At 42.1% G+C, this 111,115-nt stretch overlaps 1 long non-coding RNA gene across 1 annotated transcript; it reads right to left on the reverse strand.

The window, feature by feature from the left end:
* Positions 1 to 35,100: 35,100 nt before the first annotated feature.
* LOC126938404 (uncharacterized) lies at positions 35,101 to 87,456 on the reverse strand. Its single transcript, XR_007720084.1, has 3 exons — positions 86,697 to 87,456; positions 57,015 to 57,131; positions 35,101 to 36,587 (listed from the first exon to the last, which is right to left on the reverse strand). It is a non-coding gene; the product is annotated as an uncharacterized LOC126938404 (long non-coding RNA).
* Between the last annotated feature and the right edge of the window lie 23,659 nt (positions 87,457 to 111,115).

Here is a 111,115-nt window from a genome sequence, read left to right on the forward strand (position 1 = left end):
TGCTATATGGGCTGGCAGTGGCCACACTGGTACTTGTCATCTTAATGTTTTTCCCTTCCCCGGGAGAGTGAGTGGTATAGTTTGAACATACGTCTTCACCAAATCTCATGTTGAATTGTAATCTCCAGTGTTGGAGGTGGGGCCTTGTGGGAGGTGTTTGGATCATGGGGGTGGATCCCTCATGAATGGGTTGGGCCATCCTTTTGGTGATGAGTGAGCTCTCGCTCAGTTCACAGGAGATCTGGTGGTTTAAAGGTGCGTAGTGCCTCCCCCACCTCTCTCTCTCTCTCTCTCTCTCTCTCTCTCTCTCTCTCTCTCTCTCCCTGCCCTCCTGCTTTTGGCATGTGAGGTGCCTGTTCCCCCTTCACCTTCTGCCAGGATTGTAAGCTTCCTGAGGTCCCCCTAGAAGCGGGAGCAGATGCCAGCACCATGCTTCCTATAAAGCCTATAGAACTGTGAGCAAATTAAACCTCTTTTCTTTGTAAATTACCCGGTCTCAGATATTTCTTTTTTCTTTTTCTTTCTTTTTTTTTTTTTGAGATGGAGTCTTGCTCTGTCACCAGGCTGGAGTGCAGTGGTGGCTCACTACAACCTCTGCCTCCCGGGTTCAAGCAATTCTCCTGCCTCAGCTTCCCAAATAGGTGGGACTACAGGCCCGCACCACTTTGCCCAGCTAATTTTTTGTATTTTAGTAGAGATGGGGTTTCACCATGTTGGTTGGGCTGGTCTCAAACTCTCAACCTTGGGTTATCTGCTGGCCTCGGACTCCCAAAGTGCTGAGATTACAGGTGTGAGCCACCACGCCTGGCCTCCAGTCTCAGATATTTCTTTATAGCAATGCATCTTTAATGACAATGAATGAATTGCACACCAGTACGTAGACAAAAATCCATACTATCTGTAGTAAAACACTTAAAGCAGTGGTCAGCCCTTCTTACAATCAAAACATGGAATGGTGAATGCCCTCATGGGAGCCTCTCTGCAACTCAGAAGCACATCTTACAAAGGTAGTACCCCTGACGAACATACAACAGGAAGGGATACAGACATCATTAGTTCTCACTCCTAGAGAAGGATGCAATGGAGACTTAGTAGATGTGAGTCCACTTGGGTAAGTTGGAGGCCATCAGATCCACCACGGAGAGTCCCCAGCTGGGATAAAGGTGGAAGGGCATCTCCCGTGAAAGCTGTTCTTTGTCAGGGAGACGCCACTCTCCATTGTCCTGAGGCACACATGGGCCACTGTTCATCCAGTGATCCCATAACGGATGTCGTCCTGCTTTAACAGCAACAAGACCTCTGGTCCTTGACCCACGCAAATCTCAATTAGCCAAAATTATTCAGCTGTGTCCAAGCTCTGTCTTCCTTCAAACACCTAATTGTGTGAAAGCCACATTCCTTTGAGCCAGAACTCCCACCTCCACGATCTGACCCTCCCATCCCCCAGCCTCTCCCCAAGGATATCTCAGTTTTGTTTCTTCTCTTAATGAACTGTGCCAATCATTAAGGAAATTCCGCTGAAATGTTATTTCTCTTGGCGATCCTTCACTCATTAGCCAGTGAGCCAAGCAAATGCCCCCATTTATAGCTGCTTCCAACTCCCAAGTCCAGCCAGGCACTTCAAGATCCCATCAGCCTTTCCAACCACCCTGCTGAGAAAACACAGCCAGGCAAATGCTTAAGAAACATAAAGAGATGTTAATATTGTACCAAATAACAGTGAGCAAACCTGTAAGCCAATCATTATACATCCGTTTCCTCACTCTGGGTCTCTTTTCCCTAACCTCTGTGGAATAAGTCATTAGAGAGAGCGCCACATAATCTAGAGATTCATTTGAATTCCTCAGTGGTGAACTCTTCAAAATATACACACACAGTTTTTGTTGATGCAATTAAATATCTTTTTCTAATTGTGTCTGAGTTTTGGCAGGAGGTTGGGCATGATATAAAACCAAAGTGGGATCTTATTGCTGCAATTCACTTGTCCTAATAAGATATCATCCTTGAAGTTGCATGCAGTGACCCCATGGATAACATCAAGGCAAAGATCCAGGATGTTACAGGCATCCCCCCACAGGAAGCAGAAGCTAGATACACCCCCACTGCTCCACCATCCAGAAATAATTTACTCTGAACTGATCCAGGCTAAATCATGTCCAAATTCTCACAATTCATCCCAGGTTTTTGAGGGGGGATAATTGCATTTAAAAATCCTAATAACCTTCACTATAAACAAATCAAACTATGTTACTAAGAACAAGCTAGTTTTTCCTTTTGTTCCTTACCCACTTCTCCTGCTTCTTATAAAACCACATCAGACAAATGAAATCCCCACTGAATAAGCAAAAGTGGAATTACATTAGGCAAATGAAAACAGCCAATGCTAATTCTGAAAATTCACATTAGGTCACTTTGGCTTCATGTGCTGTCCCTTTATGTAAAGCAAACAGACTCCTTCTTTTGTTTTCTTTATTCTCTGATTCAATGCTGCTAGTTTACTGTGTTCAAAGAAACCAAGAGGTAATCCACCTAAGTTTTGAATGTTAGGATTTAAACTACTGTAACAAAGAGAGTCAACCGGTTCCTTCTATCCATTTATCCAGTTGATTCCCTACTGGGAATGGTCTAGAGCAAGACCAACAGGAAAAGCAGGAAGCAACGTGGCAGATGAGACAGGTGCTATGGATGCTGCAGACTGTTCTACAAATGGTGCCTGGTCCTAAGGTGCCCAGGGTGTAGGGAACAGCCCATCGTTCATTCCCAGGGCAACATGTTACTGTGGTAGGTCCTTAGGGAGCCCCTCTCCTCTTAGACTAGCCCTTAGCAAGACGTATTTCAGGAAATGCTGCACCTCAGAGAAACCAACCTAAGTCAGCCAAAGCCTGCAGGAGAACAGAGGATGAGAAGAAAACAGGTACAAGGGTTAGGGCTGGGGCCGGGCCTGGTGGCTCACGCCTGTAATCCCAGCACTTTGGGAGGCCAAGGCGGTCAGATCACCTGAGGTCAGGAGTTCGAGATCAGCCTGGCCAACATGGTGAACCCCATCTCTACTAAAAATACAAAAATGAGCCAACCGTGGTGGCAGGCGCCTGTAGCCCCAGCTACTTGGGAGGCTGAGGCAGGAGAATCGCTAGAACTCGGGAGGCAGAGGTTGCCATGAGCCGAGATCGCGCCACTGCACTCCAGCCTGGGGCGACAGAGTGAGACTTCATCTAAAAAAAAAAAAAAAAAAAAAAAAAAAGGGTTAGGGCTGGAAGGTGCCTCTAAGTGAAATGCCTTTCCTGCTTTCCTGCTTTGGCTTTTCCAAGTATTCAAACCTCCTTCCAGAACCATGTGGGCCAGTAGCCTCTGCATCATTCAGGAGTTTGCTAGAAATGCAGAGTCTCAGGCCCTAACTCAGGCCTATAAATCTGAATGTGCATTTTTCTAATGTGATTCTTCTGCATCTTAAAGATTAAGAAACATTTGGTTAGAACATAGCTGAATAAAAACAAACACTTGCCCTGGGCCTGCAGGGAAATAAAACATACAGAAAGAAATGATGGACAAAATATGCCAGTATAGCGCATATTTTAAAAGACAGGGGAGAGAGAAGAGAGCCAGATCTACCCAGTGGGACATCGGTTGCCTTTTCAAATCTGATGCTTCCCTTTGTGTCCCAACTTGCAGATCCGGCATACACCCACCCAAATTCAAACACCTCTCACTTATCATCCCTCATCAGGATCTACGGAAACCTTCAGGCTGGCCCCCAGCCAATAGTCACTTCCCTCCCTAACGTCTCTAACAAGCCACCTGCAGATCAGTCTTCTCAACGCATTTCTGATTTTCATCACCTCACAGTTCTGTTCACAGGTCTACAGTGGCTGCCTGTTAAACATGGCAGATTGAACTCACATGTGTATCTACCCTCTCTCTGAAAATCTCATTTAATGGAAGGAAAGAAATTTTAAAAAGAAAAAAAGAAAGAAAGAAGAAGAAGAAGCATAAGCCTACAAGAACAAAATAAACAGGGAAGCACACTTCGGTGTAAAAAAAATGATCCTGTAAGTTTTGGAAGACAGAAAAGAAAGGGAGGGCAATTGACTTAACAGGTCAGTGGGAACTTCATTCCGTTGTCTTCAGAGGAGGATGCCAATTCAAAAAGGGCTGATTCAGCTCACGCCTGTAATCCCAGCACTTTGGGAGGCCAAGGCCAGAGGATCACAAGGTCAGGAGATCGAGACCATCCTGGCTAACACGGTAAAACCCTGTCTCTACTAAAAGCACAAAAAAATTAGCCAGGCATGGTGGCGGGAGCCTGTAGCCCCAGTTACTCAGGAGGCTGAGCCAGTAGAATGGCGTGAGCCTGGGAGGTGGAGCTTGCAGTGAGCTGAGATCGTGCCACTGAAAGAAAGAAAGAAAGAAAGAAAGAAAGAAAGAAAGAAAGAAAGAAAGAAAGAAAGAAAGAAAGAAAGAAAGAAAGAAAGAAAGAAAGAAAGAAAGAAAGAAGGGAGGGAGGGAGGGGGGAGGGAGGGAGCGGGAGGGAGGGAGGGAGCGGGAGGGAGGGAGGAAGGAAGAAAGGAAGGAAGGAAGGAGGGAGGGAGGGAGGAGAAGGAAGGAAGGAAGGAAGGAAGGAAGGAAGGAAGGAAGGAAGGAAGGAAGGAAGGAAGAAAGAAAGAAAGAAAAGAAAGAAAGAAAGAGAAAGAAAGAAAGAAAGAGAAAGAAAGAAAGAAAGAAAGAAAGGAAGGAAGGAGGGAGGGAGGGAGGAAGGGGGAGGGAAGGAAGGAAGAAAGGAAGGAAGAAAGGAAGGAAGGAAGGAAGGAAGGAAGGAAGGAAGGAAGGAAGGAAGGAAGGAAGGAAGGAAGGAAGGAAGGAACTAAGGCTGAGGAGGATTCAATGACTTGCTTAAGGTCCTACGGCCAGTAAAGAACAGCACAGAGACTAAAAACAAGAGGTCCGGGTGCAAATCCTGGCGCCCTTTTGTGCTCCCCTAAAGACAGATGAGTGTAGCCTGTATGCAGAGAACCATGAGGCAACAATGATGGGAAACTCAGCCCCAGGATTCTGTTCAGTTTTGCAATCAATTGAAAAAAAAAATGCTCCTTCCTGCTTGGCTGGGGCAGCTTCCTCTCATGACAAGGGATATTGGAGGGAACAACACTGTATAGAGGGCACCTGCGCAATTGTCTCTGGAGAACACTTAAAGGTCAAAAGACACCTGCCCAACTGGCATAGCACAAGTTCGAACTTCTCTAAAAATATCAGGCTGGACACAGTCACCCCATGCCATATGGAGCTCATTATCCTAGGAGCCTATACAAGTCGAATATTAATAGGTTAAAGAAGGCTTTGAATAATGATTTGGTCAATTGATCCAAATTGGATTATTAAGAAGGGAGCTGGGCTATTAGCGTTCCCCCTTGTGTTTGCGGAGAATGCTAAGACAGAGATGTATTCAGAGGGCTTGATATGAGCAGATCCAGAGCGGAGATTTTTGTGCTCTTGTGCGGACAATTTCTGTGGTTTTGATAAACTGTCCCCTAGAGAACTATTGAAAACTCCTTGGCATTGTGACAGGGCTAATGTCAATGACAGAATCCAAATCATAGGCTTTATTTTCTTCCACGTCTAATTTTGAGTCTTACAGACTTTGGAATTGATTCATTTCTGACTATCTAGTTAAAAAAAAAAAAAAAAACACGAAAATATCGGTTTAATATGTCATGTTTTCCAGTGAGCTGTGCTAACCCCTATAGTCTTATGGTCTGGATCCTATTTAAGGTCTTTTTCACCTTCAACAAGGACAGTTTTGGGGTTTTTGTGGGGGTTTTTTGATGATGATCTATTTATAAATTTCCCTGCACCAGGGAGACCCTTCCACATTGATTTTTTTGGGGGAGGAGGGGATCAAAGGACAATGAGGAAGAAAAAAGTGAAGAAAAGGCTTTATAAAGTTTATAGGAACCGAGCAAATAAAAAAGGTAAGAGAACATGTAAGACACAACGTGAGGTAAATAAAAATGGTGGAGGTTCCATGAAGAGCCTCACTCACCATGTACTACTTCAGCAAATAAATGGGAACAGAAGATTTAAAAATTCCAGATAAGAAGGAAGTGGAACAGGGAGCTAGAAGAACAGAATAAAGGAGGGAAAGAATAAGAACCTTGAAAAAGAAAAGGATGAACCTGAAGTTAAAGATGAATCATTCAAGGAAGCAACACTGAGACCTGAAAAACAAGACTCCAAATGTAACTGAAGAGGCTGTGAGAAGATTAAGGGAAGGCGAGCTGTAGAAGTGGCGATTTATCCAAGAGGTCCCCAGGAGCTCTTCCCCAGATAAGAAAGTACGCAGCAATGAAATCTGGGAATAACTCTACCCCCTCGCTCTCCATCACCCCCAGAACCATCTCACGCATTCTTATTCCTAAATTATCTTTCTATTAAGTATGTCTGACACACACCAAGCCGGCTGCCTGGATAGCCACAATCCTAAAATAAACAACGGTGAGGAAGGCGTCCGTGATAACGTAGGGTTCTAATCACCCATGCTCCTTATGGTCCCTGTTGCTATCAGCAGCCACTGAGCTGGGAGTCATGCCTCGTCCAGTTAATCCCTCCCATGACATGAGGATGGTTTCCCAAGGAAAAGCTGTAAATCTTTGTCATTCCTCCTCCAGACTTCCAGCTCATTAGAGCAGTTACAGACGCACTAAGCATGTAATAACAGATCATTAGACGCCTATCGGACAGCAGGATCCAGTTGCTATCTAACCACACCACTTGGGGAGTGGTGCTTCTGGGGATTCCAAGACCTAGAGACATTCAGTAGATGCTCAGGGTCACGTAGCTCTAACAAGATGAGGGATGGATGGAGCTCTGCTGATGCAGGGACCTTCTTGAGGGCTTGATAGTACAATCACGCTCCTTCCTGCTGGAGAGGGGCTGAGAACCAGACGTCTTTCCTCAACAAGCAAGAGGGAAGAGGTCCTGGAGACTGTTTCAAATCCCATAGCGAGAGAAGATGAAATCTCTTGTGATCTGTTGGTAGTTCTCTAGAGCTGCCTGTTTCACGCTATATTCCTAGTCATCCAATAATGGAAAGCTCAGAGTCCCGTCTTAATATCCTTGTGGCTCCCTCTCCTTTACCAATGCCTGTACACCAGGTTCCAAAGATGTATTAGAAAAGAAACAATCAAAATATCTCATTTATAATTTTTTCTATTGAGAACGTGCTGAACTGAGAAGTGCTCTACCATCTTGAAGATTTGGTGCAAAAAGTACGTGAAAATGCCTCATTAACAATTTTATATGGATTACACGTTGAAATGGTTGTATTTTGGATATGTTGGGCTAAGTAAAGCATATTCTTAATTTGATTTTGCCTGTTTCCTTTTTAATTGAGCTACCAGAAATTTAAAATTCTATATGTGGCTCTAATGTGTGGCTCACACTCTCTTTCTACTTCGCAGTACAGATCTACAATGACATCCTTTCTAGCTCCAAGTATCCAAGTCCTTCCTCTCCATTCTTCAAAGCCCAGATTGAAACTATTATCCATTAAGCTCTGCACCATCCACAGAAGCTAAACTGATCTTTCTGTCCTGTTAGATTTCATAAGACTTATCTTTTATCTTATAAATCTCTGCCCTGAAAATTACCATTATTTCTGTCTATTCTTCCCTGTAATACACCACAAGCCCTTCAAAGGCAAGAGCCATTTCTGATTCACGTTCCATTTTTAGAGTTGCATGATGATAAAAGCATATGCTTGTGCATTGGACAGACTCAGGCCGGAGCACAAAGTCCATGATTTGCCAGCTGTGTGATATTGGCTATGTTACTTAACCTCTCTGAAACTTGGTTTTCACATTATATAGTAAGGATAGAAACAATGCCTATTCATAAGGTTGTAGTAGTGATTGCATGAAATAATAAGTTAAAGCATTTAGCATATGCCTATAGGTGTGTATATGTAGTACATATTTATAGAGAGATTTTAAGGAATTGGCTCACAAAATATACACAGTTGTGGGGACTAGCAATTCTGAAATCCAAAGGGCAGGCCAACAGGCTGGAAATTCAGGTAGGAATTCTTACAGTCTTGAGTCTGAAATCTGCAGGACAGCAGGCTGGAAACTCAGGCAGGATTTTTATGCTGCCATCTTGAGGAGAATTCCTTCTTCAGGAAACCTCAATCTTTGCTCTAAAGGTAAATTGACTGCATGAGGCCCACCCACATTGTGAAGGGCTATCTACTTGACTCAAAGTCTGCTAATTCAAATGTTAATCACATGTAAATGATACCTTCACAGCAACAGTTAGACCGGTGTTAAACTAAACAACTGAGCACCACACCCTCACCAAGTTGACATATAATGTTAATCATCACACTCATAAAAGAATGTGCAATGCATTTTTTGAAGACATTAATGAAGGTTTGTTATTCTCGTATCTCACATCCTTAAATCAGAGAATTAAGTTGATTAACTGCTCTTTCTCAGAAAATCTATGCAATGGGTCAGTGGATCAGCAAATATTGCATTTACCAAGCACCTACGACACACTGCCAACTGTTTAATACGATGGAGACAAGGGGGGAATAAGGCAGATCCCTGGACCTCAGGGAGCTTACATTCTAGCATGGGGAAGTATAGAATATATAACAAGCAACTAAGATACTTTCAAGCACTGATAGCCACTGGAAGGGAGTTAGCGGGGTAGAGTTGGAGGATGATTCAAGAGGTGATCGCTTTACTTGTCCAGAGGCCTGACCAAGATAGGCCTCTCTGAAGAGGTCATCTGTGTTGAGGCCTACAATGTGCAAGTCAAGGAGGCAATGCGACATTGGAACTCAGAGCCTCCGCAAAGCACAGGGACGTGCTGGAGCACTTTGCTCCTGGAGAAGATGTGCCATGGCATCCCAGGAGACCAAGAGAGCTCAGGACACTCCCGCCAGCCTGAGATGCTTCCCAGTGCCCAATGCTGATGTCACAAAATGCTTCCAGAACTGCAGGCAAGCTCTGACTGAACCCCACCCCCCAGCACATAAATACATAATCTCCTCCTCTCTGCTTGTCCTCCCGTATTTACTTCTCAGTATAAACAATTCCTTCACAGAGAATGAGCCAAAAGTCAACACAGCAGATACTACCCCGGGGAGAGGCAGGCCGTCTTCTGGAGATGAAACCAAAGTTCTTGTGGCTCGTGTCTCTCCAGGCACTAAGCTCAGTCTTTCCACACAATGAGGGAGACTGCAGAAAAGACCTCGACAAACTGCCCACCCACCTCCCCACTCCCCACCCTGGATACTTTCCAGTGAGGCAGGAATTGCTGGTGGTGTCACTAGACTGTCTACGTATTTGAGTCTGGAACATGAAGGACACTGGTGCATGCATAAGCATGCATGGGTAAATATGCACAAATGGATGTGGATACATGAGCATGTGTGTGTGTGAATATGCATGAATGCATGTACATACATACGTGTGTGTGTGTGTGTGTGTGTACTTGTGTGTTGGGTTAGAGGAAGTGGTACCCAAAGGACACCCAGCCATTCTAGATCTACAGCTAAACTGCCCTAATCTGCGACCTAATCTAATTTTTCCTAACCTTTAATTCTCAACAAGAAACAAACAGGATGATACTTACTGATCCAGAGGGGAAACTGTTAACCAAGGCAAAGAAAAGCCAGCATCCATGACAGGTTGTCTGTCCAACCAGACTGTGCTTATACCCATGAAAGGCCTTTGACTTCCTTTACATGCCAAAGAGACCCAAAGAAATTCTGCTTAAAACCCGTGAGTGGCTGGGCACAGTGGCTCGTGCCTGTAATCCCAGCACTTTGGGAGGCCCAGGTGGGTGGATCACCTGAGGTCAGGAGTTCAAGGCCATCCTGGCCAGCATGGTGAAACCCTGTCTCTACTAAAAGTACAAAAATTAGCCAGGCGTGGTGGCATGCACCTGTAATCCCAGCTACTTGGGAGGCTGAGGCCGGAGAATTGCTTGAACCTGGAAAGAAGAGGTTGCAGTGAGCGCAGATTGCACCACTGCACTCCAGCCTGATTGACAGAGCGAGACTCTGTCTCAAAAAGAAAGAAAAGAAAAAAAAGAAAAGAAACCCAAAAAACCCATGGATTGAGTTGACCTGTAGGGGAAAAAGATGTGTGCGTTATGAGCAGATCAAGGCCAGACAAGCACAGATGTGTGGCCAACATGCACCACCAAATAACAGCCCACCATGCTCAGCTAGACGGTTTCTGCTGTTTTCTTCTGCAGGCAATAGCTCATAGAACTTGCCAGAGTCCATATAAGTTCCATTTTTCTCTGAAACAGTGTGTAGAATTGCTGTATGTGTGCTGTTTGGAGCTGGGCTTACCCACTCAACATCTTGACATGCACTGAGCCGCTTTTCCTCTCAACATCAAGTTACCGTCGCAATGTTTAATGTACAGAGCTCCTGGGAATACTTGGTATCCTGGATTTCTGACTTTTTGCTTTCTCCTTAGTTGGTCTCAGTAGGCCACCATGTTTTAGGACATTCTTTCCTGAAGTAAAAGGAGAAAAAAAGGGCCGGGCGTGGTGACTCACTCCTGTAATCCCAGCACTTTGGGAGGCTGAGGTGGGCGGATCCCCAGGTCAGGAGATCGAGACCATCCTGGCTAACACGGTGAAATCCCGTCTCTACTAAAAATACAAAAAATTAGCCGGGCATGGTGGTGGGCACCTGTAGTCCCAGCTACTCGGGAGGCTGAGGCAGAATGATGTAAACCCGGGAGGCGGAGCTTGCAGGGAGCCGAGATTGCACCACTGCACTGCAGCCTGGGCGACAGGGGGAGACTCCCGCCTCAAAAAAAAAAAAAAAGAAAAAAAACTGGTGTGGAAAAGGAAACTAACAACCAATGAGTTCTAACTATGCAAAAGGCATTTCCATTAGCATTCCCCTTTCCTCCCAGCGGTGTGTGAGACTGAGGGAGGCAGAGTAACTCTGCTAATGCAGTTTCTTAACTGAAAGTAATAGAAATTCAAGCTAGCTGAAACCTAAAAATGAATGTATGGCCTCAATAACTGAGAAGTCCAAATATGGAACTGACAGGTCGTGCAGGGCTGATGTGGGCTTTCAAAAGACGTCTCCAGGAACTTTTGAATTTCTTGCTCTTGACTCTGCTTCCCTCTGTGTTGGCTACATCTTCAGGCAGTGTCTCCAAAAAGAGGGGCACAAAAGGCCACTGGCAGTCCTACGCTTGCAGTGTCCAAACCACAGGCAGGCCAAACAAAAAATGAATGTCTCTCTTTTCAAATAGTTCTCACAAAATCCGCATAGCTGATTCTCATCAGCCCAGACCAGGTCACACAACCATTCTTGAGCCAGAGGATGAGGTCAGCCTCCTCAGGACCACATGGCCTGAGAATGAGAGAGAGTGTTTCCCCCAAAAAGATTTTAATAGATTTATTTTTTAAATGTGCCTATCGTCCTGAAGTCAAGGAGGCAGACAGACTGGGGAATAAGTAAGTCCCTTACCAGAAACTGCAAAAAGGCCAATATTTTAAGATATTTCACTATACACATTTTTTAACCTTAAATTCTTCCATTCTGGTCTCTATGTTGGACACATAGTCTATTGATTTGCTATTCCCCTCCTACCTGCACACATCTTCATTCTGAAAATTACCCATAGTAATCGAAGTATTTCAAGGGCTGGCTTCTTAGGAGTAGCTGGGAACAGGGCACTGGGGCGAGAAGAATTTACCTCTTCGTGGGACATAAACTAGGGCACCCAACTTCAAACTCCGTTTATACCATTTCTAAATATTTGTTCTGCAAAACTTTATTCCCTTTAGATGCAAGACGAAGGAAGTTTCCATGATCAAATAAGGCTTGAAGACATCACGCAGTACATTCTCCGTCTTGGGGAGTCACAATATGCATTGGCACATTAAAAGCTCCAAGAAGTTCTTAGTAGAGAAATTAGTTTCGCTCTTTTTGATGCAGTGTTTATCAAACTGCCCTATATTCAAAATGTGTTTTAGGGCTGACCCTATACTAATTTCCCCAGAAACTAGTAATACATGTTGTAAAGTGCTGGTCTGAAGATTTCCAAAAACTTTAGACTTCTCTCTTTCACAACTGGTAATCAAGTTTGAAGACAGAATAAAGCCCTTTCACAGACTCAAGGTCTCAAAAAATGTACTTCCCACAGACCCTTTCTCAGGAAGCTTTTGGCGAATATGCATCACTAAAATGAGGGGATAAACTTGAGAAAGAGGAAGACATGGCTACAGAAAGCAGACGATTAAAGTCAGAAAAGAGAAGGTAGAACCCTTCAGTATAATGGAGAACTCTTACAGATATGGACCTCAATGATGACAGCCACGTGTCAGTGTGAAAGGCAACCAGTCCAGACTGGAGCAGAACTGAAGCCTCCTGGAGAGATTTGTTCAGGAAGATGAAATTGCTAGAATTTTTGATGCAATGTCCAACATCTTAGAAGTAGAGTTGGAATATTTTAAAAGTCAGAAATTGAACTAAGTCATTTAAAAGTTTTAAAGAAATACTCCAGAAAAATAAAACAAAATGTAGAGAAAAAGAAAATACTGATTCAACCAAAACTAGGATACACGGTTCTCGTATATAGGTACAGAGAGGGAGAGCTGCAATGATGGTTCCAATTCTTCACCTCTTTCTTTACCCATGCCTTTTGCCCTGTAACTTCACAGTTGCCATGTAACCCCACCATGGGTAGGATGACATAACCTGCCTCTTGATCTTGGGATCAATCATGTCCCTTGCTTTGGCCAATGAGATGTTAGCGGAGGCTTCAAATAGACTTTCCTTCTTGTGCTTCTTTCATTTCCATGGGAACATATCATGGGTAACTTGGTATGAGATCAGTGATTGAAGAGATAGAACCAAATTGCCCCTGTTGCCAAGTCACACCAGCTGCATCTAGTCTAGAGTAGCCAATGCCGGTCAACTCCCAGATACATGAGAAAGCTTAGTCTAGGCCAGTAGAGCTGCTGGACATAAATCATCTAAACCCTGCAACTGAGAGAGAAATACACGATTTTTGTTTTATGCCACCGATGTTTTGTGGTTGGTTGTTATGTAGAATTTTGTGGCAATAGATAAATAATACAGGGGAGATGGGGCTGGAAAGGGTGTGAGAGTTGGTGGAGGTAAAAGGAAGACAGAGAGCTAAGAACCTCATCTTCTACAGTAAAAAGTCAACTGCCTAAAACTTTTTTAAAAAGGAGGACGTAGAGGAGAAGGAGGAGAAAGAGAGACAAAAATGAAGAGTAGAAAGAGAAGGAATGTAAGCAAACTGCTTAAAAACAGAAAACTGAAGTAATGGTCCTGGCAGAGAAGTAATAAGGGAAATGAGGAAGAAGATATGTCTAGATTTCTTAGTAAGCCATAACTCTTTCATTTATATGGATATATAATGTTATGGAAAATTTCCATAACCATAGATTTTAAAAATAAGAACCAAAGTTAAAACCCCTAAAGAAAATTTGCTAACAAAGTCAAATGAATTAAAAAAAGAAAGATTGAAAAACTAAGAATAAAAAATATTAGAGAAAAGATTAGACCTTAGGGAGCCATTCCTGAAGGCCAGTATCTGGTTAACTATATATATATATATATATATATATATATATATATTTTTTTTTTTTTTTTTTTTTTTTTTTTTCCGAGACAGTGTCTTGCTCTGTTGCCCAGGCTGGAGTGCAGTGGCGCAATCTTGGCTCACTGCAAGCTCCGCTTCCCAGGTTCACACCATTCTCCTGCCTCAGCCTCCTGACTAGCTGGGACTACAGGTGCCCGCCACAAAGCCCGGCTAATTTTTTTTGTATTTTTAGTAGAGACGAGGTTTCACTGTGTTAGCCAGGATGGTCTCGACCTCCTCACCTCGTGATCCGCCCACCTTGGCCTCCTAAAGTGCTGGGATTACAGGCGTGAGCCACCGCTCCCGGCCAATAAGGTTTTTTTTTTTAAGTTTTTTTTTAAAGAGCAGAGGAACTGAGGTTATCAAAGAAGTAATGTAAGTATGTTTCTCAGAGCTGAATGTCACAATAATCAAGGTTGGAAAGGGCCCTACATTTTTATCAAAACCACACTTCCCACTTCATTATTTTAAAAGACTACGGGTAAAAATTCAAAACCCTGAAAGGGAATAAAACACTTTCCCCACCAAGAATTAGCAACAAACTAAAATCAAACTGTTCATCAGTTTGATGAACACCAATAGAGGTCAGAAAATAATTATGAGATTACGTAATTAAGTTAGAAAACAATTAGGAGATGTCTTCAAGCTTTTTAAAGAAACATGATTTTCAACTAAGCCAAATCAGTGAGCAAATGTAAACAGTAAATGTAATCACGTTCCAACATAGACGACTCAGAAAGCTTATGTCCCACAAACCACGTCTTCAGGAATTTTACTTGAGGTTATTCTACAGGAAAAGGAGAGAAAATGCCAAGAAAGGGAGAATGAGATGTGGAAACCAGTGGAATCAATCCAAGAAAGCAGTGATAGGAAGTTCCAGAACACCTAGGAAACAAGCAGTTCAGATGATGAACAAGAACAGAGACCCCTGGAGAAAGATCTGAGGGGGAAAAAAATCCATGCGGTGTGTGATTGGGTGAAGAGGTCAGAGAAAGAGCTATAAGAAAGGCAAGTGGTACAAAGAAAAGTAAGATGCCATTTGAAACCCAGGAAAAACAAAAAGTAATACAAAAAGTAAGTGTTATTACAGTACCTGGTTTCAGAGTGAATAATGTTTACATAGTTACAATAATGTAAACACTGTTTTTCAACTTTCTTCTTTTTCTGTAGATAAAATACAAACAACTCAGTTGTGTTTCTAGAATAGAATGTAAGTGAAACAAGCTCTAATTGTGTAAAGCTTTTTTTTTTCTTCTTTTTTTTTTTTTTCTGAGATGGAGTCTCACTCTGTTGCCCAGGCTGGAGTACAGTAGCACTATCTTGGCTCACTGCAACCAACACCTTCCAGGTTCAAGCAATTCTCCTGCCTCAGCCTCCCAAGTAGCTGGGATTACAGGTGTGAGCCCCCATGCTTGACTAATTTTTGTTGTATTTTTAGTAGAGACGGGGTTTCACCATGTTGACCAGGCTGGTCTTGAACTCCTGACCTCGTGATCCTCCCACCTCAGCCTCCCAAAATGCTGGGATTATAGGTGTGAGCCACTGCACCTGGCAGTAAAGCTTTTAAATAAAGGTGACAGAAGCTGGGAGGCAAAGAGGGAAAGGAGAGTTGAGGGATACTGTCTATAACTGACGGAACAGTAAACAAATATGTAATATCGCATAAGTGTAAAGAATAGAGGCCAAAAAAGAGCTAATGTTGAAATTGAAGAAAAGAGGATACGAAGGTAAGAGTGGGAATGAAATTAAGAATGAGATAAATCCTCACCTATCATAGTACAAAGTCAAAATATAATGTCTACAACTGAAAAAAATCTATATATTGCAGCATAGGCATATTATTTACAGCTACCAGTAGAAATAGTTTACAGAGTTCAAAGTCATTGCCTCTGAGAAAAAGAATTAAGCAGTAGAAAAGATAAAACATAGTTTTTTTCATTTATAAACCCTTCAAACATTTTAATTTTTTAATCATGTGCATCTATGATTCCAATAAAGAAATTTATTTTAAATAAATTCCATTTAATTTAACAAATCATGACTGTCCTCCTCTCTGTTTCTACTACTTGTCTCTACAGTTCCGGAACTGGGGAGGGGGAATATCTTTAACCTAAGTCCCTGGCTGTCCCCACCCTTTAACCCCTGCTGAGGTCTAGCTAGGGCTGAGGTTACTAGAGGGAATCAGGAGAGAATTCTGCAGATAAAGTACTCATTTTACTAGTTTATGATAAGCCAAGTTGGTGTAAATGAAGAAAATCACCGACCGGGCACGGTGACTCACGTCTGTAATCCCAGCATTTTGGGAGGCTGAGACGGGCGGATCACGAGGTCAGAAGATCGAGACCATCCTGGCCAACATGGTGAAACCCCGTCTCTACTAAAAATACAAAAAATTAGCCAGGCGAGGTGGCGGGCACCTGTAGTCCCAGCTACTCGGGAGGCTGAGGCAGGAGAATGGTGTGAACCCGGGAGGCGGAGCTTGCAGTGAGCCGAGATCGCACCACTGCACTCCAGCCTGGGCGACAGGGCTAGACTCCGTCTCAAAAAAAAAAAAAAAAAAAAAAAGAAACCTCTTTTAGTCATCTCTTTTCTTCTTTCTTTCTTTCTTTTCTCCTTTTCTCCTTCTCTCTTTCTCTTTTCTTTCTTTCTCTTTTTCTCTTCTTTCTTTCTCTCTCTCTTCTTTCTTTCTCTCTCTCTTCTTTCTTTCTCTCTCTTGTTTCTTTTCTTCCTTCCTTTCTCCCTTCCTTCCTTCCTTCCTCTTTCTTTCTTTTCTTTCTTTCTTTCTTCTTTCTTTCTTTCTTTCTTTCTTTCTTTCTTTCTTTCTTTCTTTCTTTCTTTCTTTCTTTCTTTCTTTCTTTCTTTCTTTCTTTCTTTCCTCTCTCTCTCTTTCTCCCTCTATCTGTTTTTTGAGACAGGGTTTTTCTCTGTTGCCCAAGTTGGAGTGCAGTCATGTGAACCTGGGCTCCAGTGATCCTTGCACCTCAATGTCCCAAGTCACTGGGACTATAGGCCTGTGCCACCATGCAGCTAAATTTTGTAACTTTTATAGAGGTGAGGTCTCACTGTGTTGCCAAGGCTGGTCTCAAACTCCTGGGCTCCAATGATCGGCCCTCCTCAGCCTTCCAAAGTGCTGGAATTACAGACATGAGCCACCTGCCCTGCCTCTTTTCTTTTTCATGTTAAGAAAGGATATTCAATGTGAAGCAGTAAAAAAAGATAGGAGTTGGGGACACCCTCCAATTCTCCATCACCTGGACACTGCACACATATCAAATTCCAGGCCAAGGACTGCCTCATCATACAGCCTTGCCTCTGCCTATGTTTAACACTAATTTCTTTTCTCTCTAAAATAGACTCATCACATGATCCATGCCTCACTCACTTAGTTGTTTCGAGATCAAATGAGGAGCCTTGGCAAAGCAATTTATAAAGTTTAAAGCATCACACAACTAGAAGTTACATGTCTAACCTTCAAAGTTCAGCATGCCCATTAATTTTGTCTTCCTACCTCTTTGGCAAAAACCATATTTTTGGCTTCTTTTGTATTTCCCCCAAAGATTTTATTTAAATGCTGAGCACATAGTAGGAACTTAACATAATTGGTTGAACGGCTTAAAGGAAAAACGAAACTTCAGTATTTGCAGTGAAATCTGATTACTTTCTATTCTGCCAAGTTCCTATTGAAAGTAAACTGGCAAATGCCGGACTAGATCAAAGTCTTTTAAATTATTACAGTAAAAATCTGGCAAGGCTACCAGTTTCAGATGGCAAACGAAGTATGTATCTCTGCTTCTCATCTCTCTTAAAACCTAGTAGTAATGCAGTTGTTTCTTTTTGAGTCACAAGCACATAATGGAGAAGGAATCAGGATAAGGAACATCAGTAGGAGAAAGAGCTGAACCCATTTCTAAACAATGGAAAGTAAATGGAACCTGAAGTACATATGGCAAAAATGTTAACATGTGTTAAATCTGGGTGGTGGGCACCCGGGTGTCCTAATAATTTTTGTCTATTTAAATCATTTCATCATCATAAAAAATTAAAATTAGATTAAAAGCAGATGGAGGTGTATTGACAGATGAAACAGGGCAGATGATTCCACACCCACAATGCAAACAGAGGAGGCTACAGCTAAGAAGCTAGCCAGGGTGGGTGGTAGAATCAGAAGGCTCTGGAAGACGCAAAAGAGAGAAGAAGTGAGGAATGGGCCTGGATAAGCGTATTAATTAAAGGCCTATACACCACTTTATCCATGTCCTTGAAAAATAGCAAACACTCAAGCATTTTCTTCCAAGCTACAAATGTCAAGATTTTTCTCTAAAAATTAAGCTAGTCCCTGGGGAAGATAAGGACAGTTAAAGTAAATATTGGCCATCCAAAGTATAACTTTTTCTAACATCTGCAAAACCCCAGATTCTCACCCACTTATACTAAGTTGTAGCCTGATCATAGGGTAGGCTCATCATGCTCATAAAACTCTCAGGCAACCCTCTTAGTCCCCAGTTCTTATGTAGGATCCGACACAAAGATCTACCAAGCAATTGGGGAACACACAGTATGATAGCGAATAATAGACACAGCAACAGAAAACTGACTCAGAAGGAAATAAAGATAATTTTTTAAAATAGAAGAAAGCTTAAAAATGAAACAAAATCCTATAATGAATATACTTAGAGAAATTGAAGCCTGATTGCATTCTTCAAACAAAAATAGAATACTGTGCCGGGCGCACTGGCTCACGCCTGTAATCCCAGTACTTTGGGAGGCCAAGATGCGCAGATCACCTGAGGTCGGGAGTTCGAGACCAGCCTGACTAACATGGAGAAACCACGTCTGTACTAAAAATACAAAATTAGCCGAGCATGGTGGCACATGCCTGTAATCTCAGCTACTTGGGAGGCCGAGGCAGGAGAATCGCTTGAACCCGGGAGGCGGAGGTTGCAGTGAGCCGAAATCGTGCCATGGCATTCCAGCCTGAGCAACAAGAGTGAAACTCTGTCTCAAAAAAAAAAAAAAAAAAAAAAAAAAGAATACTATAAGAATGAAGGAATCAGAGAAAAAGAAAGAGCTTCTGCAAAGCACAAATATGAAAGTGAATGTTTTAAAACTTGATGGGGGTATTTGCACGTATTTGAGGAAGCCTCAAAATATATAGAGAAAAAGAGAAGAAAGCAAGAAAAGAAAGAGAAAAAAAGGAAAAGAGTCAAAGAAGATGAATTTAAGAGGTACAGCACCCAGAAGAAAGAGAACAGAAAACTGATATGAGGAAATTACCAAAGAATTATTATATGAAAACAAAATCCCACAAAGCTGAACGAGAAAACTGAGTCTTCAAACAGAAAAACGTTCACAGAAGTCTGGGCTGGGCCTGCTCTGGTTGAAATGCCCTGACCTCAGGGAGGTCATTCTGATATGAAGTTTGAATTACTGAGATTTTACCTGGTGAACGTGAAGCATTTCAGCACTTCTTTCCCATCTTCTGACCTGGGAGATTTTTCTGTCAGCAGAATAAATCAGAGGCCTAATTGGGCTCACACTAGCTTGCAGGGGGAAAGCAAGCCTGCTTATTTTCTTTCATGAATAAGGCAGCCTCATTAAAACATTTTTTTTTTTTTTTTTTTTTTTTGAGATGGAGTCTCACTCTGTCGCCCAGGCTGGAGTGAAGTGGCCGGATCTCAGCTCACTGCAAGCTCCGCCTCCCGGGTTTATGCCATTCTCCTGCCTCAGCCTCCTGAGTAGCTGGGACTACAGGTGCCCGCCACCTCGCCCGGCTGGTTTTTTGTATTTTTTAGTAGAGACGGGTTTCACCGTGTTAGCCAGGATGGTCTCGATCTTCTGACCTCGTGATCCGCCCGTCTCAGCCTCCCAAAGTGCTGGGATTACAGGCTTGAGCCACTGAGCCCGGCCAGTCTCATCAAAACTTAATGATGAGAGACCTTTTTCACATGAGCACCAAATCACCAAGCGAAGGCTGAAGCTCTGGAGGTGTGGAATTGTGTTGGAGGTGATGCTAGCAAAACGGAAGGAAGAAACCACAGAAAAGGCATTTCTGCTGACTGCTAAACAATCTCTTTCCTCTCAGTCTCCTGCTGAATTCCTGGGAGGCAGACCAAAGCCAAAAGACAGAAGGAAGTGGAACTCCATCTTCCTTTTTCTTCCCAAAAAAAAAGAAAATATAACCATAGATCAGCCTGAATATTCACCTCAAGAACCACTTCACCCGAATCTAGCATTTTCCCCCAAATTGCAAAGGCTTATAGTTTCACTCACGAAGTGTCACACTGATCTCCGTATCTATGGGGCCCATAATTAAAACCAGAACCCAAACTATGTTTAAGCTGTGATGAAAATACTTCCCACTATACAGGATTCTTGAAACTAATAATCTTTCCGGAAACCAAATATGTGCGTGAAGATGAATGTACTGTACAAGGATATCATTGCCTCATTACTTACAATGAAGAAAAACTGGAGGCATCCCAAGCGTTCAGCAATATGGAAATGGTTAAACAAATTATGGTATGTTTATACCATACATTATAGTCATTTAAAATTATTGATCCTGAGGAATGTTTCATGGCATGCAAAAATGTTCATAGGGTAATAATAAATGGAAAAAGCAGTATAAAAACGTACACAGCACCATTCCCATTTGGTAAGAAGCGCAATAAATGTATGCATGTGTGTAAGGGTGTCTGCCTATGTGTATATGCTTATAGATGACTATTAGAAAATGTTTTTTAAGGCCGGGCGCGGTGGCTCATGCCTGTAATCCCAGCACTTTGGGAGGCCGAGGCAGGTGGATCACGAGGTCAGGAGATCAAGACCATCCTGGCTAACACAGTGAAACCCAGTCTCTACTAAAAATACAAAAAATTAGCTGGGCGCAGTGGCGGGCGCCTGTAGTCCCAGCTACTCGGGAGGCTGAGGCAGGAGAATGGCGTGAACCCGAGAGGCGGAGCTTGCAGTGAGCCGAGATTGCGCCACTGCACTCTAGTCTGGGCGACAGAGTGAGACTCCGTCTCACCAAAAAAAAAAAAAAAAAGAAAATGTTTTTTAAATGTTAACCATTATTATGTCTTGGTCCTGGGATTGTAGTAGATACCTTTTATTTATTTATTTATCTATCTACATATTTCCTAATTTTCTGCCATGAATATGTATTATTAGATTTTTTTATTCTTTTTGTTTGAGACAGAGTTTTGCTTTTGTTGCCTAGGCTAGAGTGCAATGGCATGTTCTCGCTCACTACAACCTCCACCTCCCCAGGTTCAAGCGATTCTCCTGCCTCAGCCTCCTGAGTAGCTGGGATTATAGGCATGCACCACCACACATGGCTAATTTTGTATTTTTAGTAAAGACGGGGTTTCTCCATGTTGGTCAGGCTGGTCTCCAACTCCTGACCTTAGATGATCCGACTGCCTTAGCCTCCTGAAGCACTGGGATTACAGGCATGAGCCACTGAGCCCGGCCTGTATTATTGGATTTTTATGGTTAGAGAAAAAAACATGAAAGATATAAAAAGCTTGCCCTGTCAAGGATCAGACTTTTTTTCAACATCCAGCACTAAAAATAACAGGTCTCCATTTGAACGTCAAGTTCCTCTCAAATACTCCCCTCACGCTCCCTCTCTGCTCCTCACTGACGGGTAAACCTACATGAAGAATCTGCAGAAGGACCAACTAGGGCTCCCCCGCCAGGTGCTGATGGCTGTCACAATGGTGCCACAGCTATCTCTGCCTCAGCCACGGCTCATCTTGATGGCACAGAGAGCGAACGGGAGCTCTACACCAATTTCACTGGCATTGTAAGTTTCACACAATGGGCACCTGTCCACTCACTTACCTGGATGGTCAAGATGTCTTATTTATGTTCTCCTCCCGTGGAACCCACCTGGCGCAAACCACCGGGCTAGCATTACCTGAGTGTAACAAAGGATCCTGAGAGAAACGACAGTGCTGAAGAGGCTTGGCGGTGAGACAAATTTCACTCACATCCTTGGGAAGGAAGGAGCTTGCCCTGGACTCTCCAAGGCCCGTGATCCTCAGGAGTGCTGACTTAGATTCTGCTCACTGCAAAAGCTCTTTTGCAGCTCCCTATCTGCACCCCAGAATCACATGCCAAAGACTGACAAACACCCGTACCCGAGGAACGATCTACTGGCCACCCACATTAGCTTGACTTATCATTTTGATTGATTCCAACTGGCTACTTGGAAAGAAGGCAGGGGCTGTCCCATAGCTGAATTGTGCCTGCTGCCCACACCTCATTCATTTTAGTTGCCATGAAGGAGGATTTGATACTGGAGGCTGACAGCTGCCTTCATGGTAGCAGAGAATACAGATTCAAACGCCACTGGAACTGGTGCATTACCTGAGATGGACAAGTGGTTATCAATTGCATGACTGGAGCCAAGTCTCAGCACGCGCTGGATGTGAAAGGGCTGTTTCACTTCTCCATTGATGCACTTGTCTAATCCAGTAGTGAGGACGTGTTGGCTGCATCTGCCTAGGTCCAAGGTTAATGTGTTATGGCCCATACTTGCCTTTCCACCTACCACTTCCTTCACTCATGTGCTCATTTATTCATCAAGCATTCAAGGAGCACCACATTTGTGTCAAGTACATTTCACTTAGCCGTAGAGTTGCTACTTAAGCAACAAACCAAGATGTCACTGTCTTTCTGCTTATGCAATGCCCTTGCCTCAGAGGTTCTCTTCCTGTTTGCAAATCTAAGTCCTACCCTCCTTCAGGATGCATCTTCTACCTGCACCTCCTCCATCAAGCTTGCCTCCCCGCACAGCCTCGGCCTTCAGCTGGACCTCCTCCTTCTTGCCATTCCAATGACAGCAATACAGGGTCTGCCTCTTGAGATCTGCAGGCAGAAAGACCCAAATTTCAGCCCTGGAACCAATATTCATTAGCTATGGGGCACCAAGCAAGTTACCTAACTTTTCTAAACCTGAATTCCCTCATCTCTCAGGTAGGGATAGTAAGAGTACCAGTTTTGACAACATGGACGAACCTGGAGGACATGACGTTAAGTGAAATAAGCCAGACACAGAATGACAGATATGACATGATCGTGTCACTCACATGTGGAATCTAGAAGAGTCAAACTCATAGAAGCAAAGAGGTGTGGGAAAGGGGTTGGTCAAAGGGTACAAAGTCTCGGTTACGCAGGACGAATATGTTCTGTAGATCTAACAACAATATCGTATTATATAAATGAGATTTGTGAAAATAGTAGATCTTAAGTGTTCTCATCACAGTTAAAAAATGGTAATTGTGACGTGATGAACCTGTTAACTAGCTTGACTGTGGTAATCATTTCACAATGTATACATATATCAAAACATCGAGTTGTATACCTTACATATGTACAATTTCTATTTGTCAGCTATACCTCAATAAAGTTGATTTTTAAAAAAGTTCTTTTGGGGCCGGGCATGGTGGCTCACGCCTGTTATCCCAGCACTTAGGGAGACCGAGGCGGGCAGATCACGAGGTCAGGAGATCGAGACCATCCTGGCTAACGCGGTGAAACCCTGTCTCTACTAAAAATACAAAAAATTAGCCGGGTGTGGTGGCGGGCGCCTGTAGTCCCAGCTACTCGGGAGGCTGAGGCAGGAGAATGGCGTGAACCCAGGAGGCAGAGCTTGCAGTGAGCTGAGAACGTGCCACTGCACTCCAGCCGGGGCGACAGAGCAAGACTCCGTCTCAAAAAAAAAAAAAAAGTTCTTCATAGTGTTAACATTATCAAACAAATAATTCATTCAAAGCACCCAGCATGATTCCTGGCACATAATCAATAGTCAATAAGTGCTAGTTAATAATGACAACAGCTTAAACAGGAAAAAAATCTAGAAATCAATCTGTAAACTCATCCCTTAGCAGATAAGGTTAAGATCACCCTGTTATTTCCAGAGCCAGAGCTAAAACTCAAGTCTCCTGACACCCAGTTTAGGGTTCTAGGATTGTTTATAATACTTATCTGCTGCTTAGCATATATGGTATAATTTAGGTTTTTGTGTGTTTCCTGAAGCACAATATTCTCCAAATACATGGCTTTCAGTAGTGTATTAATAATAATAACCTATGAAGAAATGAGTTTATTTTCTAATACATATTTCCATAGCCGAGTTTACATAAATCTGTAAAGGAAGCAATTCTGGCTTCAGCACAAGGCAAAGAACACCTTTTCCCAAGCCTGACTACATGTTGTGCTGGGAAATTACTAAGGGCTGCGTTTGTTGGATCCTTCCTATACTTACTTCTTTTTTTTTTTTTTTGAGACAGTGTCTCTCTTTGTCACCCAGGCTGGAGTGCAATGGCGCGATCTCAGCTCACTGCAATCTCTGCCTCCTGGGTTCAAGCAATTCTGCTGCCTCAGCCTCCCAAGAAACTGGGTCTACAGGTGCGCCACCATGCCTGGCTAATTTTTTTTTTTTTTTTTTTTTTTTTTTTTTTTGAGACGGAGTCTCACGCTGTTGCCCAGGCTGGAGTGCAGTGGCGCGATCTCGACTCACTGCAAGCTCCGCCTCCCGGGTTCCCGCCATTCTCCTGCCTCAGCCTCCTGAGTAGCTGGGACTACAGGCGCCCGCCACCGCGCCCGGCTAATTTTTTGTATTTTTAGTAGAGACGGGGTTTCACTGTGGTCTCGATCTCCTGACCTTGTGATCCGCCCGCCTCGGCCTCCCAAAGTGCTGGGATTACAGGCTTGAGCCACCGCGCCCGGCCTAATTTTTTTGTATTTTTAATAGAGACACAGTCTCACTATGTTGGCTGGGTTGGTCTCGAACTCCTGACCTCGTGATCCTCCCATCTCAGCCTCCCAAAATGCTGGGATTACAGGCGTGAGCCACCACGCCTGGTCTACTTATTTTCTGCCTTAGGGCTATTCACCCAGCCCTCGCTACACCAGGATCAATATTACCATATCAGCGTTCCCTACCCACAGTCAACATCACTGGATTAAAAGAGTAAAGGACTTGTCCAAAGTCAAATGGCATCACCTTGCAGGGGACACTGAGTGGAACATCTTGCCAGAGACATCCAAAGAGCTTACCACAGCTGCCAAAGACTAAGAGTCGGGAAAATCATCTTAGTAACTTTAAAAATATAAAATAGATCATCAGACTACATTTATACTTGTGGATTTCTTTTTTAAATAATTTTTTATTTCTGTTCATCTGCAGAATGATATATGAAAAAGAAAATCCCACAGTTTAAAAAAGAACATCTTTTATATTTAGCATGTATATATATATACACACATAAATAATATATTACATATGTTATATGTGATACACATAATACTATACATGTATTCCTTCACTCATGTGCTCATTCATTCATCAGGCATTCAAAGAGCACCACGTTTGTGTCAAACACACTTCACTTACCACAGTTAGTGTTTAAACAACAAACTGAGATGTCACTCTCTTTCTGCTTATGCAATGCCCTTGCCTCAGAGGTTCTAGTGGATCTAATGTAGTTTTTCCAAATTCCTCTAGCAGAAGCCTGGGAAAGGCATGGTCCCAGCCTGCAGCAGAAACAGAAAGTACTATACTCTGTCCCTCTATGATCCAGTCTCTGATCCACGAGCTCTGGTTACATTTTTTTTTTTAGATACAGCTTCTCTCTTGGTCATCCAGGCTGGAGCGAAGTGGCACCATCAGAGTTCACTATAGCCTTCTTATAGGGAATCACAAAATATGTATAATATTAAACGTTATATAATGTTTCTAATATATGTTATATACTATTAATACATGTAATATGTGTAATATTATGTGTTATATGTTATATAATACAGGTAATATGTATATGATATAAATGTGTATAGTGTATATTATATAATATTATATGTAACATGTATATGATATAATATATTATGTTATTATATCTGTATATATGTGTGTTATATATGTAATATGTATATGTATATGTGTATATTATATAGTATATCATAACATATGTTATATGTAATATAAATGTATAAATATATACTATAAATCATAAATATATAATTATAATATATAATACATAATATAATATACAATAATATATAATATAACATATATATTATAGTTATGTATAATATGTATATATTATATAAAATATACTGTATACACTTACATATATACAGATTGCATATATTATATGACATATACACATATTCATATATAACATGTAAAACATATACCCCATATGTTATATATCATATAATACAGGTAATATGTATATGATATAAATGTGTATAGTGTATATTATATAATATTATATGTAACATGTATATGATATAATATATTATGTTATTATATCTGTATATATGTGTTATATATGTAATATGTATATGTATATGTGTATATTATATAGTATATCATAACATATGTTATATGTAATATAAATGTATAAATATATACTATAAATCATAAATATATAATATATAATATATAATACATAATATAATATACAATAATATATAACATATATATTATAGTTATGTATAATATGTATATATTATATAAAATATACTGTATACACTTACATATATACAGATTACATATATTATATGACATATACACATATTCATATATAACATGTAAAACATATACCCCATATGTTATATATCATATAATACACACCATATACATATACATATTACATGTGTTGTACATATAATATTGTAATATATGTATGATATATGCTAGATACACATAACATATAAATATATACATATGTTATATATGCTAAATATATGATATTTTATGTAACATATAATATATAGTGAGTATGTGATATAATATATACTAAAGATATTGCATATATTGTATCTCTTAGAAGTTCTAGAGAGTAAGAGAAAGGCCAGAAGATATTGTAATAATGAGATTTTTTTGACATCCAAGAGATTTCAAAATAACATGAGAAAAAGAACACAAAATTGTAGGAATGGTATAAACATTAAATATAAACAGGTAGAAAAAGACTGAAAGTGAAAAAATGTTTATCTGCTGTCTCCTGTGTTCACCACTACTATCTCCAGTGGTGGGATTATGGATGATTTTTATAATTACTAATCAAAACATTACTGACCAAATATAAGTGGAGCCTAAACTATTTAAAAGAAAGTGGCAAGGGGACTTCTATAATGCGGTAGGTGCAACTTGCAGCAAGTTAAAGACGGGAAGTTTGAAGGAAAAGACAGAATGTAATATAGTCAAGACAACAGTATACAGATCAGAACTCCTCTTGCCCTGCTCCCCCTACTAAGGTGGAAGGATGTTCACTTGTCGAAGCAACACAGGGAGAACAAATGAGAAACCTGATAGAAAGAGAAGATGAGCAGCCTGAGGTTGAAAATGGGTTTGTCCTAAGGGCCCAGATGGAAAGTCTGGGTTTAGAAAATGTGAGCAATTTCTGTGATCCCTGCAAAAAGAGAAGGCAGTTGTAAGAAATGGAGATTTACTGGGGTAAAGGTGGACATAAATGAAGGATATATGAAGTATATATGCTTTATATGAAGTAAAAAGCAAGGACTCTAAAGGTATGAGAAGAGTGACTTTTGAGAACTTGTCACTGGGCTTTCAAAAGGAGCCCAGGGGGCCAGGCGTGGTGGCGCACGCCTGTAATTCCAGTACCTTGGGAGGCCGAGGGGGTGGATCACGAGGTCAGGAGATCGAGACCATCCTGGCCAACACGGCGAAACCCCGTCTCTACTAAAAATACAAAAATTAACCAGGCATGGTGGTGCGCTCCTGTAGTCCCAGCTATTCAGGAGGCTAAGGCAGAAGAATCCCTTGAACCAGGGAGGCAGAGGCTACAGAGAGCTGAGATCGTGCCACTGCACTCCAGCCTGGCAACAGAGCGAGACTCTGTCTCAAAAAAACAAACAAAAAACAAAAATTAGAAAAACAAAAACGGAGCCAAGAAAAATGGACTTGGTCAAGTTGAAAGAGTTAAAGGATTAGTTTCATTCATGACCAGAACTCCCATATGGAGCTAGATCTAATGTAGTTCTTCAGAATTCCTCTAGCAGAAGGCTGTGGTATTATACTCTGTCCCTCTATGATCCAGTCTCTGATCCACAAGCTCTGGTTACTTTTTTTCTTTTTAAATGCAGAGTCTTTCTTGTCACCAAAACTAGTGTGCAGTGGCATGATTAGAGCTCACTGCAGCCTCAAACTCTTGGGCTCAAGCAATCCTCCCACCTCAGCCTCCCAAGTAGCTAGGACTACAAGCACACAGCACCATGCACAACTATTTTATTTTATTTTTTTGTAGAGATGTAGTCTTGCTGTGTTGTCCAGGCTGGTGCAAGCTCTGGTTTCTAAGCGGACTTTGAGGTCTTCTCTTAGGAGTCATATCTTCTCTGAACTTCCTCATTTTGGCCTATTCTTCATCCCTTCTATCTTGCTGTCCTATCCTTTATTCTGGAGTAATATAGGTGTGTGTGGCAGGAGGGGACACTCTGTCTCTCCCCACCTTCAGCCTTGGAAACTTCAGGAACAATGTTTCCAGAATAACAATGTACCTCCAATGACGCTATAAGAAGAGATCAATATCAGCAAGAGAAATTTATTTGCCTGTGGGTGCCACAGAGTAAATAACAGGGAATGTGGAATAAAATGGGGCGTCTCAAAACAGTCAAGGTTCAACAGCTTAGAAAAGAGAGACAACAGCAGAAAACCAAAAGAGGAAGTGAGGGGGAGTGAAAGGGCTCCACCAGGGCCCCTGGGGCCAGCCTGGGCATAGACTGAAAGGGCAGTGGGAAAGGTACAATAAAGAAATGTCAAACCACCATGACCCTGAGCATATTCACAGAAGTAAATATCACATTTTTTGGAAACTATAAAGCACCTTTCTTCTCATATCATTTCATATGCCAAACTTTTAAATTTTAACATAAATTCAATTGATGCTTGCAAATGACTGTGTACCTCCCAGCTTTTATCCGGAGGCAGTGGGCGTTGCTCTTGGGGGAGGGAAACATTGTAATGGCATGGTTGAATTCTGTCTGCAGTTCAACACAAGCATGGTTCAGTTCCTCCTGGGTGTTAGTCCCTGGGGATGTTCACGCCACTTCTTCTCTCCCTGCTCAGCTCCACACTTGTTTTGAAGTGTGCCTCAGCTGCCAACACCCTGCCCCCTAACAGAGCAAACTCAAAAACACTGGAAACATACAGGAACTAACACAGGAAACCAAGCTCAGAGCACACGTGGTACAGGAAGGTGTGGGATGCCTCGCTGCTTTCTGGAGCACAAAATCAAACCTCAGTGTCACTTAGCAAGAAAAGGCATGATGATGACAAAACACCATGGGCCCTCCGTGCATGTGCCACTTTCAAAGGGAAGCTTGGTCCAGAGACTATGGGTCTCAATATAGCCAACTAGGAACCTTAACACTTTGGTACAATGGACAATTTTTTTCTGCAGAGAACCGGAAACTGAGAAACTTAGGCTACCTTATGTGCCAGGAAGCCTCTCGCAGAACCAATGGAAACACTGAGTTTCAAGAAAGATCTGATTCAAGCCTAAACCCCTTGGTTAAAAATAGCCTAGAAACCCTGGCATAGTTAAAGCCATCTCACATTCTGACTCTCTGTGAAAGTCAAAACCTGCTCATTGGCAGGGAGGATATTTCACCAAGAAGCGGCCCCAGGGAGCAGAACCAAGACCTGGAAGCTGAAAAGATAAGAGAAGAAATTTTGGGAGAACCGTTTGATAATTAGAACTGGCCTAAAAGTGTGCTGTGTGAAGAGGATAAACTTTCTGCCCCAGCAGTGATGGAAGCAGAGGCTGGAGGTTTAGAGATGATTCTTCTGAGCAAGGTGTGGGTGGAGACAAAGAGGGTCTGGAATGATTTACAAGATCACCTCACTACAGTGCCCCCCATCCCTTTCATTTCCAATCCTAAATTTGGGGCAGTGGAGCATAGCGAAAGGAGATTTAGAGTCAGGTAAATCTGACTTTAAATCCCAATCCTGTTCTTGGCTGAGTGTGTAAACTTACGCGCTTCATCTCTTCTCCTCCAGATTTCCTTATCTGAACGGTGGGATAATCCCCCTACACTGCAGAGTGTCGTGATGAGTAGATAAACCTTGCATGAGTGAACACTCCGGAAATATAATCGTAACTATTGTAAGTAGGTAAACGAGGCCCACATATGAGGACTCAGGCTGGACAAGACCTTGGAAATGATCCAGTTGGTCGTCTTCACTTTACAGCTCAGGAACTAAAACCTAACGAATATACATCATCTTCCCCAAATCTGACAAAGTTAGTGGTGGAGTCAATATTATTAGCTAGTTCCATTTCTACCTCCAAAGACCATGTCTTCATTCTACCGTTCAGCTTAGTTTCTGCCAAGAAACTCTATTCCAACTAGACCACTTCTCAAGTTCTGGGTACGACTTTTATCGAGGGTCACTCTATATACAACTCAATGTGCCAGACACAAGGGAGACCGTGATGAAAAGTGAGAGTCATACCCAGGAGGAGCTCATGATCCATTTACCTGGGAGCCAAACATGGTCATTTCAGTCCCTAAAGATGGAGAAGTGGCATACGGGAAAGAGAGCCTGAACCCCACAATCTCCACAGAGATTACCGCAGAGGATGCCAAAGCGGGCAGGCATCTGGGACTTAGGTGGCGTTAACTTGAAGCCTGGACATTGCTTTTGCTTCTAGCTCAGGGTCTCATGAGAAATGCTTACAACACCGGCCACAGCCCTGGAACATCCCAGTTGACAGAATCCTCCTACATTCCAAGAGGTGCCCATAGGAGGACAGCATTCATTGTAAAATTGGACATGCAGGCATATGTACACCCGGTTTTGTTGCTTTTGCTTTTGTTGTTATTTTTTTAACCAACATTCTGCCCTGCCTGCTCTTTTTGGGCCCCAGCACAGGGTACCAAAGCTGTATTCCTTCATGTCATCCACTTGCATTATTTCCGAGATCCTTCCATGACCCTTTACATAATCTTCCAACAACTTCCTGTCCCCAAAAAGGAACTTGCTCCACCAACCCAATGTTAAGTAGGCATCATAATCCGAGCACTGGGAGCATGCACTTAGCCACTCATCCATGTCAAGGGGGTGTCATCATCCTTGGATCTGTTTTTATACGGGTGATGGCACTTAGCCAAGACATTTTTATTCAGTGTGCCTCCGTTTCCTCATTTGTAAGCAAGGAGAATAAGACTAAGTCAGAAGTTGTGAAAAAACGCACCAAAGAGCCCCAGCATTTCACACGGTGCTTCAGATACCTGCTCAGAGGCTGGAAGGTGCCAGAAATGGGGTTCTGTGTCCCCAGTTCTCCTGTCTCCACCTCATCAGTCTCACTTCTGCTCTCATCCTTTAAATATTGGTTTTCCATATAGGATTCTAACTGAAAAACGTGTTCCAGTACTTTAAAAAGTTTTAAAACCTCTAAACCCAGTGTTCCCTAAGGACTCTTCCAACCTGAAATCTCTGACTTTGATATTCCATGCTTCACAGAGGACATGAATTCATGCTGGTGGCCACCCTGATCTGAGCCAGCATAAGAAGGCCTTCTATTTGTGAAGTCAAAGTTAAAAGATTGGGGGGTGGTGTGTGTGTGTGAGAGAGAGAGACAAGAGTTGAAGTGAATCAAAGCCCTCACATGCTAGCATTCTTGTTACCAGATTGTAACGATTGCCGCCACTTTTTTTTGTTTTTTTTTTTTTTTTGAGACGGAGTCTCGCTCTGTTGCCCAGGCTGGAGTGCAGTGGCTCGATCTCCACTCACTGCAAGCTCCGCCTCCCGGGTTCACGCCATTCTCCTGCCTCAGCCTCCCGAGTAGCTGGGACTACAGGCACCCACCACCACGCCCGGCTAGTTTTTTGTATATTTTAAGTAGAGATGGGGTTTCACCGTGTTAGCCAGGATGGTCTTGATCTCCTGACCTTGTGATCCGCCCGTCTCGGCCTCCCAAAGTGCTGGGATCACAGGCTTGAGCAACCGCGCCCGGCCAGTTGCCGCCACTTTTTAAAGGAAAGAGTGGAAAGGGCTTTTCAAATAAAAACTTTTATTTACCCAACAGTAACAGTGCCACGTTTTATAGAGTTACCAGCAGAATACCTTATAGGAAATCCTTTTATCTGATTCTACCACCAGATAGCACCTTGTTTGATCTTTCCGAGTTCTCCCATTTTATTTTCCTTATCCATTTTTGGTCCTCATTTTCTTCAAGAGTATAAACTGGCAATGCTTCATTGTTTCCATTCAGAGAGACAGATTTCAAATGGAAAGTATTGCATCTGATTTCAGGTAGTGTGTGTGTTTTGCGGTTCTTTATGAAAAGAACTTAAGGCCGGGCACGGTGGCTCACACCTGGAATCTCAGCACTTCAGGAGGCTGAGGCGGGTGGATCATTTGAGGTCATGAGTTTTTGAGATCAACCTTGCCAACATAGTGAAACCCCATCTCTACTAAAATACAAAAATTAGCCAGGCATGGTGATGCATGCCTGTAGTCCCAGCTACTCAGGAGGCTGAGGCAGGAGAATCGCTTGAACTGGGGAGGCAGAGGTTGCCAGTGAGCTGAGATCATGCCATTGTACTCCAACCTGGGTGACAGAGCAAGACTCCATCTCAAGCAAATGACAAAAAAAAATAGAGCTTAAAATTCCTGTAAAACTCTTGTAAGTCATTCCTCCTCCTTATTTGCAATGTGATTTGAACAAGGTCTTATTGGATTTTTTGTTTCCCCTTAGCTTAGGGAAAATGACAATACAGTCATGTGCAAAATGTTAGTGGAAAAGGAAGAAATGATGGTGTTTTGGGAGGTGGAAAGCATTGGCAGAGGTAATGCAAATGATGAGACAGGAAATGCAAATGATGGGATAGGAAATGCTAATGATGAGACAGAAAATGCAAATGATGAGACAGGAAAATTCAAGTAGAGCCTTGAAAACAGGGAAAATGTCCTATTCATCTTTCTATTTGTGTCCCGTAAGATATTTAGAAAACAGTCTCAGTGCTAATGAACATCATACTTATACAGCAATGATTTGTTAAACTTTCTCCTGCATAACCTTCTACTTACCTACTTCATCCCTATAACAAAGAGGAGGTATAGACACCTCCCAAGGATGAAAAACCAGTACAAAATTTAACTGCATAAATTTGAAGGAAGCTCTTGATGTTTTGTAGGTGAGTGTGGTGTAAACACTTTCTATCACACCTATGATTCCCTCCCCTTTCTCTCCTGAAAACTCAATATTCTCTCTCATTTGGAATTGATTCTTACTCAAGTACTCAAAAACTGTCTCTTTACAGAGATAAATTGACCTGAGTTTGAATCTATCTATTTCTTAGCTTTTGAATATGAGTATATTGCAGGGATTATACCTACAAAGACATAAGTTGGCTAATTGGTTATTTAGATTATAAGTTGGTGGGGGTGAGGGGTTTGCAAGATTTATATTTTGAAAAGTACGCTAGCTATAGTGTGAACAAGTTGGAAGGAAGTCAAAGACGCAGGATGAAGTTAGAAATTTATTGCAGTGGTCCAGGTAAGAAATTATGATAGTTTGAATTAGCGAGGTGGCAGTGATGAAAGAAGAGGATGGATAGAATTGGGATGTATTTAGGAAGTGAAAAATAATGTGATTTGATGATGAATCACACGTGAAAAATGAAGAAGAAGGTGGTGTTAAGGCTGACTCTCTGATTTCAGTCTTGTGCAATTAACTGTATACATAATGTCGTTCTCTAAGATCTTTAGAGTGGACTGAGTTTAGAGGAAAGGGGAGAAGATAGAAGATCAGGAGTTTAGAAGAAAGAGAAGAAGGTCGGCGTTTTGCCATAGTTAGGGAGGGTCCTACTGACATCTAATGGGTAGAGGTCAGGGATGATGCTTAACACCCTACATTGCACAGGACAGCCCCTACAACAGAGAATTGTCAATAGTGCTGGTCGGGCATGGTGACTCATGCCTGCAATCCCAACACTTTGGGAGGCTGAGGCGGGCAGATCATGAGATCAGGGATTCGAGACCAGCCTGACCAACATGGTGAAACCCCATCTCTACTAAAAATACAAAAATTAGCCGGGTGTGGTGGCGCACGCCTGTAATCCCAGCTACTCAGGAGGCTGATGCAGGAGATTGGCTTGAACCCCGGGAGGCAGAGATTACAGTGAGCTGAGATTGTGCCACTGCACTCCAGCTTGAGTGACAGAGCAAGACTCCATCACTAAAAAAAAAACATCAATAGTGCCATGATTGGAAAACCTTTCCACAAAGGAATACAAAGCACTGGAATTAGTAACTATTCATGCAGTAGAATTTTTTATAATATCTCTCCATTTATTTTTATTTTCTTTTATTTATTAGTTTTTGATTGACAAAAAAATGTATTTATTATTCACAACATGTTGCTTTGAAACTTGTACACATTGTGGAATGGCTGCATTGAGCTGAGTAACATATGCATTACCTCACACACTAATCATTTTTGTTGTGAGAACACTTAATATCTACTCTCTTGGCAATGTTCAAGAATGCAATACATTGTTATTAACTATAGTCCCCATGTTTTACAATAGCTCTCTTGAACTTATTCCTCCTAACTGAAATATTGTGTCCTTTGACCAACATCTTCCCAACCCTCCAATTCCTTAAGGCCCCGGTAACCACCATGCCACTTCCTGCTTCTATGAGTTCTTTTTTACACTCCACATGTAAGTGAGACCATGTAGTATTTTTCTTTCTGTGTCTGCTTTATTTCATTTTCCATAACGTCCTCTAGTTTCATCCATGTTGTCCCAAATGACAGAATTTCCTCCTTTTTTTTTGAAAGCTGAATATAATTTTTTAAATACTTACAAGTTGAAGCAATTGATGAGATTGAAAAGAGATTGGATATTCGGGAGATACAGTGCCACCCAGATTATAAGATTCCTGCGAAGGAGAAAGTAGATAGGGTCTAAAGCACATGTAAGGAGTTGATCTCTTTCAGAAAGAGAAACAGCTGCTCTATGGAATAGGCAGGAAGGAGGACCAGATATGTACAGATGCTGTTGTGTTAGTGAGTTTGGCAGCAGGATTTGGGAGTGTGGAGTTGGGGGAGTGGCCATATGTGACAGTGTCTATTATCTCTGTGAAATATGAAATAAAGACATCCATTGATGGGTAGGAAAGTTGGGTGTTTAAGGAAGCTAGATAAGTTCTAGAATGGTCATTGTGGATTGCTGGACTGTAGGTTGACCAGAAATGTCTGAAGGATTCTGGCACTGCGGTGCCCATTCAGAATGGATTCTCATGAATGTATGATGGTAGAATTTGCTCTGTTGTGTTTTTCTCCAGCTGCTTAAATGTAAGAAGAGAGACAGCACACAATGTGGGTTGCTCTAGAAATGGACTTCAGCCAAATGGGGTCTGACAAAAGCCCGAAGGGGCGAGGGAGTTTAGGATTTTGGCAGGAGTTTAGGATTTTGGCAGTAGTATCACTGAAAAAATGGACTCTGAAATCTAACCTGGATAGGTAGAAAACTGAAGACAGGGGAGGGCTGAAGGATGGGGAAAATTGAAGATAAAGAAGCTAGAGGTCGCAATGAAATCAAGATCTATTTCAGTGGTTGCAATTAAAAAGCCAAGATGGTGGCCAGGCGCAGTGGCTCATATCTGTAATCCCAGCACTTTGGGAGGTTGAGGCAATTGGGGAGGCTGAGGCTGTTGGGTCACCTGAGGTCAGGAGTTCAACACCAGCCTGGCCAACATGGCAAAACCCTGTCTCTATTAAAAATACAAAAATTAGCCAGGCATGGTGGTGGGTGCCTGTAATCCCAGCTACTTGGGAGGCTGAGGCTGGAGAATCACTTGAACCTGGGAGGCAGAGGTTATAGTGAGCTGAGATCACGCCACAGCACTCTAACCTGGGCCAACAGAGTGAGACTCTGTCTCAAAAAAAAAAAATACATAAATACATAAATAAAAATAAAGCCAAGAAGGAAAAGAAGGAAGTTGTGGTCAGAAATGGGGTGCCTTGCATTAATGATCTGGAGGAGATGCTATGATACAGAGTGGATGAGGAGTCACAGCAGTCTCTGGAGATGAGAAGATTAAAGACCAAAAACTTCCACGTGTTACATAAAGTATGATTGTTACATGGAATTTATTTTCTTTGCTTTTTTTTTTTTTTTTTTTTTTTTTTTTAGTAATTTAGAAAGGATACATCCTGTTTGTATCTCCAGTTATCTTTATCAAGAGTTAAATAATATCCCTCTTGGGAACAATGAGGAAATAAGTGTTTTCTCCTACCATTCTATCTCCTTCGTTTCTATTTTTGTATGGCAAAACATTAGGCTCAAATTATTATAATTAGGCCATTTTTATACTATAAGTATCCTCTTCCAAGAGTTGCATTTTACACTTTTATTCCGTTTTATAATTATATATAAAACAATCATCTAGATTTAATTTTCTTTGTACTTGTTTCAATGGTCACTGATGTGACTCTCACATCCCACAGCTCTGTATTTAGATTCATTCACTGCCAGTTAAATCAGGTCTTCGAGGGCTTTGTTGAGAGGGTTATAACAGTGAGTTGCACATCTAAGAACATTTCTTCCACTACCCTTTCACTTAAACAATTTCCTAAATACAGGTTTCTTAGAGGATAGTCTTTTTCCCTTGAAGCTCTTCTGGCACCATGTTATTTCTCCCGCCATTAGGCATTGCAGAGGAAAATATTGAATGCAGTTCAATTTCTGCTCCTGTGGGGTCAACATGCTTTTCTGTCCAAATGCCTCTTGGAATATTTTTCTTGATCTTCAGTTCACAAAGGTAGACGAAGGTAGGTCTAATAAGTGTTGGTGTCTTTCAAGAAATTTGCTTGATTCTTTGCAAGCCTTTTAGATGTTCAGACTTAGGTTCTTGTCTGTCCATTAGTTCTTGTAAAAATTTCTAAATGTCTAGAATAGATAATAATCATAGATCACAATGAAATATTCATATTAACAATAACAATAGCAACAATTAAAATAGTTCATTTAATTTGGTTTTCCCCCACCCCATGTCATCCTAAAAGCAGGATTACAAAGACTTAAGTGTAATCAGTATATTTGCCATATGATTTCACAAGCAGGGAAAGAGACAAGCAGAAAGGATAAATGCCTACACAGTATATGATATTAGCTCATTACCCTTGTGGGTAGCTCAAATCAATCCTGACAGAGACCATCTGAGAAGCCCTCTAGAATGCACCTCCAATGGGAAGACAAGAGGCAGGGCATTTACATACAACTACAGTACGCCCCCATTTCCTATCTGCATCTAGGCACAAGGTGATAAAATTCTTGATGCTTTGGACATGGCCCTGTAGGCTCTTGAGGTGGAATCGGGGATCAGGGAGGCCATGGATATTCTCTAGAACTGTCTTCCAGAGCTGCAGTTAAAGTCAAAGGGGGGAAGGGGACAGTAGAGCTAGACACCAATAGTATCTGATACTACAGCCAACCTTTCCTCAGCTCTTCTGATGTTCTAGGCAGTGGTCAAAGCACTGTGCATGAATTAACTCCTTTATTCCTTATGATAACCCGATGAGGCAGATGGAGAACAATTTGTTTTTAAGTTGTCTTTATACAGACTCTTCTGACTTATTATCCCTTTTTCAAAAGAGGTCCTAGGGCCCCTAGACCCCTCGGACAGTTTTTGTTACTTCCCAGTCCTGCCTAGATTATATTATTGATCATCTGAAACATTCTTTCTTCATCACCTGCAGCTTCACGTACCACTGTTCTTTCACTAAACCCACGCAGCAAGACTATAATCCCACAATCTGCCTCCTCAGCTCCATTGCTGAGCTGCTAAACATTATGAAAAAAATGTCAATGAACAATTGTCATTTCCAGACTCCAAGTTCAACTGGACATTCAGGATGATCCAAGATACCATTCTCTTTTCCTCAGGCAGCTTTGTCTCCTATTTCCATTAGCAATCTACAAAACATTTACACCTAACTCATGCCCTCCACCAAAACTTAACTTTCCACTTTAAAAACTTTGCCTCCTATTTCACCAAGAAAACTGAGACCATCAACCTCAACTGTTAGATTTACAGCAAATCTACACATTCAACCCCCAGATTAAAGGAATGATCTGACTCTCCTCTTTATCAAATTCAACTTCCCTCTCCTCCATATTCGTGATTGCGTCTCCTCTCTGTTCTAGCTGATCTCCTATATCAATTATCTATTCTTATCTCATATTATCACCCTCTCCCTATTTTCTCCTCCTATTTTTTCAATATGCTCAGTTTTCTCTTATGCTTATAAAATCCCTTTCTTGACACAGAGTCTACCTTCTATATATATATATATCATCCTAACTCTCTTCTCTTTTCAGCCTGATTTTTGAAAATATAATCTATATTTAAACATCATACAGATCTGACCTTTGATCTGTGCATTCCACTGAAATTGCTCTCAATGCATATCTCTATATTGCTAGATCTCGAAATGCAAATTTCTCTTGGCTTCAATGACACAAACCTTTCCTGGTTTTCTTTCTACATCATTGATTATTCCTCCTCCTCAGGATCCCTTGCTGGTTCCTTCCTTGCCCAACTTCTAAATATTGGAGGGGCCTTAGCCCTTGATTCTCAGGTGAGGGGTATCTTCTAAATTCTAAGCACGGATATAACTATAGCAGTATTCATACAGTTGACCCTTGAACAATCTGGGGGCTAGAGGTCCCAACCACCCACACACAGCCAAAAATCCATGTATAACTTGACTCCCCCAAAACTTAACTACTAATAATCTACTGTTGAGCAGGAGCCTTTCAGATGACATAAACAGTCAATTAACACATGTTTTATATGTTACATGTGTACTATATTCTTACAATAAAGTAGGTTAGAGAAAAAAAGTTATCAAGAAAAGCTTAAGGAAGATAAAATATATTTACTGTTTATTAAGTGGAAGTGAATTATCATGAAGATCTTCATCCTTGTTATCTTCATGTTAAGTAGGCTGAGGAGGAAGAGGAGGAGGAGGGTTTGGTCTTGCTGTTTCAGGAGTAGTAGAGGCAGAAGAAAATTCCATATAAGTGGGCCTGTGCTGTTCAAACCTGTATTGCTCAAGGGTTGACTGTACTGACTTTTTACTACAAACACACCAGAATTCATTTTTCTTTTTTTTTTTTTTTTTTTTGAGACGGAGTCTAGCTCTGTCGCCCAGACTGGAGTGCAGTGGCGCGATCTCGGCTCACTGCAAGCTCCGCCTCCCAGGTTCACGCCATTCTCCTGCCTCAGCCTCCCGAGTAGCTGGGACTACAGGCGCCCGCCACCACGCCCGGCTAATTTCTTTTTGTATTTTTAGTAGAGACGGGGTTTCACCGTGTTAGCCAGGATGGTCTCGATCTCCTGACCTCGTGATCCGCCCGCCTCGGCCTCCCAAAGTGCTGGGATTACAGGCTTGAGTCACCGCGCCCGGCCTCATTTTTCTAAATGAATGTTTTCACCATTTTACACACTTGCTAATCTTCCTCAGTTAGTAAAGTACTAAGAATCACCTTCAGAAACACCCACAAAGCACACAAGAAAAACATTGTCTGCTGTAACAGCACATTTTCTTAAGAACAAAAATCATGTTATCTACTTTATTTACTAGACTTAGCTTGAAATGATTTTGTGGGCTTTCAAAACTCAAACCCACCCTTAAAAGATTAAAATCTCCCATCATCAATGTTATTCCATAGAATGGACCATAGCCTCTGAAGTTCACAAAGAGTTTCAGTAATTTTCTGGACAAGTAAATGGTTTTAAAATATGTGAACAATAATTGGAGGACAGTTCTATCAGATATTTTAATATATGGACTTTTAAAGTCCCCATGAAAAAATCTTAAAAATATGTCACATCTTGTGGTATCACAACCTACAACTAACGTAGTGCCAGAGCCCAGAAAGTGATCAATAAATTTGTGTTAAATAAGGTCATTGTATTAATTTTGAATCCTTCCTTGTATAGAATTTGTGGAAGACACTGGGTTGGGAGAACAGATTAGTTTTAAAGGTATGTTAAATTAAATTAAGTATAAACTAAAGCAAACTGCAGCCTAAGTGTGTAAACAGGTTGGAACCTAACTTAAGAGCATATTCTTGTAACAAGTTGCTGAGTCTCAGCCAATCACAGACTGCCAACTGATCAGCTCATAGTCACATGAGGCAAATACTTTATCACACCATGTCGAAATAAGGTATAGCATAAGCTGTAACAAAGCAATCAAGCTATTTCTGTATGACCTTTCCTTTTTCTCTCTACAAATACTGCCTGCTCACTTGTGGGCTGTACTGCTGGGTGGAGCTCTCTGAACCTCTGCCGGTTCTGAGTGCTGCCCAATTCATAAATTGTTCTTTGCTTGAGTAAACTGTCTTGAATTTAATTTGTCTACAGTTTTTCCTTTAACAGTTTGTCGTTAGAAGTGGGACTGGAAGTAGACCTCCAGCAAACTCCAGGAGCGCTCAGTGACCAAGCGAAGTATTCACAGGGCTCACTGTGACCACTGATCTGTCTCAGCAACTGGGGTCATGGAAGAGTTGTCTGTCTCTCCAGTTGGAGCTCCACAAACCTGGGTTTTGATCTCTTTCAGAAGAATTTATTTGAGCATTTTAAGTGTAGACTATGTTTGAAAGTTGCCATAGAAACAGAACTGGGTTCTGTAGCAAGTCCTCAGGCTTCCAACTAGGTCAGACAGAAACTGAATTAGGTTCATTAGGTAAGTAATTCCCTACTTAAAGATAGGGAATCATGGGTTGGTCTGGATAAAAGGAGCCAGAACTTCTCTATCTGGAATTCCAGCCAATTTCATGTATAAGAACTATGGGCCTAGAACCTGGAGAAACATGTGAGCCTTACCACAGGTAACTTAGAGTTACAGTGGCCACAGTGGGGAATAATGCTTACAAAAGACAAGCAGGCACATACCTTTAGAGTTACAACAGCTACAGAGACCAAGAGGACCTCCTCATACATATTTTAAGCCCAAACAGAGAAATAGAAAAATCCTATACTAAAGTACCCTATGCCCCAAGATGTCTGTCCTTATTGTAAATAGCCAGGCCATTGAAAAATAAATAGTCCACATTTATACCAGTTATATGATGTACCCATTCCCTTTGGCCTGGACTATTTCCCCATTAGAGGTATTCACTCAAGGACTTCACTCCTGGGACGATGATCAACCAATATCTCAGAGAGAAAAAGTAATATTCCTGTGGTGAGGTTTTTCAAATCAAGTTCAAAAGATCCCTCTTTCGATCCTGTCTAATTGACACTTGAATCATGAAAATATATGAACTAGTCCTCTCTCTTCTCATTTTGATCCTGCTTCTCCAACGGAAACCTGTCAACTGAAGCCCCTCCTCTTAAATACCTACTGACCATATGGTTTGCCAAATCTGTCTACCTCTTTCCCATTGTCATTGTCTTTGCTATGCTCTAAAATGCTTTACTGAAGAAAAATACACAACTAATTGGTCCATCAGTCAATCTTGAAACCAAACAAACATAAAAAGGATGAACCAATCTCTGACCATAAAACAAGATTAGAAGTATCCACGCTTTACTACCTAATGAGTACAACGTTTACTATTCAGACGATGGGTTCTCTAAAAGTCCAGACTTCCTCACTATACAATATATGCATTTAAGTAAGAAACCTGTACTTGTACCCCCTAAATGAGAGAAAGAAAGAAAAAAGAACAAAAGAAAGAAAAAGAACAAATAGAAAGAAAGAAGACAAAAGACAGAAAGAGAAAGAAAGAAAGAAGAAAAAAGAAAGAAAGAGAGAGAGAGAAAGAGAGAGAGAGAGAGAAAGAAAAAGAAAAGAAAGAAAGAAAAAGAAAGAAAGAAAGAAAGAAAGGAAAGAAAGAAAGGAAAGAAGAAAGAAAGAAAGAAAGAAAGAAAGAAAGAAAGAAAGAAAGAAAGAAAGAAAGAAAGAAAGAAAGAAAGAAAGAAAGAAAGAAAAAGAAAGAGAGAAAGGAAGGAAGGGAAGCAAGGGAAGAAGTGAGAAATGGAAAGAAAAAGAAAGAAGAAAAGAAAGAAAAGAAAGACACAAAGAAGGAAGGAAGGGAAGGGAAAGGAAGGGAGAAAAGGAAGGAAAGGAAGGAGAGGAAGAAAGGAAGGGAAGGGAGAAAAGGAGGAAAGGAAGGAAAGGAAGGAGGGAGAGATGGAGGGAAGAAGGGAAAGAAGGAAGGAAGGAAGGAAGGAAGGAAGGAAGGAAGGAAGGAAGGAAGGAAGGAAGGAAGGAAGGAAGGAAGCTGAATCCAGGCATTCAAAGTGTTTGTTTTTTTGTACCTGGCACATGGCTAAAATTTTAGAATGAAAACTCTAAGATCTGTTTCTGTTTATATGTTTATGTATGTCTGTATGTATAATTTAAATGTGATATTTTTCTATCTCCTTATGATATCACCAAAATTAAATTATAAAAGAGCCCTATTTGTTTGGCTTAAAGAAAATTAAGTGCTTATATAAATCAAGTATTCTCTTGGAAAAATAAGAACTAGCCCAGATGCTTTTCAAGTTCATATGACTTGGGTAATTTTCGGTAAATAAGAATATTGTTAGTTTTATTATAACAGGCTTATCTTCAGAGTCGTCACCATTAAATACAACACAAACACACAACTTCCTAATTAGGTTTGCTGGAAATAAGCTTTCGTTATCTCTATATTACAAAATTTATCGGCAAGAAAAATAACATAAGATGATGTCTAGCTGTTTAATGTCTCGTATTTATGAGAAATCCAAGCATAATTATTAAAAAGAAACAACAAGTGAGTCAAATAGATGCAAGCAAGATACACTTCCAAGTTTTTTTTGTTTTTTTTGTTTTTTTTTGAGACAGCGTCTTGCTCTGTCTCCCAGGCTGGAGTCCAGTGGCGCAATCTTGGCTCACTGCAAGCTCTGCCTCCTGGGTTCACGCCATTCTTCTGCCTCAGCCTCCTGAGTAGCTGGGACTACAGGCGCCCGCCACCACACCGGGCTAATTTTTTGTATTTTTAATAGAGACGGGATTTCACCGTGTTAGCCAGGATGGTCTCAATCTCCTGACCTCGTGATCCGCCCGCCTCGACTTCCCAAAGTGCTGGGATTACAGGCGTGAGCCACTGCGCCTGGCCAAAAGGTTCTAACATTCTTATCAGGAATGGAAAGTTGACACTGAGGAAAGTCTGTACAAACAACAATTTAATTCTCAGGCCTAGAAAATAGAAAAGCTAAGAGGATAGAGATAGAATTTTGCCTCCTCTACAAACAACTTCTTATTACAACGAGACTAAAAATATCCAAGACTGTTAGTAAACATGTTCTGTGCCACTCTAACAAACTGTACTGTAAGAAAGCACATGTGGGCCAGGCGCGGTGGCTCAGGCCTGTAATGCCAGCACTTTGGGAGACCGAGGCCGGCAGACCGTCTGAGGTCAGGAGTTTGAGACCAGCCTGGCCAACATGGGAAACCCCATCTCTACTAAAAAAATTACAAAAATTAGCCAGGCATGGTGGTGGGTACCTATAATCCCGGCTACTCAGGAGGCTGAGGCAGGAGAATCACTTAAACCTGGGAGGCAGAGGTTGCAGTGAGCCGAGATTGCACCACTGCACTCCAGATTGGGCAACAAAACATGATTACATCTCAAAAAAAAAAAAAAAAAAGAGAGAAAAAAAAAGCACATGCTTCTACATATCTTCTAGCTATTATGGTTCAGAATTGCTGGTGTGACAGACAGTTCACAATTATTTGCACCATGGTGTTCACTGGAACTTAAGGTCATGGGGTAAAAAATTCTAATTAATATATGTAACTAAAATTACTAGTAATAATAAAAGAAACAACTGTATATGCAAGTATACAAGGAAGGTAATATATGCTTTTCATGATAAAAAGCTATAAGTTATGAAGATGTTCTGTTTTGTTAAGGGAAAAAGAGAGTAGTTTTTATCCTAAATTAGAATGACTGGTTATTCCAAATGAGAAAGATGAAAAGCATAGGACAAAAAAGTGAATGGGTAAGAAAATTGTAGAAGGTTTATGGAAGATGAATCTTGTGAAAGAAATTTGATGTGTGGTCAAACTGGCTAATCAAATAAGTAGAAGGGAATTACTTATTAGTTTTTCTTAAACTTGAGCATTAATATCAAAATATCACTAACACAAAACTAGAATTTGGTCCTTTCTGGTAAAAAAAAAAACAAGGTTTTCTTGGAGTATTGGTTTGCTCTTAATGGGCAAATGTGAAAGGCTTTTCTTAGTCTTTTAGGCAATTGACCAAGGTGAAAAGATTCTGTGTCTTACTATGATATTTCCTCTACTTCATGATGTATTTATTAGGATTTGGATCATATAAGAAAACTGAGTCCTCTCTATTAAAAAAGCTAAGGTTTTTCTTGGCTATGTAATTTTCTGTTTTCGCCTTTGAAGCCTTTAATTATCACTCTGGTTAAGTGAATGCCTGTTGTTTCAAGTGACTTGTCATCCTATTTTGATCAAGTGTTTTAAATCCTTGATATTTTTGACAAATGCCCTAAAATCAAATTCTAAATTAAATCTTTCTCTTGACCTTAAGTTAATTTTAAGAATTTTCAGATGAGCCCTTGGAACATCTTAAAATAATATCTTTCCTTACATAAAGAGAAATATTAAACAAATTTGGCTTGATATATGAAATTGTATAGAAAGCATTGTCAAACAATAAGTAATGCTAAACGTTACTTGAGTTATATTGAGATGGATGTGTTATTAACACGCATTCCAGAAATGGTATGAAATCTCCAGAAATCTGATCAGACCACCGGATTGGGTAAGAATTCACAGAACTCTTATGCAAAAAAATGGATTGGTTTCATAAAACTGCTAACCCTACATCGAGCACAACATGAATTAATTGAATACCAAGGAAATGATGTGGCAAATTTTCATGCTATGTCAAGCAGTACTGGAATTGTTAACATATGTGATTTGAATAAACTCCATCAAATTAATCCAAGTCAAATTACCTATGATAACCTATTTAATAAACAGTGGTATGCACCTGAACTGGAGAAACAAAACTGGAACGTAAGATGATGTAAATTCAGTGTTAAGCATGGACCCATGGGGAGCCTGGACCGCCACCTGTTCCTTCCTGAGCCCTTAAAACTTCCATCATCATTATTATTATTGTTATTATTATTATTGTTTTGAGACGGAGTTTCACTCTTGTTGCCCAGGCTGGAGTGCAATGGCGCGATCTCGGCTCATTGCAACCTCAGCCTCCGGGGTTCAAGCGATTCTCCTGCCTCAGCCTTCCGAGTAGCTGGGATTACAGGCATGCGCCGCCACGCCCGGCTAATTTTGCATTTTTTAGTAGAGATGGGGTTTCTCCATATTGGTCAGGCTGGTCTCACAAACTCCCGACCTCAGGTGATCTGCCCTCCTCGGCCTCCCAAAGTGCTGGGATTACAGGCGTGAGCCACCGTGCCTGGCCCCAAAAACTTCCATTATTAAAAGCACTCTATGACTCATTATGAAGCTGATAAAATAAAAGAAAATTAAATTTGGTGGGATGGTCATTCTAAAACTGCTAAAATGGTTAATAACCCACGTTTGATTTGTCAAACCCGTAATTCTGATAAGACAACAACTTTCGGGTGGTGCATTTCCAGTACCTGATGAATAATTTGAACACTTACAGATGGATTTCCTTCAACTGCTACTTTTAATACATGTTTTCTGGTTGTACAGAAGTTTTTTCATTCAGAAAGACGATGCTACATTAGTAGCTAAAAGGTTATTAGAAAATGTGTTTTACTGATGAGGCATTTCTGAAGACATCTAATAATAAAGGTATTTATTTCAATGGACAAGTTATACAACATTTAAAAAAGGTACTACAAGTACAATGGCATCAGACAAAGCTAACTGAATTGATGAGATTGCCTTGGTTAAAGGTATTACTGATTGATGGCTATCAGATCTACCCCCAGTGGAAAACACAGATTGGCCCTTTATGAAAGTTACTGGAAGGCCTATGCCCCTAATAATAGAACTCCATGTGTCTCCTTCTCATAAACTCTGAAATGACTCAATATTGCAAGGTTTTGATGCATTATGCCAAAGTATATTTTCACCAGGTAAAAGAAGCCTTTTGTAATCCACCAACTGATGCCAACCAGACCTTTCACAATCCAGAAGATTAGGTCTTTTAAAAAAGACACCAGAAAAAGACTGCCCTTGAACTCCACTGGGAGGGACCATACCAAGTACTTCTCTGCAGAAAAACTTCAGGGCCTCAAGTCTTGGATCCACATCTCTCAACCCAAGAGGACCCCTCAAAATTCTTGGAACTGTATACCCAATGGGGGGTCTCAAGATAAAACTGATTAGGGAGGTTTCTTCTCAGAAGCAGGTGGCATCTCAGGTGTGGACAGGTTTTTCAAGATCACACATCAAGACTTCTCTTCTCTGTCACCATGAAACATTTGTTCCTGGTACTCTTTTGTTCTGTTTATACATGACAAAATCATATGATATTGAAGATTTCATAATCCACAGTTTCTGTAAGAAATTTAATGTTGGATGTATCATGTTAAACCTAAATTTGTACATGATCTTACAGATTCTCTGGTTCAGCCTGTAACAAATTGCACGGATATTCCAAGTCTGACTAATTGTTCAAATTGCACCCTTTCTAGAGGGTTATGTTTTTCAATTCATATATTCAAATCCTTTATCTAAATCTAAGAGTAGATAATACCTGAGAATTTTGTAATTTGCAGTTAAATTATAGCATAAGAAAGCCAAAAGAAAGATAATTTAACAGTTTGTAGACCAATGTATAACTCTTATCCCTTAATTGTTGGTACCCTCCAACCATTAAATGATTCAGTAATGGAACTTTAGAAAAATATTACTAGTGCTTCCTTTTTGGTGACCCCTAATGCACAAGATGTCCCACAGAAACTGTCTTTTGTATCCCTTTAGAATATATTTTTATCTGTGGAAGATTTTAACAACCAACTCTATGTGTGGGCAACTCTATGTCTCAATAGTGGAAAATAAGGGGCCAATGTGGATTAAGTATTCTAACAGTATCACTGTCACTCCATAGCCTATTGGAAACTGAACACTGGTCTACACCTCTGAGTTTGCACTGCGGAATAAAGACAAATTTGCCAGCCCTCATAAATCTCTCTAAGTGGATGTCATTTGGTACAATGCTCCTTCCCTGACTTGGTATAAATGTCAATAAAGCTATGATGAGAAATCTGTCTCAGACATTAGCTACTATAGCTGTTCTACCACACAGGTTACAGTTGGCCAGCAAGCTTCTTTAAATTCTCTTGCTAAATTTGTTTTAGATAACATGATTGCTTCAGACTAGGAGTGCATGCAACTGATACAAACTCAGCTGCAAGAAGTCAGCAAACAAACTACTTAGTTAAAATTACTCATCTGGTTCCGTTTTGATATATTTGATTTTGATTGGTTTGATTTGTGGAGGGTCCTCTTAAGGAATATACTTCAGCTTCCCAGTATTGTTCTCAAAATAGCCAGAATAATAGTTTCTTTCTTGCCTCATATCCTCTGAAGACAGTCTTAAATGTTTGTATGCAGCATAAAATGGTCTCACTACAGTTAAAATAATGAAGACACCAGAACATAAGGAATCATCTAACTGACTTGATGTCATAAATTGTGAATTTGTACTGAGACCAAACAAGTCCATAATGATGACACAGTGGCATCAATACCCAAAGTTGGGTCAATGTCTCAAAATTGAGATGCTTATCAAAAGGGGAAATTTTTAATTTAATTAAATTTGGCCTAAAGTTGCCTCCACATGTAGCAAACTGCAACCTGACTGATATGGTCTGGCTCTGTGTCCCCACCCAGATCTCATCTGGTAGCTCCCGTAACTCTCATGTGTTGTGACAGGGATCTGGTGGGAGATGATTGAGTTTTGGGGGCAGGTCTTCCCCATGCTGTTCTCATGATAGTGAATAGGCCTTACAAGATTTGATGATGGTTTTAAAAATAGGAGTTGTGACCATGCACCAAGGATCACACCTGTAATCCCAGCACTTTGGGAGACCAAGGCAGGAGGATCGCCTGGGGTCCAGAGTTCGAGACCAGCCTGGTCAGCATGGTGAAACCCTGTCTCTATTAAAAATACAAAAATTAGCTGGGCATGGTGGCAGGTGCCTGTAATCCCCGCTACTCGGGAAGTTGAGGTAGGAGAATTGCTCGAACCCAGGAGGCAGAGGTTGTGGTGAGCAGAGATCGCACCATTGCACTCCAGCCTGGGCAACAGGTTCAGATTCCATCTCTAAAAGAAATGGGAGTTGCCCTGCACAAGCTCTCTTTTTTGCCTGCCGCCATCCTTGTAAGATGTGACTTGCTCCTCTTTGCCTTCCGCCATGATTGTGAGGCCTCCCCAGCCACGTGAAACTGTAAGTCCAATAAACCTCTTTCTTTTGCATATTGCCCAGTCTCGGGTATGTCTTTATCAGCAGCATGAAAACAGACAAATTCACTGACTTAGTATGCAAGCACGTTGCAACCTAACAAGAGTATATTCTTGTAAAAAGTAGCTGAGTCGTAGCCAATCACAGCAGCCAATTTCAGCCAATCACAGGCTGCCAACTGATCGGTCCACAACCATAAAAGGTAAATGCCTCATCACACCATGCCCACATCAGGTCAACACAGAGCTGTAGCCGGTCAAGCTGTCTCTGTATGTCACTTCCTTTTATTGTCTATAAATACTATCTGCCCATGTTGCCAAGTGGAGTTCCCTGAACCTTTCCTGATTTGTTCGTGACAATTCAGGCCCAATTCATGAACAGTCTTTTGCTCAAATAAATACAAACTCTACTGAATTGAATTTGTCTGACCTAAATTTTAAAAATAAATTTTTCTATTTTTCATTTCCAGGAGGACTTTTGTATTAAATTCTGAAATTGAAGATCAGAAAATGACTAAGTGGGCTTGTCTCACTTATCATCCATGCAGCTCTGAGCAAGTGATTATCTCTGGGTCTCAATTCTGTTATCTGGAAGTAAGAAACAAATTGCAGTACTTTTGTAGTTTCAAATGAGATAATGTATAAATGTAAAAAAGTGTTAATATTTCTAGGCTTCCACGACACTGACCCAGCAGTTCCATGGACAAAGCTTTCAGGGATAATCATCACCATCACACTCTGATTAACTCCAGGGCTCATACTCCAGCCATTGTCTCCTGGTTATTGCTGGTTTCTCCTCTCTCCCTTCGACATACATGGCACACCAGCCTCAATGACCATCCTCACATACACATCAACACATGCGCCCCTGTTGGAAACTGCTAGCAGCCTCAGCCCCTGCTGACGTAGGGATGCTGGAGCAATTGCTATCTGTGTATGAGGCTAATTCACTACCAGAGTGGCTGAAGACTCAGACCACAGCTGCCTGTGCTGGCTTTCTTTACCTAATCTGTGAAAATGCCAACATTCTCTTTCTCCAACAAGTCATCGTTGAGCCAAGACCTCAACAAGATGGGGAAGTCCCCTCCTTATGCACATAATAACTTCTCAGGCATGGGGAAAACAAACATAGGAGATCTAGGGATTACCAAATCCAATTAATGTCAAATCAAGCCCCAGCTCAGCCCCTGCAGCTCAATAGAGCTGCCTTGTGATTTGATTACTATCAAAATGGGTAGTCATGAATTCATCAACTCCCCCAGCAACAGCCCGTTAAGAGGCATTTCCAAAAATAACCCAAGTAAGCAAAGCATTAAGAAAACGGTAGACCCTTTGCCCTCTGGCCTTCCCAGAAGACATTCCCAAATGCCTCTACTGTTGCCTTATGCCCGCCCCCATGGGTAGGGCTATTTATTGTCCCCCATACTCAAATAGAGCTTCAATTAAAAATCAGGATTTGGCAGCAACAACCTGTTTTCTTGTCAGACACGTTGTAAATTGTATAAAATCTATTTTGGTGCAATTTACAACTTTGGAAATAAAAACACCCTCATACAGCAATTTGTCTGCTGTAGGAAGTCTGGACGCCTGGGCTCCTGGTCAGAGGTTGGAAAATGGCCAATAAAGGGAATGTGTTTGAGGGTGGAATGCATACAGTAGTGACCACCAACAGCTAGGTGTGGATACAGAAACACATTCCACCTCCTCTGAGCGCTGCATAAAGATTAAATGGATAATAAATTTAAAATATTTTGCACAGTACCTGGCACATTGTATTTTAATAAAAGCAGGGGGGTGGGGATGACGATAGTAGTAGTAATAATAGCAGTCGTCATCCTGGTAGTAATAAGAGTGGTAAGTGCTGAACCGGAGCCAGGAAAACGTAGGTTCTCATCATAGCTCTACTACTAATAAGCTATCCAGTCCCTCTTTCCTGAGTCCAGGAAAAATCAGTAAAAACACTGGAAAAGCAGATCAAAACCGGGGTAAAGTACCGTGCTCAAGGATAACTCATTATTACTAACTCAGCAATTACTTGAAACAGGCAAAGGTAGGCAGAGCCAAAGAGAAAAATTAGCTCTCACAACCTGAGAATGGAGCAATAAACTAGTCAACCTGTCTCCTTATTAGGCCCCTCCAAAAGCTTCTCTCAGGACAAAAATAGGCAGGAAAGTTCTGAAAGAGAAGATGCTGAGTTTTCCAGATAGTCAATACATATACGTTGTAAAAACTGAAATTTAAGTTACGTGATACCAGGACAGAAATAGACAGACAGATAAATAGAATCAAATGGAAAGACCAGAAACAAACTCAAGTATTTGATAAAGGTGACACTTTAATTCAGTAGAGGAGAAAAGATAGATTATAAGTAAATGGTATTGGAAAAAACAGATAGCCCTCTGGAAAAATAAATAGATACATTTCGTTCTCTAACTCATATAATAAAAGTAAATTACAAATTGAAAAATTGAAATATGTAAAATGAATCCATAAAAGAACTAAAATAAAATATGAGCCTTTTTTCTTAGAAAGGGTAATGCCTCCCTTAAAATATTATATAAAGCCCAAAAGCCATTAAAATCTTAACTATCACAAAATTGAAAAAGAAACTCTGCATGACAAAACATAAAAACAAAACAATAAAAACATAGAAAGCAACAATAAAAATGTCAAATTAGGAAGAAAATATATGTACATCATATCACAAAGGGCTAATTTTCCCAATATATAGAAAGTTCTGGCAAATCAATCAAAAAGGGCAAATATATAAACAGACTGTTTACAGAATACAAAATAGGGATGCTCTGAAACATATCAAAAAAAGCTTAATCTTCTTCGTAACAACAAAACCAGAATTACAAGATATCATTTCTTCACTCCTCAGATTTGCCATTAAAAGGAATAGGTAATGTGGTTAAGTAATAAAATAAAAAATATATACTTAGGTAATAAAAGTAATAATGGTATATAGAATATTACTACTTGTAGGGAAACACACAAACACTTACATGTTTTCGTAAGAAACTTGTGCCTGTAGTTGTCTGGGTAGCAAAAATGGATGGCTAATTGCAAAAATGTGGAATTAGCTTACATCCCATCAACCAACAAGTAGATAAAGGAAATGTAATATATATATATATATATATATATATATATATATACACACACACACCCCATATATATATATATATATATACACACACACACACACGCGCACGCCATGAAATACTACTCCGCCATAAAAAGGAACAAAATAATGGCATTTTCAGCAACTTGGATAGAGCTGAAGACCATTATTCCAAGTAAAGTAACTGAGAAATGGAAAACCAAGTATTGTACGTTCTCACTTATAAGCGGGGGCTAAGCTATGAGGACACAAAGGCATAAGAATAATATAATGGACTTTGGGGTCCACCGTACACATTTGGGTACAGTGTACACTGCTTGGGTGACGGATGCACCAAAATCTCAGAAATCACCACTAACTAACTTATTCATGGAAGCAGAACTCACCAATTCCCCCAAGGACTATTAAAATAAAATCTTAAAAAGTTTTTGAAGTTTTTATGCTTCTGTACCTGCTCCTGAGTACCTTATATTGTATGTATTTTGTCCAGCCCTCTTACTAATTTAATAGACGGGAAAAAGGCCACATAGCAAGCCTAAGCTCTTATAGCTATTTAGTGGCAGATCATGAACTACCAGCCTTCCTCTCTTCCCACTGTCCTAATTTGGTTGCCTGCTTATTCTTTAACTGGTAGCCGGGCACTAAGAGTCTCTGTCCTCCATTACCAGCATGGTATACTAAATGTACCTCAGAACTCCCTTTCCTTTTTATCCACACCTTTTTCTTCCTTCAAAACATAGCTCAAAATATCCCAGCTCCCCACCTGCCCATTCCTCACAGGCTTATGGACATCAATTACACATCATTATTGTGTTCTTTGTTGTTCAACTTTCAAAGCAGTGTTGCACAAGTAAGAAGGGCCCTTGGCCTGGGTTGCCAGGCCTCCTAATTATAGGTCCTAGCTTTCATTCTTGCTAGCTGGGAATTCAGAAGACCTCTCTAAGCCCCAGGTTCCCTGTTTGAGATATGGAACCATGGTGCCTGCCCCACCTATCTCACGACTATTAAGAGAATCAAATATGTCCAAATGTTTTATACATTTCATGAACGGTATTATAAGCATTTCAACCCTTAAAGAAAGCCTGTTGTTATTGAGGGAAAAGACGGGTTAGCCCTCCCATCTGAGTGATTACATGGAGCATTTCCTTCTTTAGACTAGTCTTTTTCTAAAAGCAGAAAGATACTCGGAAAGCAGGCATGGGGGTGAAACCTATCCACTGTACTTTCTGGGGAGGTGGTTTCAAATAAGAAAAATTGCACTCAGGAGGCTGACGCAGGAGAATCGCTTGAATCCGGGAGGTGGAGGTTGCCATGGGCTGAGATCACACCACTGCACTCCAGCCTGGGTGAAAGAGTGAGACTCCGTCTCAAAAGAAAAAAAGAAAAGAAAACAAAAACTGCAGAATTTGTTGGCCGGGCGCGGTGGCTCAAGCCTGCAATACCAGCACTTTGGGAGGCCGAGATGGGCGGATCGCGAAGTCAGGAGATCGAGACCATCCTGGCTAACACGGTGAAACCCCGTGTCTACTAAAAAAAAATACGAAAAACTAGCCGGGCAAGGTGGCGGGCACCTGTAGTCCCAGCTACTCAGGAGGCTGAGGCAGGAGAATGGCGTAAACCCGGGAGGCGGAGCTTGCAATGAGCTGAGATCCGGCCACTGCACTCCAGCCTGGGCGACAGGGCAAGACTCTGTCTCAAAAAAAAAAAAAAAAAAAAAACTGCAGAATTTTTTTTCTTTTCTTCTTAAAATTATTTTCTGGCATCATATCAAAAGCTGAAAGCTTTTTGCAATTGAAACAGAAGATGCAACAAGACCACAGAGTCAGGAGGCTGTTTGTTGACTAAGTTATCTTTAGCGCTTCCCCACAAAAGAGCAAAGTTGGTGACTGGGTTAATTTGGGTGCTATCTGAAGAAAGAATGACACTTTAAAAAACAAAAAAGCTAGTTTCCTATGTTACAAGAATAACAGCCCTGTGGTGGACACCAGCAGAAGTGATTCTTCTATTTTCTGCTCTACTAGTAACTAGCTGTGTGATCTTTGGTAAGTCACCCACCCTCTCTGAATCTCACTATTCTAGCTGAAAGGGATGCTATGAAGATCAAATGAGATCATAGATATACAAACGCCTTGACCATAACTGCCTGTGAGTGTGAATTACTATACTCTAAACTGGCATTTCCCAAAATGATGCTTTGCAGAGCTCTGTTAATAAGAGGGCAATGAGAAAAGTGTCTGCACTCACAAGAGTTGGGGAAATTAGCTTCCTCAATGCAGGTCTTCCCAAAGCCTTTAACAGGCTAATATGCATTATGAGTGTCAAACCCAAAATAACGGGCAGGGCACAGTGGCTCACACTTGTAATCTCAGCACTTTGGGAGGCCCAGGAGGGTGGATTGCCTGAGGTGAGGAGTTCGAGACCAGCCTGGCTAACATGGTGAAACCCCGTCTCTACTAAAAATACAAAAAATTAGACAGCTATGGTGGCACACGCCTGCAGTCCCAGCTACTCGGGAGGCAGGAGAATCGCTTGAACCCAGGAGGCGGAGGTTGCGGTGAGCCAACATCATGACACTGCACTCCAGCCTGGGTGACAGAGTAAGACTCCTTCTCAAAAAAATAAAATAAAATAAGGAATAGATGTTGAAATGTTTCCCAGTATGTTCCAAAGAAAGTAACTTTAGGAAACATTGCTCTCAAATCAATTCCATTTTGAAGGCAAGATCCTCATCTTGTTTCATTTCCTGGGTATGGAAACTCAACAGAGAGCCAAATATGACTAGTCTTTCGGTTATCATGCTGATTATTCTTAGTGCCCTACCGCCACTGCCTCAATCCCACCCACCCTCATTCATTCTCCACCGTTTTGCCTTCTGGCTTCCAAATGGGTAAAGTCAATGAAAGACACTGCAGGAAATCAAACAGTAGAAGAAGAGAGAGGTTGGAGTTCCTCTGATACTTCCCTGTATGGGTGTCATGGTTCTGGAATGGGCTATATCGTCGTATTCATCGGTTTTCACACTCCTATAAAGAACTGCCTGAGACTGGGTAATTTAGGAAGATAAAAGGTTTAGTTGACTTGCTGTTCTGCATGGCTGGGGAGGCCTCAGGAAATTTACCATCATGGCAGAAGGCGAAGGGGAAGCAAGGCACATCTTCACAAGGTGGCGAGGGTGGGGGGTGTGGGGGGATCCGCCGAGCATTTTTTTAAACCATCAGATCTCATGAGAGCTCACTCACTATCATGAGAACAGCATGGGGAAAACCACTCCCAAAATCCAATCACCTCCCACCAGGTCCCTCCCTCAATACATGGTGATTACAATTTGAGAGGAGGTTTAGGTGGGGATGTAGAGCCAAACCATATCATTACACCCTGGCCTCTCCCAAATCTTATGTCCTTTTTACATTTCAAGACACAATCATGCCTTCCCAACAGTCCCCCAAAGTCTTAACTAATTCCAGCATTAACTCAAAAGTCCAGGTCCAGAGTTTCATCTCAGACAAGGCAAATCCCTTCCGCCTACGAGCCTATAAAACCAAAAGCAAATCAGTTACTTCCAAGATACAGTGGGGGTACAAGCATTGGGTTAATGCTCCCATTCTAAAGGGGAGAAATTGGCCAAAACAAAGGGGCCACAGGCCCCATGCAAGACCAAATCCCAGCAGGCCACTCATTTAATCTTATATCCCCTTTGACTCCTTGTCTCATATCCAGGACAAGCTGATGCAAAGGATGGACTCCCACGGACTCTCTGCGGGGTACCCATCCCCTTTGACTGCTTTCACAGGCTGGCATTGAATGCTTGCAGCTTTTCCAGGCATGTAGTACAAATTGTTAGTGGATCTACAATTCTGGGGTCTGAAGGATGGTGGCCCTCTTCTCACAGCTCCACCAGGCAGTGCCCCAGTGGGACTCTGTGTGGGGGCTCCAACCCCATATTTCCTCTCTACATTGCGCTAGTAGAGATTTTCCATGGGAGCTCTGCCCCTTGCAGCAGACCTCTGCCTGGACATCCAGGCATTTCCTTTCATCCTCTGAAATCTAGGCTGGGATTCCCAAACCTCGGCTCTTGTCTTTTGCACATCCACAGGTCTAACACCACTTGCAAGCCACCAAGGCTTGGGACTTGCACCTGCTGAAACAACAGCCTAAGCTGTACGTTGGCCCCTTTCACCAAGGCTGGAGCAGCTAGGAGGCAAGGGGCCATGTCCCAGGCTGCACAGAGCGACAGGGCCCTGGGCCCAGAACATGAGATTATTTTTCCCCCTAGGCCTCCAGGCCTGTGATGGAAGGGGCTGCTGCAAAGATCTCTGACATGCCCTGAAGACATTTTCCCCATTGTCTTAGCTATTAACACCAAGCTCCTCACTACTGAGGCAAATTTCTACAGCCAGCCTGAATTCTTTCCCAGAAAATGAATTTTTCTTTTCTACCACATGGTCAGGCTGCAAATTTTTCAAGCCTTTATGCTCTGCTTTCCTTTCAAACATAAGTTACAATTTCAAACCATCTCTCTGTGAACGCATATGACTGTACGCTTTCAGAAAAAGCCAGGTAACCTCTTAAATGCTTTGCTGCTTAGAAATTTCTTCTGCCAGGTATCCTAAATCATCTCTCTCAAGTTTAAATTTCCATAGATCTCTTGGGCAGGGGCAAAATGCAGCGAGTCTCTTTGCTAAAGTGTAGCAAGAGTGACCTTTGCTCCAGTTCCCAATAAGTTCCTCATTTCCATCTGTGACCACCTCAGCCTGAACTTCATTGTCCATACCACTATCAGCATTTTGGTCAAAACTATTCAACAAGTCTCTAGGAAGTTCCAAACTTTCCCACATTTTCCTTTCTTCCTCTGAGCCCTCCAATCTGTGTCAACCTCTACCTGTTACTCAGTTCCAAAATTACTTCCACATTTTCAAGTTATCTTTACAGCAGTACCCCACTTCTGGTACCAATTTATTGTATTCATCCATTTTCACATCGCTATAAAGAACTGCCTGAGACTAGGTAATTTACGAAGAAAAAAGCTTTAATTGACACACGGTTCTGCATGGATGAGGAGGCCTCAGGAAACTTACGATCATGGCAGAAGGCAAAGGGAAAGCAAGGCTCATCTTCACAAGGTGGCAGAACAGAGAGCAAACAAGGGGGGGAGCTGCCACTTTTAAACCATCAGATCTCATGAGAATTTACTATCATGAGAAGAGCACTGGAGAAACCACCCCCATGATCCAATCACCTTCCACCAGGTCCCTCTCTCGACACGTGGGGATTACAATTCGAGATGAGTTTTGAGTGGAGACACAGAGCCGAACCACATCAATCATTCTGTAACAGTTTCTTAATCTACAAACCATGGACACCGCCCCCCTAAAAATGGAGATAAATAGAATTTTGAGGATCTGTGATCTTGGAAGGGGGGCAAAATGCACCGATTTTTGCATTAACTTTTAACTGAAATTTAGTATTTTTTTCCATTACGAATATAGGCAACACATTCATATCTATGATCTGTCATCAACTCAAATTAAAAGTATTTTTATAGCTTGTTACAGTTGTTGCAGATATCTCCAAATACTGTCAATATTCCTCACTATCGTCAGATTATGGCATTATGAAATCTGCCTCTTAGGCTGGGCGCAGTGGCTCATGCCTGTAATGCCAGCACTTTGGGAGGCCAAGGCTGGTGGATCACCTGAGGTCAGGAATTCGAGACCGGCCTGGCCAACATGGTGAAGCCCCGTCTCTACTAAAAATACAACAATTACCTGAACGTGGTGGCAGGTGCCTGTAATCCCAGCTACTGAGAGGCTGAGGCAAGAGAATCCCTTGGACCTGCAAGGCAGAGGTTGCAGTGAGCCGAGATCGTGCCATTGAACTCCAACCTGGGTGACAAGAGTGAAACTCAGTCTCAAAAAAAAGAAAAGAAAAGAAAAGAAAAGAAATCTGCCTCTTAGTTTAGTTTATTTAAAATGCTAATAAGGAGGTTCGTAAAATACTATATCACAAATTTGCTTTTTAAAATATCTTTAATAGCATATTTCAGTATAGTTAGTATTCTTTGTGATTCTATTCTTTCAAAAAAGGGATCCATAAATTTCACCAGGCTTCCTAAGTGGTACACGGCACACACACAAAAAATAAGACTTCCTACTTAAATGATCTGAATGGACATTTCTCCAAAGAATATACACAAATGGCCGGTAAGCATAAACACAGACACAAACACACGCACGTGCGCACTCACCCATGCACATACATCCATGAACATCGTTATTCATTAAATAAATGCTAATTAAAACTACAATGAGATATCACTTTATGCTCAGTAGGATGACTATAATCAAAAAGTCAGAAAAAGCCAGACATGGTGGCTCACATCTATAATCCCAGCACTTTGGGAAACTGAGGGGGCTGATCACTTGAGGTCAGGAGTTCAAGACCATCCTGGCCAACGTGGTGAAACCTTGTCACTCCAAAAAGTGCAGGTCTCACCAGGCAACTGAGGACCTTCATGACCAGGGAGCCCCGCAGGGCAGCCATGGGACTCCAGCATACAAAATGCACTTTTCTATATTCTTCAAACAGCTTTACTTCATGTTTTCTTCTCCCTCTTAATTAAGTTAAAATGCTATAGCTTACAATTCCATAGCTGTGCTTAGAGGTCCTTGTTGGTTTATGTTCCAGATTCTGAATCTGATCATTTCCCTGTTTTAGCTAGACAACATATTGTTTCAAATGACTTTGCTTTTTGAAGGAAGGCTTGCACAATCTGACATTAAGTTGATTTTATAAAAATAATATTATATTCTGGGGATCTATTCTTAATTCAAACCTTTACCTCACGTGAAGATGTTAGCTTGTACAGGAGATCTACCTTGAATCTAAAGCTTAAGCTACGTGGTAAATTCCTCCACAACTGTATTTGGTAACTGTCCTATTTGTTCTTTAGTAAAACCTAATCACCTAGGTTGAGTGCAGTAGCTCATGCCTGTAATCCCAGTACTTTGGGAGACCGAGGCGGGTGGATCACCTGAGGTCGGGAGTTCGAGACCAGCCTGACCAACATGGAGAAACCCCGTCTCTACTAAAAATACAAAATTAGCCAGGTGTGGTGGCATGCACCTGGAATCCCAGCTACTCGGGAGGCTGAGGCAGGAAAATCACTTGAACCCGGGAGGCAGAGGTTGCAGCAAGCTGAGATCACGCCATTGCACTCCAGCCTGGGCAATAAGAGTGAAACTCTGTCTCAAAAAAAAAAAAAAACTAATCATCTTACAAACAGGTGTGAGGGTAGAAGCCATCTTCTCTGCCTACCTACCCACACACAAAAGCATGCACCAGAGAGAGAAACAGAGACAGAAAGACAGACAAAAATGAGAAAGAAGTAGAAAGAAGCAAAAATAAAAAGAAGACAAAATTTGCCTATTATAAAGTCCTGGGCAGTTACTGAGGGTCACTACCATAGGCTACTTGTGCTCAGATTCAAATACCAAGATTTACTTTTAAAATAACTAAAATCAAAAAATTCAAAGAGATATTTGTATACCACATTCCCAGAAGGGTTTTTCACGATAGCCAAAAGGTGAAAGTAACTCAGATATCTATTAACAGATGAATGGGTAAACAAAATGTGGTATATCCATACAAAAAAATATTATTCAACCTTTAAAATGAAGAAAATTCTGACACGTGATACAACATGGATAAACTTGGAGGACATTATGCTGAGCAAAATAAGCCAATCACAAAGGGACAGATAGGGTATGATGCCATTTGTATGATGTATCAAGAATAGTTGAATTCTTTTTTTTTTTTTTGAGACGGAGTCTCACTCTGTTGCCCAGGCTGGAGTGCAGTGGCTGGATCTCAGCTCACTGCAAGCTCCGTCTACTGGGTTTAGGCCATTCTCCTGCCTCAGCCTCCCAAGTAACTGGGACTACAGGCGCCCGCCACCTCGCCCAGCTAATTTTTTTGGTATTTTTTAGTAGAGACGGGGTTTCACCGTGTTAGCCAGGATGGTCTCAATCTCTTGACCTCGTGATCCGTCCGTCTCGGCCTCCCAAAGTGCTGGGATTACAGGCTTGAGCCACCGTGCCCGGCCAAGAATAGGTAAATTCTTAAAGACAGAAAGTAGAAAGGTGGCTTCCAGAGTTGTGGGGAGATGTTGCTTAGCAAGCACAGAGTTTCAGTTTTACCAGATTAAAAGGGTTCTGGAGATGCATGGTGGGGTGCTTGTACAATAATGCAAATGTACTTAACACCACTGAACCATACTCTTAAAAATGAGATGATACATTTTATGAGGTGGGTATTTTACCACGATTAAAATAAGTTTTAAAAGTAATAAAAAACCAAAATCAACTTCCCAAAACAGAGCCTGACACCTTAATCTAAGCTATCTATCTGGATTCCGTGTCTGGGTTAGTCCAATATTTTCTGCCAGTGTTCATTTAAGGAAATAAAAACAAATTAAAATAGTATGCCTGAGGCTGGAGAATCGCTTGAACCCGGGAGGCGGAAGTTGCAGTCAGCCAAGATCGCGCCACTGCACTCCAGCCTGGTGACAGAGCGAGACTCCATCTCAAAAAAAAAAAAGAAAGAAAGAAACAAGAAAAAAAAGTAGTATGCCTGCCTCCTCTTCTGCCCTTCTTTATTAAATACAATATTCCTGGAATTCTCCATTTTAGGGGTCTTTAGAATTATTCTCCCGGTGGTTCTGAAGGCAATACCTTCCAATATTATAGTTCAACAGTATTCTGTAGCATGGAGAAAGGTTTAAAGATTTAATTCTAAGACCTGAAGCAAAAGTTGTAAAATACACTTCAAGTTTCATTCACAATTATTGAGAATGCAACTGTAACACATAAAAGATGAGTTGTTTGGGGCTTAGTTTTCACTTGGTCTTAAAAAAAAAAAAAAGGCCTGGCGCGGTGGCTCAAGCCTGTAATCCCAGCACTTTGGGAAGCCGAGACGGGCCGATCACGAAATTAGGAGATCGAGAGCATCCTGGCTAACACGGTGAAACCCCGTCTCTACTAAAAAATACAAAAAACTAGCCGGGCGAGGTGGCGGGCGCCTGTAGTCCCAGCTACTCGGGAGGCTGAGGCAGGAGGCAGGAGAATGGCGTAAACCCGGGAGGCGGAGCTTGCAGTGAGCTGAGATCCGGCCACTGCACTCCAGCCTGGGCGACAGAGCGAGACTCCGTCTCAAAAAAAAAAAAAAAAAACAAAACCAAAAAGCCAGAGGTAATCTTGGCAAAGCAGCATTGAGCCAGTGCTAAGAAAGTGACTAATAATAGAGTAGCACCTTAGTAAAATCACTTTCCTTTTATTATATCTTAAAGCACGCTAATTTATAAACCCTGAGTCATCCACAGCATGAACGATTTTATATTTCTGGGTAGGGTAGTAGTCATTCATTTAACAAATATAGAGTGCATGCTACATGACAAGTTCAGTCTTTGCAGAGCTCACAATGCAGACACTTGCTCTCAGCTGAACAAGTCAGTTGGAATACGCAACGACCACACAACAACGACCACTTTCGTCCCTCCCCTAGCCCTGGTCACTTCTAAGCTGGGATCCTACTATCTTTTTTTCAGAAATAGATGAGGGCAGAGGTGGCAATTTAGAAAGTCAGCAAATAGGCCGGGCGCGGTGGCTCAAGCCTGTAATCCCAGCACTTTGGGAGGCCGAGACGGGTGGATCACTAGGTCAGGAGATCGAGACCATCCTGGCTAACACGGCGAAACACCGTCTCTACTAAAAACACAAAAAATTAGCCGGGCGAGGTGGCGGCGCCTGTGGTCCCAGCTACTCCGGAGGCTGAGGCAGGAGAATGGCGGGAACCCGGGAGGCGGAGCTTGCAGTGAGCTGAGATCTGGCCACTGCACTCCAGCCTGGGTGACAGAGCTAGACTCCGTCTCAAAAAAAAAAAAAAAAAAAAAAAAAAAAGAAAGTCAGCAAATAAAACTTCATAGATTGAATTCTTATTGATTACAAAACTCAGCCCCAGCTTCTATCTCTAGCCAATCACAAAAGGACAAATACTGTGTGATGCCACTTATATGAGGTACCTGGAGTAAATTCCTAGAGACAGAAAGTTGATCTAACTGGCTTAACTATTCTTCAGCTATCTCAGTTCAAAGGAGACACAGACCCCTAAGATGCCTCTGTGGGACTATACTAATTGTTTCATCTAAAAAATTATTATTGTTATTGCTATTATTATTAACACTTGCATAGTGCTTACTATGTAATATTACATATATATGTGTTTATATCCACATGCACGCACATGCACACACACACCCCAACATACACATTTAATAGTAGTAAGGACTAGTATTATTCTCCATTAATAGGTGAGGAAACTGAGCCACAGAAAAGTTAGATAGGGCCAGGCGCAGTGGTTCATGCCTATAATCCCAGCACTTTGGGAGGCCGAGGTGGGCGGATCACGAGGTCAAGAGATTGAGACCATCCTGGACAACATGGTTAAACCCTATCTCTACTAAAAATACAAAAAATTAGCTGGGCCTGGTGGCACGCATCTGTAGTCCCAGCTACTCAGGAGTCTGAGGCAGGAGAATCTCTTGAACCCGGGAGGCGGAGGTTGCAGTGAGCTGACTGCACTCTATCCTGGCGACAGAGCGAGACTCCGTTTAAAAAAAAAAAAAAAAAGAAAGAAGTTAGATAACTTACTCCAAGTCACCCAGCTAATAAGTGGCAGAAGTAGGATTTGAACCCAGGCAGTTTGGCTCCAGGATCATGCTCTAAACCAGTCTTGCATAAAGTAGCTAGACTTGTAACTTTTATTTTATTTATTTTATTTATTTTTTTTTTTTGAGACGGAGTCTGGCTCTGTCGCCCAGGCTGGAGTGCAGTGGCATGATCTCAGCTCACTGCAAGCTCCGCCTCCCAGGTTCATGCCATTCTCCTGACTCAGCCTCCCGAGTAGCTGGGACTACAGGCGCCCGCCACCACACTCGGCTAATTTTTCTATTTTTAGTAGAGATGCGGTTTCACCGTGTTAGCCAGGATGGTCTCGATCTCCTGACCTTGTGATCCACCCGCCTCGGCCTCCCAAAGTGCTGGGATTACAGGTGTGAGCCACCGCGCAGGGCCTAGATTTGAAACTTTTTTATGCCGGTCTGTGAGATGATAAGGAGATCACACCAGACTGTAAATCTATGCACTGCTTCCTTCATTAAGAAAGTATTTTCATGAAAAAATATCAGCTGAGCTAAATAGTGTGCTTTTTTGGAGCTGACTTACATTCTAGAGAAAGCTTCTTATCTCCTTGGGAACCAGTTACAAACAGCTGTAGAGCGGCATTAGTCAGCAGGCTATATGTTGGGTAGCACTGCTAAGCCATTATGCCTTCCTGCCTCCCAGACTACCTCCCATAGAAGACACAGCATCCACATTTCTTGCGCAGGACTATGACTGTTAACCCGAGGTGTTTGGAGAAGTCAATATAGGTCAAACACTATCCAAGGGTACCCCAATTCCAAAGAAAATCTTAAAAGGATGAAAGGATTTCCAAGTCCTAGCCCACCCATCCCAAGCAGCATTTAATATCCGTAAGGTATAGAAACCTCCATGGGAACAAATCCTTTCCAGACGAACGTACAAAAAGGCATCTTCTAGAGTGACAGCTGGAGCCCTTTGTAATTTATCTTAGCTTTGAACCCACAATAGTAGGATGCAAAATAAGCCAAATTATGGTTACTCTCTCAGAAAGAGATAAGACTTCAAGATTTGTCTTTTCTTTTATATGGATGACCTGAAGCTATAGCCAGAGGAGAGTGCTCGATTACAAAGCATGCCTGAAATAGAATCCTGTTTCAATCAGTCAATTAGTATGGAATTTGGACGGGATAAATGCAATTTCCATGTGCCAAATGTGAAAAGGTAAAGAATAGCAAACACATGCAAGTCTTTGAAGCCACTGAAATTTGGGAACTAAAGTTCCCAGGGGCTTATAATGTCACAAACTACAACAATTTTTCTAGGGAAGCATCAGAAAAATGCAGTAACGCATAATAAAATCTTGCAAAGAATTGGGCATACTCTGAAGATGTAACTGAATAGGTGCTGAGACGCAGTATGGTTCAGTGGTCAAACATGGGCTCTGGGTCAATTCCTGGCTCTGCTGCTTACAGACCTGTGACCATGAGTGTTAATACCCACATCTACAATTTCTTTATTTGCAATGGCATCTGCCTAGTAGAGATCTCATGAGAATAAACTAAAATGCTAAAGATAGTTTCTGGCACAGAGGAAGCCGCACTCCATAGGAGTTAACCTTGATTATCAATAAATGCATAGATCACCCCAATTTTAGCTTTTACTTTTTAAATTTGGGAAACTGTGCTCCTTTCCACAGCATCAGTTTCACCACCACCTACATCATCACCATCACCTCCATCATTACTGCTTCCACCACCACCACCATCATCACCTCCACCATCACCACCACCTCCATCATTACCACAACTATCACACTCACTGCTACCATCACTGCCACCTGCAACATCATTGCTACTATCGTCAGCAACATCACTCCACCATCACCGCCACTACCACCATCCTCACTAATACCACCATCACCGCCACTACCACCATCCTCACTAATACCACCATCACCGCCACTACCACCATCCTCACTAATACCACCATCACCGCCACTACCACCACCATCACCGCCCTACCACCATCCTCACTAATACCACCATCACCGCCACTACCACCATCCTCACTAATACCACCTCACCGCCACTACCACCATCCTCACTAATACCACCATCACCGCCACTACCACCATCCTCACTAATACCACCATCACCGCCACTACCACCACCCTCACTAATACCACCATCACCTCACTACACCACCATCCTCACTAATACCACCATCACCGCCACTACCACCATCCTCACTAATACCACCATCACCGCCACTACCACCATCCTCACTAATACCACCATCACCGCCACTACCACCATCCTCACTAATACCACCATACCGCCATACCACCATCCTCACTAATACCACCATCACCGCCACTACCATCCTCACTAATACCACCATCACCGCCACTACCACCATCCTCACTAATACCACCATCACCGCCACTACCACCATCCTCACTAATACCACCATCACCGCCACTACCACCATCCTCACTAATACCACCATCACCGCCACTACCACCATCCTCACTAATACCACCATCACCACCACTATTACTATTACAACAACCTGCACCACCATCACCACCACTATCACTACCAACTCTACCACCATTACTGTCGTCATCACCACCACCACCACCACCATTATCCCTAGCACACAATTACACAATTCTCACTGTGCTATTATTACAAAACCAAATATTTGTAATTTGGACAGCTTCTATTCCCATAATAGCAAAAACCACTTCTACTTTTCTCTACTCCTTTTCAGACTCACCTTTCTCCAGTATATTTGAGAACATGAGATTTTTGTCACACTTGCATTGTGATATTGATCAAGATTGCCCCAACTTTTCCACTGGTACTTATTGCTCTATGCTGCACTCAACATGCTACACGTCACAGCCAGAAACCCAAGCAATTCTACCTGTTCCTCAATGCTACACTTATAGGCCTACACTTGTGTCTACTTTTCACTGCGAACGTCACTAACTGTCATCTAGTTACCTAGCATAGCCCAATACACTAGAATACATGGCCTTGAAGTCAGGCCTAGATTCAAATCCTGACCTTGCCTCTAGCTTTGTGACCTTAGGCAAATAAACATACTTTTCTGACTTTCAGGTTTGTTTATTGTGAAATGGCATTTACAAAATTCATTTTATGGGTATTAGGAGGAATCATAAATGAGGTTATGACTATCAAGTACTTAGGACTCTATTTAGCATAAAGCAGGAGCTGAGTAGGAGAAAGTTTCCTTCCTTTCTTTCCTTTTTCTGTAACACTTGATTAGTCAGTCCGTAAAGCTGTGATTCCCAAGCTGTGAGCAATATCAAAATCACCTTGAGATCTTGCTAAAATCTGAACTTCTGAGTCCCACTCCCAGAGTTTCTGATTGAGTAGGTTTTAAATGAATCCTAAGAATGCGGATTTCTAACACGTATCCTCACCCACTCATCCACCCGTGATACCTGTTCTTCTAGTCCAGCGACAACATGTTGAAAACCACAACATGTTGAAAACCACCTCTGTATACAAACAGCAAAAAGAAAAAACAAAATGATCACTAAATTTGGAAGATAAAAGCCTAATACACATCAAGAACTTTTGTTTTAAAATACCATAAGAGGCCAGGTGCCGTGGCTCATGCCTGTAATCCCAGCACTTTGGGAGGCCAAGGTGGGCAGATCGTGAGGTCAAGAGATCCAGACCATACTGGCCAACATGGTGAAACCCCGTCCCGGCTAAAAATACAAAAATTAGCTGGGCGTGGTGGCAGGCGCCTGCAATCCCAGCTACTCAGGAGGCTGAGGCAGGAGAATCGCTTGAACCTGGGAGATGGAGGTTGCAGTAAGCTGAGATTGTGCCACTGCACTCCAGCCTGGCGAAGAGTGAGACTCCATCTAAACAAACAAACAAAACAAAACAAACAAACAAACAAAAATGTAAGAAATATTTAACCCACCTTTTTAAGGAAAATAATAATAAAGCATCTCAAGTGATTCAATGACAGAGTGTGCAAGTGTCATTTTCACACTGTAGTGAATGTTGTCAATTGCTCCTTCATGCCCCTTTTCCCTCTTGTTCACACCAGCTCCCTGTGTACTTTGACTCCCAATATCCAGCACTTGAATTTTTTTTGTCAGCTTTGCCTGGAACCCCTGATAGCTGAAAGTGCCTGGGGTTTACATGTTTCTGCATTAAACCTTTGACTAATGACTGGTGTATACAGCTAAACAAACACTACAGCTCCTTGCCCCAGCTAGGGATGAACTTTCAGGTGTGACCTGCCCTGTCTCCTGTGAGAACAAAACCAACATTACCCTTCACGGGACTTTGACTGATGTTGCTCTGTTTCTTTGACCTTCTTTTCCAGCTCTCATCTCTTTAGTTCTCTACAACTTTTACTTGGGACCACTTCTTTTTGTATATTTTTTTATTTATAATTGACACATAATAATTGTGCATACTTATGAGGTGCAATGCAATGTTTACATAAATGTGTAATAATCAAATCAGGGTAATTAGTATAACTATCACCTTAAACATGTATTATTTCTTCATGATGAGAACATTGAAAAACATCTCTTCCAGCTTTTTTGAAATACATAACACATTATTATTAACTCTCACCATCCTACTCTATAATAGGATACTAGAACTTATTTCTCTTATCTAAATGTAGCTTTGTACTCATTGACCAATCCCTCACCATCCCTCCCTCCTCCATCCTATCCCCATTCTCTGGTAACCACTGTTCTACTTTCTACTTTTATGAGAACAACTTTTTAGTTTCCACATATAAGTGAGGTCATGTAGCATTTGTCTTTCTGTGCCTGGCTTATTTCACTTAACATAATTTTCTCCAGGTTCATCCATGTTGCCACAAATGACAGGATTTTGTTGTTTTCTACGGTCAAATAGTATTCCACTGTGTATATATATACCACATTTTCTTCATCCGTTCGTCTGTTGATGGACATTTAGGTTGGTTCCATGTCTTGGCTAAAGGGAATAGTGCTGCAATAAACATATGAACATACTGACTTCACTTCCTTTGCGTATGAAATCCTACTACCTAGTAATGCAATTTCTGGGTTATATGGTAGTTCTATCTTCAATTTTTCCTCTTTTCTGTAATGGTTGTACTAATTGACATTTCTACCCACTGCGTGTAAGAGTTCCCTTTTTCGCATCCTCTCCAATATGAGTTTTTTGGGTTTTTTTGTTTGTTTTGTGTTTTTTTGTGTTTTCTTTTGTTTTGTTTTTATAGTAGCCATTCTGATTGGAGCAAGGTGATATCTCATTGCAGTTTTAATTTGCACATCTCTCGATCATCTGTATGTCTTCCTTTGAGAAATGTCTATTCAGGTCTTTAGCCCATTTTTTGAGTTTTTTTGTTGTTGAGTTGCTTGAGTACCTTATCTATTTTGATTATTAATCCTTTAGCAGATATATAGTTCACAAGTATATTCTCTCATTCTATAAGTTATTTCTTTGCTTTGATTATTTTCTTTCCTGTAGAAGCTTTTTTGTTTGACATAGTCCTATTTGTCTATATTTACTTTCATTGCCAATGCTTTTGAGGTTGTATCCAAATAATCTTCATCTAGACCAATGTCATTGAGCTTTTCCTCTATGTTTTCCCTTAGCAGTTTTGTAGATGTAGGTTTTACATTTGAGTCTTTAATCCATTTTGAGTTAACTTTTGTATCTAGTGGGAGATAAAGGTATAGTTTCATTCTTCTGTATGTGGCTATCCAGTTTTCCCAGCACCATTTTTTTTTTTTTGAAAAGGCTGTCCCTTCCCTATTGAGTATAGTTAACATCTTTGTCAAAAATCAGTTTGCTATAGATTACTGGGTTTATTTCTGGGCTTTCTAGTTTGTTTCATTGGTCTATGTGTCTGCTTTTATACCAGTACTATGCTGTTGTGTTTGTTGTTGTTGTTTGTTTGTTTGTCTGGGAAAGTCTTTATCTCTCCCTTGTTTATGAAAAATAGCTTTTCTGGGTACAGTATTCTTGACTGGCCAGTGTTTTTTTCTTCAGCACTCTGAATGTAACATCAGGCTCCCTCCTGGTCTGTAAGGTTTCCACTGAGGAGTCTACTGGCAGGTGAGTTGTAACTCCCTTATATGTTATTTACTTCTTTTCTCCCACTGCTTTCAGCATCCTCTTTGCCTTTTACATCTGAGTACTTAATTATAATATGTCTTGGGGTATACTTATTTGGGTTGAATCTGATTGGTGACCTTTTACTTTCCAGTTCTTTGGATATCTGTATTTTTATCTAGGTTTGGGAAATTTTCTATTATTAGCCCTTTGGCATTCTCAAGTCCCTATTGAATCTCAATAACCTGAATATTTGCTCTTTTGATGCTGCCCCATAGTTCCCATAGGCTTTCTTCATTCCTTTTCATTTTTTTTCTCCTCTGACTGTGTATTTTCAGATAGCCTGTCTTCAAGCTCACTATTTTGAAATATGTAACACATTATTATTAACTCGAAGCATCTCCTTTCCTGTGCTTCTTAACCAGTTCTTTCCTTTGCTTTATCAATTCTGCTGTTGATGCCCTCCACTGCATTTTTCATTTGGTTCATTGTATTTTTCAGCTTTAAGATTTCTGTTTGATTTTTTATTATTATTTCAGTCTCTTAACTTTCTCTGATAAATTACTGAATTGTTTCTCTATATTATATTGAAGTTCACTGAGTTTCCTTAAAGCAGCTATTTTGAATTCTCTGAGAGACCATACTATTTTAGGGTGTCTTATTATGTTCATTTGGTGAGGTCATGGGTTCCCCAAGTGTTCCTGAGGTACATGGGCATGTGATAATGCACACACATTGAAGGATTAGATATTTATTTTAATTGTCACAGTCTGGCTTTTTGGGCGCCTATCCTTTCAGAGAATCTGTTGTTTAACCACAGAGGATAGCACTGTGCCAAGAGCAAAATAGGTACTCAAAAATTAGTTTGTTAAATTGATGAAAGAATGAATTATAGTTCTGCCACTTACAAGCTATGTGACGTTAGGTAAATTTTCTTGTCCATTAATGTTGGATAAAAATACCTATCCTAGCCAGGCGCGGTGGCTCATGCCTGTAATCCCAACACTTTGGGAGGGTGAGGCGGGCGGATCACAAGGTTAGGAGATCGAGACCATCCTGGCTAACACAGTGAAACCCTGTCTCTACTAAAAAATACAAAAAATTAGCCTGGCGTGGTAGTGGGTGCTTGTAGTCCCAGCTACTTGGGAGGCTGAGGCAGGAGAATGGCGTGAACTTGGGAGGTGGAGCTTGCAGTGGTCCGAGATCATGCCACTGCACTCCAGCCTGGGCGACAGAGCAAGACTCCGTCTCAAAAAAAAAAAAATATCTATCCTAAAGTTCTGCTGTGAGAATTAAATTTTTTTAAAGATCTATAGAAGCGTCTAGAATATAGTACCTGCAACTTGATAGGTCCTCAATAAATTTTGGTCACTTGTTCTGTCAATTTCTCTACCCTCATGTTTTAAGCATGGGGCATGGTATAGCCCACGTGCACTTAGGAAATACTGTTAAAGAACCCTGGAATCCATGTCAAATAAAGTGAAATGGAAGAAATCGAACAATTCACCATAGTTGTGCAACAACAATAAACCAACCAACTGCTTTGTGTGGAAAGCCCACCCACACACCTCTTTACTTTATCCACACCCACACACGTAGAGCAACTTGACTTGCTTTTCCCAGACGACACGCAGTTTTTCCAGGGACTGCTAATCAAAGGCAAGGTGAAAAATCACTGTCATGAAATATTTTTAAAATACTGGAAACTGAGAAAAAAAAAAAAGAGAAAAAGAAAAAACTACTTGAACTGAGATTCTTGCAAGGGAAAATGATATTAACATATTCCCTGAAATGTTTCCATGCTCTTAAAAAAAGAAGGAACTCTACATTACCATATTTATTACCAAAGCAAACTCCTTTTAATCTATTGTTTTGTTCATCTCTGATTTTCAGCAGTTCACATCTCCCTGATGAAGTCTAATTTCCATAAATGCTTTACAGAATTCAAAGAGGACAGATCTTTGGATCATTCTCATATTATTAATAAATGCTAAGAGGGTGTAACAAAATTAATGAGGAAATTTAATAATTCTCCTATTGGAATTTCCTTTCCATGTCGTTCCCAGGGGGAACATGTTAGTGAGCACTTTCTGTAGACAATATTGTTTAATGGAAACTTTGCAAAAATTAGAATTAGGCCTTTGGTGAACAGGGATCTTTAATTTAATTTGTTTTTACTGCCAGAACACAGGGAGTTACTCACAGTGGATTGCACCAGCAGGCAGCCCGTTAGAATTAAGTTTTGTTGTGATCAGCAGGGTAATGACTTCTCCAAGGCCCGGTGTTTGGAGAACAGTGTGGTTTAGTTATTACGGGAATCGTAAATGGCATTAATAAAGTCCTGGAGGAGCAATCGCATTGCAGAGCAGCCTTATAAACACGGGAGGCCAGTCACTCCTCACATGCTTGAGAGGAGAGAAGGGGATGGCTGTAATGCATTGGGGGAGGGGAAGAGGCAGAGAAGTCAGAGAGGAATGAGAAGGAAAAGGGAAAAAGGGGAGAAAATGAGATCCTTTGCTTTTACTTGGATTTTCCCCCTTAACGTGTGTCTCCAATTTAAAAAGCAAAATTAAGACCCTTTGTTACTCACATCCAGTTTTCTCTCCTGTTACTGATGCTGTTGCTTCCACCTCAATAATAGAGAGCCAGCGTCTCTAGAGATATGCTGAAAAGGTAAGGCTTAAATGCAAAACTGCCACTGCTCAGTATCTACCCAAAGGAATGGAAAGCAGGGACTCGGGCAGATATTTGTACACTCCTATGCAGAGCAGCACTATTCACAACTGCCAAAAGGTGGAAACAATCCAAGTTGTTTCCATCAACAGGTAAATGGGTAAAGAAAATGTGGTGGGTACACACAGTGGAACATTATGCAGCCTTGAAAAGGAATGAAGTTCTGACACATGTTACAACGTGGATGAACCTTGAAGATAGTATGCTAAATGTAGTAAGCCAGTCACAAAAAGACAAACAGTGTATGATTCTGCTTATCTGAGGCACTTAGAGTAGTCAAATTCATAGAGACAGACAGTAGAATAGACATTAGCAGAGGGCAGGGGGAGGGGGATTAGGGACCCATTGCTTAAGGGTTACAAAGTATCTGTTGAAAAGTTTGGGAAATAGTGGTAATGGTTACGCAACATCGTGAATGTAAACAATGCTACTGAATTGTACACTTAAAAATAGTTAAAATGGTAAATCTTATATTGTATGTTAGATATTTTATCACAATAAAAAAGGATGGGGAAGGAGACCCAGGCTTTGGAAAGCTCTCTTCCTCTTTTCCCTCTCTTCCTTCTAGCCCCACCTCTCATATGTAAATCTCAGTTTCCCATGCCTTGATTTTATGAGGTGAAATGAGCAGAAGTGCATGGCTCATAGTAAATGCTCAATAAAATAGGCATCCTGCGCTTCCCTCAGCTTGTCTGTCAATGAAATTACATGGATACCGGTTCAATATCTTTCTCCCTTTCTTTATCTTGTTGAGTTTAGGTTTTTCTTTTATTTTCTTTTTTAAGTTGTTTAAAATTATTTCTATCGAAAGAGAGCTTGATTCTTTCAGAAAACAGTTTTTTGGCCTTCATTGAGATGTGTGAATTTCAAAAACAGGGTTGGGAGCAGCCTTTAAAAATGGCCACTTGTGGCAGGGCGCGGTGGTTCAAGCCTGTAATCCCAGCACTTTGGGAGGCCGAGACGGGCGGATCACGAGGTCAGGAGATCGAGACCATCCTGGCGAACACGGTGAAACCCCGTCTCTACTAAAAAATACGAAAAACTAGTCAGGCGAGGTGGCGGGCGCCTGTAGTCCCAGCTACTCGGGAGGCTGAGGCAGGAGAATGGCGTGAACCCGGGAGGCGGAGCTTGCAGTGAGCTGAGATCCGGCCACTGCACTCCAGCCTGGGAGACAGAGCGAGACTCCGTCTCAAAAATAAATAAATAAATAAATAAATAATAAAATAAAATAAAATAAATAAATAAATAAGTAAAAATGGTCACTTGTTCAGAGAATGATTTCACTTGGAATTCAATTAAAAAAAAAATAGCGTCAGAAAGCCAGCAGAGAATCAACTCATTTGACCTTGTTCCCAAAGACAGGGCAGCTTCTGATTGGCAGTTGCCACCACAAAGGCCGTGGGATGGAGTTGAACGCTGGCACGTTTTGGGATTTCTTGAAGTCAGCTCAGAGTTAATATGAAACATTACCAAGGAAAACTAGGATTTTCTGTCTCGTTGCAAAAAGCATCATCAGGTAAACTCTTATTCCTAGGAGAGAAAGTGAAGGCCCAGGTACTTTAATAATTTCCATTTAGAGATTTAGAGCGGTGGAAAAGCTTTCTCCCAAAATTAAAGAAGGCTCTAATAAAATTCGTGCCCACAGTTAGGATTACAAAGGGTCCAAATTATACCTAGATGCTTTTTTGATAGCTTAATCTCAATTTTCTTATCTTACAAGAAATAAATAAGCCCAAAATACAGATTTAATTTGATTTGTTTTTCCCACCCCTTCGCAAAGAAAATTTAAAGTGGATAATAACATTTGGCTGGAGAGGGTCTGGGGATTTTTCTTTTCTTTTATTTATTTTCCAAATTTGGCATGGATATTTTCTTTCATAACAAAAAAGCATTACTATAGTATATAATATGTTATTTAACATTGCTGAGATTAGCAGTTTTGATAAAGAACTCTATTTGCATTTGCAGCTTTTCATTGAATAAAATCGGTTCTGGTCTGTATCTCAGATCATCATGCAATGCTTGCTATTTAACCACATGGCTCAATCTTGCACCTGGTGGTGAATTGTGACCAAATTTTAAAGAAATTAACCAAGAGTTTCTTTGGCAATGTGTTTAGGAGGATGTGCCTATAAAATAATGACAACAAACATGCATATCACTGTTATTCCAGGACTGGATTAAGACTGTTACAGAGCCGAACCTCTTAAAAAGATTATGCTGTTTGCATCCCTCTGTGATCCAAAATGCAATAAAAACGAGAGTAAACTGTCCTCATTGCTATTACTCTTGAAGTGTACTGTTTGCCTTGCCTGAGCTTTGTCCAGGGTTAAATGGCACACATTGGAAGTCCAAGTCACACTTTGGCCACCCAGATGCTAAAATGAGATACGAGGCATGAAGATGTTGCCGGGTACTCCGACAGCTAAGCCTGCACTGAATGAAAACATGAAACCAGAAGCAATTGATCCTGTATTTTCAATCATCTTACATGACCTAATTGGATCGACCATTTTAATGGAACTGTCTCATCAGTTCAAGCAGCCAGTCAATTAAATCTAACAATCCATTTAACTGGTCTCCTCCTGCACCCCCCACAACACTCCGATGATTTGAATGGATGGAATTCACAGGTTGTTTTCACATCATGTACACACGGCCTTAATGATGAAATTGGACCGGTGCCACTGCTGAGCTCATCGATTATACAGAAATCGCTCCCTAATATGTGATCTCCCCACCTTCTTTCAAAATAAAATAAAATAAGAATCAAGTGCTCTGGTGGCCGAAGAATGCCTTGGCCTGAGGCTGTGAGGAATCACAGAACTGAGCCTTTAAATGTCTTAGTATGTTTAGTATGTCTAAGTCTTATGTCTTACTATGTTAATGTCTTAGTATGGCCGGGTGCGGTGGCTCATGGCTGTAATCCCAGCACTTTGGGAGGATGAAGCGGGTGGATCATGTGGTCAGGAGTTCAGGACCAGCCTGGCCAACATTGGTGAAACCCGTCTCTGCGCAAAATACAAAAATTAGCTGGGTGTGGTGGCTCGCACCTGTAGTCCCAGCTACTTGGGAGGCTGAGGCGGGAGAATGGCTTGAACGCAAGAGGCAGAGGTTGTGTTGAGCCGAGATAGTGCCACTGCATTCCAGCCTGGGCAACAGAGCAAGATTCCAAAAAAAAAAAAAAAGTCGCTGGGCACAGTGGCTCAAGCCTGTAATCCCAGCACTTTGGGAGGCCGAGACGGGCGGATCACGAGGTCAGGAGATCGAGACCATCCTGCGAACACGGTGAAACCCTGTCTCTACTAAAAAATACAAAAAACTAGCCGGGCGAGGTGGTGGGCGCCTGTAGTCCCAGCTACTCGGGAGGCTGAGGCAGGAGAATGGCGTGAACCCGGGAGGCGGAGCTTGCAGTGAGCTGAGATCCGGCCACTGCACTCCAGCCTACGCGACAGAGCAAGACTCCATCTCAAAAAAAAAAAAAAAAAAAAAAAAGGCGTAGTACAACTTCTGCCAAAATGAACTTGAGGCAACAGACATCCACTGAGTACATTACAAGTCTCTGCATGCATTTCCACGCGTATCTGAGCCCATCAATGTGACCACAGGTTCCAGAGAATTCACAGCACTCTCTAGTATAAATATTCTGTCCTGTTTTCCCCATAAGTGTACCTCCTGGGTCCTCATTTTTTTTATTTCAAAACTATGGTCACTGTAGCATTCAGACCTTTAACAGCCCCCTTCTGGCTGCCTACAAGGTCTCGAGTGCCCATTAAAACATGGTTATAGAACTCTCTCATAAATTGCCAGAGTGTGTAAATTGATACAACTTCTATAGTAGGCATTTTGGCAAAAATCTGTCAAAATCACAAACACATATATCCTTTGTCCAGAAAGTCCACTTCTCAGAATTTGTCTCCCAGAGAAACATATTCTCAGACTTAACGGAATAACCTAAATATAGGATTAGTTGTGGCAGCTTTGGCTGTAATAGCAGAAGATTGCATACTATGTCAACGTCCATCAAGTCACTGGTAAAATACAGTATCATAAATCCATACCATGAAATAATATACAGCCGTCAAACGAGGAAACGCTATGCATTGATATGGATGAACCCTCCAGATAGAATATCAAATGTCTAAAATTTAAGATGAAAACAATATATATAGCAAGTTTCTATTTATTTATTTTTTAAAGGAAACACTTATTGATGCATTTGCTTTTTTATGTGTAATGTAGCTCTGGAAAAATGCACAGGAAATAGTGAACGCCTCAAGGGAGATCGCTGGTAGGCCAGGGGTTGGAGACTTACAGGAGTGGGAGGAAGACATTTTATCATAGTCTTCTTTTTTGCTTTTGAATCTGGAAGCACATAAAGCTTTAAATATTTAAATTTTTGTGTTTTTTTTCAGTGGTTTAGCAAGTCTCCCAGGCCCCCAATATCCTCTTAGACCCCAAGTCTCCAGTCCTCACCTAAAGGCTTTAAATCTATCATCTCTCTCTCTCTCTCTCTTTCTCTTCTCTCTCTCTCTCTCTCTCAGGTCTGGGTCTCTGATTTTCATTTTTTTTTCCTCTCTGGAGTCCTCCTTTCTCCCAGGCCCTTTTGTGTCCATGACTAGGGGACAACTTGCCTGTCTAAAACACTTGAGCAACTGTCACTCACCTCACTCAGCTAAGGTGCTCATGACCCCTCTGTGTCCAAGGCCTGATAGGGACAGTGAGGGGACCCCAGAGCCAGGCTTCACCTATCACAGACCCTTAGGTGCTGGAAAGAACAGGCAGCTCCTTAGCTGTGTGTAGCAGACAAAGGGAAGGTTCAGGGTTTCCAGCTGTGCACGGCAGCCCTATCACTTGAAGCCTGTGTTCTCTTTATTCTTCTTTGTTTTTTTTCTTTTTTTTTTTTTTTAAGACAGAGTTTCACTCTTATTACCCAGGCTGGAGTGCAATGGCACAATCTCGGCTCACCGCAACCTCTGCCTCCCAGGTTCAAGTGATTCTCCTGCCTCAGCCTCCAGAGTAGCTGACATTACAGGCGCACACCACCACACCTAGTTAACTTTGTATTTTTTATAGAGACAGGGTTTCTCCATGTTGGTCAGGCTGGTCTTGAACTCCTGACCTCAAGTGATCTACCTGCCTCGGCCTCCCAAAGTGCTGGGATGAAAGGCGTGAGCCACAGTGCCCGGCTGTGTTCTCCTCTTTCTGACTTCTGGAATGGTCTCAGAGCTGAAGCCCAGGACAAGAGCATTACAGGGTTTTATTGAGGAACGTGTAGGGTAAGGCCTGAGGATCTTCCCACCTCCTCTTTCTTATAGCCCAAAAAACTAATTTTCTTTCTTACTAAAAATATACTTAGTGATAGGATACATTCTTGCTGAGTAATAACCCCACTCTGTCTCATTCAATTAAAATAATAATGTGTTTTATTCATTCATTTATTCATTTATTTAGGCAAAATATCATGCAACAGCTAGTTATTTGGCAGAGAAAAAAACTGAAACTGACTCTCTTAAGTCCGGCAGCTGTGTAGACAATCTTAAGAACAATAGGTGGCCAAGGTAACTTTGGGAATATGTCTCTGGCATTTGACAAAATTCCCTGTACCTTTCCATCTCCTATTCCAAATGTCGGTAATAAAGCCTACTACCCTTCATAGAGCCTTCCTTCAAGAATGCACATATCAGCCAGACACAGTGGCTCACGCCTGTAATCCCAGTGGTTTGGGAGGCTGAGGCGGGTGGATCATTTGAGGTCAGGAGTTCAGGACCAGCCTGACCAACATAGTGAAACCACGTCTCTACTAAAAATACAAAAAGTTAGCCGGGTGTAGTGGCACGCGCTTGTGGTCCCAACTACTCGGGAGGCTGAGGCTGGAGAATCGCCTGAACTCGGGAGGGGGAGGTTGCAGTGAACCGAGATCGTGCCACTGTATTCCAGCATGGGCACTCCAGCATGGGCAACAGAGGGAGACTTGTGTCAAAAAAAAAAAAAAAGAATGCACATATCTGCTTTATCACAAATACATAATATCTAAAATCATCCCATTCATTCATTCAACAAATATTTATTGAAATGCCATCAGCACCAAGTGCTGCAGAAACAACAGCAAACAAAGGGCCCTGCTGTTATGGGGAGAGAGTCATAAACACGTAAATCATAATCACATGGAGAAAAGTCTATGAAGAAAAATAAAACACATGCTTCTGAGTGATGAGTACCCAGCATTTTCTCCTTTCTGCCTTGGAAAATACAAAAGGAAGAGAAGCAAACTAAGCCGTTGGCCATTCGGTGACATCCAAATAAACCACACTGAACCAAATGCCTAGTAAAGTCCTGGGTGCGAAAGTTTCAGTTTCCAGCACCACAGACTATTTCCGTGAAATGACAGGTTAATTCTGCTAACAATCGAGTTTGAAATGGACAATGGCTGTCAGTGGTCCAGGACAGACCTTTAGAGATTAATAAAATAAACAAAAATCCCTACCAGTTTGAAGATAAATATTCTTCCAGATTTCAAAATATGCTAAACCTAGACAGCCAGGAATACGGCAAGAAGGACAACAGGAATGAATGGAAGCCCTTCGCACAGAGACGGAAACCTGGGAAGTTGAGAAGGAGTGGTGTTATTAAAGCAAGCCTCCAAAGTCACTGCTGGTAAAAATAAACAAATAAATAAATAACTTGGTTTACAAAGAGAAGTAAAAGGTTGATGTTGTGTCCAGTGATCTATCCCGAGGTTAGGTGAAAGGTACAGAATATAAAAAGATGACTGCTTATCCCATACTATACACCGCAGTATCAGAATAGCAATATCATACTCTAACAGTTGATATAATTTATGAGAGTTGTTTAAAAAAAATGCTTTCAGGCCAGGCACAGTGGCTTACACCTGTAATCCCAGCACTTTCGAAGGCCAAGGTGGGAGGATCACTTGGGGCCAGGAGTTTGAGACCTGCCTGGGCAACATAGCAACATCCAGTCTCTACAAAAAAAAAAAAAAAAAAAAAAATTAGCTCAGTGTGGTGGCATGCACCTGTAGTCCCAGCTATTTGGGAGGCTGAGTTAGGAGGATTGCTTAAGTCCAGGAGTTCCAGGTTACAGTAAGTTATGAGGCCACCATTGCACTCCAACCTGGGCAACAGATTGTCTCAAAAACCAAACAAAATAATGTTTTCATATGCTCTCCCATTTCCCCCTATTTTTGTGGTCATCCCATATCTGCATTGTCAGATCGTATAACCATCATATGCACTGTCCTGCCTCTGGTTTAGCCCTCATTTAATCTTAGCTCTAGAGTAACTACCAACCCCAGTCCTGTGTGACTGTCCTCTAGCCATTGTGCTTGTCTACAGCTAGTCCTTTAGGAGAATCTTCAGGAAGGGGCTGTCTGAAAGATGTTACTGTACTTTTTTTCTGGCATAAAACATCGTTGTCGAAAATCTGATGATAATCGAATTCACTTTCTGGGTCAGGTTCTTGCTCAAAGGATTTCTTTTCTTTTTTGTAAGCCCCCAAATGTTGCTAGAATATGTCTCAGTGTTGGTCATTCTGGGTTAATATTCTCAGGAATATGATAATTTTCAAAATGTAGTTTTTGTATTTCAGGAAAATTGTCTTGAGTTAGAGCTCTTAGTTCTATGCCATTGCTTTGCTTCTTTGCGGGGGACCACTATTGTGTTAGCTACCATCCTCGCAGCCCCTGTGTCTTGGACTTCCCAGCACAGTCTCCATCCTCTCTCTCTCGCTCTTCCGGGCACTGATGTAGCACTTACTGACTGGACTGTGGCACTCGCTCCTCCATTTTTTCTCTCATTCCCTGCTTTTTCTTTACTTCATGCACTTTTTTCTCCTCTCCCTAAAAAAGACCACAAATCCTTAGGAGCCGGCACATTGCCTTATTCATCGTTTCCATATTTCCAAAACTGTTCTCACCCACCACAGCTCTGAGTTCCTTGTAGATATTCATCGAATTTCTTGTAATTGAATCAAATAACCTCTGTGCCCTGAGACCCCTCTGAGTGGCTCCCAGGGGACCGCAATAATCTGCCTCTTGCAGGAAAGTAGAGAACGTGATAGGGATCTGAAAGCAGAAAATGCCTTTAAATTTTCAGTAGGTGGTTGGGAGCCCGCTCACCGGCTGTCCCGTCCCTGTAGGCCTTACCTAATCCGCTGTCATAATCCTGGATGAAATGCATAGGCTTATTCTGCTAAATCTGATTGCTTGGTTTAAAAAGTAATGCATAGCTTCATATATCACTATAACAAGGAGGAAAGGCCATTAAAATGTTTACTTATACTTGCTGGGCATGTGGTCATTTGGGTGTGATCCACTTTGCCTGCTTTACACATTTGCTTTGTTTAATAACATTTTTCTTAAAACAGAGCTATTCCTGATTCTGTTTTTGGTAAAGGAAATAATTTTCATGTACTATGTCGAAGGCAGTCTCTTATTTTGTGTTTGACTAACATTCCATTGATGTATTCCAGACAATTAAAGTGATCACCAAGGTAGTGGAGTAGCTTTTTACCTACTGGGTTTAAATAATTTTAATCTTTTCTCATTTCGAATAAAATCAGATTTGGTACAATCATTCTTTTCCAAAATCATTTGTAGATTAGAAGAGAGTTTTCAAATGTTCTGACTTGCAAAGCTCCCAAAAATATTTCCAAAAAACATGTATCAAAAAACTTTTATCAGAGGTTTATATTACCACAAAAAATATTACTTCTACTGCTTTCTATTTTATTACTAATTTTTAGGTAAAAGTGTTATATTATTTTTTAAAGGTTTTTTCTTCAACAGGCCAGTCTAATAAATACTTAGCCATCTGTGGAGAGATGAGGAATCTCGAGATAGGCTTATTAAGCTCCAAAGAGTCTGGAATTGGACTGCCTGAATTCAAACCCTGCTCCTTCACTTCTCGGTTCTGTGATTTTAAAAAATTATATAACCCTTCTCTCTTCTGTTTCTTCACTTGTTAAAATAGCACTAAGAAGAGGCACCTATAGCATTTTTTTTTTTTTTTTTTTGAGACGGAGTCTGGCTCTGTCGCCCAGGCCTGGAGTGCAGTGGCGCCATCTCGGCTCACTGCAAGCTCCGCCTCCCGGGTTCACACCATTCTCCTGCCTCAGCCTCCTGAGTAGCTGGGACTACAGGCGCCCGCCACCTCGCCCGGCTAGTTTTTTTTTTTTGTATTTTTAGTAGAGACGGGATTTCACCGTGTTAGCCAGGATGGTCTCGACCTACTGATCTCGTGATCCGCCCGCCTCAGCCTCCCAAAGTGCTGGGATAATAGGCGTGAGCCACCGCGCCCGGCCCCAACACCTCACAGCATTTTTGTAAAATGAGATGAACTGACACACTCAGTAAATGTGTGTCTGGCGCAAAGCAAATCATCAGTGGAAGTCAGAAGCTCCTGCCACGGGTCCTCCCTCTTCTACACAGGCAGCCTTCCACGTCTGTACAGCATCTTCTGAAATCCTTTGAGTGTTCGATTTTTTTAGACTTTCTTGATAGTCGAAATTAATTTTAATGAAGAATTGGAATGCTGGCCAGGCGTGGTGGCTCACGCCTGTAATCCCAGCGCTTTGGTAGGCTTAGGTGGCTGGATGACCTGAGGTCAGGAGTTGGAGACCAGCCTGACCAACATAGTGAAACCCCGTCTCTACTATAAATACAAAAAAATTAGCTGGTGACAGGTACCTGTAATCCCAGCTACTAGGGAGGCTGAGGCAGAAGAATCACTTGAACCCAGGAGACGGGGGTTGCAGTGAGCCAAGATCATGCCATTGCACTCCAGCCTGGGCAACAAGAGTGAAACTGTCTCGAAAAACAAAAGAGTTGGAATGCCACCGACACAATGCTTTGGGTTGTGGTGCTTATACTACCCTCGAATTTCTACCAAGACAAACCTAACGCTGCAACATTCTATCAGAACAAGAACAGTTGTTCCAAACTGGCCATTGAAATGAGGAGTCCTGGCCGGGCGCGGTGGCTCAAGCCTGTAATCCCAGCACTTTGGGAGGCCGAGGCGGGTGGATCACGAGGTCAGGAGATCGAGACTATCCTGGCTAACATGGTGAAACCCCGTCTCTACTAAAAATACAAAAAACTAACCGGGCGTGCTGGCGGGCGCCTGTAGTCTCAGCTACTTGGGAGGCTGAGGCGGGAGAATGGCGTGAACCCGGGAGGCGGAGCTTGCAGTGAGCCGAGATCACGCCACTGCACTCCAGCCTGGGAGACACAGCGAGACTCCGTCTCAAAAAAAAAAAAAAAAAAAAAAAAAAAAAAAAGAAATGAGGAGTCCTTCAGTCTTAGAGGAAGGGTAAAGACAATAAACTGTCAGTGATTTTAAAACCCTTCTGGTCCAGGATATTATGCTTCTTGCCACAAAATGGCAAGAAAATACATGCCTGAAATTCTGGTTTTGTTCTTCTTTAAATAGATAGACATTCACTGACAACCTCATTAATACTGATGCTGTGCCATTTCTTCTGAAAACTCATTTAGACAAATTATCCCTCTCAAAAGCAATAACACTGTTTATACATCCCCTTTCCTGACCAAATTTGTTCAGGAATGTGAAAATCCTAATGTTATCCATTTGAAACACACTAATTGAACCATCCTGGTGCTGGCTCATAAAAGCAGGCTATTAAAATCAGTGGGCCAGCTATGCTAAGTACAATAAGCCAGTCACAAAAAGACAAATATTGGGTGATTCCACTCATATGAGGTACCTAGAGTAGAGGCAAAAACTAGAATAGAAATTACCAGGGGCTGGGAGGTGTTTAATGGGTATAGAGCTTCAGTTTTGCAAGATGAAAAAGTTTTGGAGAAGGATGGTGGTAATAGTTACACAACAATGTGAATGTACTTAACACAACTGAACTGTACCCTTAAAAGTGGCTGAGATGATAAATTCTCTGTTATATGTATTTTCCTACAATCAAAAATAATATTAATAAGAATATTAGAGGACCATAATCAACTCTACCCTCTTTCTACACGTTTGATACACAACCAAATGGTCGAGTCAGAAAATGTTAGAGGGGCCGGGCACGGTGGCTCACGCCTGTAATCCCAGCACTTTGGGAGGCTGAGGTGGGTGGATCACTTTGAGCTCAAAAGCTCAAGACCACCCTGGCCAACATGGTGAAACCCCATCTCTACTAAAAATACAAAAATTTGCCAGGTATGGTGGTGCAGGCCTATAATCCCAGCTACTCAGAAGGCTGAGGCATGAGAATTGCCTGGACCTGGGAGGCAGACGCTGCAGTGAGCCTAGATCGTGCCACTGCACTCCTCCAGTCTGGATGGCAGAGTGGGACTCTGTCTCCAAAAAAAAAAAAAAAAAAGAAAGGGCCAGGCAGAGTAGCTCATGCATGTAATTCCAGCACTTTGAGAGGCTAAAGCAGGTGGTTGCTTGAGGCCAGGAGTTTGAGACCAGCCTGAGCAACATGGCAAAACTTCGTCTCTACAAACAATTCAAAAATTAGCTGGGCGTGATGGCATGTGCTGTAGTCCCAGCTACTTGGGAAGCTGAGATGGGAGGATTGCATGAGCCTAGGGAAGCTGAGTATGCAGTGAGCTGAGATCATGCCAGTGTACTCCAGCCTGGCTGACAAAGAGACCCTGTCTCAAATTTAAAAAAAGAAAAAAGAATGATACATGCAGAATTTTTATAACGAGTAACTCCTGACTTTGGTTAAAATAAATTTTGAGACCGGGCATGGTGGCTCATGCCTGTAATCCCAGCACTTTGAGAAGCCAAGGTGGACAGATCACAAGGTCAGAAGTTTGAGACCAGCCTGGCCAATATGGTGAAACCCCTTCTCTACTAAAAATACAAAAACAAAAAAAAAATAGCCGAGTGTGGTGGCACATGCCTGTTATCCCAGCTACTCGGGAGGCTGAGGGAGGAGAACTGCTTGAACCTGGGAGGCAAAAGCTGTAGTGAGCCAAGATCACTCCATTGCACTCCAGCCTGGGCAACAGAGTGAGATTCCATCTCAAAAAAATAAATACAAAAATAAATTTTGATATAGCCATATGATTCAATGTAAAGCCTTTTCTTAAAAAGTATCTTCATGAGAATGTTTAATGGCAGGGAAGATATTTATCCCATATCATTATACAAACAAAGCAGGTTACATAATAATTTGTTTAATAGGATTTTATTTTTAAAAGGTAAATATGGGCCAGGCACGGTGGCTCAAGCCTGTAATCCCAGCACTTTGGGAGGCCGAGACGGGCGGATCACGAGGTAAGGAGATCGAGACCATCCTCGCTAACACGGTGAAAACCCGTCTCTACTAAAAAATACAAAAAACTAGCCGGGCGAGGTGGCGGGAGCCTGTAGTCCGAGCTACTCGGGAGGCTGAGGCAGGAGAATGGTGTAAACCTGGGAGGCGGAGCTTGCAGTGAGCTTGATATCTGGCCACTGCACTCCAGCCTGGGCAACAGAGCAAGACTCCGCCTCAAAAAAAAAAAAAAAGGTAAATATGTAGATAAATAGATAGAGGTAGTTATCTAGAAGCACAGGTAGTGTATTATTAAATATAGCTATTTCATCGGTGATGAGATTACTGCTGATTTTTACGGTCATATGTTTGCTTCAGTGAATTTTCATTTATAGATCTGTGTTCTTTTCGAATAGCGAAAATAAGTTTTCTTAACAAATAAGAGATATACTATACATATGTGTTTAGTATGTGTATGAATTTTCAGCCAAGCAGCATTGTATTTATACAGTGGTTCTCAAATGACAGCTCACAGACCCTGGCCATCCCCAAGGCAACTTGCAGGAAGTCTATGAAATCCAAACTACTCTCAAAATATTTTTTTCCTACCCCCGTAGATATCATTATTACTTAAAAAACTACAAATTATCGTGATTAGGACTTGAGTAAGTGATAGATACATTCTTGAAAATGAACAAAGTGAGACTGCCACTTCAAGGAAAACAATTGGCAGCATTTGTTGCTAATGATTAAATACATGCTTTCAAGTGAAAACCAGAATTGTATCAGCCACCATGAACTTAACAGCTTGCTATGCTTTGAAGATTTTTCTGATGATATGAGGGGCAATGGATGTGATTGTTTTATATTATATTAAAGATGAACTGTTATTTGGAAAAGCTACATAATTCAGTGAACAAGTCTTTTCCAAATGGCCCATGCAAACTGAAGAATCACGTGTGGGTTAAAGATTTATTCAATGTGCAAGGCAGACCAATGAATTTTAATGTAACAGGTCACAAAAGTTCATTAATATGGTTTCAGATTCCACCTTGTAACTAACCTTTAAGAAACTACTACTTAATGGTATGGCAATTACTCAAAAAATTAAAAATAGAATTACCACACAATCTTAGTAATTCTGCTTCTGGGTATATAACCAAAAGAAGTAAAAGCAGGGACTCAATCAGGCATTTGTGCAACTATCTTCATAGCAGCAATATTCACAATAACCAAAAAGTGGATGCAATCCGAGTGTCCTTGAAGGAATAGATGAACGAACGAACGAATGAACGAATGAATGAATGAATGAATGAATGAAATGTGGTATACATATGTAATTGGGATATTATTCAGCCTGAAAAAGGAAGGAAATTTGGACCCATTCTACAACATGGATGAACCTTGAAGACATGCTAAGTGAAATAAGCAAGTCACAAAAAGATAAATACTGTATGATTCCACTCATATGAAGTGCACAGAGCCGTCAAATTCATAGAAACAGAAAGCAGAATGGAAATTGCCAGGACCTGGGGGAAGTCAGGACTGGAGAGTTATTGTTTAATGGATGCAGCGTTTCAGTTTCGCAAGATGAAAAGAGTTCTGGAGATGATGGTGATGGTTGACAGTGATGTTAATGTTCACTTAAAAATGGTGAAGAAGTGGCCGGGCACGGTGACTCAAGCCTGTAATCCCAGCACTTTGTGAGGCCTAGGTGAGTGAATCACAAGGTCAGGGGATCGAGACCATCCTGGCCAACATGGTGAAACCCCGCCTCTACTAAAAAAAAAAAAAAAAAAATTAGCCGGGCGTGGTAGTGCACGCTTATAGTCCCAGCTACTCCGAGAGGCTATCGAGGGAATCACCTGAACCTGGGAGGCGGAGGTTGTGGTGAGTGGAGATCACACCATTGCACTCCAGCCTGGTGACACAGCGAGACTCCGTCTCAAAAAAAAAAAAAAAGGTGAAGAAGAAAAGAAGAAGGAAAGAGGAGGAGGAGAAAGGAGGGAGGAAGGGAGGAAGGAAGGAGGGAGAAAAGAAAAGAAAGATCAACACACTACTTGTCAAGTTTGGGTATCACATCAAAGAAAAATATACACGATTGGCCGGGTGCGGTGGCTCACACCTGTAATCCCAGCACTTTGGGAGGCCGAGACGGGCGGATACGAGGTCAGGAGATAGAGACCATCCTGGCTAACACGGTGAAACCCCGTCTCTACTAAATATACAAAAAATTAGCCGGGCGAGGTGGCAGGGGCCTGTAATCCCAGCTACTTGGGAGGCTGAGGCAGGAGAATGGCGTGAACCCGGGAGGCGGAGCTTGCAGTGAGCCGAGATCGCGCCACTGCACTCCAGCCTGGGCGACAGAGTGAGACTCCGTCTCAAAAAAAACAAAAAAAAGAAAAATATACACGATTATCTAAAAGGCTATTAAAATATTCTTCCTCTTTCCAACCATATATTTGTGTGAGGCCAGATTCTCTTCATATGCTTCCACCAAACAAAATATTACAACAAATTACATGCAGAATCAGATATAAAAATTCAGCTGTCTTCTATCTACCAAGCCAGACACAAAACAGATTTGCAAAAAGTTAAAGCAATGCCACTCTTCCTGATATATAGTCTTTTCTTTGAGAAAATATAATTATTTTCCATAATATGTTCTTATGTTAATATATAGTGGTTTTATTATTTTTAAATGGATTAATAATAATTTTTAACATGATTCTCAGTTCTAACGTCTAAAATATGATTAATATCAGTAGATATAGCCCACATAAACAACAGCACTTGGTGGGTTTCGTACTTTTTAAGAGTGAAAAGTGTCCTGAGACCAAAAAGAATCTCTGATTTGGTACATAGTAAACCCTCAATAAACATTTGTTAAATGACTTTCCTCTTTCCCCTTCCTCACTGGGAGTGTACCCTACAGGATAGGAAGTCACAACTTCTCAGTCTCCATGCTAATCAATGTATGACGTTTCTCAAAAAATCTGCAGGAGATTTGTCTCACGCCCTGGGTACCCTCCCAGCAGCACGTGCTGGGAATCTTGCACTGTCCTGTTTGTCAAAAGCACAGATCCTACTCTCTTAATAACCATTTGCCAAAAGTGTTGTCAAACAGCTAACTGCACATAATTGAGCTTCTGAAAGAATATGCCCTCTGGTGAGTTTAAAAGAAATGTTACAAATTAAGATAGTAGATGATTATGTGAGACATACATCAAAATTGTCAGAAGGCTGCTATCTCAAAAATTACGAACTTGGCAAACGGATATATGTGGTTCCATGACTGTCCACTGAGCTTTCTCTCTTGATTATTTTATCCAGGCATTTGCTGCCTCAGAAGTTGTTGTAATTCATATTGCCTTTCATCATAAGCCTGGATTTGTACAAAGGAGTGATTAATTTAAAAAAAAAAAAATCTCATTACTTGAGATACATTCCTGAAGTTTGTAACAAAAACCACCAAAACAGATGGAAGGGCTGGAGACCCAGCTGCCGGAGGAACTGTATTCCTGTCTCTTTTGATCAATGAAATTGATGGGATGATCATTAGTGGGGGAGTAAATAATAAGGACTCTCCTGGCTGAATCTTGGATATCTCTGTGAGTGCAATGCTGAGCTTTCCTAGCAATGTAGGACACCAACTCACCTTTTGCAGCCCACATTCTTGATGCTCTGCTCATGGGCCAGAATAGCTTCTTCCAATCTGCACCCCGGCTCTTCTCCTTTGGGTTCTGTCTGACCACTGGAGGCCACTCAGGCAAAGTGGGGACAAGCCTGGGAGGTAATGCCTCTTGGGAAAATCCCTCCACCAATAGCTTGCAACAGCTGAGAGATGAATGACTCAGCTCCCTTTCCCCTTGGATGGCATAATTCTGGAATTTGCTCTACACTCTCTCTGGGGGTTCCCCAGAGATACTGAGCCTAGTTGGTCACAGGGGCCATCTGCTCAATAATGCATATTTGATTGGCTTCCTTCGACATTTCAATTTCCTACTTCCCTTCTGGTGTTTCCCAGGATCGCCTCCCAAATAAACTGTTTATACTAAAATCTTTGTCTCAGGGACTGCTTCTGGAAAACCCAAGCTACGACTTGATTTTACATGTCAAACGTCGAACCTTCAATTACCCTTTTTAAAGATTTTGTCGGCTCCCTGAGAGCAGTGAGTGTGTTCTTACAAACTGAGGATCCTGCTCCCAGCACCCTCTGCACTTTCTCTCTGGGGGAACCCAACTCTTCCTATAACATAGTATAGCCTGACAAGAAGCAATAAAGCTCTTTTTTTTTTTTTCCTCAATATCAGGGCACTGCCTTTGCAGAGGGTCCACATTTTCACTGTCCCTCGACTACCTGCCAGCTGCATTCCATTTTCAGCACCTATAGGGTCCCCAGGCAGAAGCCAAGGAAGAATAGTTCTCACCAGGGTGAAAGAGGAGAAAACGCAGCTGGGCCAGGCTGCAGGCAGCTGCCTCCACGCCAGCAGCCCCCCGCCTGGCTGGGTGGTCACATTCCTGCCCTGCTTCTCCACACGGCCACTCTCCTGGTCACCGAGTATTTGCATGGGCTTTGCCCCCAGTTATCTCTGTCCCTTGATCTCCGTTTGCTTTTCCGGCCTCTGACCCCTCTGTTGGCCAAAACTTCAAGTGTTATCATGCTCTTTTGTCCTAGTCACTCCTCTGTCCTGGCAGCCTCAACTGACCGTCAACAGCACAGGCACAGAGTGGGAGGGGGTGAGGGAGAGAATTTCATTTGGTCCATTGAGTGGTTAAAAGAAAAAAGGTTGCTTTTATTATTTTGTTTCTTTCTTTTTAAGCAAGTAACTTGTTTAACTTGCATTGACCAACCATTTGACCTAATCGACTCTTCAGTTCCAATGGTCAGGCTGATAGAAGTAGGTAAATAGATGAGAAAGAGCCCAGCAGTTCAAGGCCTCCTGGCTTTCCCTCCTACTTCCGATCTGAAAGTAAGAGAAACTGCAATGAAAAAACCAAGTTTCTAAGCTCGTGGAAGGGAGGGCGGCCTGGCACTGTTTACTTCATGAGAGAGTCGTGGTTGAGAAAACAGAAATTCTCATGCCGATTGAAGTTTTAAAAACGTTCTGTAGAAAACAAAAACATTCTAACATTTTCATTTAGAAAACAAAAGTAAATTCCTCCCTAAGGCATCCATGCTTTGGTTCGTAGATTAGGCCTTCAAAAATTACCTCATCAAGAATATAAACACGTCATTCTGAACGAAATGATGCCAATTCAAATTCCTGGTTAAAAACATTAGCTAGGCATGATGGCTTATGCTGGTAGTCAGGAGAGTGAGGCAGGAAATCCTGAGCCCAGCAGTTCGAGACTATAGCAAACTACAATGGTACCTGTGAATAGCACTCCATAGACAGTGGCAACATAGAGAGACGTCATCCCTAAAAAATAACATAAAATAATAACAAAGAAAAGCCTACCTACACTAAGAGTGAAAGGCAAAAAATGAGGGCATGGTTAGCATTTCATTGATCCCCCTGACACACACACACACACACATACATGTACACATATGTACATGCTTTCCGTGTATACTCACAAACAAGGTTCATATTGTCAGTGATCTATAAAAAAATGAGGGACTTGCCAAAAAGAAAAGAAACAGAAAATACTTGACAATTAGAATATTTTGACTGGGTACGGGGAGCCACGCCTGTAATCCCAGCACTTTGGGAGGCTGAGGTGGGATCACCTGAGGTCAGGAGTTCGAGACCAGCCTGGCCAACATAGTGAAACCCTGTCTCTACTAAAACTACAAAAATTAGCCGGGCATGCTGGTAATCCCAACTACTTGGGAGGCTGAGACAAGAGAATCACTTGAGCCTGGGAGGCAGAGTTTGCAGTGAGCAGAGATCGAGCCACTGTACTCCAGCCTGAGCAACAGAACAAGACGACTCTGTCTCAAAAAAAAAAAGCAAAAAACAAAAAACAAAAAACAAAGAAAGAAAAGAAAAAGAGAAAAAAATGGAGGACATGGCTAGCATTTCATTGATCCCCCCAACACACACACATATATGTACACATACGTACCTACTCCCCATATATACTCACAAACAAGGTCCACATGTCAGTGACCAAAAAAAAAAAAAAATAAAAAATAAATAAAAATTCCGGGACTTGTCAAAAAGAAAAGAAAGAGAAAATACTTGAAAATTATAATATCTTGGCTGGGCACGGTGGCTCACGCCTATAATCCCAGTACTTTGGAAAGCCGAAGTGGGTGGATCACCTCAGGTCGGGAGTTTGAGACCAGCCTGGCCAACATGGAGAAATCCCGTCTCCACTAAAAATTATACAAAAATTAGCTGGGTGTGGTGGCCCATGCCTCTAATCCCAGCTGTCAGGAGGCTGAGACAGGAGAATCACTTGAACCCGGGAGGCGGAGGTTGCAGTGAGTTGAGATCATGCCACTGCGTTCCAGCCTGGGCAGCAGAGTGAAACTCTGTCTCAAAAAAAAAAAAAAAAAAGAAAATTATAGTATCTTTTAGTTACATCTATATAAAAACATTGGCATTCTATCTGATGGGATAGGGCTCAGGCAATATTTTTCATTCTCTCTTTTCCCAATAATGAAAATAAAAGCATTTAAAAACCCTGAACATAAAACCAGACTGATTGTTTTAACAAAAAGATTAATCAATAGAACCCAAATGTTCGAGTAATTTTTTAAAAAATTTGTATCCCTACTTCATTTTTTCTGAAAAGTAATTTGATAACACTTATTAAAACCCTTAAAAATTTTATTCTGTTTGACCTAGAAATTAGAATTTTATAAATCTATACCAAAAAATTTTCCAAAATTCAGACCCAGGTTTATGCTCAAGATATCCACTGAAGTACTGATTAAAATTACATGAACCTGGAAGCAATTTACATTCTAATAATAGAATTGGACATAAAAGCAAATTATAGTATATTCATGCTATAGAGTATACCACATTCTATATTTGCTCATCAAAAGTATCATAAAAATTATAATTCTTTAAAAATAATATCAACTAAAAATAAGATGTAAACCTGTATGTTTGGTGTAATTTTGACTATAAGAAGTATATATACATATGCATGTATGTGTACACAAATACATACATGTTTCTGACATTTACAGGAGGTATATATGTGTGTGTGTGTATGATTTTGCAAGAGACAGATTATTATTCTTACATTTAGTAAATACATATTATTTCTAAATGCATCCATGCATAAACCACTCCATCATACCTGCTCAGTCATTTCAATCAGAACAACCCAGCCATGCTCTCAGGCTGCTAGGACCTCCCGAAGGTTCTAGAATGAGATTGTCACCTGGTACTCTACATTCTTGGATAATCAGGATGAGCACAAAAATTTATGGGAATTAATCACAACACCAATTTGTGAATCATACAAATTAAGACTTCATTTATTTTGAGTTAGAAATAATCTCAATCTCCAGACTTGGTCAGACTCCCCTTAATGCACATACCTTGGCTATCTCCCGTATGGCATTTATCACAATAAGACACTCACATGCGCTTCTTTGTTTAGAGCCTGTCTTCCCTCACGCATGAGAGCAGAGGTGGTATCTCTTTTGTGCCTCTCTCTAATCCTAGCATCAGCACCACATATGGGATAGCAGATGCCAGCACTGCCCAGCTCTGTGTCATCATGCCCCACCTTTGGGTTGACCTGCGGGGAAGGAGGACAGGTGCCAGCAAACCGATGGCGTCCTACCTCAAGTCTCTGCTTCTTTCTATTTAGGAGTTTGCTAGAGATATGCAGACACATCAATGTCTCCAGGGGTTCATCTCAACCAATGAGGGGCAGGAGGAAACGCCCAACCCCACCCCTATCCTCTTCATGGACCATTCTCAGACGCTCCACATGTTTTCTCAGAGTGTCCACAGCAGGATGGAGCCCTCCTCCTTAACACGACCTTCATGGGCTCTCTGCCTCTCCTTGCCTCACTTTTCTCCTCTCTCATTCCTGCATCCTGGGGTGATCTCACAAATAAACTACCTGAACCCCCATTCCTTTCCTCAGACTCCTCTTAGAGGTAAGCCCCACTGAGACCTGTGGTTCCTAGTAGGTTTTTGATCAATATCCTTTGAACAGGTGGATGAGTGACTAAATTCTCACTGTGCCTCGTCTGGGGCTAACAGCGTGTAGTGAACCCTCTTCTCATAAATAGTATGAAATTATTGCAATAAAGAAGTCTATGAGAGGAATCAATAAAACCAAATTTGATGGCAAACTTACGTCTTCTGATCTTTATAAAACAATTAGGTGCTATTAACAAGTTGCTTGCATGGCTAAATAAAGCAGGTCTCTGAAAATCTATGCCTTTGTATCATGGCCATATTTTTCAGTTAAAGGAAACCCTCATTGCATCCGGGGAGAAAGCTACCATTTTTGAAGGGGTCCAGTAGTCATAGACTCCCTCATTTCTCAGAAAATAAAGGTCATGGATTAAACTAAATTTAGGGTAGAAACCAAATAGTTCATTTTTTACTAGTTACACATCATTAGGAAAATATTCTCAGCTTCACTGTTCATGAGCCTCCTCGATTTTCCTGATGGCTCCTTTCAACATCTGGGAACAGCTGGACGAGCTCGCTGTGCTGCCGTCAGTCCTTGTATGGCCCAGTGTAAACAATCATCAGGACACTGATTAATTTCTCAAGACTTTAAAATAATTAAGGTAACAATCATCCCTCACCCACACACTCCCCCATTTTTACAACCATTTAGCGGGGAGGTGGCAGAGGGCAACCATAACATTCAGCCCAGAGTTCCCATTACTGCCGTGTAGCTTGTAATAACGTGCACTCTTGACGGTCATCAGGGGAAAAGGTCCTCTGGCCTCCTGCACCTCTAAGGGAGGAGTAAAACCGTTAGCCCCATGTAAACCCTGGAGAGTTGCTCACCCCAATCAGTGTGAGGCACTTCTGCCTCTACTTTGTGAATTGGGAGAGGTCAGTATGACTGTGAGTTTCTCCTTAGGGGGAGAATTTACAGTGTGAACCCGTACAAAAGAATATTTAAGAGTGCACACCCAAAAGAATTGAAAGCAAGGTCCCAGATAATGACTTGGCCATGTTCATAGCAGCAATATGCACAGTAGCCAAAGGGGGAAGCACTGCAGATGTCCATCAATGAATGAACGAATAAACAGAACATGGCATATGCATGGAGGGAATGTTTACCAGCTTTACAAAGGAAAAAGGCCAGGGGCAGGGGCTCAGGCCTGGAATCCCAGCACTTTGGGAGGCTGAGGCAGAAGGATAGCTTAAGCCCAGGAGTTCAGACCAGACTGGGCAACATAGTGAGACCCCGCATCAATAAAACAATAAAAATAAAAATAAAAATATATAATTGGACATGGTGGTTCACACCTGTAGTCCCAGCTACTTAGGGGCTGAGGTGAGAGGACTGCTTGAGCCCAGGAGGTTGCGGCTGCAGTAAGCCGTGATCATACCACCGCACCCCAGCCTGGGTGATAAAGTGAGACACTGTCTCAAAAAAAAAAAAAAAAAGAAGAAGCAGCAGCAGCTGTTCAAGGTTTGTGGGACAGAATGCAGGTCCAGGGCCTACAGAAAGCAATGATGGATCCCTGAGCATCAAGAATGCATTCACGTTTTTCCTTGGTTCTTTGAGACCCTCCCTGAAATCCCCCCACCGGTTATGCCCTGGTTTCTTGTTTCTCCTCTGGATTCAATTCCACTTTGCAAGCATAGTCTTCGTGACCTCGCCAAGCCACCTGCCTGCTCCTACTCATGGTAGAGCGCTGACTGCTCCACTGCTTGGCCCTCGTCCTCTGGGCCTCTTGCTTGACTGTTGATAATGTATGCACTGTGGCCTTGCCCTCACTGTTGTACTGAGTATTAATTTCTGGTAGTATGACTGCCTTGTAGTGGAAGGGAGACATGGTTAGGCTTTGTGTCCCCACCCAAATCTCATCCTGAATTGTAAACACTGTAATCCCCATGTGTCAAGGGAGGGGCCAAGTGGAGGTAATTGAATCGTGGGAGTGATTCCCCCATGCTGTTTTTGTGATAATGAGTGAGTTCTCACAAGATCTGATGGTTTTATATGGGGCTCTTCCCCCTTCACTTGGCAATTCTCCTCCCTGCTGCTTTGTGAAGAAAGTGCATTGCTTCCCCCTCACCTTCCGCCATGATTGTAAGTTTCCTGAGGCCTCCCCAGCCACGCTGAACTATGAATCAATTAAACCTCTGTCCTTCGTAAATTACTCAGTCTCTGGCAATTCTTCATAACAGTATGAAAAAGGACTAATACAAAGGGTCTCTAAACAAAGAATCAAGAGACCTGTGTTTCAGCAGCTCTGACTTCATGTCCGCTCCACTGCCATTCTTCCCACATCTCTAGACCTCGGTTCCTCCATCTGCAAAGTCGAGGGGGAGGCTCTGGGATCTCCAAGGGCTTTTCAAGTTCTAACATCCTATCCTCTTGTTGACCTGTTCCTCCAAGGAGTACACAAATACCTGAGTGGATGACCAGGAGCATGTGCCACTCTGTAACCCCCCAGAGATTCCCATATGGTTGGCACCAACTAGTTGACTGATGGACTAAAGTTTACTTACAGAGCTGATGAAAGCACATTCAAGGACTTTCAAATGAAGGTAATGTTACAGGTCTGACTTATGAAAGGGCAGCACTTGGGTTGTGACTACACAGTGCTCCAGCTCAGCCCATTCAAGCTCCCCAGTTCAGGAAAAAATCTAATGTTCTTATTAAATTCCAAAGAAATTCCACCAATCAATACTGTGGTTTCATTTAGTGAATTCACAGGGCCTATGGGGGATGGGGAATTAGTGAATGAGCCATTTGATACAATAGAGATCACATAGCTAGTTGGTTTGATGCAATTGTCTTCTCTTATTGTAGATATTCATAATGGCATCATGAATATTCCAAACCCAGTTAATTTTAGAATGCATTAAGTTATAACTGAAAACACAAAGGGATTATTGGCTTGACCAATTGTCTTTGACAGTAGAGATTTGAAGCAAATCTGGAAAATAAGCTACTATGGTTTGAATATGTATCTGCTCCAAAACTCATGTTGAAATTTAATTCCCAATGTAACAATATTGAGAGGTGGAGCCTTTAAGAGATGAGTGGGTCACGAGGACTCTACTCCCATAAATAGATTAATCATTCACGAATTGATGGATTAATAGGCTAATGGATTGATGGGTTACCATGGGAGTGGGACTGTGGACTTTACAAGAAGAGGAAGAGAGACCTGAGCTGGCATGCTTAGCCCAGTTGCTGTGTGATGCCCTGCACCTCCTCGGAACTCTGCAGAGTCCCCACCAGCAAGAAAACAAACCCTCACCTGACGCAGCCCTTAATCTTGGATGTCTCAGTCTCCGTAACTATGCGAAATAAATTCCTTTTCTTTATAAAAAACCCAATTTCAGGTATTCTGTTATAAGCAACACAAGCCAAAATGTCTACCCTTTCCAATGCACTCGGCAGGTTTGCATTTGAATTGTGAGTTCATTGGAGGAAAATAAACCAGGTTGTGAGGGGTCTTCTTCAGATGGAGTGGTCAAGAAGGGCCTCTTGGAGACCTAAAGAATAAGAATGTATTGCTCCAGGCAGAACACAAAGGAGAAACAAAATCCTGGAAACAGAAAAGGACTTAACCTGCTCAAGAATCAAGAAGACATACCTATCAAGAGATTAGGAGCAAAGGGGAGGTTTGCAAACTGAGGCTGAAGAGGTTGAGGGATCTACCACATAGGGTGGTCAAAGTCACCACACAGGGTTCAGATTTGACTCTAAGTGCAATGGGAATGCATTGAAGTCAAAGAGAGACATGATCCTATTTCTAGTTCAAAAATATTGCTGTGGCTATATGGTGGCAATTGTACACATATTAGCAGACTTGTTTAACTCTAGTAAGTTCAGTGTTCTCTAAACAAGTTTGATCCTGGAATCTTTTTTCTTCCCGGAGAGCACTTTGAAGTTTTATGATTCCATTCAGATAGGACACAGCAGAGAGCATAATATAGGGTAGATCGTTCATTTCCCAAAGAATTTTTTTTTTGGACACAGAATCTTGCTCTGTCGTCACCCAGGCTGACGTGCAATAGCTCAGTCTCGGCTCACTGCAACCTCTGCCTACCGGGTTCAAGTGATTCTCCTGCCTCAGCCTCCAGAGTAGCTGGGACTACAGGTGCGTGTCACCACACCCAGCTTATTTTTGTAGTTTTAGTAGAGATGGGGTTTCACAATGGATATGCCTATACATAAGAATCCTTAGTGTTTAAACATCTAAATGTCTAGCAAAGTGAAAGATAACCTGTTCCTCAGAGGCAATCACTAGGATATATCATTCCAATATTTTTATGTGTTTTAAATCATTGAGATAACAATAAACATTTAATTTTATATCATCTTACTTTTTTCACTCACTACTAGAGAAGAATCACTTTTCTTCTTGTAACTATTGCTTGCGAAGAGAGAAACCAGTGACTTGAAGTCTTCATAAAGATCACAGCCAGGCCAGGCGTGGTGGCTCATGCCTGTAATCCCAGCACTTTGGGAGGCTGAGGTGGATGGATCACCTAAGGTCAGGAGTTCGAGACCAGCCTGGCCTAAATGGTGAAACCCCATCTCTACTAAAAATACAAAAAATTAGCAGGGGGTGGTGGCGTACACTCTGTAACCCCAGCTGCTCAGGAGGCTGAGACAGGAGAATCACTTGAAACCCAGGAGGCGGAGGTTGCAGTGAGCCACGGTCATGCCACCACACTCCAGCCTGGGCAACAAGAGCGAAACTCTGTCTCAAAAAACAAAAAACGAAAAAAAAAAGATCACAGCCTTTGAGCCTGTATCCATTCTACTGATTCTATTTACATGTAGACGAAAAAAAGTTTCCAAAATAGAAAAGTATGTATAAATTTTCATTTAAACGTGATTTAAAGTAGTAAAAAATTAGAAACGTCCAGAATTCAAATAATAGGGGAAGGGCCAAACAAATTATGATAAATCCATAAGATGAACTAGCTTGAAGTCATTAAAAATTCTGTTTTCTTGGCTGTGAAATGAGTTGAAGCAAAATAAAATTTAAAAAAATGTTTTCTGCAAATATTTATTGGTAAAGGGTAATAATTTACACTGTAATGTTAAATAAATAAAGCAAGACACAAACTATATCTTCTTATCCAGTTTTATCATATACACATATAAATGCACATACAATTCTACACAGAAAAAAAACTTAAAATATTATCCTAAAAGTGTTCTCCGTGATTATTTCCAGGTGGTAGGATTCCTGTGATTTTTATGTTGTCAGCACATTTCTCTATAATTTCTAAATTTCCTATAATAAGTAGGCATTAATTATTTTTATCCAGAAGAGGAAAGATATGCTTTTTAGAAAGCCCCTTGATTGAGTTAATGCATAAAAATCATTAAAATTTTTTTTTAAACTTAGATAATTCTACTCTACATATGAATGATAGCTGTAAATAAATTATAATTGTGTGACAGTCCTTAATTAGGTGGAAATAGCGGTACTTGAGAAAACTTTCTTGGGTAAAGTTTTAAAGCTTTGGATTCATAAATTCCAAGCTAAGTGCCAGAGCTGTCAGGCCCGTCATCAGTCACCGCGTATCCAGGCCAATTTCTGGATGACATTTTGAAATGTTATTCCACCAACTTTGGGACTGGCAATGGTCAAGAAGATGAGGAATTGGATTTTACAAACTCTTCAGGTCAGAATTTACTTTTTTTCAGAGACTTAAAATATTTCTATTCTCTAAAACAACACAGTCCAGCCCGTTCACGGAACAGCAGGCAAAAAATAAATAAATAAATAAAAATTAAAAAGATGTTAATGGTGCATGAAGAGTTTGAATAGATGTCATAATCTGCAGTATAACTCCCAAGTAACAGCCCAGTCCACAAGGCCATGGGAGAGAGGAATGGAGAGAAGATGGGAGGGGAGGGGGGGAGGGGGGGGGGGGGGGGGGGGGGGGGGGAGGGGAGGGGAGGGAAGGGGAGAAGAGGGGAGGGGGGGAGGAGAGGGAGGAGGGGAGGGAAAGGGAGAGGAGGGGAGGGGGGTGGGGAGGAGAGAAGACAGAAGACAGGAGGGGAGGGAAGAGGAGGGGAGAAAAAGGGGAGGGGAGAAAAGGGGAGGGGAGAGGAAGGGAGGGGAGGGATGGGGAGGGGAGGGAAAAGGGGGGAGGGAAGGGGAGGGGAGAAGAGAAGACAGAAGACAGGAGGGGAGGGAAGAGGAGGGGAGAAAAGGTGAGGGGAGAGGAGGGGAGGGGAGCAGGGGTGTCCAATGTTTTGGCTTCCCTGGGCCATACCGGAGGAAGAATTGTCTTGGGCCACACATAAAATACACTAACAATACCAATAGCTGATGACCTAAAAAAAAAAAAACCTGCCACAAAAAATATCATAATGTTTCAAGAAAGTTTACCAATTTGTGTTGAGCTGCATTCAAAGCTGTCCTGGGCCACATACGGCCCGTGGGCTGCAGTTCGGATAAGCTTGGAAATAGCGGAACAGGATGGGGGTGAGCTGCCCATGAAGAATAAAGCAGCTCCAGGAGAAGACACCTGGCCCCAGGGATCCACTCTTCTTCTTGTCCGTATTTGTTTTACCTGTTGAGGCAGAGTATTGTACTGGAAAAAAGGTAGACTTCAGAGCGAGACTGGAGTCTAAGCCGTGGTTCAGCTCCCTGGAAGCTGAATAACTACTTTAGTTACCTCTCTGAGACTTCAGTCTAAGCGTAATATGCTGCTAAGAATTCTTACCCTGGTGAGACAAACTGAACACATCTGTGGGTGGGGCTGTGGGAGCCAATGTGTTGCTTGGAGTAAGAATCTGGCTGGACGCTTAGTCACTGCTTTGACTCCTGCCTTCTCAATTGTGCGAAGAATATTTCTGACAACAAATGAGAAATATCCCAACTCGCACTCTGTGACAACTTGCACTCTGTGACAACAAGGTAGGATCGGAGACAGGGAGACAGGGAGACCAAGGTGATAGGAAGTGAATCTTGGCAGACAGAGACCCAAGGAAGCCTGTGAGATCCCTCAGCAGATGAAAATGTCTGAGAGAATAGACTAATGGATAGGACTAGAGAACAGGCAATAGTACTGCATCACTGTAATGGTTGATATTATGTGTCAACCTGACCAGGCTAAGGGATGCCCAGATAGCTGGTGAACATTATTTCTGGGTGTGTCTGTGAGGGTGTTTCTGGAAGAGATTGGCATTTGAATCCACCAATTGTGTAAAGAAGATTCACCCTCACCATGGCCAGATTCAGTGGCTCACGCTTGTAATCCCAGCACTTTGGGAGGCCGAGACAGGTGGATCACCTGAGGTTGGGAGTTCGAGACCAGCCTGACCAACGTGGAGAAACTCCATCTCTACTAAAAATACAAAATTAGCTGGACATGGTGGCGCATGCCTGCAATCCCAGCTACTCCACAGGCTGAGGCAGGAGAACCCTGCTTTAACGCTGAACTTGGGAGGCAGAGGTTGTGGTGAGCACTCCAGCTTAGGCAACAAGAGCGAAACTCCGTCTCAAAAAAAAAAAAAAAAAAGATTCACCCTCACCAATATGGGTGGGCATCATCCAATCCACTGAGGATGAAATAGAACAAAAAGGCAGAGGAAGGGCGAATTTGCTCTGTGTTTGAGCTGGGGCATCCATCTTCTCCTGCCCTCAGATGTCAATCCTCCTAGTTCTCGGGCTTTTGGACTCAGACTCAGACCTACACTACTGGCTCCCCTGGCTCTTAGGTCTTCAGGTTTGGACTGGAACCACACCACTGGCTTTGCCAGGTCTCCAGCTCACAGAGGATAGACCGTGGCGCTTCTCAGCCTGCATATTCACACGATTCACCTGAGCCAATCCCTCATAATAAATCTCTTTCTATGTACATCCTATAGGCTCTGTTTCTCTGGAGATCTCTAAGTAACAATTGCAAAATGCTAAAGCGTGTATGCTAGGGAAAATAGGCAATCCATGTTCAAAACAAGGAGATGACAACATGTGGACTTCAGTCTCCAAAAATGAATTTGAAAAGGAAACAGAATTTGACCTGGGCTGCAAAAGGAGAGAGGGACGTGGAGAAAAGGGAGGAAGGGTGGGGGGCTTCAGCCAGAGGCTGGTGAAGGAAACAAAGTTGCATGTAAGGGAGGCAGCGAGGGAGGAGCTAACTGGAAGTGTTTCCTTTTGCAGGGTAAAGCAGAGTCCCTTGCTTGGGAGAGATCAGACTGCCTCATATTAGTCACTGGCTCCCAGTTCTTCCTCTGTGACCTCGGATTGAACAACTATGCTTCCTCTTTCATAGGCACAGATTGAGTCCCAGTGTGCATCGTGTCTTCACACCTGGGGGACTGTGTGACCTTCCTGCCCACAACATCCCCACCATCCTCTCAGTGGTGGGAGAGGAGTGTAGAAGTGAGAGATGCTGAGGGTGCATAGGCTGGGGAAACCCTCCTGGCCAAGAGCTGGCCTCCTGGTGCCGCTGTGGGGCAGCGCCTCACCAACAGTCATGGCGGTTTAATCCCCAAGAGGGGCTCTGCATGGAGAACAGATGGCTCAGAATGCACAAAGCTGACCGGCAGCAGGATGAGGATCACCAAGTACCAAATGGCTGTTCAGAGCTGGGCTCAAACCCATGTCTGCAGAGGAACAGAGATCAGAGTGGGTATAAGAGCTGCCCAGGGCCTTAGGGACCCAAACAGATTGAAGTCCAGGAAGTCTCTAATTCCAGAGGAAACAGGAAATCCTAAAGCAGGTAAACTGAGGCAGAATCTCATTCAGATGGTCTGAGCCAATGGCACAAGGGCAGAAGAAACTTCCACAGCTTTGAGACTACTGGGGTTTGAAGGACTCACCCTGCACCATCAAACACCAGGTTTATAAAAATGGGACTGTTTTTAGGTACTACGAAAAATGAACCCTATGCTTTTAATATTCATTCCACTCTGATCAAAATTAACTCAAGAGGAGTGAATGAAGGAAAGCAATGTTTATCAAATATTAACTATGTGCCAGATGGTATGGGAAGTGTTTTGCAGATGAAATCTCTTTTAATCTTTGTATACTTGTTAGGCCTGTATTATGGACTCCAAGCTATTGTTAAGGAATCTTGGGTTCAGAGAGTTTCACTAATTTTCCCAAGGCAACGGAACTAGCAAATGATGGTGCAGAGCTTCAAATCTGGAGTGGAATGGACCGAGCCTGTATGTAGAAGGTATAAGAATCTCAAGTTGGGGGAACTGAAGTAATGAGAGTCCCCTATTCTTAGACTGTGCATAGATCCCATTCTTACTGGATTCCCTTTCTCCTATTTTCCCACAGAACCAATTTTCAGACCCTAACATGACATAAGTAAAGGGTCATTTGGGCAGAAGACAAAGACTCATACGGTCAGCCACATTCAGATCTTTAAAATGGCACTTGCAGGCCTCAAATAGAGCTGATTACTCATACATACACACAGATACAAAAGATACTCCATCTTATTGAAAGAGCTTGACAGATTTAATAAGTACCAACTCGATGCCTTAACATCACCCTGATAAAGAGGGTTAAAGTTGAACTGCACTATACTGTGTCACCAATCACCAATTCAAATCACTTGACACTCGTGGTGATTAATTTTATGTGTCAATTTGACCAAGCTAAAGGATGCCCAGGTAGCTGGGACAACATTATTTCTGGTGTGTCTGTGACCACCTTTCTGGAAGAGATTATCTGCTAAATCAGTAGGCTGAGTGAAGAGGATCTGCCCTCACCAGTATGAATGGGCATCAACCAGTCCACTGGCAGCCTAATAGAATCAAAAGGTGGAGGAAAGGTGAATTTTCTCTCTCTTCTTGAACTGGGACATCCAGCTTCTCATGCCCTTAAACATTGGAGATAGGGATTCTCTGGCCTCAGACTCGGACTTAATTATACCAGCAGCTCTCCTGGTTCTCCAGTTTGCAGGCATAGATGGTGACTTCATGGCCACCATAATCATGTCAGACAATCCCTATAATAAACATGTGTGTGTGTGTGTATGTATATACATATATATATAGGTTCTATTTTTCTGGAGAACTCTGCCTAATACAACGCCCCGTGTAATATGTTCCTTTGATGTTGTACAAATGCCAGGATCTGTAGGAGCCCAAGAAGCACTGAAGAATAAACACTTAAAGTGAGAATGTTCTGCAACTATTTAGCACATTATCAATGTTTATACATTTTCTGGTCCGTGGATCATTAAGGAAAAAAAGCTAAATTGATACAATATCAGAGTAAAATTTTATAACAAAATAAATGATTATTTTTTAAGCTTAGTAAAATAATACAATTTTTTCCCCAGAGTCCTCAGTTCAGCCAAGATTTTCTCTGACTTCTAAAGGTTCAACCTGATTTTCTGGGTTCCCAGACACTTAAGGACCTCACACAATCGAACCATGGCCATGTTAGAACATTAGGAAAGCAAACCAACTGGAAAAGCAGGGGTTAGTAAGCGTGTCGGAACCCTTTCCAGCCACCACCCTGTCTAGGCCCTCATTCTTTATTTTTTTTAATTTAATTTTTTTTTTTTTGAGATAGAGTCTCGCTCTGTCACCCGGGCTGTAGTGCAATGATGTGGTCTCGGCTCACTGCAACCTCTGCTTCCTGGGTGCAAGTGATTTTCCTGCATCAGCCTCTGAGTAGCTGGGACTACAGGCATGTGCCACCACACCCAGCTAATTTTTTTGGTTTTTGTGTGTTTTGTTAGAGACGGGGTTTTACTATGTTAGCCAGGCTGATCTTAAACTCCTGACCTCGTGATCCTCCTGCCTTGGCCTCCCAAAGTGCTGGGATTACAGGCATGAGTCACCGTGCCAGGCCAGCCCTCATTCTTAAGTGAGTAATGTTGGAGTAACACATTGTTACTGCAACAATGTGTTCCCCCTTGTTAGTTTCCCATCAAAGCTTTAGCATTAATATTTACCCAAGTGTTGAACCTAAAAGCCTGTTTGTCCTCCTTCCTGCATCCTTACCTCCTAAATTCCTTCAGTTTGCTCTATATGGTTCCCAGACTCATTGACTTCCCTCCATCTTCAACACATTACCATAGTCCTGGCCGCCATCATTGCCCATCCGGGTCCCTGCAGCTGTGCCTCCAAGGGACCCCTTTATCTCTATTCCTAATTCTTCCAATCTATTTTCCCCAGAGGCCAACATCATCTTTTAAAAGTGCTAATCTGATAGTAACTTGGGTTTTTCCTAAATTCCACAGCCTTCAGAGGTCATGCTTTTCTTTCATAACCAAATAAAATAACCAAAGCGGAACCACAGGAAGCCCCTGCTTATCTTTTACTTCTGAGGCTCGCATTTCCTGGTGTTCCATTGTGATGGATCCCTTCCCTCTCTCACACAATTCCCAGATCTTCTCTTCATTTCCCAAGAGCAGAGCCAACGTCTCCAATAGTCCACTGTCAAGGTTCACAAAGCCTGTAGCGATTAAGAAAGACTTTGGGGTTGCATGCCAGAGCGGAATGAGAACACCTCCCAGTAACAACCTAACTTAGGTGTCAGGCTGTTAGGGGTTGAACTGTAACCCTCAGAAAGATACAATGAAATGCTAACCCCTAGTACCTGTGGATGTGAGTGTGGGGAAAAGAAAGATCAGACTGTTATCTTGTCTATATAGAAAGAAGTAGACATAAGAGACTCCATTTTGTTCTGTATTTGAGATGCTGTTAATCTGTGACCCTACCCCCAATCTTGTCCTTGCAAGAGACATGTGCTGTGGTGACTCAAGGTTTAATGGATTTTGGGCTGTTCAGGGTGTGCTTTGTTAAACAAGTGCCTGAAGGCAGTATGCTTGTGAAAAGTCATCACCATTCTCTTAATCTCAAGTACCCAGGGACACATACACTGCCAAAGGTCGCAGGGGCCTCTGCCTAGGAAAGCTAGGTATTGTCCAAGGTTTCTCCCCATGTGATAGTCTGAAATATGGCCTCGTGGGAAGGGAAAGACCTGATTGTCCCCCAGCCTGACACGCGTGAAGGGTCTGTGCTGAGGAGGACTAGTATAAGAGGAAAGAAGGCCTCTTGGCAGTTGAGATAGAGAAAAGCATCTGTCTCCTGCCCGTCCCTGGGCAATGGAACATCTCGGTGTAAAACCCGATTGTATGTTCTGTTTACTGAGAAAGGAGAAAACGGCCTTAGGGTGAAAGGTGGGACTTGCTAGCACAATACAGCTCTTTATGCACTAAAAAGGTTTATGAAGATGTTTGCATATGCATATCAAGGCACAGCACTTTTCCTTAAACTTATTCATGTCCCAGAGATCTTTATTCACGTTTTACTGCTGACCTTCTCCCTAGGATGATCTTATTACCCTGCCACTTCCCTTTTTCTAAGATGGTAAAGATAATGATCAATAAATACTGAGGGAACTCAGAGACCGGTGCCGGCTGGGTCCTCTGTATGCTGAGCGCTGGTCCCCTGGGCCCACTTTTTCTTTCTCTATACTTTGTGTCTCATTTCTTTTCTCAAGTCTCTCGTTCCACCTAACGAGAAACGCCCACAGCTGTGGAGGGGCAGGCCACCCCTTCATGTGAGCTTATTTGGAAATAGGATCTTTGCAGAGGTAATCAAGTTAAAATGAGGTCATTAGGTGCCCAATACGACTGGTGTCCTTATAAGAAGAGGGGGATTTGGACACGGCCCCTGGGAGGAGAATGCCTTGTAAAGACACAGACACAGAGGGAAGGCAGCCATGTGACCACAGAGGCAGAGGCTGGAGTTTTGCTGCCAAAAGCCAAGGAATGCCTGGGGCTACCAGAAGCTGCCTCCCTAAATGCCTATCTCCAGAGTTCATCTCCAGAAAATGAGAATCCCTTAATTTACTTTTTTTCTGCCCAAGGAAGTCACAGTTCACATTATTTCTAGTACACTTTTAACCTCTCTCTGTCTTATCCTCTCTCACCCAAACTATGCCCAAAGTCTTCTCTTTTCAGACCCCCACGATCTTACTGTTTCTAAACCATGAGAAAAGCTCTCTTAGACGCATTGTGCCCTCATTAAAAGCTAGCTTTCCAAATATCCCTTTTTTTCCTTCCATGTAAAACTATCTTGTCACTCATCTGTTTAAAACTCTTATCCTTTCCCCCTCAGGATATAATCTAAATGCCTTATTCTTTCATGCAACAGATAATTAAGCAACTCTTAGGTGCTATCGAAAATACCTTGCTGGCAAATTAGAAGTCATGATCTCTTCTGTCATGGAAATTGCAGACTAGTGCCGAAGAAAGACAATAAGCAAACTCACAAATACATACATAACTACAAATGTGACAATTGCTCTGAAGAAAGGGGATTGGATTTTCTGAGCTAAAAAAAAAAAAAAAAAAAAAAAAGAGCAGAAGTTTATTTGACTGGGGATTGTTCCAATTATCTATTATTTGAATTTTAAATCACCCCAAAACTTAGTGGCTTAAAACAAAAATCAGTTATGATGTCTCTTGATTTTGTTGGTTGCCTGGGCTCAGCTGGGTGGTTCTTTTGTTCCATATGATAGACCTGCAGTCAATTGGGGGCTCAACAGGGCTAGGACACCCAAGAGGGATGATTAATGTGGTGGCAGTGTAGCAGGAGGAGCCGCAGACAAAACTCCTCAGACACTGAGTTAAAGAAGGAAGGTATTTATTCGGCTGGGGGCATCGGCAAGTCTCCTGTCTCAAAAGCCAAGCTCCCCGGGTGAGCAATTCCTGTCTCTTTTAAGGACTCACAACTCTAAGGGGGTGCATGTGAGAGGGTCTTGATTGATTGAGCAAGCATGGGGTACCTGACTGGGGGCTCCATGCACTGGTAATTAGATCAGAACAAAACATGATAGGGATTTTCACAGTGCATTTCTATACAATGTCTGTAATCTATAGATAACATAACCGATTAGGTCAGGGGTTGATCTTTAACTACCAGGCCCAGGGTGCGGTGCTGGGCTGTCTGCCTGTGGATTTCATTTCTGCCTTTTAGTTTTTATTTCTTCTTTCTTTGGAGGCAGAAATTGGGCATAAGATGATATGAGGGGTGGTCTCTTCCCTTCTTAGTTGATGCTGGCTGCCAGGTGGGAGCTCAACTGAGGCTATTGACCAAAATGCCTATACGTGGTCTCTCTGTGGTTTGGGCTTCTCAAAGCATAGAAACAAGCTTCCAAAAGGGAGCATCGGAAGAGAGGAAGCAGAAGTGGGCAGGCCAATTAACAGCTTGTCCAGGAATGGGCTCAAGAGTGTTTCTGTTGTCTTCTGTCACAAGCCCAGGGCTAGATCAGTGTTGGAAAGGGTTACCCAAGGGTGTGAATGCCAGGAGACAGGGTTCACTGGGGTAGTAGTCTACCATAGGGAGTTAAAGAAGTCCTCACTGAGAAAGTCATGGGCAGGGTTGGGGAAGTAGAGTATAAGTTAACCAGGCAAGGCGTTGGAAGAAATGCATCCAGCAATGGGAATGTGGATCCTTCTAGGAGCTGAAGGAAATGATGTGGCTGGAGCAGGGGGACCAAGGAGGCATAAGTATACAATAATGAGCCTGAGTCAAGCCTTCCCAGACACATTAAGGAGTTGACATTTATCTGAAACGTAATGGGAGGCTATTTAAGGGCTGATAGCAGGAGGAGTACACAGTCCAATTTGAGTTTTAAAAGATCCCTCCAGCTGTTGTTGTAGCAGGACGAGCGGCAGACAAAGTTCCTCAGACACCAAGTTAAAGAAGGAAGGAGTTTATTCGGCCAGGGTCATTGGCAAGACTCCTGTCTCAAGAGCAGAGCTCCCCGAGTGAGCAATTCCTGTCCCTTTTAAGGACTCACAACTCTAAGGGGGTGCGTGTGAGAGGGTGGTGATTGATTGAGCAAGCATGGGGTATGTGACTGGGAGCTGCATGCACCGGTAATTAGATCGGAACAAAACAGGATAGGGATTTTCACAGTGCATTTCTATACAATGTCTGTAATCTATAGATAACAGAACCGATTAGGTCAGGGGTCGATCTTCAACTACCAGGCCCAGGGTGCAGTGCCGGATTTTTCTTTTTTTTTTTTTTTTTTTTTTTTTTGAGACAGATTCTCGCTGTGTCACCCAGGCTGTAGTGCAGTGGCCGGATCTCAGCTCACTGAAAGCTCTGCCTCCCGGGTTCACGCCATTCTCCTGCCTCAGCCTCCGAGTAGCTGGGACTACAGGCGCCCGCCACCACGCCCGGCTAGTTTTTTGTATTTTTAGTAGAGACGGGGTTTCACCATGTTAGCCAGGATGGTCTCGATCTCCTGACCTCGTGATCCACCCGCCTCGGCCTCCCAAAGTGCTGGGATTACAGGCTTGAGCCACCGCGCCCGGCCTGCCTGTGGATTTCATTTCTGCCTTTTAGTTTTTACTTCTTCTTTCATTGGAGGCAGAAATTGGGCATAAGATGATATGAGGGCATAAGGTGATATGAGGGGTGGTCTCCTCCCTTATTGTGAGCAAACTTGGTTGGAGGAAGTAGGAGGAGGACATCATGGAAGCCAGGGAAAGGCTGCCACAGTGACTCAGCATATAGGACTATAGCTTATACAGGGTGATAGTGTCAGGGGAGATACAAAGAAGTGGATGGATTTGGGAAATTTTCTGGAAGTTGTCTTGACAGCACTTAGTGATGGATTGGATGTAAGGAATGTGGGAGAAAAAGATGTCAAAAATGACTCCAAGTTTTCTAGCTTGAGCACTCCCAGAAGGAGAGATTAGTGGAGATTTAGGAATGTTTATCTTTCAGATGCTTATGGAGACATCCAAATAGAGATGTCAGGTGGGCAACTGGAGAAAGGAGTTGGGAGCTCAAAAGCAGCTGGATTGCTCTTAATTTGCCTGCAATACAATTTTCTGGGTTTTGTTTGTTTGTTTTTGTGTTTTTTGAGATGGAGTCTCGCTCTGTCGCCAGGCTGGAGTGCAGTGGTACGGTCTCGGCTCACTGCAACTTCCAACTCCCTGGTTCAAACGATTCTCCTGCCTCAGCCTCCCGAGTAGCTAGGATTACAGGCGCCCACCATCACATCCAGGTAATTTTTGTATTTTTAGTAGAGACGGGGTCTCACCATGTTGGCCAGGTTGGTCTCAATCTCCTGACCTTGTGATCCGCCTGCCTCAGTCTCCCAAAGTGCTGGCATTACAGGCGAGAGCCACCGCACCCAGCCACAATCTTGTTTATTCCCTCCAGAGCCGTCTTCACTTCTCCCACCATCCTCTCCAGGCTGCTTTCCTGCTGAATGGCCTGCAATTTCCTACAGGCAGTATTTTTTTCACATCTAGATCTTTGCATGGGATAATGTCCCTCTACCTCCCCATCCCATCACATGGCTACATCTTACCAGATTTATAGCCTTGACCCTCCCTCTACCATGAGCCCCCACCCCCCACTTCTCACCCCACAACACCTCAACTCATCAGGGCCCTTGTCACACTGCATTGTGGTTGCATCTTCCCTTGTCCTTCAACTCCCCCATGGAATGCAAATTCCTTGAAGCAGGAAGTATTTCTTGTTTAGGGTTGAGTCCCTACCAGCAGTAGACACTTGGTAAATAACCCTGGATGAATGAATTGACCTTTGACTTCAGCTTCTTCGTGTTCCAATTCACAGAGAATATCATATCCAAAGTACACTACTCTGGACATCCCTCTCCTAAGATGCCTCCCTTCCTTAGGAGCTCTGGAGGCTTCCTGTTGTTTACTGCTTCCAAAGGAGGCTTCCTGCCCCTCTCTTCTCTTTTCGAATATATAGAAACAGAAAGCATGCAAGGCCTGAATGTTTTGAGGTCAGGGTTTCTTAACAAGTGAGGTATTATAAATAGCTTCTACATATCCAAGGAGCCACCAGAGCAGGAGGTGCTGGGGATCAACAGAGAAGATGTAAAGGAGCCTCTAACACCTTCTTGTAGGTATAAGGTCAAGTCCAGCGGGCGGAATTTCAATTCCGTATATGCACCTTTCTCAGGAGACATGGTATACTGAGGTCCTTGAGCCACTTTTAGTTCATTAAAAAAAGTCTGTTGCATGGAAGCAAAAGTTCCCAAACTCTCAAATGGGGAAGGCTGTCTGTGAGACCACAGATACGTAATTACAACTGACTTTGTGCAATAAGAGGATTACTTAATCATCTTTAGCACATAATAGTAAGTAAGAATAGAAAAACGAAACTAGATGCTAATGATAGCAACTGTAGGTTTATATGAGCTTGTTTTTTTGTTTTTTTGTTTGTTTGTTTGTTTGTTTGTTTTTTGAGACGGAGTCTGGCTCTGTCGCCCAGGCTGAAGTGCAGAGGCGGGATCTCAGCTCACTGCAAGCTCCGCCTCCCGGGTTCATGTCATTCTCCTGCCTCAGCCTCCGGAGTAGCTGGGGCCATAGGCGCCCGCCACCTCGCCCGGCTAGTTTTTTGTATTTTTTTAGTAGAGACGGGGTTTCACCATGTTAGCCAGGATGGTCTCGATTTCCTGACCCAGTGATCCGCCCCTCTCGGCCCCCCAAAGTGCTGGGATTACAGGCTTGAGCCACTGCGCCCGGCCATGAGCTTGTTATAATTGAGAACATGATGGCCACATGGCCAGGCTACATCTTTGACCGTGAATGACCAGCCAGTGTGCTTTAGGTAGTCAACTGTGGGTTCCGTTGTGAAGGATAAGGAGAAATAATGGTTGATCATGTCCAAAACATTGGGAATACATTGTGGGACATTGAATCTAGGTGAGGGGAAATTAGGGATGTAAAAGATTTTTTAGCTCTCTTAAAATAAATGCCTTATGATATACAAGTCTATCGTTTCATTTTCAGGAGGTTCCAGAAATATATTATGGATGACAGTTGGGAGCTGACTGATAAAAGAGGGCCCAGCAGTCTTGGAACTATTTGAAATGCCGCAACAGCAACTATGCAGGAGTTTCCTTAAGGGAGATCTAGAGTTAACTGGAAAGACAGCTTCATAACTGACCTTACTGGTGAAATGCATGGTACAGAGGAAAACAGCTTTCATCAACAGTCCAAACCGTCTAATTTAAAAAAGATAGGAAGTCTATGCTCTAACTAGGTGCGAGTCAGAATTACCTAGAGTGCTTGTTAAACCCTGTGTTTCTAATTCAGTAGGTCTGAGGCGGGCAGGAATTTGCATGTCTCCCAAGCTTCTATGTGATGCTCTGTGGTTCAGGGACCACACTTTGAGAACCACTCCAGACTAATGGCTTTTAACCTTGTATATACATTAGAATCTCTTGGGGAGCTTCTTAAATATACCCATGTTAAGGCCTCTGCCCCTAGTGTTTCTAAATGTAATTGGTCTGAATTGTGTTCAGGCTTCAGAATTTTTTTTTTTCTTTTTTGAGACAGGGTCTCCCTCTATCACCCAGGCTGGAGATCAGTGGCACGATCACAGTTCTCTGCAGCCTTGACTTCCAGGGCTCAAGTGGGTGCCTCATCCTCTTAGGTAGCTGGGACCACAAGTGTGCCACCACACCCGGCTCGTTTTTGTATTTTTTGTAGAGATAGGGTTTTGTCATGTTGCCCAGGTGGGTCTTAAGCTCCTGGGCTCAAGCCATCCACCCACCTTGCCTCCCAAAGAGCTGGTATTACTTGCGTGAGCCACCGTGTCCAACCAGGCTTTGGAATCTCTTGAAGTTTCTTCAGGTCATTTGAATATTTGCCCAAGCTCGATGACCACTGCTCTAAACTGTGCCATCAGGTTAATAAGCAGATTTTGTGCCGGGCACAGTGGCTCACACCTGTAGTCCCAGCACTTTGGGAGGCTGAGGTGGGTGGATCACTTGAGGTCACGAGTTCAAGACCAGCCTGACCAACCCGGAGAAGCCCCATCTCTACTAAAAATACAAAAAATTAGCCAGGCATGGTGGCGCATGCCTGTAATCCCAGCTACTTGGGAGGTTGAGGCAGGAGAATCGCTTGACCCTGGGAGGCAGAGGTTGCAGTGAACGAAATCGTGCCATTGCACTCCAGCCTGGGCAATAAGAACTAGAAATTAACAGCAATGTTAATACAACACAACTAGAAATTAACAGCATTGATTTGCTTTCATTGTGCCTTTTAACAAGAGCAAAATTCCATCTCAAAAAAAATAAATAAATAAAAACTAGATTTTAGGTCCATTTTGTTGTCTTTCTGTAGAAAAAGCATAAAATTGATGAGATGGGGTGCAAAGTCAAGTCAACACTTCTATTTCACACACCTATGTCACTGAGTGGCCAATTTCTAGCTTTGAAGAAACTAGTCTCCACAGAATGCTAGCTTTTGAAAACCAAATCTTAAGTAAGGCTCGTTTTCTGACTGACGCACTTACACCCTGTTCTAGTTAAGCCAGGGTTTTCTTTCCACTGCTTTCCCAAAACGCTAGACTAATTTTCAACTCCGTGCCTCTCCGAGGTATTTTCTTAGTGGGAGGCACAGTGTTTCCAAAAATGTCAGAAAACCAAGAGAACTGCCAGAGATGATTTGGGGTTGGGAGGTGGGCACCCATATTTTAGAGACCTAACCACGAATAACATTGAGTAAGTCATTCCTTCACCAAGTCCCATTTATTCTTCATGGCAAGATGCAAATCTCACTTATGTGCCAGTCTTGAACTGTAGAATCTTTGCCAGGAGCAGCGAGTGAGCCTAAGGTAAGGCTAGTGTGGCTTCAGTGATACTCTCTGGCTAGAAATGAACAGCATTGCTTTGCTGTCATTGTGCCTTTTAAAAATGATGATCTCTTGATGGCAAGACATCATGGTTTTTTCCTTAAAATATGTTTCCTTTTAAAGTTAAGTAAAATCAGAGTGTGAATCAAATGGTTAAAGTAGCAAATACTAATTGTACAGATGGTGTGCCAGGTCAAAAGTAAGCAGAAGGTAGTTTGAGACGGATTAAAGACACAGAAATGCTGCCTGGCGCGGTGGCTCAAGCCTGTAATCCCAGCACTTTGGGAGGCCGAGGCGGGCGGATCACGAGGTCAGGAGATCAAGACCGTCCTGGCGAACACGGTGAAACCCCGTCTC

The sequence above is a fragment of the Macaca thibetana genome, chromosome 16 (assembly GCF_024542745.1).
Source record: "Macaca thibetana thibetana isolate TM-01 chromosome 16, ASM2454274v1, whole genome shotgun sequence".
Lineage (NCBI taxonomy): Eukaryota > Metazoa > Chordata > Mammalia > Primates > Cercopithecidae > Macaca > Macaca thibetana.